Source organism: Nicotiana tabacum, chromosome 18, assembly GCF_000715075.1.
Source record: "Nicotiana tabacum cultivar K326 chromosome 18, ASM71507v2, whole genome shotgun sequence".
NCBI classification, from domain to species: domain Eukaryota; kingdom Viridiplantae; phylum Streptophyta; class Magnoliopsida; order Solanales; family Solanaceae; genus Nicotiana; species Nicotiana tabacum.
In genome coordinates, this window is record NC_134097.1 from 133,619,203 (window position 1) to 133,763,381 (window position 144,179).

The 144,179-nt window shown below is 38.0% G+C and overlaps 6 protein-coding genes and 1 pseudogene across 7 annotated transcripts; 3 read left to right on the top strand and 4 right to left on the bottom strand.

Annotated features, from left to right (window-relative positions):
- Positions 1 to 21,289: 21,289 nt before the first annotated feature.
- Positions 21,290 to 26,568, top strand: LOC107790869 (uncharacterized). The gene is made up of 6 exons (XM_075237302.1): positions 21,290 to 21,934; positions 23,305 to 23,496; positions 23,851 to 24,090; positions 24,659 to 24,876; positions 25,137 to 25,391; positions 25,766 to 26,568. Exons 1-6 carry the CDS (start codon positions 21,559 to 21,561, stop codon positions 26,078 to 26,080), a joined length of 1,596 nt encoding a protein of 531 aa, XP_075093403.1. The 5' UTR covers positions 21,290 to 21,558; the 3' UTR covers positions 26,081 to 26,568.
- Positions 26,569 to 27,938: 1,370 nt separating this feature from the next.
- Positions 27,939 to 73,966, top strand: LOC107790870 (tRNA ligase 1). The gene is made up of 27 exons (XM_075237300.1): positions 27,939 to 28,334; positions 29,447 to 29,890; positions 29,975 to 30,025; positions 30,344 to 30,426; positions 31,072 to 31,171; positions 38,194 to 38,272; positions 38,683 to 38,806; positions 39,282 to 39,388; positions 41,550 to 41,678; positions 43,420 to 43,481; positions 43,586 to 43,750; positions 52,324 to 52,484; positions 52,627 to 52,658; positions 53,542 to 53,699; positions 56,037 to 56,116; positions 56,707 to 56,772; positions 56,983 to 57,269; positions 57,543 to 57,650; positions 58,257 to 58,354; positions 58,709 to 58,769; positions 59,306 to 59,382; positions 59,494 to 59,565; positions 59,712 to 59,788; positions 69,575 to 69,655; positions 71,987 to 72,089; positions 72,762 to 72,920; positions 73,367 to 73,966. The coding sequence occupies exons 1-27, from the start codon at positions 28,191 to 28,193 to the stop codon at positions 73,757 to 73,759; spliced, it is 3,501 nt and encodes a 1,166-aa protein (XP_075093401.1). The 5' UTR covers positions 27,939 to 28,190; the 3' UTR covers positions 73,760 to 73,966.
- Positions 33,002 to 33,109, bottom strand: LOC142173165 (U6atac minor spliceosomal RNA; annotated as a pseudogene).
- Positions 73,967 to 74,306: 340 nt separating the features above from the next.
- Positions 74,307 to 85,530, bottom strand: LOC107790871 (adenylate kinase isoenzyme 6 homolog). The gene is made up of 3 exons (XM_016612840.2): positions 83,268 to 85,530; positions 74,784 to 74,929; positions 74,307 to 74,689 (listed from the first exon to the last, which is right to left on the bottom strand). Exons 1-3 carry the CDS (start codon positions 83,466 to 83,468, stop codon positions 74,503 to 74,505), a joined length of 534 nt encoding a protein of 177 aa, XP_016468326.2. The 5' UTR covers positions 83,469 to 85,530; the 3' UTR covers positions 74,307 to 74,502.
- On the bottom strand, positions 85,325 to 91,612 carry LOC142161678 (exonuclease V, chloroplastic-like). Of its 2 annotated transcripts, none has more exons than XM_075237304.1 (7): positions 91,115 to 91,612; positions 89,459 to 89,563; positions 89,099 to 89,220; positions 87,831 to 87,980; positions 87,546 to 87,699; positions 87,009 to 87,028; positions 85,325 to 86,080 (listed from the first exon to the last, which is right to left on the bottom strand). In XM_075237304.1, exons 1-7 carry the CDS (start codon positions 91,538 to 91,540, stop codon positions 85,849 to 85,851), a joined length of 1,209 nt encoding a protein of 402 aa, XP_075093405.1. In that variant the 5' UTR covers positions 91,541 to 91,612; the 3' UTR covers positions 85,325 to 85,848. The 2 variants fall into 2 exon arrangements, with proteins under 2 accessions (XP_075093405.1, XP_075093404.1); XM_075237303.1 differs by having other exon boundaries at positions 86,952 to 87,028; positions 91,115 to 91,611.
- Positions 91,613 to 92,926: 1,314 nt separating this feature from the next.
- Positions 92,927 to 102,283, bottom strand: LOC107779177 (protein THALLO-like). Its single transcript, XM_016599546.2, has 16 exons — positions 101,984 to 102,283; positions 100,767 to 100,858; positions 100,562 to 100,631; positions 99,771 to 99,907; positions 99,414 to 99,554; positions 99,184 to 99,323; positions 98,484 to 98,571; positions 97,560 to 97,736; positions 96,021 to 96,185; positions 95,802 to 95,876; positions 95,435 to 95,571; positions 95,209 to 95,326; positions 94,043 to 94,293; positions 93,705 to 93,768; positions 93,536 to 93,604; positions 92,927 to 93,449 (listed from the first exon to the last, which is right to left on the bottom strand). The coding sequence occupies exons 1-16, from the start codon at positions 102,096 to 102,098 to the stop codon at positions 93,324 to 93,326; spliced, it is 1,965 nt and encodes a 654-aa protein (XP_016455032.1). The 5' UTR covers positions 102,099 to 102,283; the 3' UTR covers positions 92,927 to 93,323.
- Positions 102,284 to 105,455: 3,172 nt separating this feature from the next.
- LOC107779168 (vicilin-like seed storage protein At2g28490) lies at positions 105,456 to 109,129 on the top strand. Its single transcript, XM_016599537.2, has 5 exons — positions 105,456 to 105,838; positions 106,438 to 106,619; positions 106,750 to 106,830; positions 107,178 to 107,612; positions 108,487 to 109,129. The coding sequence occupies exons 1-5, from the start codon at positions 105,514 to 105,516 to the stop codon at positions 108,997 to 108,999; spliced, it is 1,536 nt and encodes a 511-aa protein (XP_016455023.1). The 5' UTR covers positions 105,456 to 105,513; the 3' UTR covers positions 109,000 to 109,129.
- The last annotated feature ends 35,050 nt before the right edge of the window (positions 109,130 to 144,179 follow it).

The following is a 144,179-nucleotide window of genomic DNA, read 5'->3' on the forward strand; positions in this document are numbered from 1 at the left end:
ACCTGGCAGACCACACATTACCAGCGGGATGATCGTTCCAGGGAGGATGATGCATATTTGGCATGCTAGAGGAGCAGATATTTACTTGGGACCGGCCATTTGACCTGATTCCGCCCCTCTTGACCGAGTCGGCCGGATACTGAGCATGATTATATAGGCTGGTACCGCAGTGTTACTCGACTTTTCGTCGGGAATCCCATTCACGAGCTGGCGGTCAGTACATTCCATACGAGGGGAGGCACGAGTCACTAGTACGTTATTTGATATTCTTACTTATAATTGTGACCCAGCATTTTGTAATTTATATTCTACGTGTTGTGCATGCTATTGGCCTACATTTATTCCACCAATTGGGACTGCAGATACAACAGCATGCCGGCGAGGGAGCGTCCATTTTGCACGAGTATGGCCAGCAGGTTACAGAGCTGGCTACCCGTACACTGCAGCGAGCCCGAGAGGACGAGCGCTTAGTGCACGTCCCTGCTTATATGGCGCCAGAGCACTACCATTGAAGTAGGCCTATCCCACGAGGTAGGGGAGCATGAGGCAGGGGTGCCCCGCGGTGTCGTAGGGGCCGACGAGGAGGTGGTCCTCAGTAAGGGGGCATTGAGGCACCTGTTGAGGATGTTGGAGCTGATCTGCCAGGTGACCTCCATCAGCCAGATGAGCATTACAGCAGCATGCCGTCATTCAGCCTTCAGCTGCCGCTCACTCCAGTGACTTCACAGGTGGCCCCGTTAGATCCATTATTGATCACATGCACGAGCTTTACCGAGAGGATTTGGATCAGTACTTTCCAGGCCATCGACCGCTGATAATGATCGGCTGACCCGAGATGTGGATGGTGGCCGCCGACTCAGTTATGGTTCATCATCGACAGGTGCTGGGGATCTTTCATAGGCGTATGTATATTCGTATTACTATTAAATTTAAATTTGTTTTTATCATTGATTCACCATAAATAACTTTATAATTTTCTTATTAAGGCTTTATCCCCACCCGTTATGGAGGCCACTTTGTGCGATGCTGACTTGGATGCGACAGATGCTTATATACAGGAGCCCGATGAGACCATGGTAAAATAATTTAATTTTTTTTTGACTTAACACGTACATTACTAATATATATTTTCATATACTGAGCTAACTTATTTTTCTGTAGGTTGCTGATGGACCGACGACCCCTTCTACCGATCATGCCAGCACTACTAATGATCATACTGCAGCGCATCCTGCGATAGAGAGGTGACGTGATGAGGATGATCCTAATAGAGTATCTGGGTGGGACGGGATGCGCCCCACGCCAGTGGCTGCATTGACGTACACAGGCCGTGGGACAATTTATTTTTTGTATTTTATGTTAATATTATTTTATGTAAATAATAACAATAATTTTTTATGTTTACATTGTATGCGCATTATGTTTTTATTTTTCGTTTCATTTTATTTTAATACTACAACACAAACAAAAATATATCAACTTAATATAATTTAAATTCAGTACAACTAATGAAAACACATGACACGGGAAACATAAAGATAAATACTACACTCAACACATACATGTTATTGTTTAGTCAGGATCGCCTATTATTCTCTGCTCCAACCACTTAAATTTCGTTTCCGGCTTATTTTTTTATTCTTCCGCCTCTTTTAGTTTCTCCTTCAACTCCGCAATTTCTCGTTTATATTTCCGTTCATATTCCCACTATTTTTTGGTCAAATCATGATAATACTGCAAAGACTCTTTGTAGCATTCCTGCTTACAGGGTTCATCAAACCATACCTCAAAATTATAAAAATTTCCGTTGTTCCCTCCAAACCTGTTCACATACATCTAGTATCTGCGCCCAACTTGACCATCATCCTAACAGTCCGCCAACATACAGCGTTTGCCACATTGACATTTTGGTACATAAATGCGTTCAGACATTTGTTAAAGCGAAAAAACCCTGCTTTTATGGAAAGTTTTGTTATTTGTTATGGTTAAGCGCAGAAAATAACTAGAATGCGCCTGTTATTTATAGGCAAGGCAACACACATAATGTAGTATTTAACTGCGCAAGGCAACACACATAACGTAGTATTTAACGACGCTATGCTTCATTGTTAAAGATTTTTTCGGATACAAAATAGCTTTTTTTGCAGGCGAGCAACTTTTCATATCGACAAGACAACACAAAACGTAGTATTTAACCGCGCTATATATGATCACACATAACGTAGTATTAAACCGTGCTATATATATATTCACTTATTTATCAAACACCTTCCTCCTCTGACAGTGTACTTTTATAATAATTTTAGAGTAACACTCGAAAGTGAACGTAAAAGTTTTCCGTTTTTTAATCTAATACTATTTTTGAGTACATGAATGGGAGGGAGAAATTCATTAATTTACTCAATTGAAAAATATTAAATATCAATAAGATTTAACAACAATAGAAATATAATTTTATTTGATACATCTTGCAACATAAACAAGTACATACACTCTTTGATACAACCACATTATGAAAATAAAACACTACATGTATCCTTGATAGTTGAGCACATTAGATGAACATCCACCAGGAGCTGAATTACCACCGCCACCCAAACCAGCTGAAAGACATTTACAACGGTCGTGTCCTGTTTGCGAGATATGCCACATTTACGCGCATAAACGGTATCACCAACATCCATTTGGTTCCATATACGCGTTCTTTTTTGCACTTGTAGCTTATGCAAATAGTTCTTGTTACACACCATTTTAAATGGCTCCAGTGGCCAATAATGCTCAGCATCCACTGGCTGCAAATGCCCACTATATGTATTTAAGTATGCAGCAACACTATATTTCCTATCAATGTTGGTTGGCTCTAAACCTGTATGTTGAAAACACTTCATGGCATGTGAGCACGACATGTGATAGATGGACCATTTCCCACAAGAACACAACCTGCTGGCTTCATTTATGGTGTGTACATTATTCCCCCGGTGTTGATGGATAGCGGTGCGAACTTCAAAAATACCCCGGTCGTGATTATATTGTAAAAATAAATATCAATATGCTCGCCTCCTGTATTTCTCAAATCTTTTCATTGGTATTGACATAAATTTAACACCCCTCTCCATCAATTTCGATACATCTCTATGCTTTTCAACAAACCTCTCCGCCATCTGTTTGAATGACATACGCACCATGGCAGTGACATGCAATCTACGTGCAAACTTCAATAACCCGTTGAAAGACTCCGACATATTTGTAGTCAGGGTTCCCCATCGTCTGCCACCATCCGCATGCAATTTCCACTTGTGAAGCTTATGTCGCATCAACCAATGATAGGCTCTTTCGTCTAACTGGTGGATCGATTCCATACGCCTCCTGAATTTGCACTGTTGGTGATCAGTTGCAGCCATCCACATTAAATCATGCAAGTCTTTGTTGGGATATTTCTTCTGGATATTAGCCTTCAGGTGCCTCACATATTAACGGTGGTATGAATAGGGTTCCTGCCATTCAGGCAAATGCTCTACAGAACTTAATATACCACCATGCCGATAAGATATTAGAAAAATACCTGAACGTTGTTTGGCAATGTGCTGCTTCAAGTGGTTCAAAAATAGCGTCTACGTCTCTTGGCTTACATTGGTACAAATGGCAAAAGTAAGTGGAAATATTTGTCCATTAGCATCTACTACAACGACGATCAACAGCTTAATATCATACTTTCCATAGACATGGTACCGTCTATGGAAATTACCGGACGACAATGCACAAAATCATCAATTGCTGGTTTAAATGCCCAGAACACGTATCTGAATATATATTCCGGTATTCTTGCACTCCGCTCAAGCTTCCATTCAACAACAGTCTCGGGGTTAAAGTGTTGCAATGCATCCATGTACCTGGGTATAGATGTAAAATACCTTATCTCAATCACCATAAACAATTTTAAATGTACGTTTGCATCCGAGATATGCCTTTCTTTTGGTAATAGTACACCCATATTTCTGGTGGACGGATGTAATACACTTTTTGATCTAGTACCTAATGGATGCTTCAATGTGTGGAATCAGTTGAAGGAAATCAAGTCAACATCCAAGTTGAAGTGATTCCCATTGAATGTGTCCATTTCACAATTGTGGGTGCCAATATATTTACCCATTTTCCACAATCCTGTTTTCTTCTTGCTCGCACGCAACATTCACTGACAACCCGTAAACCATCTACGGCAAACAACCTTGTCCTTGTATACATTCGAACTTGACTCCCATACCATCATCTCATGGCACTCTTTTACGCTGTACATTTTCGCGCCCTGCTTAGGCGCACTTTATCAGGAAAAAGCATGCCCTTTGCCAGCACCGTTGATCTAGACTCATTCCACATTGCTGCCCGAATTTCGTCAAAATCCCTTGTGAGGGAATCCACATCCGGCATACTTGGCAAATGATCAATGTAGGGAATATGCCTTGAATGAAACGACACGTGGGACTCGTACACTCTTGGTCTAACGGGAGATGGAGCATGCTCCCTCGTCAAATCAGGTTCGACATTATCTTCCTCCCCCTCATCACCCTTGTTAAGGAAGGGTGTGTCATCTCCAGACTCATCGGCATTGTTGTCATAATCACTATTATCTTCCTGACTCTGCGCATCTCCCAAATCCCGAGTAAATACGTCGTCTACGGGCAACTAAGTGAGGATAAGACCATCAAGTTGCTCTTTTTCACTGCACAAACAACAAAATAATAAGCTACTCAAATTGATAAATACTTTACACATAGCTATATCACTTCACTTACAAGTCTTAATGTGTTGACATTCTATGATGGACATTATCGTGTTGGTGATGACTCCCGGATGGACCAACGTGATCCAACTCACCAAAACTACGCATATCCAACTGAGCATGGGTTCATAACTTGTAAAATTCATATCTGGATGGTACCCCCTGTGGAATATATGAGTGTTAATACAAATTCAATATAACAAAAATAAACATCATAACACAAAGAAAAATTGAAGTGTACCAGTCGTCTTGTAGATTATGTAAAGTAGGAAAGAAATTATTTCCTCGCTCCTTATTTTCCAGTGGAGATAAGTTTAGATCCGGCCAAACTCTTTCAGCCGGAACCTTGTCGGCTAAAACTGCTCTAGAATAACCACCCGATGATTGAAGGTTATCCCTGCTTTGCGCAACCTCATTACTACGAACGTCTTCAACCTTTACGTACATTTCCAACATTTTTATCAAAATAAGTTCCTAGTATTCATCCGGAGTCCCCAAAAAATCTCTCAGAGTTTCATCATCCTCGATGTTAAACTCAACGTAACAAGCAACCCCTTGCGGAGTCAAAGAATACGGATACCTTCCGGTTATTTTAAGGTTCACTGAACGTTTGTTCAACCTCATTTTATTACATAACAACGATACCCGTCTATCGTACTCCATTGTAAGTTGCAACTTATCATGATTCTGTGGAGATAAACTATAGCTCACTGAGTTATTCGCCACCACAACCTCACCCCCTCAATATAACGAAACCATTACTTTTTCTCTTCAGACATTATTAAAAAAAGCTTGAGAATTTAACATGAAGAAAAATTTATTAGGAGTTGAAATTATTTTTGAATGAATTTTTGCAAAACCCTTAACGCCTTTAAATAATGCAATGCCCAATTAGAGGGGGGGGGGGTTGAAAAATGCCCTTTTAAAACGCGTTTTACATATTTGAATTATTGTTATGTCAATTAAGCGTAGAAGAGTTATTGGTGAGCTCACAAATCAGGTAAAACGTATTTATAGAAGGCGTTTTATATAGAACGCAATTTTGAAATGCACTTTACCTTAACGTCCCAAACGGACTTTAAGGTAAAACGCGGTTCAAAAAGACGTTTTATATATTTTGGTCACCAAATTTTTTTTCCACCTATTTATGTATTTTGAGTCCAAAAGAATCACAATTGGATTTCACACTCTACCCCAAACACCCATAATTAGAAGGAGCAATTGGTAGTTGATCTAGCACTCTCTTCCCTCAAAAGATGCTCCTCACCGAATGCCCAAAGTCCAAGAAGAGTGAATCGTTGAGTAGGGGAAATAATATTGCGGCAAAAGCTTTTGGTGTAAAAGAATTTGGGATTGTTAATTGCTTTGCCTTTAGGCTTGACTTTACTAATATAATATCAATCAAAGGTGCAAGTTAGTTGTATTAAAAATTTGCCTAGAGAAATCAGACTCTAACACAGCTTTTTTTGGAAACATTAAACGTGACCAGCTATCATTCGTATTATTCTTTCTCTTGCTTACACATATAACTGGACTCTCTAGCAACTGGAAAATTGCAAGAATGTTCGTTGTTTTCTGCATGCAAGGGTAGGGGCACCTCATTCTTACATCATGTGAATGGCTCGTCGTCATAGAAATTCGCTCAAAGTAGGATGGCCGTTCTGGGCCGTTCGGATTGGATATGAAAATTTTGATTTGAATTTTTGATTTTCAAATTGAAGAAATGATAATCCAAATAAGTTCGGATTAAATCGAATTTTGTAAGTTCGGTTTCGGATTAATCGATTTGGATATTATGGATTTTCAATTTTGTGCGTATAAGTTGAGATATTTCTACTTTTTACAAAAATGAATATCCAAATAAAGTACTCGTGTTAAATTGCCTGAAAAGTTTCTCATTCTTACTGCAATCATCCAAATAAAGTATTTCAGTAATAAAATTATTATAAAAAAAATACAATAGAGACATTAATGCGACCGATAAAAAGTAGCAATAGTAAAATAGAAGTATTCTGATAACTTAGTAATTAATATTGAATATATGAGATGATATCTAATGGGTAGGATATTGAACTTATTAATATTGGCAAATGGATAATGGACTAAATATAAAGTATAAGAATTTTAGATTTTCGGATATCCAAAAATCTGAGGTACAAAATCTAATATCCAATCCGAAATTCAAATTGAAAATTAAATCCAAAATCCAAACCAAAAATCTAAAAAAATTGGAGTTCGGTTTGGATTTCGGGTTTACCCAAACTATGCTCACCCCTAGCTCAAAGGGATACATCTCAACTTAACATACTTTTCAGTTAAGGTTGGTATAGTAATGCTTATTTTACTACACTAAGAGGCAAGAACCATCTGAGTATATACTGGGCAAATAATCGAACATTTGAATAAGGATTGCCGAGCAAATAATTACATGAGTTTTTGAAGAAAACTCCGACTACAGTTGCATAGAACTTATCTACTTGGCCAAACTGGACCAAAAGAAGTGCTAATTCCCTTTACCTTTTCTTATCCAAACAAAAGCAAACAATTATATAGAGGTATCCCTTTGAATTTTTTTCTATCAAGGAAGGTGGACAAGTAAGAATTGAACCCACATATATTGTGAGAGAAATTTTAATCAATATTCAATACCACTAAGATTATAACATTAGCAATAGAATTCCTAATCGGAATTGCTATTTCTGTTTTTCTTTTTTCTTTTTCTCTTATTTCTGAATAATTGAGAATTCTCTTACTTCCATGACCCGAATTTGGTAGTTTGAATAGGGAAAAAAAAGAGATATAGCTATATTTATAACTGGTAATTAAAAAATAGTCACAATTTCAAAAATAATCGAAATTTAACCACTTTTCTTGTAAAAATAAAATCTGATCAAAACACTCTTAAAAATCCGGAATATTCCAGCATAATATGTTGGAGTTCAAATATTTTACATATAAGCTTCCAACATAATATGCTGGAATTTTATAATGTGGTGGAGTTCCATAATTCCGCATAATATGTAGGAACTTTTTGTGTGCTGGAGTTCAAACATAATATGTCGGAAGTTTATACGCATGAGCTTCATAATCTCACATATTATACTAAAATTTTCTATATTTCAGCCAAACATTGACTATTTTTCAATAATTTTGCAAATGTCAACTATTTTTCGATCATCCGTCCGAAAAATGGCTAGTTGGTGCTATTTTTACGTTTGACTATATAGTGAACATAGTCGGCGCAATTGACTAACGGATCACACCTCACTTGGTCAATATTTTGCTTCAAAGAAGGGTATAATAAATGGATATAATTATTGCTTCTATATTTTTCAAATAGGTAGGATGAGTCAGGCTGACTCATTAAGTGATCATCATAGCTTAAGATAGGGACTACATTTATTTTTGGCCAAACCATAGAAGTACAAGTTTCCCCTACGAGGACAAAACTTTACAATTTTTATCATTATAAAAATAGATGAATTGATAATAAAAATTACTCCCTTCGTTCATTTTTACTTGTCCACTATACAATTTTTATTTTTTTATTTTTATTGATTATTATGCTAAATCAAGAGAAAGATAATTTTTCCCAATGTTTTGTCCTTATCATTAACTAATCACTGCTCAAAATTATTTTCCAAAATTTTAAAAAATACTACTATCATTTTTATAGGTAAAATTATAAAATATAACTTTATTTTTTATTTTTTTCTTAAAGGGGGTGTAAAGTTAAAAAAAGACAACTAAGGTGAACGAAAGGAGTAAGAATTATAAGAATTAATGAGCGACACGCAATTGTCATCTCTTAGAAGAAAAACGAAATATTCCCAAATTAAACAGCACATAATTTTAAAAGGAAACTTCTACATAATATATAAATGAGTACTTTCCTTCTCCTTTTTCTACCCGACCTTCGCCACAAAAAGGACAACAATAATAAAATACAAATTAAGTAAATTTCCTTGCACTTGCATCTTGATGATGTAAGAATTTTAATGTTAGTTAGAGCAAGTAATACGAAATTAAGTTAGAAATAACTACAAGAAATATGCCTTTTATTCATAAGAGGGAATTTTTTCATTTTGATGGAAAATCTCTTTTTTTTTTTGACGAATACTTTAGTAATCATACATCCCAAATTTACTTCCCAGTGAGAAATATTTTTCTGAAAAATAATTTCCGTTATATAATTCATGTGATGTGTGTAAATTTACATTTTTCTCCTTTTTTGCACTTCACCTCCTATCTTTGATATTTATGATTATTTTCATTCAGTAACAATAGAAATATAAAAAAATTATTTCTATTAGGCTTCGGTTAAAGCATTTTCATTGAGTAACGTGGAATTAAAATGAGTTGGGGATTTTGGGGATCTCTTGGTTGTAATGCATACAGTCTGTGTTCTGCTGGACCACCACCTAATTTATTCTTTTAACCACTTCCTATATTATTATTGGTATAGATTCCACGTGCAAATTTTCAACTATTCTCTTTTTAAAAAGGTCATCCTTTCTCTTATATTTTACTACCCTAATGTTTACATTCTTTAGTACTTACATCTCAGATTACACATCACAATTCACAAGTGTTCTTTTCTAGTTTCACGCCATCTCTCTCATTATATATTAGTGTTTCACGCCATCACAAATTGTGCCCTTAAATATACTCCTTAGCTGTTTTGATCCCTAAGGTTGTCAAAAGCGAGTGCTTATTAAATATACTGAACTATATTTAATTAACTAGAATTACCGATATAGTTCCATCAAATCCAGTAATGGACAAAAAAATTAAAAATCATAGGTGCTCTGCTAACTTAAACTTAAAGTTATTATAAAAAAATATTATAAGTGTGAAATTAGTTGGAAAGTAAACAAGAAAGTAACGACACACTTTAGCTTTGTAGCCTCCTATTGCAATATATACAAACAAATCACACCTCTTCCGGACTAAATTAAATAGTTAGTATTTAATCCTTTACACGATTATAAAAACTAATGATTTGTCCAAAAGTCGAACCAATGGATGAGGGCAAATTTACCAATCATCACAATTGACTTTAATGCTACTAACCTACATTTACCTTGAAAATGAGCTAACTCATTTCATGATATATGAGTTTTTAGATCTTCAGACCACATGATTAATTATGAAACAATAAAATTCAGTTATCTTATGAGTACTCAATTACAAGTAAGAGCAAACATTTTGACGGGATGAACTTGTCAAATCTAGAAGTCGCAAAACCAAAAATGCAAAAGATGCTAGAAATAAATTTTAAAGTAGCATACTAGCTATACCAAATCTTATAATGAGCCAAAAATAGCCAAAATTGTAAAAAAATACACTTCTAAATATGATTCCATAGTAAATCTATTTTTCTCATTTTTTATTAAAGTAACAATTATAGTTTGTTAAATACTCGACGGAAAATTAAAGTACTACTCACTTTGGACAGCCTTATAGAATCAAAACAACTAGTGAGTATAATTTAAGGGCATATTTTAAACTTACCCCAAAATATAAGGATCATTTTTGTTTTCTCTCACATTTTATATGGGTTTTGAACCAAAAATTATCTATATTAATTTTATGAAAAGTTGAGGAAAGTAAAATAATTTTTATTTTAAAAAAGAAAGAATAATGACTTTTGGGTAATGCGTATAAAGCTGGATAATCACCCATAAATTTTACTAAATTTATGCATATTTGAATTATTTATTTGTTACCCATTATTTTTTATCAACATAAATATCGAATTTTTCTTACTGTAACGTAGATAGATAGACAGAAATCACCTTCAAACGTACATTATTACTCTATAAAAGAAATGACATATTTTGAAATATGACAATTAATGCATTCCAATTTTCAAGTATAAAGAAACTATACAATAGTATTTTATGGATCTAAGGGGGACTAAGGACTTCGTAAAAATTGCACGGGGCGTCCTATTTGGTCGCCCCCATTTAACCTATACTTATTTTTTTTAAAACTTTTAACTTGTATCCACTTTTTAAATAACTTCAGCCTCCTTTCTCATCCTCCTTCATTTTCTTTTTCTTCTTCTTCTTCTCCTCCTCCTCCTCCTCCTCCTCCTCCTCCTCCTCCTCCTCCTCCTCCTCCTCCTCCTTCTTCTTCTTCTTCTTCTTCTTTCTTCTATTGTTGGTGTTGCACTAGAATGTGTGGTGGTAACATTCGCTTGCTTGTTCATGTCGAGAATCAATAGCAGTGTGAACTTTTGCATCGCAGAAAGGTACGTGTCATTGAAGGTTGTGACTTTAATAGTATTTTTATATAAAAATAAATTCTGAAAAGCGATCCATGTATAACAATTTGCTTGTGCCAAAGGATATATCAGACATATGTTTCCAAATGCCGATCTGTCGAAGAGAATTCTTTGAAAGAATAGTTGTTTGTCTCTCAGAATACATACATTAAGAAGAAGAAAAACAAACACACAGGCACTAGAAAGAAAAGAGAACTAAATAACTTCAGCTCTAGCACAAACACTAGAAAGAAAAGAGAACAAAATAACTTCAGCTCTAGAGCTGAAGTTCGACAGTTACAAAACAAAAATTCGCCAGTTACAAAACAAAAACTTCGCCAGTTACAAAACAAAAACTTCAGCTCTAGAGCAGAAGTTCGCCAGTGACAAAAACAAAAACTTCAGCTCTAGAGCTTAAGTTCGCCAGTTACAAAACAAAAACTTCAGCTCTAGAGTTGAAGTTCGCCAGTTACAAAACAAAAACTTCAGCTCTAGAGCTGAACTTCAGGCTCGGCTACTAGAATGCTGAAGTTTTGCGTGATTACCTTTGCTACTTCAGCCCCGTATGCTGAAGTTATGCGAAAAAACGAGTACGCTTGTAAAATTTTTACAAAACAGACATAAGTTAAAACGTGACACAAAAAGCGGATATAGATGAAAATGCCCCATGGACTTCCGGTCTTGTTTCAAGTATAAAGAAATTATGAACTTCCACGTTTGAGTTAAAGCATACTGATTATACTAGTCAAAATAAAATACGCAAATCCATATGCTATGACTCCTTTTATGAAAATGACACTGTATACACAGTTTCAAAATAATAGTAATATATATAATACAAAAAATTATACAAATTTTATATATTTTTTCGGTACCAAATATAAATAGTTTCTGATGTGAGTTAAAAGTACCAAAAAAACCCTTCTTTCTACGAACGCCGTGAGATAAGATTTCTTTTTTTTTTTGGGGTTGGGGGGGGGGGGGGAGGGGGACCACATATATCCATCAACCGTTAATACATTGCTTTCATTTCATTTAGGATTGTTACGTGGCTTCCAGTTATCACAACCCATCCAAGCTTGTGAAGAGCAAAGAAAAAGACTTTAACAGGGAAAAAAGAAAAAGAAATAGACTTTGGGGTTTAAATTATCTGCAATACTCTTAAGTTGCAGGAATAAGTAGCTCTTCACGACAAATATGATATGTTAACATGGAAAATAAAGTAATGGCGTAATATGCTGTTAATTAAATTGCACTTATAGTATTAAAATTTGTTACGCTACCGACATATAATTTAATCCAAAGAGTTTTTAGTTGCTTAAATTCAAAAAAGAACCTTGAAATCTAAATTATCCTCGCCCTAAATTTAGATTTTGTTGTAATTTATTTCTTGTTGGTCTAATTTAAAGCTAAAAGACAAAAACAAGCCAAAAGCTAAAAGCTAAAATTCCTAACTTATGACTTAAAAACTATTTTGGCTTAAAAATTGTTTTATCAAAAGATGTCAAAACCTTTTTGATTTAAACAATTAATGATAATGAGGAGGTCAATCTTAGCATAATAAACCCTAGATCTGAAGATGAATCGGAAAATAATGAGTAAAATAAAATAGGAGTGATCAATCTTTATTGTTGTTTATCATTTCTTCTTTCATGAGAAATGGAGGATGATCAATTTTGAATCCTTTTTGTAAAGAAATTGAAGGAGAAAGCAAAGAGAGAAAAAAACTCCCCTATCTTTGAGAGTTCCCCCCTATATATAGTTCTAGGACTCTTGCTATCTTCTTTGGTCAATGTGCCTTCACGCTGTGACTTTTTTTGTCGTTACTTGAATATTGTTTTTAACTTAATGTACACTGTAGGTGCTTAAATCGAAGTAGGTCGTGATGTCTCTCGCTATCCCGCCACTTAGGCGGGATCCCAGCTAGGTAAGCTACTATGGTCAGATTTTGACCTATACAGTTAGTCCCTCCGTCCTTCGGGGTCGTCTATTGGTGGGCCCGACGGGCAAATTATGATTTTGAACACTTAGGAGAAATCTGACTGTTCGCGCCTTGGACATAGTTTTTGGATCAAGACAATGGGATGGTGTTGTAACGATGCCTTTGGACCGTCGCAACCGTTCAGAATCGAAGCGTTGTTCGATTTGAAACGTCGTTCGTGGCTACTGCCATTATGACACACATTTCCTGGGGATTGAACCGTTTCATGCCCTTATCAGTTTTGATTGGCGACTCTTGAGTTTCCCGCTTGGGGAATTTATGTCCCTATAAATAGAGGAAAAACACCATTCGATTGGCACACTTTCTTGTCTTTGTTGAAAGAGTTTTGTAGATCTTCCTTTTTTCTGATACTTTCAGATTTTTGATTCTCTTCGGTTAGCCGGAAATTTTCGTCCCAATCTCTTCTTTTTTCTTAAGCCCTTTGTTATATTAAATCAATATAAATGGCTGGTAGTTCTTCCTGCGCTAACAATCCTGCCGTAATTTCGGCGTCGGAAAATGATGTTCCTGCTCCCGGAGGAGTGGAAGTGATAGAGGATGAGGGAGTTCCGACGACGGCCGAAATATTGTCTCGCCCTGGAAAGCCATGGAACAATTTCCATAGTCCTGCCGGAGAAGAGCCAAAACCTGCTCCCTCTGCTATGATTGAGGCGGGGATTGCAGAGCTAAAGGCCAAATGGGGGATCCCTCACCACGTTGAAATGCTGCCGGCGGTGGGAGATGATATTATACATTTCGATCGCTCGGGATATTGTGCGTTCTACGCCTATCCCTTTATCGTCGGGTATATGCTTCCTCCCCCTCTTGGTGGTAGATTTCTCCGTTTTTATGAGGTGTGTCCGGCTCAAGTTTCGCCATACTTGTATAAATTATTCCTTATGCTGCTCAAGTTCGTGGAGCTTGCTGGTCGGGAGATCACTCTGAGACGCATGCTCAATATCTTTGCCCCTCAACTCATCCGAGTCACGATTATCCATATGCGCCATCAAGTGACAAAGAGTCTGGTGTTGAAGATGGACGACAGGGCCAACCATCGCTTTTATGAAAACTATTTTTATGTGCGGACCGAGCAACTCATGGCGGATCCTGCATGATTCCCTAAGAGATGTAACTTCGCACATAAGTTTTTGTATCTTTGGTTGGAATGATAGTCGACCGCTTTTTTTGGGCGGTATTGAACTGTTTTTACTTTTGTAGCCGCGAGATTACCTCTTGCGCCTATTGACGATATTCGCGAATGGGTGAACGCCATTCTTCCTCATATGGCGAGAGTTCGGGAATGGTCATCCTTCTATGAGAAATATGGACGTAAGCCCCTTACTAGTAAGTAGTTTTACCGCAGCCTCTATTTTCCACTTTGAAATCTGACTTTGTTGCTTATACGACATTTATTGTTAGCAAGGAGAGTACGAAGGGTGAGGGCTCCTCCACTTACATTTCGTCAACCGACACCCTCTGCTCGGCCCGTACCGAGGCCTGCTACCCGACCTACGGCGAGGGCTGCTCAAGTTGAATCTGCGGCCGTAACCGTGTGCACGAAAACTATTCCTCAATCTGGGGTTTCGAGTTCTTTTATCTGCCCAGCGGGGGAGTCTTCCCGTGCTGAGGATAGTGAGGGGCCGCCAAAGAGACGACGAGTGGAGTCCGAAACTACTCCATCAACCGTGGTATGTTCAGAAGACGACATCTCCTTGATGGAGTTTGAGACGGGGAACGACGTTAACCCATTTGCAGAGGTAGAGCCGGTCACCGTGACCAACCTGTTGATAGAGACTCCAGCCATTATAGGTGGCCAACAGACTGCTGCGATGGGGAGTCGGAGTCCCGAGGCTGCTGTTGTTACTTTGGGCGAGCCTTCATCTTCTAGACCGGGTCATGCTTATTCTTCGGCCACAAAGAAGGGAAAAGGCGTCATGGTCGATGACTACAAATTTGAGTCTGATCTTGATCCTGATGACGTCAGGATGTTTGAAGAGGGCCTTACTCGTACGGTGGTACATGCGGGATGCCCATCCCGTATACTTGAAATCTCGTCGGATATTAACCTCATAGAGGATACGGAGGACCTAGTACTGTAGTTTGACCTTTTGTGTTCTGCCGTCGAGAGCGAGGCTATCAAGAACATCCACGATGTTGATTTGATGCATGAAGTGGCGCTATGGGCCTGAGGGTAAGTTTCTCCTTTCTTTTATGTTCTTTTAATCTTTGGCGATCCTGGCCTTAACCTATCTTTTCGGTTTTCAGACGTACATGGTGGAGTTTGAGAGTGCTCGTAGCGCCGACACTCGGGCCAAGATTTTCTTGACGATGTTGGAGAAGTACCAGCGTTACCGCAACAAGTGTTGTGAGATGCACGAGTGGCTGAGGGTGAATGCCGGTGATCGATCCCTTGGTAAGGAACTGGAGAAGAGGGATCAAGAGTTGATGCAGGCTATTCGCAGGAGTATTGAGCTTGAGGAGCAACTTCGTGCAAATGACAAAGAACTTGAGTTGGGTAAAGGGGTTGTCGCATAGTGTGAGCATCTTCAGGCGAAGGTGCGCTCGATACAGTCCGAGATGGATCAGAATGCCATCAGGGTCGAGGTGATGAGTGCAGAATGGGTGGGAAAGTTAGCCGAATTAGAGAGAAAGGTTTCCGGATTGGAGAATATCGAGAGTGCTTGGGCGTCGACTTCAGCGAGGGCGGCGGCTTTAGAGGACACTATCCGCGTCCTTCAATCCGAGTAGGAATCTGAGAGGGCGACGATGACGCTTAGGGAGGCGAGGCTCGAAGAGCGTATGGGTGAAATCGACGGGGAGGCTTCGACTTTGGGGGACCGGGTCGCTGCTCTTGAGGCCGAGAATGCGTAATTGTTGGCCCAAGTCGAATCTGCCTCTTCCACTATTCCCCGTCATCTGCACGAGCTCTGGGTATATGCCGAAGCCCAGCGGGACATATATAAGAGTTTGTGGGAAGCGGGTAATATTTTTGAGGCCGCATATGAAGGAGCGCGAGAGGCTCGTGTTAACTATGGATATGATCCTGCGACGCCGGAGGCTAACGAAGATGTTGATGCTGAAGAGAGACTTCCTGGAGATGGTGATGAGGAGGATGGCGGTGATGACGCCAAGTGAAAGAATTGTTCATCTTTATTTGTGTTGTTCCTTTTTTTTTTGGTTTGTTGTCTTCGCGTTGTTATGTTTTCCTTTGGACTTGGACGGTTTCAGCCGTGCGTAATTTGTGACTATTTGTGCAACTGCTTTAAATAAAAAAAAGTTTTCATCGGTATATGTCTTTTGCACTTCTCTTCCTTTTGCTTTACATAACTTTGGCGTGGAATTTCAGCTTTCCGTATGGTGAATTCCTGATTTTTAGGGAATTTAATCTCAGCCGGATTGAGTAGGACTTCGTTTTATGAGTCCGGGTGGAGTCTTGTTTGATCTGCCTATTTGGGCGAGGTTGACAGATGACTTATTGCTTTGAGCAGACTCGTTCTTGATTCCAAACGAAATTATTTTAATGTATTCGTTATTTTGGACGAAGCCAGTCATGACTTGGGTCATCCAGATGGGACCAAACTATCGTTGGTTCGGGCGGAATCTCTTTTATTTTTGGCAATGGCCATTGGCCGTAGGGGTGTTATTTTGAACTTTCGTCGAAATGTTAACCCGTCGTTGTTTGATCGAGGTCGAACTCTTCTCTTTAGCGATGGCCCTTGGCCTTAAGGGTGTTATTTCGAACATTCGTCGAAATCTTAAACCGTCATTGTTCTATCAAGGTCGAACTCTTCTTCTTTGGCGATGACCCTTGGCCTTAAGGGTGTTATTTTGAACTTTCGTCGAAATGTTAACCCGTCGTTGTTCGAACTCTGTCGAACTCTTCTCTTTGGTGATGGCCCTTGGCCTTAAGGGTGTTATTTCGAACTTTCGTCGAAATGTTAGCCCCCCGTTGTTCGATCAAAGTCGAACTCTTCTCTTTGGCGGTGGCCCTTGGCCTTAAGGGTGTTATTTCAAACTTTCGTCGAAATGTTAGTCCGTCGTTGTTCGATCAGGTCGAACTCTTCTCTTTGGCGATGGCTCTTGGCCTTGAGGGTGTTATTTCGAACTTTCATCGAAATGTTAGCCCCCCGTTGTTCGATCAAAGTCGAACTCTTCTCTTTGGCGGTGGCCCTTGGCCTTAAGGGTGTTATTTCGAACTTTCGTCGAAATGTTAGTCCGTCGTTGTTCGATCAGGTTGAACTCTTCTCTTTGGCGATGGCCCTTGGCCTTGAGGGTGTTATTTCGAACTTTCGTCGAAATGTTAACCCGTCGTGAGTCCCAGTTTTTTGGAGAGTTTCAGGTATCTTCTGGGGGAGTCCCAGTTTTGCTCAACCTCTGCGCTTCCTGGGTGAGTCCTAGTTCGCTTGATTTTGTTTACATCGGAGAGTGTTACGTTGGAGGGTATAAAATGTTGCTATTTTGCTCACGTTCGTTTCGTGCATATATTGAAGTTTCCTTGTCTAGTCCTTTCACTTTTCGATCTGGAGATGTCATTGGCAGGCAGGATGATGAATTATACTTTGAACTTGGGAACGTCCCCCTCATCGAATCGGTCCTTAAATCCCCGGGAAAACCCTATTGGGGAAACTCCTGGGTGAGGGAGAGAGAGTACGGCTTAAGGGGCGTCATTTTCTAGAAGTTGGAATGTCAGGTGGGCGATATTTCGATTATTTTGTAGTAGTTTTCCATTCTCTAGTTGAGATATTCCTTTGCTTGCTCGCCCGTGCGACGCTTGTGTTCCTGTTTGAGCAAACAACAGAAGGTGAGCCAAAATAATATTTTCCTTACCCCGATCCGATGAGTCGGTGAATGAGGGTGGATCTATAGCATTGCTCACTTTGCCTGACATTTAAATGGTTGATGGGATGTTTGTTTCTAAATTCGGTGGCTGCATTCAGCTCTCTTTCCCCTTTTTTGTGCTCTAGCTCCGCGCGGGTTGGGCTCGCCTTAGCTTGTTCATGGACCGCCCAGTGTGTGTGGAGGATGTTGGTTGTTACTTCTGCTTGTATGTAGCATCATGATCTAGATTAACATGTGAGGTTTAATTACCGCTCTTTTTGGTGGGCGATTATGTTTCCAGTTTTTGATCTGGAAGAGACTAGGAAATTTGACTACGAAATCCCTACAGAAGGCACCAAATTATTTGACCAAAAAATGTCAAAACCTTTTTGATTTAAACAATTAATGATAATGAGGAGGTCAATCTTAGTCAAGCATAATAAACCCCAGATCTGAAGATGAATCGAAAAATAATGAGTAAAATAAAATAGGAGTGATCAATCTTTATTGTTGTTTATCATTTCTTCTTTCATGAGACAGAGAGGATGATCAATTTTTCATCCTTTTTGTAAAGAAATTGAAGGAGAAAGAAAAGAGAGAAAAAAGCCCCCCTCTCTTTGAGAGTTCCCCCTATATATAGTTCTGGAACCCTTGCTATCTTCTTTGGCCGATGTGCCTTCACGCTATGACCTTTTTTGTCGTTACTCGAATATTATTTTTAACTTAATGTACACTATAGGTGCTTAGATCGAAGTAGGTCGTGATGTCTCTCGCTATCCCGCCACTTAGGTGGGATCCCGGTTGGGTCGGCTACTGTGGTCAGATTTTAACCTATACAAAAGTCACTTAAAATAAGGGGGGAAGTGCACGGTTAGCCACTAATAACACATGTATTTACTTTTAAGCCACTGTTTAAAATATCTTTAGTCTTTAGCCATTGCTTTAATAAACTTTAACTGCCCGGATGAAAATACCCTTCTACTCATGTCCTTAACTTTTGAACTTAACTTCAGGACTACATGTCCTTAACTTTTGAACTTGGAACTCTAAGTTCAGGACTTTAGGACTACATGTCCTTAATTTTTGAACTTAGAACTCTACGTTCAGGACTTCATGACTACATGTCCTTAACTTTTGAACTTAACTTCAGGACTACATGTCCTTAACTTTTGAACTTGTAACTGTAAGTTCAGGACCAAGTGTCATTAACTTTTGAGCTTGTTAGTCTAAGTTCAGGACCTATTGTCCTTAACTTTTGGGCTTCTTAGCCTAAGTTCAGGACCTATTGTCCTTAACTTTTGAGTTTGTTAGTTTAAGTTCAAGACTTCAAGAACTATTGTCCTTAACTTTTGAAAAGTTTAGGACCTATTGTTTTTAACTTTTGGGTTTCTTAGCCTAAGTTCAGGACCTATTGTCCTTAACTTTTGAGCTTGTTAGTCTAAGTTTAGGACTTCAGGACCTATCGTCCTTAACTTTTGAACTTGTAATTGTAAGTTCAGGACCTATTGTCCTTAACTTTTGAGCTTGTTAGTCTAAGTTCAAGACCAAGTGTCCTTAACTTTTGAACTTGTAATTCTAAGTTTAGGACCAAATGTCTTTAACTTTTGAACTTGTAACTGTAAGTTCAGAATCCATAATGTAGCAAAAACCGAAACGTTATTTGTTCCCTATATTAAAGTCAATTACAATCACACCCTACTTAAAGTAGTATTTGTAAAAGGAAAATTGTTACAATTTGTCATAAAATACATTCAGATTGTACAATAATCACCTAATCAGCATTCTCAATTCACTGGACCTGAGCTGCTAGTGGAGCAAAACAAAGATCTTGAATCCAAATATAGTGAGAAGACCTCATATCATCGTTAAGTTATATTCCAAAATGCACACATTGTGATATATGTCGCAATACAGAGGAAGTGAGAGAGTCCAAATTAGCAAGCCATCCGCTATGTTTTCAACTGTGATCAAAGCCTTAATGTGAGATCAGGTGGCAACTCATCTTTTTCCATGGAGGGAGTCTAATCCAACAGATGAGAAAGAGTCTAATTGCACAGTTGTTCTCCCGAAAAGAGATAGAAGAAAGGGTAACATAGTCTTTTCATAATTTAATTTAATATTTTCTCCTTTGTATTAATTCCGTGGAGAAAAAGGGTCTTAATCAAGCTTACTTGCATTAAGCTAACTTATATTCAATATATTTCTGAATATCAAGATGTGTATTAAGATTAAGATATTTGAATCTGAATACACATCTGAATGTTAAGATGTGTATTAAGATCTGAATACTAAATGATTAAGACTCTTTGATTTTTAACATCTGAATGTATACAATTTATCTTTATTTGGAAATTAATAAACATAAAATTCAAACGAAATACTAATTAATCTAATATTCTATTAATAAAATATATAATTTTTTAAAAATATGGTAGTTGTTGGTGGTGATGGCTAATTGTGGTGCTTGTGAATGCCGACTAGAGGACGTGGTTTGTGGTAGATTTGGTTGATGGTTGTGGTTCAGGATAGTAGTTAGTGGTGATTAGTAGTGACGTCGGTTATGGATGATGGTGGTGAGTGATGATAGTTAATAATGGCAGGTGATGATAATTGTGATTGAGGAAGGTAGTGGTGGTAGTCAATAATGATGTGCAATGCCGGTTATGGTTGTTGATGGTGATAGAGTGGTTAGTTGTGGTAGTTGAGGTGAATGAGCATTGTTTGTGTTTGAGAATGATGGTGGTGGGAGTGGTACAGATGGTGGGTAGTGGTAGTCGATTATGGTAACGGCTATGATTGAGGATGGTGGTGGTGGTGGTGGTGGCGGCGGCGGCATGGTGGTAGTTGATAATGGATGATAGCATTTTAATGAAATTAAATCTCTGGCATGGATCTTAATCATACAAACCTATTCAGACCCATTAAGTGGTTGTGAAGTAAAAAAAATCAAACACACTTAATAATTAAGATCTGAATAATTAAGATTCAAACTTTAAATACAAACACACTTAATATCTCACATCTGGATGATTAAGATTTAGAACTCTATCAAGTACGAATGAATGAGGTCTTACACCGTTATGTATAAAACTTAAGTTCTTTTGTTTTTTTTAATTAAATTTCCGTTTTAGTCAATGTTTTCACGGAAATATAGAGAATCAAGAAAAAGAATAAGAAAAAAGACTGACGAAAGTTTACCGGCAAATACAGGTAACGTTCGTTAGTCTCTCAAGTCTCGATAAAACCACACGTCCCCACCACTACGCAACCACCACTGTCACTACCTCACTCCACTCCACTATCTCTGACGCCGCTCTTTCCTTACGTGGCAAAATCTCAGCCCTTTATCCACCCAATCACTTCTACCTACTGCCCCCTATACTTTCCTCTAATTACACTTTGACCCCTCTTCCCTGCACATAAACCTCAAAAATTTTCATCAGCTAAACAAAATCCAAAATAAATTCAATACAAATCACATATACAAACACAATCGTAATATACACTCATAGATAGAGAGATACATGCAGCTTTGTTCATAAACTATATAATATAAATATACGCAAAGGAAGATACATTATTCGGTGTACAAAATACAGGAATCTATACATACATATGCACGTGTATATGTATATAGTGAGAGAAGAGAAAGAGCGATAGCTTACAGTTTACGCTGTTGAAGAATTTGATTCGGTTTTTGAAGCGGTATTTTCCATGTCTGAAGTCAACGAGTCATGGAGAGAAGGCATAGACACTGGAATCCGGTACAATTCGAGCTATTCCGCTGTCGGTGGCGGAATTGGTGTGGCAACGGCGGCTGCGGCAGGTAATGATGCGGAGAATTGGAAATTTCATGCTGTGGAGTTTGCTAAAGGATTTGCGGAGATGAGTGTGGAGTTCGGGAAAGGAGTGAGGGATGTATTGAAGCAGAGTGTGATCAGAGAAGATTCGGTACTCGTGAGGAAAGTTGGAGCGCCGTGTTATAAACTTTGCCGGAGGTTGAGTTTTCTGAATGAATACTTGCCGGAAGATCGTGATCCGGTTCATGCTTGGAGTGTGATATTTTCTGTCTTATTTATTGCTTTTGCAGGTACTTCAATTTAGTTTCTATGGCTTGCTTTTGAGGGAATGTAGGATGAACTTCGGTAGAGTCTATGCACTAATATTGTAAAAAAATATTTACACAATCATGTCACTTAGTAGTTAGTAGTTACAAAACTTTTAACTTAAATCCATTTTGGAAAACTTTCTCTGCTTTTTAAGAGCTCACACAATTTCAAGTGTAATGCATGAGATGATTTTAGTAATGTTGATTTTTGAAGTAATGTAGTAACTTCAACTAGGGAAATTTATTCTATATGAGACTAGTTTGAAATTAGGCTATGCAATATGGTGTTGCTTGCTATCTGGTTATTCTCATTTGGCTCTGAGGATGGTTTTACGACATGTTAATATTGGTCCCAAGAGGACAAACCTTGGCCACGGTTAGAACTGTAATGTACGAGTTTGAATCTAAGTGCTTATTAGGATTGCATTTAGAAAACCGTCCTTTTCATGAATTCTCATAGATGGCAAAACAAAATAAAATAAAAGAGAGAATTGCATTGTTAACCATAGAATAATTGATTTATGTCGGTTGATTCTTGTTAGTCTTTGCTGGTTAGAATTTCAGAACTGTTTTGAACAAGTTTGTATAACTGCGGTGTTCAATTGATGACGCACTTAGAATGGTTAATATTGCCTTGTTGACCGATTCTCTGCATTTTAGTCAATCCTGCAATGTTATCTAGGACATTTAATAAAATCTTCATCCTTTTCTTTTCCCATTAAGAAGTTCACGCCCCTGCTGTCCAACTTCTAACTTCCTGTAAATTTTCAAGCATACGGTATAAGGTGACTTGGAAGTCTGAGTTCTACTGCTCCGGAGCACAAGTTATCTAGTTGATTAACAAAGTAGACTGCTATAAGAGGAATAAAAATGAAACTTATTGATCAATAATCTGCAGAAACTATGCTCCTGGAGTCTGATATATGTGGATGGAGGAAGGAGTGTCTGCATAAATCAGACATAACAGCTTCTCCTTTAACACTTGAGCTTATGCAGTAGGAAAATTGCCCATTCTCAACCTACACACAGATTAAGGTGCTGCAACCAATTAATACTTGCAATGTGTCTTGAAATATTGTGCATGATTACTGCTCGAGCTTCACGTCTTTTTCCCTATTAGGATTATAATGCTCTCAGTAATTGTGGAGAACAAAAGAAGTCAAGTTCCTCTCACTGGTCCAATTGAATTTGAGAATATTGTAAATAGAGTAGGTTGATAAGTTGACATTGTTCATTGTTGTCGATCAAATTCACTAGTTTTTGCAAATGTCCTCATGTTCTCAAGACTGATGGCTATTTCTCCTCTTCTATGCCTCTACCTTATAATATTACTAACAGAAGCTATTCTGCAGTGCTGATTGTAAGTAGTGATGATATATCTCCAAATCCATTGGTCAAGAAAGTGTATATTCATCCTCCAAATGCTAGTCGAATTTTGCTCCCAGATGGTAGACATTTGGCTTATCATCAGCAAGGTGTTCCAGCTGAGCAGGCTAGATTTTCTGTGATTGCCCCACATTCTTTCCTCTCTTCCCGTCTTGCAGGTATTGTACTGAACCTTAACCCGTAAACCTTTGCAATCAACATTCTGTATGGTTCAAGGGAGGGGAGAGCAATAGAAAGAGTGAAAGATTGGTTGGTTATGATTATTGGTGTAGTAAATCAGATTTACCTTTGAGGATATGGAATAGCTTTTTCGGCAATATGTGCTATCCCATCAGTCTACTTCCTAATAAAAAAGAAGGTCACCCCTACTTGCTTACTTCCCTTCTCCCTGTTCGTTCTATTTTAAACCTTCAAACAAACATAGGTCAAAGTAGTTTAATTTGCAAGTCGTTTGTTCAAGCTTTTTCATATGCATTAATGGTGTGTGTTTGTCTCCTTCTCAAAACAAGCAGGAATACCTGGCATTAGGACTTCTCTACTGCAAGAGTATGGTGTGCGCTTGGTAACATATGATCTTCCAGGATTTGGGGAAAGCGATCCTCATCCTTTTAGGGACCTTGAATCATCAGCCATGGATATGTTACACTTGTCATATGCTATCAATGTTACTGACAAATTCTGGGTGGTGGCATTCTCTGGTGGAAGTATGCATGCTTGGGCTGCGCTTAAATACATTCCTGACAGGATTGCAGGTACAGTAGTCTTTGACTAGCTTTTGTTGACAGTATGTCATTCTCATCTCAAGTGTGCATGCAAGAATCTTTAATCATCCTGCATCTGACCCAAAGAGACATCTAGGTCGCTGCTGTCACACTCAATGTGTTTGACGGCTTATCACAGACAGCGGGAGACTTTACAACTCCATAGCTTCTTTTCAAGGCCAAGTGGACATAATAATTCCCAAAGAAACGATGTATTTCCAAAGTCTATGAATCTTGTAAAATGAGTGAGACAGTGTGCAATACTAACATAGTGCTCATTAAATTGAAGTGCCATGAAGGCCCTAAAACATACTTGTGGAGTTCGAAATGTCACCGGTCTTCGATCTACAGTGGGTGAAAGGTCCTCAGGATACTGATGTTGCTCTTTCTTGATTCTGGGTCCGTATGGTTCTTCAATCACTTCATTGCACCTGCAGTTTATGGCAAAGATTTCAAAAGCCCCATATATACTTCATTCTGGTGCACTTGAGATGCAAAACAAAATTTAGGTTCGCTTCATATCCTCTCAGCTGAATCTAAGTGCTGATTGAATTTGCAGGTGCAGTCATGGTTGCTCCAATGGTTAATCCATATGAACCAAAAATGACCAAGGAGGAGAAGAATAAAATGTGGAAAAGATGGACAACAAAGAAGAAAGTCATGTATACTTTAGCTAGGAAGTTTCCCAGACTACTTCCTTATTTTTACCGTAAAAGCTTCCTGTGTGGAGTCCATGGCCAGATCGAAACATGGCTTTCCTTGTCACTTGGAATTAGAGTGAGTAACCTTGATTCTTGTTGGAAAAACTATGAGATAGTGTAACAACGGTGATATCTCAAAGTTGACTATGCTCACCTTATTATGTTATATTCATGAATTGGAAATAAAGTTTTCAAATAACAGAAATGAAATCATTACCAGAGTTTGCTGGTCTCTCTATTTGATAGTTACAAAAAACGTTGTTATACATGAGATTGTGGTTGACAAGTTAAGATTTATATTACCAGGTCAATTAACCGAGTGGCTTATTTTTCCAGGATAAAGCTCTGGTGGAACACCCATTGTTTGAAGAGTTCTGGCAGAGAGATCTAGAAGAATCAGTCCGGCAAGTGAATGCAAAGCCATTTGTGGAGGAAGCTGTCTTACAGGTTTCAAATTGGGGTTTTAGCCCTGCAGACCTCAAAGTGCAGAGAAAACGCCCTGGAAAAGGTATTCTGCATTGGATTAAATCTCTATATGGTCAAACAGAAGATATCTTGAGTGGATTCCTTGGTCAAATACATGTATGGCAGGTTGGTTCATCCCTTCTTCCTTACCTGTTTTTATTTTTAAGATGAGTCTACTATCTTCTTCTTTATGATACTTCTCTATTCTCCTTATTCAAGCATGATTTATGTACATATTTATACCAGAGGCGGATGCAATTTATCGGCACCGGGTTCAATTGAACCCAGTACTTTTGACACGGAGTATAAATTTATATGTCAAAAATTCATTAATATTGCAATATGTAGCAATATGAACCCATAACTTTACAATGACAATGGGTTCAATGCTAAAAACCTAAAAGGTTGAACCCATAAAACTTAAATCGTAGATCCGCCTCTGACTTATACCAACATGTTTCTCGATCTAGTGAGTAATTAAACTTTCTGACTTCTTTTAGGGGATGGAAGACATGGTGGTACCACCATCCACGAGTGATTTTTTGCAGCGAGTCCTACCAGATGCAATGGTACATAGGCTCCTATATGAGGGTCATTTCACTTATTTTTACTTTTGTGATGAATGCCATAGACAGATATTTAGCACTGTCTTTGGAAATCCTCAAGGACCTCTTGCCCCAGAACCAGAAGCAGATCAATTTCCTATAAAAAAATATGACGGAGATTTACAAGATACAATTATGAGCGATGTTGCCACTGATGAAGAGAATGCATCTACACTAGTCAATTCTGATAAAGAGGGCTTTATAGACTAGCTTGACCACCTGCAGTTTGCAGCCAAATCACCTAAATGTCCATTATCTATATGGTCACAGTGGTTCCTTCCTAGCTTTGTGAATAATACCCATAGATTACCTAGGAGGAAATAGTTACAGGAAAGATGAGTTTAACACACTTTTATGTAGTCTCAGATCTATTTATTACAAGATCACAGATATAAGCACCCCAATTGAACACCCAGCCTTAAGTTGAGTCTCGTTATATGCTTTTGATTAGGCTGGGTTCAGTTGATAGGAGAAAAATTACAGAGCCTGTCAGTAACATTGGCATATTTTTGTGACTTCTTATCCTTTTTCATTAACATTTCTGTTGTTTATAAAAAGGTCCAAGAAAGTTTGGAATAATGTCGAACTATTCCTAGTGTTCTTTTTTGTGGTGTATTGAATTTTGAAAAACTTCCTCAGCTGATATCAAAAGAGTATCAGAAAACTGATGGAATAAGATTGATTATCTATGTTCTAGGATAATGATGGTTTACTTAGTTTTATGTACACTTGATATTTACTTTTCAAAATGTGAAACCACACTTACCACGCATGGTCATCAAAGTAACTAGCAATGTACTTTCTAAATAATTTTTAAACTAGCAATATACTCTTCGTTTAAAATTATACTATGTTCTTTTGTCCCTAAAACTACTGTTCTCGTTTGTCTCCCATTTCTGAAATGAATGACACAATCGAGTAGAGGGTTAAATAGTTCAACTACTACATGTTTTTGAAAAATAAAATTAGTATATATTAAATGCTCTTTATTCCTGGATTTTTAAAATAATAAAGTTACAGGACAAATTTTAACATATTTTAAAAATTGTAATACGGAAAATTATATTGACACTTTTACTATGTAGTTACTGTGTCAGACAAGATAGTAGAAGCCTAGAGAACAATAAGGGAACATGAGTACAAACTGACGGCGGAAATGTTTACCTAGCTTAGAAAGGTAGGTCATCACAATTTCACAATTTTATTGTTTATTTATTACAACAAAAAATTCGGGTTCCGTTTATTAAATATTCCTTCACCTTTTCTCATTCAACACTGCCTTCTCATTAACTTATACACTACAGAGACAATTTTTTATTTTGAGTAAATTATAAAACCCTATCACTCAAACTGTCAAACATTTGAACCGTTTGTATAATGGAAATCATGCAGTACCCTTATATTTTAAAATCAAATATTTAAACTCTCTACATACAAGAAATTACCAGAAGCATACCCACTTTGGTAAATTAATGTAAAACCGAAGGGACATAATCAAAAGGAAATTGCTACTAAAAATTAAAATGTTTATTAAATTATATGAAAATTTTAAAAGAGAGCAACTTGCAAAAAGAAGAACTTTTTTTTTAAATAATTGACACTTCGTGTATTATCGAGTTATTTTGTATTAATTTACATATATTTATATTATATTAAAAATACGAAGTACATAAGATATTCTACGTTGGATAAAATTATAACTGTAAACACAAAAAAAATTGAAAAATCAAAATTAAATTGCCGTTATTGTCACTTTAAGATTTAGCATTATATTTTACAAAAGGGACGGTTTTCCATAGAAATTTGTGAGACTAAAGTTATAAAAGTACTTTTTGCTAGCTTTATATTTTAAAGTCTATTTATTTTTTTGTTGTCCCAATTCTTTCGGTGCTATTTGTACACTATGTTTTTTTATAATTTTTCCGTTCGGATCACTCTAAATGACAATTTTAGAACTTGCATTTCCCCCCCTATATATTGACATTAAATTTATTGCTAAATAGGATTTACAATATTTTGTTAATTTATATTATAATATAAATTCATCTCTTGAATAAATATTTATGTTATTTTTAGATTTAGAAGTTGATTCTCCTTAATATGAGGGGCAGGCGCAATCCGCCTACAGTAAGACTAGTAAGTACAAATCCTCTACTAACGACCTGAAAATGGAAGCAAAAGACTGAGTTAGTTCAGTTAATGGAACCCCATTGATTCGAGACCGCCTCAACGCGGTGGTAATCTTCTCCCCTGAAATTACTCGCCTTTTTTGTAGTACTCCATATAATATTAGCTTAGTCTTCCTTTTCTCTAGCACTGAATGTCGGTATCGCATAGGATCGTTTACCCTTTCATTCTCAAATTATATTCTCCAATTCCTCCTTCTAGAACCTTCCTCTTTTCTCAATCTCGTTCTCTCACGTTCAGTAGCTCGCTCTTCGCTTCACCCATGCCGAACAATCAGGTATTACTATGTTGTATTTACATCGTTAATTGTTTCTTGCGTTGTTGATCAAGTTTTTAATTTCGTTTGCTTTTCAATTTCCAGTTATGAGATTGCATTGTAAAAGAGCGAGTTTTTGATTAACTTGGATGTTGATTGCATTTTAAAAGAGCGAGTTTTTGATAAACTTGGATGTTGTTATTCTGACTTTTTTTTTTTAGAAAGAAAAAAAAATTATTACACCTGATGATGCTGTCAAAAAAGCTCAATATCAATTATCACGTTGAAGCTCAAGTATATCTAGAAAAGATGATTAATTGGAAGTATCAAGTTTTAATTTACAAAACTAGTGTGCAGTGTACTTTGGAGTCCACTATTGATTAAATAAAACAAGAAATTACCAATGTCTGCAAATTTAGAGCAACACGAAAACAAAAGCCTAAGGATCACTTCTCTAACTAGATAACCAACACCGGAAAACTGTCTTTGCATTGCATAATTTGGTGTTGACTGATTCTTACCTCACTGACAGCTCTGTACTTATTATTGTCGTTCATTGCTTTCTCCAATAGTCATTGATGGTATTCATGGACCTGTTTCAAGGGTCTCTACTTTAACAAACAGAATACGAAGCACTAGGCTCGCACAGGTCAAGTTGAGGCTTAGTTGTTGTTTCCATATGTATCAATAATTGCCATCAAGGAAAGCTAAAAAAACCTGCAAAGTGTCTTCTATTTTTATTTTCTCTCTTTTTCATATTCTGTTTTGAATATTTGTTTATGTTCTGTGCTTTTATAGTCACCACAATAAGAAACCCTTCTTTTACTTGTGGTTCGCTTGTATTGTCAAAATCTTGGTAATTTCTTGACGAGTTCAAAAATCCAAACTATGGCAGTGGTGTCACAAACTTTTTTTGGTACTAGTTTCTCTTTGTGCCATCATCACCATCACTTATATATGCGAGCTTCTTGTGCAGTACAGCTGTGTCCGTTGTTTGATTATTTAGGAGGTCTAAGATAGTTGTGGAGTATCATTTCCGTCAATCTTGTTCTACCTTTTTTTGTCATATTATGTGTCTGTAAGTGCATCTAAAATTTGGATTTAATTAGATCACTTTAATTTCGGAAATGCAGAGAAGGGGTGGTCATAAAGAGAAAAGATGGCAAGTGAGGCCAAGTTCCAACAGGTTAACAGGCTCGTCTTCAAATGGGGAACCTGTATCTGCTGCAGCTACTGGAGCCATTACCAACCGTCTAAATTCCATGGATATTAGTGAAGGCGTTGCGCAGTCTAGTGCTCCAGTGGCATCTCTTCAAGTTGGGAACGTTGGATTAGCAACCCAGTCACCTGTACAGAATCAAAAAGTCATCTGGAAACCCAAATCATATGGAACAGTGTCTGGACCCCCAACAATTGAAGCTGAAAAAACATCAAATGAACAAAAGAATGCTAATTTAAGCAAATTATTCAAGGGTAATTTATTGGAAAACTTTACTGTAGACAACTCAACATTTTCCAGAGCCCAAGTAAGGGCTACTTTCTACCCAAAATTTGAGAATGAGAAGTCTGATCAGGAGGTAGAGATCTCTCCAACTTCTCTTTATTCTGTGGTTCATGATGCTTAAGTGAAGCGATTCATGAATGGTAGTATGGTTTTTCAGATTAGGACAAGGATGATAGAGATGGTGTCCAAAGATCTGGCTACAATGGAGGTAGGACTCAAGCTTGATTGGCTTTTGATGTTATGCAAATTTAATTTCTGTTTATTCTTTTTATTGGGAAGGTATGTTTTTCTTGAACAACGCAGATTTTAGGTTTAGTTTACCTTACAATTCTCGTTCCATCATCAAAACAACACTCTAGCAAGTTGGATATTTATAAAGATGCAGACACCATTTTCACTACCTTGGTTATCGCTGTAGCTGGGTTATCCTGTCATACTCTCTTTTTGTGTTTCTTTCTCCAGTTGTTAAAATTTATATCTTATAGGTGTTTTTATGCTGCTCATGCGGGAAATAGTTTTCTTTCAGGTCTCACTTAAGCATTCTGGATCACTTTTTATGTATGCTGGGCATGCGGGTGGAGCATATGCCAAGAATAGCTTCGGGAATATGTATGTATACTTGTGTCTACCGCATATATATTTTTAAGCATCTTCTACTTCTTTATGAATATGTAGGGTTTGTGCAAAATTTTGAACTTCATCAATGTGGTCGTGCATCCTTTGAATTTTTTGATACCATGTTTATTCATTTCCTTGTTTGATTTTCTTATGTAATTTGATTCTTTCCTTCTATTAGCCCTGACAGTCATGTGGGGCTGCATTGGCAATTAGTTGAATATTCAAATGCTTTCATGTTTTCTATACGAAGGTTGTTGGTGTAACTATTGTTTTTGGTAGTCTTAATTGTGTGCTCAGCGGGTTGTTGCTTCAAACAACTTTCTGGAGTCATGGCTGTGCCTGTGTTATTATCAAAAAATTGGTGGAGCCTGGGAGGCACTTCACTTGACATTCTTCTTCTCCTTTAAAGTGTAATAAACTCATCAACTACTTTTCTTGACGGATTTATGATGTGCACCGATGCTTCTCATTTCATGTAGAGAATGATATAGGCAGGGAGCACCATTAATAGCAAAATCATCCATTCTAAACCTCGTGGCCTTCTATATAGTTGGATCATCCATTACCTGGTAATTTTCGTGGTGGTTAAACTCTTTAATCTCATCTAAAGCTTGCTGTTATATTTGCATTTTGTAGTTACACTGCTGTTGGTGTCTTTGTTCTTGGACGGATGTTTCGTGAGGCATGGGGTACTCAAGCAAGCAAGAAGCAAGCAGAGTTCAATGAGTTTCTTGAGGTATTGAACTAACACTTGTTCCATGTAGGAGACTTCATTGTACATACTCAATAGATATTGCTGATTCTTCAGTTCAATGTTTTCTTATCACGCCTCAAGAAATTCATGAATGAATAACTTTCACGGAATACTTAGTGTAGTTTATCAGGAAAGGATAAATTTGCTCAATCTTAGGTCTTAGCTTTTTAGTTTCTCTTCAATAACTTTGGCTTACTTCTACCTCATGCACTTAAAGAATCCTCTTTATCTGACTACCACTGAAGTGACTTCTACCATTTCCTTCCTTTTGTTTTTACTTGTAGTAGATTTGTCCTTGTGAATTTCTTGCCTTTTCTGATCTCCTTTCTTCTTCTATCTTTTTTTCTTTCTGGCCTATACTTTTTTTGATGTGCAGAACAAATTGGTTGCGCTGATTGATTATTAATTGTATGTGTGTGAATATTTGTATATCTCCAACTATCTATTGCCTAGATCAGGCGGAGTCTCCAACCCCGTTATTCATTACTTAAGCAAAATGTTATAAAATCATCAACATAAATTAAAGAAGATCTGCTGCCAAAGACAAATGGAAGTCTGTAGGTTTTTTTTTTGCATCCTTGGCAACAAAGAAATTTCTGCACCTCCACCATTACGTAAACATGCAAGCGTCTGTGAGTAGATTTTTTTGAGAATGATAACATTGTATAAATATAAAACAGCACAAAGTTTGTGCTGCTAAAAGTGACAGAATACATCCCCAAAAAAGTAAAAGAATCCCCCACTATAAAAACTTACAAGGATTCTATGATATCAAGTATGGAGTCACTATCATTTACAGGGCATTCTTTACACCAAAAGAGAAAAAAGTACTAAACAGTTCATTTTGATTTTCTGAATGGAGTTGCTGACATCCTCAAAACATCTGGAATTCCTCTTGTTCCAGACTGACCACCAAATGCAGGCTGGGATCTTCTGCCACCATTTCTTCTGTCTGACTCTACCTGTCACACCAGCCCAGCATCTCAAGAGGTCGGATGTATCTTTTGGCATGACCCAGTTCATTCTGACAATACTTAGAAACATGTGCCACAATTGAGAGGTAACAACACAGTGAAGAAACAGGTGGGAGTTGTCTTCTGCTTCACTTCCACAGAGATAGCAAGCGTCTTTGAGTAGATGAAACTGTATAATCCAGATAACTGAAACTCTTTTTTTGTTTTTTTGCCGAAGGTATCATATTAGTATATATATTAATCAGCGCTTACACAAAGCAATGTTGTCCTATGTAATTACAAGGAGAATTAAAGCCTGAGCTCCTAGCCCTTAAACTATTATAAGTAATCTAAAATCTCATAAATAGACTCAGCTTCTTGTAAGTGCTCCTCTTTACACCAAAAAAATAAAAGAGAACTCGACAATTCATCTTCAGCTTCGGAATGGAACTTCTATTATCCTGATGGAACTCTTAGTAAAATCAATCCTGATGATCATATATTGCTCCTCACCAAGGTTGGGATCTGCAAGGTTGAAGCCTGGGATCTGCTGGCTTGACATCAAAAGGGGAAATCGCTTGAGAGAGTTTGTTTGATCGAGAGGAAGAAAGTGACACCCAAAGTTGTGGGTGAAGGGAGAAGATAGTTTCTTAGTTGGAGAACGTTACCTCCATGGTTCAAAAGGCATAGAATGTGGTAAAAAGGATAGAAAGTTGTTGGATTGAAGTGACTCTCTTATGGTAATAGCTTGAATGGAAAACTTTAAGCATGAATAGAGTATGCAGTGATAGTTGGGGTGGAATTTTTTAGATGGAGAACTGGAGTGGAATTTGGATTGGGAGAAAACTAGTTTTGTATGAGAAAACTGAAGTCCTGGAATTTGTTTGATAACAGAGGATAGGAAGGCCCAAAAGCCATTCCCATGCCTGTCAGGGGAAATGCAACCACCTCTTCTTTCTACGAACACAAGAAGTCTGGCGAATTAGTCGTCTCCAAGCTTTGGTTGGTTTAGTTATAACAGCACAACCTATGATGTGTTGGCTAGACGCACGTCACAGTTCTGGATTTGGATTCTGCCGTAGATGAAAGCCTAGTTTTAAGTGGAGAAGGGTAGTGATGCAGACCCATTATACACCGAGTTTCATACCGTGCGCGATTGGCCATCCGAGATTTCTCCGTTACTAAAAAAGAAGCCTAGGAATTAGTCTACCCAGTGTGCATCTTATGGACAATATGGCTCGAAAGGAACAAGGCTTGCCCTGGTTTAGTTATAATAGCACAACCTATAATGTGTTGGCTAGACGCACGTCACAGTTCTGGATTTGGATTCTGCCGTAGATGAAAGCCTAGTTTTAAGTGGAGAAGGGTAGTGATGCAGGCCCATTATACACCGAGTTTCATACCGTGCGCGATTGGCCATCGGAGATTTCTCCGTTACTAAAAAAGAAGCCTAGGAATTAGTCTACCCAGTCTGCATCTTATGGACAATATGGCTCGAAAGGAACAAGGCTTGCTTTGAAGGACAGAGAAATCCAATTGCTAGAATTAAGAGTATTTGTTTACAAAATTTGTATCTTTGGTGCAAATCAAGCCCACTAGTTAGTTCAGATCAGTACATGCTTTTCTTGGAGTTGTTAGGAAGAAGATTGCAGTAGGCTGTTTTTTCTGTACCATCTAGGTACCATTCAATAAAATCTTTATCTTATCAAAAAAAAAAAAGAAAAAAAGAATTAGTCTACCCAATACTAAATGAATTTTTATGGGAAAGTATTGCTTTGTAGAAGGAATGCATTTAATTAAATAGGATATCATAGGAGGGATATGGTGTTGATACCACTGGGAGTTAGAAATTTCAAACTCCATAATAAAAGTCTGCTTTGCAAATGGCAGGGGAGGCTAAATGATCACAAGGAGGTTGCGTGGAAGGATCTGTTTGATATTAAATATGGTAGAAATGGATGCTGGGCTCCTAAGCTTGTGAAATCTCCCAGTGGTTTTGTCATTTGTAAACAGATTGCAAATTTATTGGGAGAATTTAAAAATTCCATTAAACTGGAAGTGGGAAAAGAAAAAAAGATTTAAGTTATGGACAGACTCTTGGCTTGAAAAGGGGGATTCTCTGTTAACACTTCCCTAACCTTTATAGACTAGTTCTGGTGCCTGATGTTACTATTGCTGACTGATTTAAGGAGGATGGCTGGAACTTCCATTTTAGAAGGAGTTTATATGATCGGGAAATGGTATAAGTTGCAGAAATTTTACAGGAAATGCAGTATGTTATGTTGGATTGTACAGGGAAGATACTGTAACTTTGGACAGCCTGCAAGATGGGTTTTTGATGCAAGATCTCCAAGAAATTCAAGAAGCGAAGAATCCATTCAAGATTAGGATTTCTTTTCCTTAAAGATTATGATTTGTTATTTCTTATTTCCTAGTAATTTAATTCTTGTTTTAGTAGGATTATATTTGTAGTTCTAGTCAAATTAGGATTGTTAGTTGGTATCCCATTCTTACTAAAATTCCTTTTTAGGATAGGTTTTCTTAGCCTTATTCTTATTCTAGTTTAATTAGGATTAGTTTTCCTTAACCTTATCAATTTTACTCATTGTAAAACCTATTTAAAAGGGCTCAATATGCTGAAAATAAAGATTGGTGATTAGTTTTTCTAAGCTATTGCTTCAAAAACGTGATTTACTCTTTATTTCATTATTCTTCCTTTATTCAATGCGTCTTGCAATCTTGCGGGATTGGGGAACGTGTGGGTGAGGTTCTTTCCATCTTACATTCTTCTAACGTGAGTTTGAAGAACGCTTTCGCTAGTTTTGTGGAAGCTTTAGCGGGGTGCTTTTGTTTTTCTCTCTTCTTGTACTGGAGAGATGCAAAACCTTGAAAGTACATCAATTTGGTATCAGATCCAAAAGGTTCCAGGTCCGAATTCTTGATTTGCTACCTTATTCATCGTGTCACCAAACAAGAAAATACCAAGTTCAGGATCCTTTTCAAGATTCTCTTCAATGGATCTTCAATTACAAGTTCATAAATTTAGAACTAGAATCCTTGAACGAGACAGCGAAGAAATTAAAGTGCAGCTAGATGACTTGAAGGAATCAATGGAGAATCTGACTAAATTAGCTGAACGCTTGGTGCTTCAAAATTAGTCGCCAAATCTATCACAACGCCTACTACTACCACCAAATAACATACCAGTGCTTCAACCACATCTACCACTTCAATATCCACCAATTCAACCGCATAGAGCACGATATATTGAGCAAGATGAAGAGGTTGAAGCTGACCAAGGCACAAGAGTACTAAAGCACCATACCCAATATGATAATTATTCAGATAATCAAGGGATTGAAGATGATGAAGCTGATGAAGACCAATATCAAAGAGACGAGGAACATGCATTAGATCCGAAACTTGAGGAATTACCACCAAAGTTTGACGATCCATTGGATTATCCAGCCATGTGTGTTGTTGGCTTTTCGCCTTTCAGAGATACTCAACACAATATTGACTTGATTGTTGACTCAATCAATCCAAACAAGGCAACATATTGCGTTAATTCTAAAGTCCATAGAAATATGCTAGAACAAGAGGAAAAATTACCTATAAAGGAGTGGATAATGGAGAGTTTTGAGTCCATATATTGGAGAGACAAAATGTCTTAACGTCATAAATATATATGGCTATCATCAAAGTGTCTGTTGGTGTATGAGCGATGCAATTGATGCATTCCCAAGAAGAGCGTTGATCTCCATGCTTAACTCAAAGCTAGACATGGAGTTAGTTAAGTCTATACCAATAACTTCATATCGTAAGTTGAAGTTTGAGAGTCAATATAGAAAGATTACATGGAGAAGACTTGATAGAAAGTTGAAATATAGAAAGTGGGATTTAGTTCGACCACATGCTAAGTTTGCTTACAACGTGAAGAAGCTTTATGATAAACTAGCAAAATGTAACTTAAAACCTGGTGAGCATTGGGTCCCCAATTTTCCCCCCTTGGGTCTCCGTTCTTATTATAGCAAATCTTGCGCCATCTATGGAAGCTATTAGACTCGAGGACGAGTCTTTTTCAACCAGGGAAGAATGATGCAAGATCAAGAATGCTAAAAATCCAAGAAATTCAAGAAGCGAAGAATCCATTCAAGATTAGGATTTCTTTTCCTTAAAGATTATGATTTGTTATTTCTTATTTCCTAGTAATTTAATTCTTGTTTTAGTAGGATTATATTTGTAGTTCTAGTCAAACTAGGATTGTTAGTTGGTATCCCATTCTTACTAGAATTCTTTTTCCAATTTTAGTTAGGACAGGTTTTCTTAGCCTTATTCTTATTCTAGTTTAATTAGGATTAATTTTCCTTAACCTTATCAATTTTTACTCATTGTAAGGCCTATTTAAAGGGCTCAATATGCTGAAAATAAAGATTGGTGATTAGTTTTTCTAAGCTATTGCTTCAAAAACGTGATTTACTCTTTATTTCATTATTCTTCCTTTATTCAACGCGTCTTGCAATCTTGCGGGATTGGGGAACATGTGGGTGCGGTTTCTTTCCATCTTACATTCTTCTAACGTGAGTTTGAAGAACGATTTCGCTAGTTTTGTGAAAAACTTTAGCGGGGTGCTTTTGTTTTTCTCTCTTCTTGTACTTGAGAGGTGCAAAACCTTGAAAGTACATCAGTTTTATTCAGTTAAATCCTTTAACAGTGCATTGAGAAAGCAAGGGGAGAACTATGATGCTCAATGGCCTTGGAAGATGATATGGAAACCTATGATTCCAACCAAAGTAGGTTGTTTTGGATGGTTGGTTTCATATTGGACCTGTTTAACTCCTAAAATTTACAAAAGAGGGGCTTCATGATCTGTAGCAGATGTTTTCTGTGTGAGGAGGTAGCTTCCTATGTTGAAACTTCACATGGCTGATTTGGTCCTTGTTTCCGAACTTATTTGGATTATGAGGGAGCGCCTCAAAATCTTCAAGATTTTATTTAGCTACTGCAGATCACTGAATGCTGACAAGAGGGGAAAAAAGGACCTGGACAGACTTCCTTTATGCATTGCTTGGACTGTCTGGTTGGAGAGGAACAGGAGGAGCTTTAAAGACAAGAATGTATATTTCCTTAGTCAACTACAGATGTATCCAGGACTTGTACTGTTGGTCGTAAGGAAACATTGTAGTAGATTTGTCTGATCTGATGGACTTGTTAACTTATCTGAGTCTGTGATGTAAAACAAATACAAGCTTTTGTAATTTTCTGCAGTATTACCTTAGTAATTCCCATCAATAAAACTTTACCTTATCCAAAAAAAGCTGAAGACGTTATTCTCACATAACTATTTGGTATATAATGGCTTAACTTATGGGTTTGAAAGCATTACAGGTACTTGTAGACGCTTAGGTAGTTCTACTCAAGGATTCCGTAGGCCAACTAGGAGTTGGATACTCAATACATTTTCTGAACAAACTTTAATTCCTATAACTCTGTCTAGATTTTTCTAGGATTTTGCCTAACCGTTACTCTGTAAAATCACTGAAAATGCTCCTGAACTTGAAATTCTAGGAAGTATTGGTTATTTGAAAATAAATAGATAAAGGCGTCTGAAATGAGACACTTAAAACGTTTACGGGATTTGGTAGACCTTATGTGTGAGCATTGCCTTGAGGAGATCTTGCACTATGACCAGCTGCCTAGGACAGATCTTGCGCTAGAGTTATGTGGGAATAGTTTCTTTCTCTATATTTTAATTCGCTACAGTGGCAATCTTTTTCTTGGTGCTTTCATCTGTTGAGTGTGGTTCATTAGGTCACATACTTTCACTATTGATGGGATATCACCTTTTGTTTGGAACTATAACTCTGAAAATAGTACTCGGATGGAATGCCAGTTGTCAGAGCTCTATCTCTTTCTCACCTGGTGTTAATTTTGCTCTCTCATGTCATGTTTTCTCTCTATTTTGTTAATTTAGCTGCAAAAACATTGTAAAGCAGCTCTTATTCTGACTTAATGTTTGTAATTCGAATTACTAAACCTTTAATGTTGCAGCGCAATCACATGTGCATATCAATGGAGTTGGTCACAGCAGTGTTGGGGGACCACGGACAACGCCCACGAGATGATTATGGTAAGGTTTAAAAGGAAGCCTAACATCTCCATTAAATTATATCCTTGGAAGAGGTCATATGTCTTGGTTTCAAATAGTCTTCAGTCTTCTAAATGAGTGCTTTGACTAATTTTTGGGTGAAAATTGGCTCTCAACTATATATTGGTCTTAAGAGATGAAAATCTGTTAGTTGTGCTGAATCACAACTTAAAAATCTGTTGGTGCTTGCTATGTAGAAACCTTCATAGTTTTGGAGGTTAAATGAGAACGTGGATTTATGTACGGTCTGAGCACCACGTTTTCTGATATTCCAAAATGTACTTCGTTGTTGAACAAGGTTGTTTATCGTTATGTGCTTGTAATTGACTATTGCAACATCTATTAGACTGGCACCCTTTTGCTGACTCTCTTTCCAATCTTTCTTTGAACAGCGGTTGTGACTGCAGTCACGGAGTTGGGAAATGGAAAACCAAAGTTCTATTCAACTCCCGATGTAATCGCTTTTTGCAGGGAATGGAGACTACCAACCAATCATGTATGGCTGTTCTCAACGAGGTATGCGTCTCAGTATGTCTGGTTTCATTCTTATTTAAATACTATTAATGTCACAGTTGATACAAGCAACCGTTGGGTTTATGACATTATGGCCTTTACTTCGAACATGCTATTATTTTCTTAGTTTTTCTGTTGATGACGACATACAATAAAGCAAATTGGTAGAAATGGAGCTTTGTTTCTGGTTGGCTGCCATGAAAAGCTAGGTCATGTGGTGACTCTAATACCCATTTTGAATCGCTTTCTTACTAATTGAAGATGGTTTCTTATCCCATCATTGGAAGATTCTGTCTCTTGTATACAGATGGCTCTTCATGCTTTTTATTAGCTCTCAATGTCAATTTCACTGGCCTGTTGTTTCACATTGTCTCATTTCCATTTAAAAAAAGAAGATTAAGTTTGGGTCTGTTTCTGTCTTAATGGAGGTATGAAAAACTATCTATTTCTGAAAAAATACACTTGTTTCCACATGAAGGAAATCGGTGACTTCCTTCTTTGCTGCGTTTGATGCACTCTGCGAGGAAGGAACAGCAACAACCGTTTGCCAGGCTCTTGACGAAGTTGCTGATATTTCTGTACCTGGTAAGTTTAACATCGTATAAAATATTCTTTAAATTGTTCAGCTGATTTCATTTGATTGATCATCTTCTGTACCATTTCTCTGTTTCGACACATTCTCCTTCCAGTTTTTTGCGGTTAACTTTTTCTGGTAGGAGGTTCATTCTACGAGTATTCTGTTCTGCGCTCTTTGCGTGAGATGATGTAGTTTGACTAAGAGTTGGGTGCAGAACTGCTTGGTACATTAGTCTGGAGTGGGAAAAGGTGGAATTGGTACTTTAAAATATGTCAGGCGATTGTTGGGATAAAAAGTTTTAATTATACTTATTGTATGTCGTTGCACTGCTGGAGAAGGAAAAGTTTTTTAAGCAATGAAGTGACATAACGTTTGAGGTTTAAGTAATCTAATGGAGGAAGAGTTTGGTCAGATGCAGTGTCATACATATCCCGAACCCCTCCATATACCATGTTGTTGTCATGGTGTCCCATAATCTACAAAGCAACTCACTGGTGTGAATAGCAGGGTCACTGACCTAATAAAGAGATACTGCAGATTTTTTCTTTTTCTTCTCAAAAAAAAAAAAGTTGACCAATGACCGAAATCTAGAAGCGGTTGATAAGGTGAATTTAGAACATAATATTACAACTAAAACCATGGAACATTTTCAGAATTCATCAAAGTCTATCAATCAACTACAACTTAATCTCAAAACACTTGGGTTTGACAAAATGAATTTCCTGAGTTTCTCTATTCAGGTTTCTTTCTTCTGTACAAATTAGAGGTTCTAAAATCTCACGCTTATGCGAATAACTAGCTCAACTCCAACTAGTCATTATCGTCTATATGGGTTCTTTATTTATGTTGAACTCTTGTTGCATCAATCTCGAGAGATTTTAGTCTACTGAGATAGCGTTTCCATTTGATTTTGAGCCTACCTCATCTAATTGTATCACAGTTAGCTCATCATATTTTCTATACTTGGCTAGCTTCCTTGTGACCTATTTTTATATTCATGGATTCGCTTATTGATATGTCTATATGTTGGGTGTGTAGTTATGTGGTAGAGTACTTCAAACTTTTAAGCTTCCGTGTATTTTGAAGAACCTGTACGAAGACCTTTCTTCTTACATATGAGAAATATGAGTCAAAAGAAAATAGCATATATCAGATGGTATATGTGTAAGAGGTTGGAGGAAAATGGATCATTTACTTATCTATACCAAGTAACGTGCAGATTGTGAGATATAACTTTCGATCTCTTTTGGCATGTAATGAAGCATGCCAAACACCTTCAAATGTTTGGTTCTTTACTGGGCTTTTAGAAGGGAGAGAAGGAGAAGTACGGAAATATTTCCGCTAGAAACTAGAAGTTCTTTGTTGTTTTTGTAAACTTTCATAGTACCTGCGGGGTTTTCAATTAGTCTGGATGATTGGACACTTGATCTTAGCCAAAAGGCTGAGAAAGGTATAATCTAGATGATTGGACTCTATTTCTGTAGAATCATATTTGGTCTAGATTTTCTACTTCTGTATACCACTTGTATGCATGAATATTGTACAACTATCACCTTATCAAAAGGGGAAAAAAGAAATGAAAAAAAGGTCTAATGTGACCTTATCTCTATGTCGTGCTAGCTCATACATTTCTTTTTTCCGATCCCTCATGCCTTCACTTTTGTTACAACTTGTCTAAGGTTTTACCCTGGATTTTCCTATTGCCTTTTAGCTCTCTTCTCTCTCTTATGCTTTTCAAAGGCCTTATCTCTCTTCAATCCTTACCCTTCACATATGTCGTCAGATTATTTCCCTGCTACAGACAATTGCCACGTGTCATAGCATCTTTTCTGTTTACTTATTTTAATACGCACTTTCATTTATCTGGTTCTTTTATGGATTTCTAAGAGCATATTAATTAGAGCATGATTGGGTCTCCAAAAGCAAAATGCTTCACGTGCTTTTAAATTTTCAATGCTGCTAAAATTTACATCCTATTGGGAAGTTAAGTGGCAATCTTGTAATGCCTATTCTGATTGTCTGTATATTTGCGATTTGACTTTTGGAAATCTAGTATTAGTTTTCTTTCTAATCTGTTCACTTACATCTTGCATTATTTGTTTATGTTGTCTGTGCTCGTCTTTGAAGTTGCCTTTTTTCTCCCTTCATATACTTCGGTTTGATGTGCAGGATCAAAAGACCATATAAAAGTGCAAGGTGAAATTTTGGAGGGCCTTGTGGCTCGCATTGTAAAGCGTGAGAGCTCAGAGCACATGGAACGGGTTCTGAAAGATTTTCCTCCTCCGCCATTAGAGGGTGGTAAGCTGATTATTTCCTATATGGTCTCACCAAACTCTGTACCGATATTTATTGGGGTTTTAGATGTTTTATTTGTATACTTAAATGAAGTAGTGAGAAAATTGTTTTGTTAGGTGGTGTAATTTTCATTTGAATGGTTAGAGAAGCCTAAATAACAAGTATGAGTGACCCGCATCACCTTGTGACCGTGTTTTGGAAGTGTATCTTCTATTCGTCATCTCCTAGTTGTCTTAGTCTTCCTGTAATACACCCAAGTTGAATGTGAGAAGCATGAACTGAGCTTGAGGCTGCCCATTCAGTGTATCCTCTATATTACTTCCCTTTGTCTCAATATATGTGATGCACTTTCCTTTTTAGTTTGTCCCAAAAAGTGTGATGCATTTATTTTTTTAGAAATAAATTTAACTTTAAACTTCCAATTTTATTCTTAGTGAGATGATTTATAGCCACACAATATATATGGTTTGTTTTAGACTATAACTTTCAAAAGTCTGTCTTTCTTTCTTGAACACCGTGCTCAGTCAAAGTGCATCACATAAATAGGACGAAGGGAGTAATTAAACGTGGTGCTACACTTGTTTCGCTCCATGGGACAACCAAAAAACTAGTCTACATTTCTTTTGGTGGTTATGTAAGGGGAGCTAAATTAATGTTAGGAAGGACTATTGATACTTTTCTCATAAGTAAGACTTGATACAACCACAATCCTCAATTTACTCGGCCTTTTTCCAAATTTCAAAAGGGTATGAGATATTATGCTGCTTGTCTAACAAAATAGCTTTTGGTTTATTGAGCTTGAGAGGGCAAAATTAGGCTGATATTTTTCGTACAAAAAGTGGTAGTACTTGTAGTATTATATAAAAAATCTAAGTACATCTTGAATAGTATCAAAGTAAAAGATATTTGATGAATACTTTCGTGGGAGTTTATTAAATTGTTGAAATGGTGCGTATTCCAAGGTATTATCTCCATAAAGGATGTGAATAGAACTCTCAAACTGATATTGTATTTTAGTGCAAAAATTTAGAAAATAGAAACAACTTTGAACTGTTTCTTCTTTAAAAATTCAAGTGCACCTTGAACTTATCAAATAAAAAAGAAGAAAAAAATTCAAGTATCTCTGGAATATATTTCATCAATCATAGTAACAAAAACATGAAGATTCAATGTTGAAGTGGGTCAAGTAGGACTCAGCCATCAGATGAACTAAACAGAATGAAGTCGTACTAAGCAAATAGTAATGTCCTCTCTCGAACAATTCATGTGATGTGAGGCAGTTACATACAAGTCTACACTTCCAATTTTCTTTGGTTGTCTGTGCTTCTTATCTTTTTCTACTTTTGCATGTCCTTGATGTGAATCAATTCTTTTAAAATTGTGCTAGGTATTTGGAACGTAGGTCCTTTGACGGGAAAGTTGATGGAATTAGTGGTATTCCTGCCAGAGATGTCAAAAAATATAGAGGACTCCTAGTTTTTTTTTATTTTGTATAATATTGGTCTATGAGGAGCCTAAATGGAGCGCCATAGTCAACTAGGATTCAATAGCCGACCCGAACTTACTTGGGTTTGCGGCATAGTAGTTATTGTTGCTAGACATTTGGTTTTAATTTTTATATTTATGCACATAAGTAATTTAAGTGGGGAACATGGTCACTGAGGATTTATATAGACGACCTCAACTTGTCTGGGACTTTGTCGTAGCTGTTGCATGTACATAAATGTTTTCCTTTTTTTTCCAGAGGGCTTGGACCTGGGACCTACACTACGTGAAATTTGTGCTGCAAATAGATCAGAAAAGCAGGTACTGGATGTCTTCTATGAGGTCACATAATGTACCAGTTCAGCAGCTAAGAGTAATTTCTTGTAACCATAGTACCTAACTCTATGTCTATTCTATGTATGCAGCAAATAAAGGCACTTCTTCAGAGTGCTGGCACGGCTTTCTGCCCGAATTATGTGGACTGGTTTGGAGATGAAGATTCTGGTTCACATTCAAAAAATGCTGATCGAGCTGCTGTCTCAAAGTTCTTACAAGCACATCCTGCTGATTTTTCCACCAGAAAATTGCAGGTTTGGGGAACTTCTCTGAAGAGAACCAATTAAATATCAATCTCTTGATCTTATTGTTGGTTATTTAAATCATGATAGTCATCACTGACCTAACCAAATTAGTCTCTTCTCACACCTATGTTATCTCAATCAGATTATAGCAATACCAGTGTTCACAATTAGACCTAGCTAGCTAGTATTTGTATATGTTAGTTCTTCCCTAGTAATCAGCATATCAGATCACTTTCTTTTTATAGCATGTTCAACAAAACCACATTTTAAAATAATTGCTTTCACCATGACGATTGTGTATCTTTTCTCTTAAGCAGACGCAGTGTCACGATCCAATTTAGGATCATGACCGACACCTAGGAGCAAATGCCCCCAAGTAAGCCTCATCAGTATTTTACAGAAAATCGGACAGAGTTTCCCCTGTTTTTGGACTATCCCAAAAATTTTCCTATCTCAAATCAGCAACCAAACATCTGTCACGACCCAAAATCCCAACCTGGTCGTGATGGCGCCTCTCGTGAGGACAAGGCCAGCCAATCAACAAAACAGTACATCTCTTTATAATTACTTAGCAGGAATAAGTCTAAATCATGGGCAATATAATCCTAAATGTGAAATAAACGTGATAGAACAAAGAAAATCATCCCAACTCAGCCCGAAATCGGGGTGTCACAAGTCATGAGCTACTACCGAGTTTACTAATATTTTACAAAGTCTGAAATTATCATAAATAACAAAGATAAGGGAGAAAACGGGGCTGCGGACGTCAACAACTACCTCGTTACTCCTAGTCACCGCCTGGCCTGGAAAGAATCAGCGCTCAGGAGCGAACTCAGCTCTGCCTGTATCTGCACACATGGTGCAGGGAGTAATGTGAGTACTCCGACCCAGTGAGTAATAAAAGTAACTACAGTCCGAAGATAAGAAAAACCAGTAAATACACAAAGTAAGCTAAAATCCAAATATGCAGCAACATATGGAACTGAGCAGCTAAACAACAGTATAGATACAAATACATGAATACAATGCAATGCATATGATGGTACATTCCCGTACCCACTGCGGCGTGCAGCCCGAGCCATCCCTATTTATTTATCGTCGACGGCGCTCACTGGGGTGTGTACAGACTCCGGAGGGGCTCCTACAGCCCAAGCGCAATATCTTGGTCAGTCATTGTTACCTGACCGGTCAGCCATTGTTACCTGACCAATTTATATCATACAGTGCCATTGTTACTACTGTTCAAGTATATCATCCAGTGTCATTGTTACCACTATTTCAAGTATATCACACAGTGTCATTGTTACCACTGTTTCAAGTATATCACACTGTGTCATTGTTACCACTATTTCAAGTATATCACACAGTGTCATTGTTACCACTGTTTCAAGTCACTTTATAACCAGTCCAGAAAATAATATAATAAGCCCCTTGGACATTTACAAAACAGAAGTTCCCAGCCCGGAATACATTTAAAAATATCATTTAAGTTTTCAACACTTAGAATTATGGTTGAGTTTGCAAAACAGCATTTAAAACCTTGGACTGAAATTAAATGATATGCAAATCATGCTAAGCAGCAATATCAATCCTCGAAGGATTTTACCAATCGGCACAAGGCCCCAAACATGGCATCAAGCCCAGTAATATCAATGAAGTATGTGTATCAATCACTAGTATAGTATAAACATCACACGGGGTGGACCAAGTCACAATCCCCAGTAGTATCCGACCCCGCACTCGCCATGGAGTGCGTGTCACGCCTCAATATAGCGTTACGATGTGAAAGTACGGGGTTTCAAACCCTCAGAATAGCATTTACATCTATTACTCACCTCTAGCTCGCTATGCCCTTGCTTCTCTAATTGGCCTCATCGTGTGACGAATCTGCCAAAAATCACACAAACCTCGGTGAAGTTCGATTTCTAAAAGACGGGGTTTTAACCATACATATCTGAAATTCGCCCCTTAATGATACTATAATGATCCCATACAGTTATGTAACTTCAATCTACCATATAACACTCAATATGGCCAATATTAGTACTAGATCCCATAAATTATGCCATTTAGGCATATTATCAAACATCTTGTAGGTATAAATATTTACACCTCTTAACTATAGCAATGGTTCCTCCAACTATCACCATTAACCAACAATTCATCACACTATTATTCTTTAACAATTTATACTCCTAACATCACAAGTGTGATCAACCATTCACACCCAAACCAACAAAAATTCCATCAAATAAACACCTCTAAATCCCTACCATGTTCATGTATTTAAATAGGGAATTTATGGCTTCCAACCACCATACAATAAGTTGTAATACTTGACTCATACTCATATTTTCATAATATATCCATATATATGAGTCTAAGGTGTAGGATTTACCTTTTGGAAGAAATCTTGCAAAACCCTTCTTTGAGTTCTTGAAGGAATTTCTTGAAAATCTAAGGATTTTTAAGATCAATCCATGTTAATATAAGTGTTTGGGAGTAGTAATCAACTCAAAATACTCCAAAAATCTTACCTTAGGATCATAGGGATGAAGTTTGGGACGAAATCCCCTTGAGAGAGCAAGCCTTAACCCCAAAAATGAGTTGGGAACTCTCTAGGCCGGTCTTGGGGTACTTAAAAACCTTCAGTCGCGTAGTTCGCGCGTTGTTCGCGCGTTTTGCTGAGCATTCTGCCTCAGACGCGCGAAATGCGCGACTTCGCGCGATACTTCGTGCGCTCTGACACCTGACCCGTGAAATGGTCATAACTTCCTGTATACACTTCCAAATAACGAACGGTTTGTTGCGTTGGAAACTAGACTCAAAGGGCTTTAATTTGATAGTTTTTAGCTCACACAACTCCTTATATAACGAGAGATATTATCGTTCAAAGTGAGGCCTTGTGCGCACTTATTTACAACTTTCGTCTATTATGAAATTTCCAACTTGAAAAGTTCCCGTTAGCCATCTGAAATCATCCCGAACCTCAACCAAAAATACCAATACATCTTATAATATTATTCAAACTTGTTCCAATTATCAAAACACCTCGACTAATACCAAAATTATCGAATTACACCGAATTCAAGTCTAAGTTCCTTTAAAACTTCCAAAACGCGCTTTCGATCAAAACTCGACCAAGATATGTCCGAATGACTTGAAATTTTGCACACATATCCAAAATGGCATAACGAAGCTACAGAAATTCTCGGAATTCCATTCCGACCGTCGGATCAAAATTTCACCTATCAACCGGAAATCGCCAAAATACTAACTTCGCCAAAATGAGCTAATTTCTTCACCGGACCTCCAAAATTAATTCCGATTGCGCTTCTAGGCCTTAAATCATCCCCCGAAACTAACCGAATCATCGGAATTCAATTCCGAGCTCTCTAACTCACAAGTCAACGTACAGTTGACTTTTCCAAACTAATTCTTCCTTAAAGAGACTAATTGTCCCATTTCATACCAAACTCGATCCGAATTGACTCAAATTCACCAAGTACACATATTGAAACATGAATAAGCATTTAACGGGGAATACGGGACGAAAATACAGGAAACGCGGTTCGGGTCGTTACAACATCCTAATAGCAATTCAAATGACAATGCCCTTATCAATTAACCAAAATAAATATCTACCTTTAATAATCCACCCACTAACAACTAGAAATACTACTTTATCTTCAAATTTGATAAGAATGAGCGATACTCAACATAAATGTATAATAACGAAGAATACTCAAGACACTAAAATATTGACTATGGAGCGACCCTAAAAGTTCAAAGAAAAGATCATAACAATAAATAAAATCTCCGCCCACGCGAACAAGTACGAGGCTCACCAAGAACTATCAACCTGTGCACTCTAATTAACAAAATTCTCGCCTGCGTCAACTGATGTCTCTGTAAAAGAAAATTAGCGGGGAATGAGTCGCTAGCTCAGTGAGTAATAACACTTAACCACAACCGTTTTTATTGGGGACAAGTCAGAAACACGTTAGTATCTCAAACAGTTAATAACATAAAAATGCCTTTTCAGAAACAATAAATAATTTTCAATCTCATCATGTTCTTCTTGTAGTATAATACAATCAATAATTTAGTAATAAGCTCGGTAACCACTGTATAATATCAATATTCACATTTGGGAGGTTTCAATGAATGGATCATATAATCGGTATAACTGTGGACTTCTTCGCAAGAAGTCAATATAACGGTAGTCCCTACTCGAGGGAAATCGGTAACGGTATGCTAGTTCTACCTTCCCACAACGAGGGCTATAACTGTACTTTGTAATCGGTAAATACAAGGTGCACCAAGTCTAACGAACCCGCCATTAGCTACGGGATCCTTCAAAGTCTACTCCCATTTATACTTGTCTCTGTATCCGTATATACTCATAAGAAAATATTTTAAAATAATATAGGGCATTTCGGTTCTTATCAAATCATGTAATTTCATTTCGATAATAGTAAATTCAAGTAACGGTAGAACATATCTAGTTACAACAAGAATATTTAAAACAACGGTAATCATCTCAAATAACTATTTCGGTATCATATCGAGTAAAAGACTTGTCCCACATGCAACTCAAAATAATCGGTAACATATTCATATTAAAAATCATGTGTAAATCATACAAGTTATGAAAACACAAATTGCGGTAAGATTACTACTCACCTCTTCATACCAACTAGCCAGAACTCGACTTCTTATCGATCCAAATGCTCAATTTGTGTACAATCTATAAATCAATATAAATCTAGTATTACCACTCTTGAACTCTATAATCTATCTCACTTTCAGTAGATGTTTTTTTTCCTCGCTTATAACCGACATCTTGTTTCCACTTTACCATATTCATTAGACTATGTATCATCTTTATATAAAAAATGGAAAATAATTATCTATCGCTAATTTATTCTTCCAAACTTAAAATCTTTGTACTACTCATCATAGAGGGAATTTGCAGAATTAGTAATAATAAGTTTACATCTTGTATCCTCTTAATAACTTGTTAAAAATATAACCAATTGATTATGTTCTTTGTTGCTATCTCCATATTATTCTAAATAATAATCTGATTTTTTTTCCCAACTAATCCATCAAATATATAAAAAAATCTGATTTCTTGTTCATGAACATTCTTGCATCCAAATCATTTGGAACTCACTGAGTTACTAGTATCACTATTTAACTGAAATCATGAACTCTATAATCTATCTCACTTTCAGTAGATGTTTTTTTTTTCCGCTTATAACCGACATCTTGTTTCCACTTTACCATATTCATTAGACTATGTATCATCTTTATATAAAAAATGGAAAATAATTATCTATCGCTAATTTATTCTTCCAAACTTAAAATCTTTGTACTACTCATCATAGAGGGAATTTGCAGAATTAGTAATAATAAGTTTACATCTTGTATCCTCTTAATAACTTGTTAAAAATATAACCAATTGATTATGTTCTTTGTTGCTATCTCCATATTATTCTAAATAATAATCTGATTTTTTTTCCCAACTAATCCATCAAATATATAAAAAAATCTGATTTCTTGTTCATGAACATTCTTGCATCCAAATCATTTGGAACTCACTGAGTTACTAGTATCACTATTTAACTGAAATCATGAACTCTATAATCTATCTCCCTTTCAGTAGATGTTTTTTTTTTCCGCTTATAACCGACATCTTGTTTCCACTTTACCATATTCATTAGACTATGTATCATCTTTATATAAAAAATGGAAAATAATTATCTATCGCTAATTTATTCTTCCAAACTTAAAATCTTTGTACTACTCATCATAGAGGGAATTTGCAGAATTAGTAATAATAAGTTTACATCTTGTATCCTCTTAATAACTTGTTAAAAATATAACCAATTGATTATGTTCTTTGTTGCTATCTCCATATTATTCTAAATAATAATCTGATTTTTTTTCCCAACTAATCCATCAAATATATAAAAAAATCTGATTTCTTGTTCATGAACATTCTTGCATCCAAATCATTTGGAACTCACTGAGTTACTAGTATCACTATTTAACTGAAATCATGATAAATCAAAGACACTCATATCAATGGAATAATAAGATATACCTTGAATTTAGAAATAACAATGGTTGAGAATAATAATATTGAAGCACCAGGTTGTTAGCAGCTATGGAACTCTTGCTTGATTTTCCCCTACTTTGGAACCCTAAGCTTCGTTGCTTTCTCCTCTATGTTTTTTTTTCTTTCTATGTTTTAGCTTCTGCTTCTTCTTTGCCGCAGCTTTGCTGCAATTCCCTTTTCCCCTCTTCTTTTTTTTTGTTTTGCCGTTCCAGTGGGCCTTTGCCCATCTTTTAATTAGGTTAGGTTCCCTTTTTTTTTTTCTTTTGTTGATTCCTTTTTTTTTTTTTAAAAAAAACGTTAGTTAAAGACTTATATGCCCTTATTAATATATAAGGTATTACACGCAGTACGAAATATAATTCATGGTTGGTGCTGTCCCTGCAAGAAACACAGTAGGTAATGTAGGACTATCCAAAAGGGAAGATACATGTCAACAGAATTCACCAAAGTTTATTTATGAAGGTGATCATTTTACTTGTAAAAGGAAAATGAAGGAGATAATACACTGCAAAGGTAAGGTATAATAGTGGAAGTACCAAGTTTAAGGAGGTTCCAGTACTGGATAAACATGTAAACACCTGAATCTGATTAATCATAGAGTACCCTCGCCGTTTTGTTTCAGTTTGAGAGGATAAAATCATACTGCAATTTTTGCTTGGTCCTAGGCACTTTTATGTGCTTAAAAACAGTAGTGAGAACATGGGAAAGCATTGCAATTCAAGTATCTTGGAGACATCAGAAAGTGAGAATAACTGCTCTCTCAAAGAAAAAGTTGTGTAACTGGGATATTGAGCTGGCTTGGCATTTTTGGCGCACTCTGTGGATTTCAAATATTTCACTGCATATTTCATGTTTTGCTGTCACATTCTCGTAGCATTACGTCTATGCTCTCTCCCTTGATAATTATGCTATGGTTTTGTTTGACATGAATTTTAAATTGCAAAAAATTGTATGTTGGTGTTTCTTAGAGTGAGATGATGAGTTGTTAGGCTTCTGGCAGAGGCGGATCCAAAATTTTGGCATAATGGGTGCACTATTATGAAGAGGTGAATCCGTGATATAAATTTTACGAGTTCAATCTTTAGTTCTTACTATTGGCGCACCCATTACACTTTTGGAATTATATGTTCAAAAATAATTTTTTTAAAATACTAATTTTCTTACATCTATATCTATTTTCAATGTTGAAAATATTAGGATCAGTTGAATCCATTGACTATATGCTACATCATACACTGCTACTTATAATTATTATGTACACATTTTGTTCAATCATATAAGATTTTATAGTGACAAAAGAAGAATATAAAACTCAATATTTGAAAATTTTGAAAGAATAAACAAAACAAAAAAGATATAAAAAGAAAAGTACTTAATTAATACGCAAAAAATGACACCAGACACGCACACGCTCATCTCACGTGGGCTAGTTCTAGAAAAAAAAAAGAGAGAGAAAAACAACAATATTGACATAAGAATTGAACTCACAACCTCACTTAGAGAGGTACACCCAATAATCATCACATTATATAATACTGACTATGGGTGCGCACACATATATTGAAATATTTTTGAAAATTATAACATTACCATACATAATTTAGGGAGAGGAGCATCGGTTCACGTGCCCCCATGGAACCCCCTAGATACGCCCCTGGCTTCTGGTGTTGGGAAGGTGTGAAAGTGGATTATGCAAGTTTTGTTGTATTTTGGTGGAGTCTTCCATTGAGAAAGTGAGCTTCGATTACAATTCAGAAAGGAAATCACGACAATCAATTTAACCAAGAAAGGAGTACTATTACGTTGTAAATTTGGTGTTGATATTTTAAACTTGCTTTACTTTTGCTCCCAATTTTAAGTGACTTTTGCACTTATAAATGTGTCTCATTCATCTTACACCGTACTAAGTCGAGGTGAACACGAGTGGTTACAAGAGGGGAAGTAATGTTCCACTTTCTTTTAGCTGCACATAACAACAGAAAGGGAAGAAGAAATACCTCCCTGGTCGAGGTGAACACGAGTGGTTATAAGAGGGAAGTAATGTTCCACTTTCTCAATGAGTCCATCTTCCTCTTCACATCGTCCTCTTGTCCCTTCCTGAGGTTGAAGATGGTTCTCTGGGACAGTCATATTCCTGTTCACTAGTTTTATACATCTTTTATTTCATACATCTCTTAGAAGTTTTGGTTTCTTCCTCTCTTGGTCCCGTCCCTGTCATCACTTAATATGTTCTCATTTAACATACACTGGCTGTTCTTTTTCTCTTATTGGTTGGAAAAAAAAAATACTGACATTCTGTTTCAGCTCATGGAACTATGTGAATTGGTCCTGGTTTGTGGCTTAACCTGCGTTGTCATCCTTTTTTTTAATTCCAAAAACCTGATTGATTGTTATAAGATTTTAGTTATCTATCAACTTTGTTAACCATTATTTGGGATATATCCACTTCCTCCAGGAAATGGTTCGTTTGATGAGGGAAAAGCGCTTTCCTGCTGCTTTCAAGTGTTACTATAACTTCCATAAAATTAATGATCTATCAAGTGACAACCTGCCTTTCAAAATGGTGATCCATGTATATAGTGATTCAGGCTTCCGCCGGTACCAGAAAGAGATGAGGTCTATTTTGAACTATTTCAACAGAAATTTGTCACCCCATACCTCTTTTTCTCATCGTTCTGGCAAAATAATGTTTTACCTTTTGGGTTCTGCTGCATATCTCTTGTGATGTTCTTGATTAAAAAAATTCTTGTCATGTCAGGCACAAACCAGGACTGTGGCCTTTGTATCGAGGTAATATTTGTTGATCTATTGTTTCCAACCAAAACTGAACTGATCTGCTAGCTGCTATAGTTGCTAACCTGTAAAGCCTTTTAAAATTGCTATCCTGTAAAGTGTTTAACATGGAAATGAGACACTGTTTTCTGTCGTAAGTTTACTATAAGAGGAATTGCCAAGGATACGGCCGAAACTACTCATTCTCGTCAGATTTAAGAGGATCCTTCTTTCTCTTCTGGGAGTAAACGAGCGGTTTCATTGCTGGTGCTTGAGATGATGTGAAACTTTTGTTAGTCCTATTTAAGGACAGAGTTATGGTATTAAAAAGGCATATAAATTTTTGACGCAAGGGTAATTTTAAGACTCTACTCCAGGGAAACAAAGCGTTACATGGTCATGTTATATATGGACAATCTATAGGACATCAACCAATTCATCAGAGTACATCTGCATTTGATTTTTGAGTTGCAATTCAAAATTAAATATATTTTATGACCTGTTCTATGGACTGGTGGTGTCAAAAGTAGAAAAGCTAGTTGAATATGTGTTGGCAGAAAATTCATGATTATTTTCTGTGGATAGAAAATGGAAGGTTAAATTACCAATTCTCATTCCATTCATCTCTTCTAGGTCGTGAACCTTGTGAGAGGATCAGTTTGCAAAGATTTTCTGCTTTAGAGCTCTATTTTGCCAACACCCCCCCCCCAACCCCACCCTCCAAGCTCCCTCTTTGTCCTGCTTCATGATTGATATCTTCATTCATTTTACTCCAGTTCTTCATCTCGTATTTTCTTTTATGTTTCACTAGAAGGGTAGGGTGGTCTCCACTAATTGAGAGTCCTCTCTCACTCATAGCATCATCTTTTGCACTGTAAGTTGCTGATGTAGTTGTTCACAGGCTTTTTTGTCGACCTGGATTTATTCAAGGCCAATGAGGAGAAAGCTGCTGAAATGGTACAAAGTAGCAATCATATGGTAAAAAATGAGGAAGAGGACAGCAGTTTAGCTGATGAAGATGCAAATCTGATGGTTAAATTGAAATTTCTTACTTACAAGGTAATGCAGCTTTCAAATAAGCTTTCATTAACAGTGAGTTGATGTCCCTCTTGCCTGTTTGTGAGTTGAAACTGGTCGTTCTGCTTCTACTAGAGGCATATTTTTTCAAGCTGTGGTTATCATTTAATTCACTTGTTATAATGCAGAATAGAGTAGTGCATGGAATAGGTTTTCATTATTTCTTGATTGCCAACTATAACCTAAACAATAAGCTTGTGAGAATTGAGACTGGAACAAAACAATCTTAGGTTGAGTTACTATGAGGTAATTTAACTTACAAACTTGCTGCCTTTATCTTGCATGATCACTAAGGGGTCCCCCCTGTCTGGGCAAGAGCTTAACAGTTGGGTCCATAGCAGTGTCAATGGGTCTACGACCTATCACTTCTGTCTCCTCAAGAATGTGAAATGGCAATACCTGATTTAGACTGAGAGACCTGAATGCCTAGAAAATACTTCAATCTGTCTAGATCTTTAGTTTGGAAGTGCTAAAAGAGATGTTGCTTCAATTTAGTAAAATCATCTTGATCATTCAAAACATAGAGTGACCTGGGCAACCGACAAACAAGACAACTACACTCACCCTGAGCAACAAAGCTAGGTGGTGGCTCTATATAAACCTCTTCCTCAAGATTTCTGCGAAGAAAAACATTCTTAATGTCCAACTAATAAAGAGGCAATGACGAACTACAACCATGGATAGAAAAAGACGTACATATGTTAAACTGCAGGAGAAAAGGTATGACTTGTAATCAAGCCCAAATATTTGAGTGTAACCTTTGGCAACCGGTGAGCCTAAGTCGATCAATTTGACCATCTGGACTAACTAACATAGATTTACCTGGAGGCAAAGGAACAAGCTCCCAATTACCATTAGTGTGAAGAGCCAACATCTTTCTGATCATAGCCTCTCGCCATCTAGGATGAGAGAGCGCTTCACCTGTAGACTTAGGGATATAAACAGTGGAGAAAGAAGACAAAAAGGCATAAGGGTCTGACTATAACCGGAACTCGCTGTCATAATTGGGATTAGGATTATGAGTGGAGCGAGTACCTTTTCGAAGAGCAATTTGGAAGACTGGGAGACAAGTCCATAGTAGTTGAAGGATCCGGTGCAAGGCGTGAATCATCTGAACCTAATACGGGATGCTAACGGAGATTATAAGTCAAGAGTGGTGGAGATGTAGAATGTGGAGTTGTAGGCGGTGGAACTATAAATGGAAGAGATGTAGGTAATGGAGCCGAAGCTGTTGTAGAAGATGTAGGAGAAATAATGACAGAGACCCCAATAAATGGAAGTGGTAACACCTCATAAATGTCTAGGTCTTCACATGGATCTGTGAAGTACGGTTGAGTTTCGAACCTCAAAGAAGGTAACACCATCGGACATAAAGTACCGTTGGAGTTCAGGTGAGTGCACCCTAAAATAAGATAAAAGAATAAAAAAAAAGACCATAGTAGATCTATGATTAGCCCTCGGTCGGGATGGTCCTGTCGAAGAACTTGATTCATGCAAAGAAAGAAACTTAGGATAGGAGACTTATGGAAGCAGCAGGGCTGGGTCTGCGAGTGAAACCCCAAAACCTCAAATCCACTAATACCTATCAAATAAGAGGCCTACCGAGGATCCGGTGTCTAAGGTGTCTAGGATTTCTCCCAAAAGTAAGTAGGAGTGCCTTACAGTCTAGGAAAACGGCTGATCCAACTACAGAACAAATACAGACATAAACATCAAAAATACCGCACAGAGCGCCCGCTCTAAAAAGTTGGAACACGGACTACCAGAGACCAAGGCTCCAATCGCAGTGGAGGCAAAGAAAAAATTTAAGGGATTTCCATTTGTGTAAGTGTTTATGAATTGTGAGTAGAGTTCCGCTTATTTGTACTTGTGGGAGAATGCTGGTACCAATGGACTAGCAGAGGTACGTACCAGTTGCCTTGAAAATTACCCCTTTTTCAAAGAAGCGATGTAAAGTCGAGGAAGGGGTGAGATACAGAATTCATAGTTCTTAGATCATATAGCTGGAATTTTGTTACCCTTTCTCAGGAAAAAAAGATCATATAGTTGGAAGGGGTGAGATATAGAATTCATAGTTGCCTAACCCTTTTGCTCTAAGGTTCTTTACGTGTTGAGCCCGTGAAGTGCATTAAAATAGTGAAAGTGACAGTCTCGGGAGACTCAGTTTTGCTTTTCAAAGTAATATGGTTCTCGGTTATCCGTCCACTTAATAAGATCTAAATTTTGGAACATAATTTGTTAGCATGCTATGTTGCTTTGAAATTTATCACACGTTGAGCAAAGCAATTTCATGTTAGTTTTTATTTCTTTACTGTGCAGTTGAGAACTTTTTTGATCCGTAATGGCTTGATGACTCTTTTCAAAGAAGGCCCTTCTGCGTACAAGGCTTATTACCTGAGGTGAGGTTTATTTTGTTGGTCCTTTGTTCTTCAATGGTCAACCTCTAGTTTGAACTCCTTGGTGGCTTCATATGCATTGTATCTTTGTTTCACATTGTTCAATAAAGAGCTGCTGCTACACTGTAGCCGACATAATTCAATAATAATAAATTGTTCCATCCACATCTTAGTTGGTCTTTTAAGGGGTGTTATCATCATATAATGAAGTGCTACAGTTCTAATGATTTATCTAAGTTTCTGAGATGCTCATATTGATTTGTCATGATCAGCCTTCACATTATGATTTTGTACAGCCAAATCTCTGTTGAATCCACTAGGCTATTAAATTATTGCCGAACTTCTAGTTTCCAGATCTTATTTTTCCAGTCTGACTAGTGTAAGTACCCTGAATCTCGACTTTATTTTTTTTAAATAGCTGTTATTTTTACCCAAGTTTTTGAGGCTGTCTCTACTGTTTCTTCCATTTTTTCAGTGTGTTGGAACCATCAGTCTGTATTTTTACATAGCTTGTGGTTTTATGTCTGTATTGTCTTATCAATCCTCAAGGATAAATTATTATATCAATCTCTATAACAGTATGGTCAATACAGGCAAATGAAAATTTGGAATACTTCAGCAGCCAAGCAACGGGAACTCTGCAAGATGCTTGATGAATGGTAATACTAAATGAACTTATCATTTTTTACGATTAGTCACTTTTCTTTTCCCAGTGTAGCAAATCTTACTGGGACTACTTTTTTCAGCGCAGTATACATACAGAGAAAATATGGGAACAAACCATTGTCATCATCCAACTTATCATTTTCTACGATTAGCCACTTTTCTTTTCCCAGTGTAGCAAATCTTACTGGGACTACTTTTTTCAGGGCAGTATATATACGCAGAAAATATGGGAACAAACCATTGTCATCATCCACATATCTAAGTGAAGCTGAACCCTTCCTTGAACAATATTCAAAGCGTAGTCCACAAAATCAGGCTTTGGTAGGATCTGCTGGAAATTTAGTCAAAGTTGAAGATTTCATGGCCATTGTTGAAGGACAAGATGAAGAGGGTGATCTCAAGCCGGAGAAAGATATTGCACCTTCAAGCCCTAGTATTCCCAGCAAAGACATGGTCGCGAAGAATGAGGGTCTCATTGTTTTCTTTCCAGGTAAGATTGAACTGGTTTTGAATTCCCAGATTGTATACAATATTTGAATCTTTTATGGTTGTTTTGTGTTATCTTGCTCTCTAGTAGTTGGCCTGTACCCCAGTTGTGGGATCATACTGGATGTTGTTGTTGTTGCAGTAGTAGTTGGCCTGTAGTGGATGATGTAACTCTGGAGTCTTTTATGTATTTTGTATGTAATGTACCTCTTTTGTTTTTAGAACCTCTCGCACCTTTAATTATGCATTCTTTTTGACTTGCTATACTAAATTACAGGAATACCAGGTTGTGCTAAATCTGCACTTTGTAAGGAAATACTGAATGCTCCAGGAGGGCTTGGAGATGATCGACCAGTTCATAGTTTAATGGGTGATCTTATCAAAGGTATGAGGTGCTTTTTAACATCTTTTGGAATGCTCCTTATTTATACAGGAATTTGATTTTGCATGTCCATGCGTCTTGTGCCATTAGGTTGTTGGTGTATATCATGTATTCTCTCTGTCTCATCTTGTACAATAGTATTTGACAAGCACAGGATCTAAGATGTGAATTTTCCTTATAAATTGAAGCAGTAATAGTGGAAGGATATCTTCAAACTAATGGTTGAAAGTTAGTTGATAGAAAAAAACCACGTCAAGATTTAATTTTTTTTGATAGTCTAATGGATTTGGATTCTTAAAAGTTGTGAAAGTTGTATAGAAATAGAAGGGCGTTAAGCATTTTGGGACATCCCATAATGGAAAGAGTTTTGTGTAATTGAGACAAAGGGAGTATCTATTTTATTCTGACAAGCATTTGCTCCTGAATACAGGTTGGAACCAATTGAATAAAATTTAACTTGGAACTAAATCATTGTGATCTTGTTCTTTCTTGCCACAAACTTCTGATTCCCGAAACTTTCACTAATAATATCCTTCTTTTTCTTGCTTGAGGACTCAACTTTTTCTCAGACAATAAAGTTTGATCTCTTTATGTCCATCATATTAATAGGTAGATATTGGCAAAAAGTTGCTGATGAACGCCGAAGAAAACCTTACTCGATCATGCTTGCTGATAAGAATGCACCAAATGAGGAAGTATGGAGACAGGTAGGTTTTTGTATTTGCTAAACTGTTACCTGAGTAGTACAAATCATTTGATGCAAAAGGCACTTTTATGGTTATTCTCACTTCCAAATTAGCATAAGATGCAGTGGTAGTGCTACAAATAATGATACCATACGAGATTATGAAATCTAGTTATAGCATCTGTTCTCTGTACTTCGCATACAACTTTTATAGTGCCGCGGAATGCATCTTCTAGTTTAGAGTGCTGCGGAATTCATATAAAGAACTTGAGTTTTTAAGGTTCTTTCAGTTTGGAAATAACATAAGATGTATTGGTAATGCTTCAAATCATGATATCCAGATTTGTCTCACAGGGTTTTATTCTCATCGTTGCAGATTGAGAACATGTGCCTAAGCACCAAGGCATCTGCTATTCCAGTTGTACCTGATTCAGAAGGTCTTGTTAGAAAGTTCCTCTGTAGTTTCTGTTGCATACATTTTGGATAACCTGTTATGCTGCTCCCACGCAAGTCTGCTTTAATTTATGAAATGTTGGGGCACCTGATTTAGTAATTCACCCAGTGCTCCAGTGGCTTTGTTTTGCATTTCTTGCTATGTTGTTTCAGATTTGTGTTATTGACAATTCTTGTTTCTTGCTGAGTGAAAAATTACGTCCGATTCTGGTGGAAGCATGGAAAATGCTTCCCACCTATGCCTCTGACCTTCCCACCTACACTCCTGGCTTTTGTGTAATCTTTAATTAGACTGGTGAAGCTCTGTATCATCTTGTTATATCCTTTTGTTTCTTGGAGAACAATTATAGGCTAATCTTCATGGTGCTTGATGATGATTTACATTACCTTGCTTTACAGCCAGTGACATTGGTAGTGGTAGTAAGAGAATTGTTTATTGGAAAGTTCATTTGTTTTATCTTGGGTCATACTCATCTATGTGTACATATGGGTCTTAGTTACTGCTTGGTCAATCATGCAGGAACTGAAATCAATCCATTCTCTGTTGATGCACTTGCGGTTTTTACATTCCGAGTACTTCACCGAGTTAATCATCCGGTACTTAACTCTTCACATTACTCCGTCCTTGTAAACTGCCCTTCAGCCATTTCCTCCATTCAACTTGGATATCAATGTCTTAGACCTCTCTTTTCTGCTGTGATCCTGAAGGGAAATCTTGACAAGTCATCTCCAAATGCTGGATATGTGCTGCTAATGTTTTATCACCTTTATGAGGGAAAGGTACAAAATCTTATTGCGCTAACAAGATTATGTGAGATGTTTATCTTAAATGAACTGTATTTCATTACTTATTAGAATAAATAATAAATAAGTAAATAAATAAATGAGCCGTTTGTATATGATTTTTTTGGTACACTTCCACTCAGAGTCGTCAGGAGTTCGAGAGTGAGCTTATTGAACGTTTTGGCTCACTTGTCAGAATGCCTCTACTGAAACCTGAAAGGTTAGTAAGATTTCTTTCTTCTGACCCCCCTTAATGATGGTTGGACTCTTCAGCTTGAAATGATTGTATTGCTTACTACGTGTTTAGGTGGCTTTTTCCTTTCCTCTTTGTTTGATTAGTTCATTATGTTAGATTGTAGTTCGAACTCGGCAATAAACAAAGCCTGACATATAAGTAGAGAAGGGCAAAGGGGCGAGCCCATCATCTTTGCTACGACCTCAGGGTTGAGAGGAAGCAAATGCTTCCACAACAGACCCAGCCTTTGCTCCGATTGGAGCTTCTCCTCTTCGACTTGAGAGATTTCTTGTGAAATTTCTTGAAGTCTTATAAAAGAATCCATGGCTACACTCAATGCTTTTATTGCCGACTTCTAAGTTCCTCTTCGTCTCTATGAGATGTTAGAGTGCTGTTAGTCACAGCAGTCACATCAGCTGAAGTGTGTTTAGGGTTTAGGGTGAAAGAAAAGAAACAAACGTGTAATAATAAAAGCATGTGTCTCCTTGTGGCATTTTTCTTTGATAATGTGCAAGCAATACAAGTACATTATCGGTACCATAAAGTAAATCCACAAAAGAATGATTCCTTACAAACCAAAACTGATCTATTATATAAACATGAACATTATTGGCACACCAAAAGAATTAGGAATGACAAATTATTCCCCAAATGTACATAGTCATTCTTTATTTCTTCAAAAGCTCTTTTTTCTCTTCCAGTGGAATAGTTGAGGTGCACACAAGCTGGTCCTGACACCTAAGTTGCTCCGACAAGGCAGTTTAGGTGCCGTACCCATGTCGACACGACACTACTATGGGTGTGGGTATGAGATCCGTACTGGATTTGGTCGAATAATTTTGGATACTTTGACCGCGGCGACAGAAAAATTCGAGATGAAATACAATTTGATTCTCGAAATCAGAACCAAAACTGGATAAATTTGAAGAAAATAGCATACCTATCTAGGAAATCAATCCTTCACTTATCTACAAGATGAGAATAAAAAAGAAATTCACACTTTACAAGCTATACATAAGTATTTCACAAATTTTCTCATAATTTGGATATATTTTTATTTTTTTGAATTATTTTAGCCGGATCCCCGCACCCATATCCGTACTAGGATCCGTATCACCGAATCTTAGAATTTACATCTCGAAGGTCCAACCTCTAGATCCGCACCCGTGTTGGACACCCGCACCCGTGTCCGAGCAATTTAGCCTGACACCACCGTCATGAAAAAGACTTTCTCTTTCTCCACAGGACCCCATAGTGCTAGTAAGGTCACATCCTACGCTCTTCGGCTTTTTTTTCTTTTAAATGCTCAATTGAAAAGTGCCTCCTTTACTGTGTCGGACATCTCCCATTTTACTCTGAAATACACAATCTTCCACCACAAGCGAGTTGCGACCTAACAATGTAGCAGAAGGTAGTATATATCTTTACCCGAACATTTGTTTGTAAATAAAGCACAAGATAAAGTGTGTAATTCTCCTTTTTCCCCTCAAAATCTCAAATGTCAGGAACCATTTTTGGTGCCTTGGGAATTCAAATTGATTTTCGTGGAAAACATGACTCCTCCGTAACCAAGAGCTTGTGATAATATGACTATTGAGAAAAATTCATTTCTCCCCACCCTCTCCCATCATGAGTCTTGGTTAGCATGCCATGTATTTTGCTTGTAAAGTATTTAAATTAGGCCTTGGAATTTAGCGACTTCTTAATTCTGAAGATATTTTCTCAAGTCGACTCCTTGTTGTGGCCTACGGATCGGTTTTACTGTTGTCTAGTTGTGGCTTGACACATTGTAAATGCTCGGGAATCTGAGTCTCTAGTGCGCTCTCCCACCAATTGTGATTCCAGAAGTGGATTCTGATTCCATGTCTTACCCTTAGAATGATGTTGCCACTGCCACTAAAATCTATTGATGATTTACTGATCCTTCCATATATTCCTCTAAAGACCATACCCAAGTGAAGTATGATATGTTTAGTTCTCCATCCTGCTTTCACAAGTCCATACTTACTCGTAAATCTCCATAATCATTTTGCTAATAGGGCCTCGTTGAAAACTCGGAGGTTCTTTACCTACGAACCCTCCCTCCTCACCCCCCCTCCCCAACGTCCTCCTAGCTAATTAAAGCTTATAGGGCCTCGTTGAAAACTCGGAGGTTCTTTACCTACGAACCCTCCCCCCTTTCCAACGTCCTCCTAGCTAATTAAAGCGAACTTCCTAGCCTCACTGCTTCATCTCAAGAAATTAAAATTCCATTGGAGGCTCAACTTACCTGTGACAATGCTATATGCATGAAGCGAGACATGAATTGTGTGGGCATGCTCAATAATGTACTTTTCAGTTTTCATTAATGTTCCTTCCCCTTACGACAAGTATCTCTTCCACTATCTTACTAGCCCCTCTTAGCTCTTTCAATCATCGTGTCCCATGCTGATTGGTCATTGTAAAAGCACAAATAGTAAGGGGGGAGAGAGATAATAAGAACTATTAGCTTCCCCATGAATAAAAGTAAATAAGAGATTTTATGATAATTTGGCAGAAGAAAAGTGGGCAAGAACAAAATTGGAGGGAAAAGGGAAGTGTAAAGGGGTGTTAACACTCTGAGAAAGGTGGGTTAGATTTTTTTTTTTTTTTTTTTGAATTGGTAACTATTGTATATATTATAAAAATCAGTACATAGGTTGCACTGAAAACCAAATTTACATTGAGAGAATTTGTAGATATTCTAATTTGAGACCTAGCAGGATCCTAGTATGTCTATGATTGTCAATGTATCTTCTGTGTACATCTGTTTGCACCAAAAACAAAATAGAAGAATACAATTGAGTTTGATCTTCTGCAGTGGATTGCTTCTGTCTTCAAAACATCTAGTGTTCCTTTCCCTCCAGACTGTCCACCAAATACATGCCGGAACAGTCCTCCATCTATCTCTGCTAGTTGCTTCAGCTCCAGCTTCTTCCCAGCTATAAATGACATCTTTAATCCTGTATGGCATTGACCATGAAATACCCCTAAGACTAATAAAGATTTTCCATAGTTGGTCTGTAATCTTACAATGTAGAAACAAATGGTTGACAGTTTCTGCATTTTCCCCACACAGAAAACATCTTGAACACAGAGAAATTCTCCTTTTTATGAGATTATCCTAGGTTAAAACCGTCTCCTTTGCTAGTAGCCAAGTGAAGCAAGCTACCTTGTATGGAATCTTTGTTTTCCATATATGTTTCCAAGGCCATGTGTCTACCTGTTGATTATCATGATTCAAAATCTTATATGCATCCTTCATTCGGTAAACCCCTCTGTTGTGCCTCTTCCACCATATTGAATCCAACCCTTCCTGTAATCCTGTAAATGCTTCCACCTCTTTGTAGAGGTCAGTTAATCTTGTTATCTCCCAGTCATTCAGCTGTCTTCTTAGAGCTATTTCCCATCCTTGACAACTCCTCATATCAGCTACTGTCTTATGCTGGTTTTGTGCTAAACCGAACATATCTGGGTATCTTTCCTTTAAGCTTCCAATTCCTAACCAGTTATCATTCCAAAATGATGTGTTCCTTCCGTTGTTCACTCTTATGGAGGAGTGATTCTTCATTATTGGCCAAAGTTCTCTGATGGATTTCCACACACTTACTCCATATGATGTTCTGACTTTTTTTGACACCCAATTGTTTTCTTCACCATACTTTGCTTTGATCACTTTTGCCCATAAAGATTGGGGTTCTTTAGAGTACTTCCATAACCATTTAATTCTAAGAGCCTTGCTTTGGTTCTTCAAATTCCTTATCCCCAATCCACCTTGTTTTTTATCCATTGTTAGCGTCTTCCAATTGACTAAATGGAAGACCTTTTTCTCCTTATTACCTTGCCAAAGGAATGTTCTTCGGAGTTTGTCCAATCTCTGTAAAATGCCTGCTGGAATTGGGAACAAAGACATCATGTAAGTAGGTAGAGCGTCTAATACTGAGTTGATTAGAACTAGCCTACCCCCAATGATAGGTACTGCGATTTCCATCTTGACAACTTCTTCTCACACTTTTCTATGACTGAATTCCAGATTTCTTTTGATTTGGATCTTGCACCAAGAGGCATCCCAAGGTAAACAGTTGGTAGGGACCCAACTTCTCCTCCCAATATCTGAGTCAGTTGCCCCATGTTGTTAACTTCATTAATGGGAAAAATATTGCTCTTTCTCCAGTTAATGTGTAATCCGGATACTCCCTCAAATAAAACCAAAATGATCCTTAAGAATCTAAGTTGGTCTTTTTCAGCATCACAGAAGACTAGAGTATCATCAGTATATTGGAGATGTGTGATCTCTAGATTGTTAGCCCCACTCCTGTTTACCTCAAAGCCTTTAACCCATCCACTGACTTTAGCCGTTTTGATCATGTTGTTCAATCCTTCCATGGCTATGATGAATAGAAAGGGAGATAAAGGATCACCTTGTCTGAGACCTCTGTGTGACTGAAAATACCCTTTAGGACATCCATTTATAAGAATGGAGAATTTCACAGTAGATATGCAAAATTTCATCCATCTAATCCATTTTTGCCCAAAACCCATTTGTTTTAACATTCTTAGTAGGAAGCTCCAGTTCACATGATCATAGGCCTTCTCGATATCCAATTTGCATAAGATTCCAGGTTCTTTCTTTTTTATTCTTGAGTCCACAGCTTCATTAGCAATCATCACTGCATCAATTATTTGTCTTCCTTTGATGAACGCCATTTGTTGAGCATCGACAATTTTCCCAACCACCCTCTTAAGTCTTTCAGTTAAGACTTTTGAGAGCAGTTTGTAGAAGCTCCCTATCAAACTGATCGGTCTGAAATCTCTCAATTCTTTCGCACCTGTCTTCTTTGGAATCAACGCTATATATGTTGCATTGAAGCTTTTCTCAAACATCTCCTGTGAATGGAAGTTGTTAAAAGCCGCCATGATATCTTCCTTCAAAATGTCCCAACACTTTCTGAAAAAACCCATTGTGTATCCATCTGAACCTGGAGCCTTGTCACTTGCCCACATCTTCAGACTGCTCAGTACTTCTTGTTCCTCAAAGTTACTCTGTAAAGACTCCCTTTCTGATTCAGAAATGCTTGAACTATTTACAAAATTGACTGTTGGTCTCCACTGTTCAGGTTCTGTGTATAGCTCCTTGTAGAATTCAATGATCTCGTTCTCTATTCTTTCTGGATCCTCGATTACTTCATGTCGAATCATTATTTGGTCAATTTTGTTGTTTCTCTTGCGTGCATTTGCAGTCCGATGGAAAATTTTTGTATTCCTATCCCCTTCTTTGAGCCACAAAGCTCTTGATTTTTGTCTCCATGCAAATTCTTCATTCTTGAGTTGCACCTCAATCTCCATTAGAGTGGCTACTTTCCTGTCTGATTCCTCCTCTGTCATCGCTCTTAGTTATTGCGTTGTCTCAAAATCTGCTAGTTGACTTAGCAATTTTGATTTCTGCATTCCCAAATTGCCTTCGTAACTTCTGCTCCATCCTTTTAGCTTGCCCTTGAGAGCTTTTAACTTGCAAGCTAAAATGTAATCAGGTCTTCCTGAGAATTCAAAAGATCCCCACCACTCTCTAATTCTGTCCTCAAAACCTTCCACATTCAGCCACCAATTTTCAAACTTAAAGTAAGATTTAGCTTGTTCCCACGCTCCACAGTCTAGAGCCACAGGTGAATGGTCCGAAATCAACCTTTGTTGGATAGTTTGCTTGATGTTTCTGAACCTTACATCCCATTCTTCTGAAATGAGAAATCTATCAATTCTTGAAGCCGCTATATGATTGTCCCCTTTGAACCAAGTATAGTTTCCTCCTTCAAGTCGAAGATCTAACAACTCCATATCTTCTATAAAATCCGAAAACTCCACCATCGCTCTGGACCTCCTTGAACATTCCCGTTTTTCAGAAGGGTACCTTGTAACGTTAAAATCGCCACAAACCGCCCAAGGACCTTCCATCAATCCCCTCACTGCACCAATTTCTCTCCATACTTTTTTCCTTTCTATTCTACAATTTGGAGCATACACTCCTGTTATGTGACATTGAAAATTCTGTAGAAGAGCGTCAAACTTGCACGTCAAAGTGTATGCACCAGTCTGTAACACCTCCCCTTTCCATACTCTGCAATCCCATAACAACAAAATCCCCCCTCTCATGCCGCTAGCTTCTAAACTTGCATACCTCACCCATCTACCACCCCATATTTGCCTGACTATTTCCTCGATATCCCCCTCGACTTTTGTTTCTTGCATGCAAATAATGTCTGCCCTCCAATTCTGCACTTGACTTTTTATTATCTCCCTTTTCTTCTTATCGTTTAATCCCCTTACATTCCAGGAAATTACTTTGATCATCATATAGAAATGATTGATAGATCTCTTCCCCTACTCCTTTTCCCGTCACTCTTGAATTTGACATCGAAAGAAGTTAACCCTTTTAATTCCAGTGATCCTTTGAATCTTTGTTTCTTCACCTCCAACTCTGTCTCCACCCTTCTTACCTGTCTGCAACTGTCAATTTGCATTAACAACTCCAGTGCTTCTTCTTCATGTCCTTGGAAATCTACTCCAAACATTTTCCCCAATTTGATCATATTTTGATGGACCCATATTGTTGCATCCATGTCTTTATCCAATAATGGATTGTGTTGCTGAACTGCTATAGGATTCACCTCCTCGATTTCCCACTCTTGGATAGAGCTAAATTGCTTTAGATGTTCCAAAGCACTTCCCACATGATCAGTCCCTATCTTTGAGTTTATGCTTTGCTCCCCTTCCTTCTGTTCCAATCTTGCTAAATCTGCTCCACCTTCTGGCTGACTGCAACTGGTAATTGTTTCCTTTTGCATACTTTCAAGATTCACGTTAAGGGTTTGATCCCCTGGAGAGGACTCTTTTGCCCCCGAGTAAGAAGGTCCTCCCATTTCCACGATATAAGGCTTCAGCCCAGTATCATCAGAGATCTCACACGAGAGGTCATTAAAAATGACTTGTGCAGCCATATCAGGGTCATAGGATTTCAGCTTGACTTTTGACACTTTACTGCTCTAATTCATCGAAGTTGAACTTTGTGTAAATTGTCCACTTGCCTTTCCTTTACCAGTGTTTAGCTCATACCGTGTCTTTCTTTCAGCCCAGATTGGGATGAAAAATTTGGTACCGTCTCTTTCAATCCCCACCTCATTGGGAGTCTTTCTGCCATCACCAGCAATTTTGATTCTTGCCCACTTAAGATGGTTTTTGAGATCAGTTTCTTCTTCTGTAGCTAACCATCCCCACAGAGATCTCCTATTTCTTTGAAGATCTTTTGTGACCATAGATGTAAAGGAATCCCCATGGCTCTAATCCAGCATGTTTCCTCAATTTGTGAGTTTGGAATGCAACCGGCAGTATGATTCCACCATTCCACATGAAGCTTGAACTTTTTCCATCTCCATTCTCCTTGCACAATCTGCTCTGCCATGAATCTGTTTGGAAATTCAAAAAGAAACATGTTTCCTGTCATTTCGTATATGTTTACTCTGTATGCTTTGTTAAATGAAGCACTAGCCCATCGCCTTATGTCTGCTAAAGTGGGTCTCTCATTGATTTCTTTCCCAAAAGACCCGTTAATGCATCTTTTTAGTAGGCCTGTGTCCTCTCCTCCAGTAGGTTCCATAACAGAGATTTCCCCATTGTTCGTGTTAACCCTTGCCTCTCGAAGGGTATTGGACTGCCATTTACTCTCCTTAACTACTTGGGCATAAGGGAGATTTTCCACAGTGTTTCAGGATGGTACTATGGAATTCAGCCTGGTGGTCTGATAAATGAATCTTTCTATCTTAGCTGCTATGTCTTTCCAGCCAGAGTTCAGAGTTTACTCTGGGAGTATTATCACTGACCTCCCTTCTTCCTTCAGTGACAGAATACTCATATATCTTCCATGAGCGTTAAATTTCCTGGTACAGAAATGTTCTGTCATTTGCTCCTTGTACTTCCATCTCTTCACTAGATTGTTTTGATCTGTCGAGGCTTCTTTAAGTGCAAAGCAGATCCATTCCATTGCCTTTCTGCCCATGGATGATCTTCTCATCATGTTGCGACTTCTCTCAACCCATTCAAACCATGTGTCTTTGTTAGAGTTCCATCTGGTGATGTCGAAAGATTTGAATCCTGCGTTGAAATATATCCTGTTGTCTCCCATATTGTACTAAAACCAGCTGCTCAGCTTATGAAAGTTAAAGGTTGTTTGGAAGTTATCCCAGTGAGCTAGAAAGCTCGAAAAGGAAAGAGGAAACAGGAACCAGAAATCTGGAGGGTTCCTGCCACCGGAAAAAATAAAAGTTGTCGGAATTCAGAAAGGATTGTATGGTTGTGGTCGGAATTCCCCAGTGATTGTGCTGTCCAAATTTTTTGAAAAGTGGTCGGAATTGTGCTCACGCGCCGGCGCGTGGCATTTTCCTTGCCGGAGACTGGCTGCGCGTGGGGGCGCGTGAGGGGTATTTTATCGGAGCTATTTTCAGGGGGGTGGTCGGAACTTGATCGGCGTGCTAATGGTGTTTATGGATTCTCAGAATTCCTTGTTCTCTGGCTCCTCGGGGAGTGTGCCTGAGAGCTTAAGAAAGAAGAGAGAGAAAAAAAATTTTTAGGGAGACTTCTTCTCAAGTAGGGGTTGCTATTTTATGGGATGATTTTTCTCTATGGATCTTTAGTTGAATCCTCTTCATAATCTATGTTAGTCCTTTTTACCCTTTTGCTTGCAAGCTAGTGTGGTGTAATGCAATGTAGAAAAAGAGGGTGTTGGTGTAATTTCTTAAGCTTGGGGAAGTATATATAATGTTGCTTAACTTGAGAGGATTTACTTGTAATTTGCTGTGAATTTACTTCTCCATAAGTTGTCTTAGACTCTTAGTCTTATGAAACATATCACTTAAAAAACTTGAAAGGTTAATTCCTCAGATTTCTCAGCGAACAACAAACTGAGGTCGTTCAACATTTTTAAAGTATCTAAAGTTCTGAGTGCTCATCTCCAGGGGTGTAACTGGCTTGCTTGCAAGCGAGTTCGATCATAAGTCTCATTTATTTAGAAGAAATGAAATTTGTTCTATAAAATTCTATTTCCCGGCCAGATGGAAAGAAGGACAACCATTGTTATTGTCTAAGACATGAATGATGCAACAGGTCCTGCATAGTATCATCATTTTGGGGTGTGACACACGTCTCATTGGTTGTCCGTGCTTTCACCTAGTCACTAATTTTCGTTAACTAGAGTGAGTATAGCTCTAATTTAGTTAAACATAAATTCTAACGCATACATTATAAAAAACAGCGTTCGAAAATTTTGAAGGAGATTGCCATCTTTGAACACAAACTTCAATACTTGTCACCGTAATTTTTCACGACCAAAATAAAGGGAAGGAAAAGAAAAAGAAAGTGGGTGTTATCAATAAATCAAACTGTTTAAATAAATGCCAATTACAGCAAGCTGTGTGGTCCAATATGTTCAACTCTATAGGATATTAGGCAACTAGAAGTTTCAGTGTTATAACTGATTCATAGCAATGCAACCAACAAAATGTCGCAGATAGTAGTGGAGCTGATAATATTCTACTATCATGTCAGATGATTTTTGCCTTGATGTCGTTAAAATCTGTGCTGTGTTGGTATTGCTGTGGTATTTGGTATTTGACCTGTATAGTTTGGAACTGTCAATTCAAGGACATGTAGGTCTTCCCTTGTTCATTTGCTTTACTTGCTGTTGATATTGTTTATGATCATATGAAGGTCTCCGCTACCAGATTCTGTGAGGTCTATTATTGAGGAGGGAATCAATCTGTACAAGCTTCACACAAACAAACATGGAAGGTCAGTGTTACATTCAGCTACTGTCAGCAAGTGCAGTTAACGAGTTCCTCCACACCATCCCCCTTTTTGCACTTGAGTTGTAGTGTTCATGGTGAAAAGTATTATGCCTTGCCATGCGACCTCGAGCTCTCTCTCTACTACATCCTCAGCTCACAAAATTGTTCTCAAAGTAATAGTTTATGTTGAAGTAATTATGAATTGAATTTGAGTTTTCCACTTCTTTCTCCAGAATGCTTTAGTAAAAGTAGGGTTATTATGTGTGATAAGCTTTCATCCAACTTCTTCATATGGAGGCTTCGACTCTTAGGACTTTGTGATGATTGAATTGTATTATGATGCATAGAGGTCTCGATATATTATGTTAATACTTCTGGTTGGTAGAGAAGATTAGAAGAATATTACACCTTAAAACGGTGATTCTCCCAGCCAAATATTGGTCTGTCATCCTTAGTTTCCTCTTTCTTTGGGTTGGTAAAGCATTACTGGAAATCTGATATATTCGTTGATTTCCAGTTTCTTGACTCTAATCCTTAAATATCTTTGAGCATGATCTGGAGCTATGAAACTCCTTATTACTCGAGTCTTGAATATATAATTCCGCTTTTGTTGTATTGTTTTATAACTTTTTATATCCGCATATATGGATGTATACACACACATGTATACACATATAATATACTCCCTCCGGTTCACAATAAGTGACCAATTTGCTTTTTCGTTTTGGTTCAAAATAAGTGTCCATTCAATTTGTTTTTACAAAATAAACCCTATGTACATACCCCTAAAAAGTTTTCTTAGTCCTCAGTCTCACATTAAATGTTTAATTAGGGGTAGTTTCACTTTGGCCTGTGATGAAGAGTCATTCTTCCATCAGAGAAAATAATGGCGACAAAACCTCCTTTTGGAAAGATAACTGGTTGGGAGTTGGTTGTTTAAAGGAACTCTTCCCTGACATATATGGTTTGGTTCAACATCAGCATAGAACAATAGCTGAAGTATGGACCCCCCAAGGTTGGGATCTTATATTTAGGAGGATGTTAAATGATTGGGAGGTGGCTAGGTTAACTGAGTTTTACAAACAATTGGAAGACTTTAAAGGGTTACAGAGTGGGGTGGATACACTATGGTGGCAGGGACACAACAAAGGTATGTATAAGGTGAGTTCAGCCTATAAGCTCTTAAACCATTCAAATCAGCAATTAACTAATTGGCCTTGGAAGCATATTTGGAAAGTAAAAGTTTCATATAAGGTAGCTTGTTTTACTTGGCTGCTAGCAAAGGAGGCTGTCTTGACCCAAGACAATCTCAAAAAGAGAGGGATTCCACTGTGTTCAAGGTGCTTTCTATGCGGGGAAACAGCCGAGACTATCAGCCATCTATTTCTTCACTGCACGACAACAGATCAGCTATGGAAAATCTTTATTAATCTCAGAGGTATAGCTTGGACAATGCCTAGTAAGATTACTGAAGTGCTTTTTAGCTGGGATGAAGCTGGAGCAAGAGACAGAGATAGATGGAGGACTGTCCCAGCATGTATTTGGTGGACAATCTGGAAAGAAAGGAATTCTAGATGTTTCGAGGACAGTAGCAACTCAATACAGAAGATCAAACTAAACTGTGTTTTACTTTTTTGTTTTTGGTGTAAGCAGAGCTACACAGAGGACACTATGTCAATCCTAGATATTCTAGAACTTTGCTAGGACTGTGCAGAACTTTTCTTTTCTTTTGCCTTCTTGTAAATATGGTTTCAGTACAACCTATGTACTGAGTTGATTAATATATACAAATATGTTACCATCTCAAAAAAAAAAGGGGGTAGTTTAGTCATAGTAGGTATTTTTGTATAGAATTTAGTATTTTCTTAATGGGCGTGCTAAAAGCAAATTGGTCACTTATTGTGAACCGGAGGGAGTACTAAACTAATTGCAATACAGATATGAACCTGCATGTTCTCTACATGTTTCAGTAGGTTCCAGACCATTTATATGCTTTTTTCTTTTGGGGTTATAAGATGTCTTTTCTCAGCCATGTACAATCTGAAAAAACAGCCCTCAACCCCCCTCCCCCCAAAAAAAAACCCCCCACCGCCACCCCCTCCAAAAAAAGTGAGAGTGAGCTGGATTAAATAAAAGAATAAATCTTAAAATACAAACCAGCCAAGGAAGGTGGGGAGGAGAAAAAAGAAGAAATGTTGTTATGTCCAGCTTTTTTCTAGCAAAATCACGTCATCTCTCTAGTTATTCTTAAATTTAGGTAATCGTGTTTCCGATTGATTGATTGTTGCTGATGAATTTTCTCATTGTTTGTGATTTTGTACATTCAATCCTGTAGATTGGAGTCTACAAAAGGGATATATGCAAAAGAGTGGGTTAAATGGGAGAAGCAGTTGAGGGATATTCTACTTGGGAATGCTGACTATCTCAATTCAATACAGGTAAGTTTGTTCTAGATCTCTCAAGGCATGTAATTGATCTCTGATCTTTTCCACTTGAAAAAAAAAAGTAATTGCTATAACGTTATTCAAGCCCTTTACTTCATATGTGACCCATAACACGTAGCTGCACTTATGCATACTTTATTTGAGTTGACGCGCCGGTATAGGAATTGTGTGATAAAAGGTTGGAGAACATCAATGCGGGTTCTTCAAATACGCTAAAAATCAGCAACAAATCTTGACACAGATACACCCCTAAATGAGAGCATGTAAAATAGCCTATGACCAAACAGAATTTTCTTTACCTGCGCTGTTTGCACAGTTTTCTCTCTGTGTAACTCTTCTTTGACATGGGGAGTGTGCAGGGATTTGGGGGGAAAAGTGGCTTCAAGTAGGACGACATGTTTATTTCAAAAAAAAATGAATTACTTACCTTAAAATGAGTTGGTATGCCAAAGCAGATCAGAAGTGCTACATGAGGAATACCTTTCTGGTTGGAGGAGTTTGTTGGATGGTTCAATATTTCATGATCAGCAACACCACACCACACCCCCACCCCTCGCAAAGAACCCCCTGGCTCAGTGTGAACAGAGAAGAGTAGAAAAGCTCAAAAGAAATTTTTCAGGTTGTGGTAAGAGAGATTTTGGCTAATGATGCAAATTTCCATTTCAGGTTCCATTTGAATTTGCTGTTAAAGAAGTCTTGAAACAACTGGGAGCTATTGCGAGGGGTGAGTATGCAGCGCCTACTTCTGAGAAGAGGAAGCTAGGATCTATAGTGTTTGCAGCTGTCAGCCTGGCAGTTCCAGAAATTCTTGGTCTTCTGAATGATGTGAGTAAATTTTGCAAATTTATGAATTGCACTTATGGAGAGTCTTGATGGCTGGAAATTTATTTCTTGATAGTTGTAGTGAGTGGTCTACGCTCTTACCGTACTGATTAGTTTATGCAGAAACATATTATTCCTTGTGGCTAGATTGTTTTCTTGGCAGGTTGAAGAGAATGATAATCTTTCTTGCTTATCTGTTTGCTGACTTCTTTTTCTTTCAATAAAATAATATCTTTATCCGAGAAAAGCAAATATTTGATCACAAAACACACAGTATCTCTTGCTAATCTTTCCTTTCATTCTTAGTTTCCTATCTCATCCGAATATCCTGCATTTTGTTTAAAAGTCCTTTGGATGAACGGTGAGTAAGGGACTGAGGAGAGGCACTTTAGTTTTGCATAAAGGAACTTAACTATATTATCTCATGCTCTTCATTATTTTATGGACAGCTAGCCCAGAAAGATCCGAAGGTTGGCGCTTTCTTGAAGGACAAAAGCATAGAGAGCTGCATTACAAAGGCCCATTTGACCCTGGCTCATAAGAGAAGTCATGGTGTCACTGCAGTTGCCAAGTATGGTTGCTTTCTTCACCAAAAGGTGCCAGTAGAGGTGGCTGCTTTATTGTTCTCCGAAAAACTGGCTGCACTAGAAGCAAAGCCTGGTTGTATTGAAGGTGAGAAGGTCGATTCTAAAAACGAATGGCCTCATGTCACATTATGGACAGGGGAAGGAGTTGTAGCCAAAGATGCCAATACACTACCGCAGTTACTTTCACAAGGGAAGGCTACTCGCATTGATATAAATCCACCAATCACTATAACTGGCACTCTCGAATTCTTTTGAGCTCTACTTGTAATTCCTTGTCTTGAGTCGATCTACACAATTTTGTAGGGTTGTGTGCTTTTGGCTGGAAGAAAGTTTTGCAGGATAGAATTAGATGTAGAGAAAATGTAAAATGTTTAGGGGATGTAGGTCTAGAGTCGCAGTATTTTTGAAACCTCAACTAGCAGTACTTGAATAAAAGAAACAATTTTCTACCGGGTACTATCATATATTAGTTGTCATTCCTGCTGTGTTTTGCATTGTTCCTAAAACTACTATGCTGCAATCTCAAATTGTTGTCGGCTATATGAATCAAGATGAACTGCTCTATTTAAGTTCGTCTTCAATCACAATAACAATAACAACAAATGCGATTCTGTCTTATAGTTATACGAGAAGTTGCATGTGATGGTTGTTTCTCTTTAAAAAAATTGTGATGGTTTGAAATTGTATTTCTATATTCATTTGTTTTTGTGCTGCGGTACGGCAAGTACTAGAGTTCCCAGTAGTTGTAAGATCATCAACTTCCCCAGTTACTCTTATAATCATAAACTGCGAAGGTCCTCTAGTATAACACAAATAAACCTTTCCCAAAAAGCTTTAGTCCGCAATGATTAATGTTTTGGAAAGCACATTGGTGCATTTCTACAGAATTTCTGTTTATATGAAAGAAGGGTACCTCACAAACAGCCAAAACCACTATAGAATATCATTTGAGTACAATAATCAAACATGCAATAGAAGACACATTTGTGATATCTTAATCATGAGACAGGGCTCCAACTACTAATCCAATTGGACAGTATCTCCACATTTTTGCCAATATCCTCAACAGAATCACTTCTTAGTGACGCCACAATATCCTCTGGATAACTCTCCTTTGCCTCCTCCAGCAAAATTTGAAATATTTCGCATTCGATATTATTGGAGAGCTTTTGACCTGTGTAGCCTCTGGTACAATCAAGCAAGTCAAGAACAGATCTGAGTGAGCAACATTACAGAGGCATGGATGAGAAAAGAAAAAGGAAGTCAATTGATAGATTACCTCCTACTCAATCTATCATACAAGACAGTATTGTCAGTTTGGAGCACCACCACTTTATCGAACCAACGTTCAGGGAAGAAATCACAGCCATGATGATCAACAATATTTCCGCCTTGTTCCATCATGTCCTCAAGGTCATCACATACCTACAGCAGCGACGCCATGAAATTTAGAATAGCACAAATTTCTTCATCATCGATTGTAGGAAATTTGACTTCACCCTTTTCAGAGATGGCAAGTAGCTTTTTGTGCATCAATTTACACAATCAATTAAAAACCCAAAGCAATCATCACAGATGAAAAGTGCAATTTTGAGTCTCTCTTCAACAGTGACAATACTAGCTAACCATATATTTTGAAAATAAATTCATCCACTAGCTAATTCGCTATCAGCAAAGAGCGTTCCTTTGATTTCCTATCAGTTGAATAGGAAATAGTGGTTTGCTTAGTTTAAAAGACCAAAATTTGACAAATTGCTAATCTACATTTTGCAAGTGTTGATGAGTGCAGATAGGAAAAAACATCGACAAATTAGCTGCAATGTGGCATGCAAAGGCTCAATTTGCGTTAGTAACAGCAGAAAAGATCTCTCTTCTTATTCTTTGACAAAAAACCTCTTATATACCTTATCCTTTCTCTTTAGTGAACATCATAACATAGAAAGAAGCATTTGGGATGCAAACCATATAGGAAAGTTATAAGCCAAAAACGGACGTATTAAGAAAATGAGAACTTCATTCCAATGCACTGCAGTCCCAACAAAAAGCGCCTTACATTTGTTAATCCTATCAAGTGAATTCGCATTTTCTATTGCTAAATTTCAATTATCATTGTTTATCCCACATTCAGATATCATCTCCTTAGTTTGTCAGAGGGTTTCTGCACCTCCCTCCGACCAATTATCTTTGATGATATTTGGGGGCACTACCCCAAATACCTTTACAGCATCAAAGGACCAAAAGGAGGCAATGAAGAAGAAACAACCACCATTTTTTTTTGATAAGGTAAATTGTATTAATCAAAAGGGAGAGAAACTCCCGTATACAAGAAGTATACCAAAAAGTAGAGAATTTATATCAGAACATGATTCTCTACAAAAGACGCTCAATCTTCTATACAAATAGTGGCTATATGAGTGCACCAAAAAGCGATCAAAGATAAAAAACTATTCTTAAGATGTGAAAAAGGAGACTCAATCCCCTCAAAAGCTCTCCTATTTCTCTCCCCCCAAACTATCTACATGAGAGCTAACGGGGCGAACTTCCACGCCTTTTGCTTTCTTCTTCTACGGAAACCGGCCCAGCTATATAGCATTTCCTTTACAGTTCTTGGCATCACCCATTGAATACCAAAAAGGTTCAGGATCGCCCTCCACAAAGCCTAGTACACAGGGCAATGCAACAAAAGATGATCAACTTCTTCCCTGAGCTTTTACACATATAGCACCAACTAACAAGTGTAATTCTCCTCTTTCGAAGATTCTCAGCAGTCAAAATCATCCCCTCGCCGCTAGCCATGCAAAAAAGCACACCTTCGTGGGCGCCTTAGGAATCCAGATCGAGGAGTATGGAAAAGAGACCTCCTCTCTCACCAACATACTCTGGTAAAAGGACTTTACGCTGAACAAACCATCGCCACACAAACCCCATCTCCAAGAATCACAAGATGGTTGAGGCCTGTCTTGCCCATATAGCAGTGTCAATAAATCTTGGATCTCCACAATCTCTCAATCTTGCATGTTCCTTCTAAATGAGAGGTCCCATACTTCTCCCCCTTCATGCTCCTTACGAATCTGTTGGACCATCAATTCCTTCTGGTTTGAAACTCTAAAGACGTGGGGGAAGGAGACCCTCAGAGTATCCTCTCCACACCACCTATGATTCCAAAAGCTGATTCTCTTTCCATATCCCACCCTATAAGAGATGTTGTCACTGAAGGATTCTCAATTCTTCATGATGCTCCTCCACATGCCACACCCGAAAGGTGTTGTGATTGCCTTGGTCCTCCAACCCCCTCCCGTGAAATCGTACTTTTCTACTATGACCTCCCTCCATAGAGCACGCTCTTCTACCCCGAATCTCCACATCCACTTCCCCAACAAAGCTTTGTTGAATATCCTAAGATTTTTCACTCCAAGTCCACCCCACTTCTTTGGGGAAGTGACTGTCTGCCAATTCACTAGATGATACTTTCTAGTTCCATCCGCTGCATCCCAAAGAAAATTCCTTTGAAGCCGCTCCAGTTTTTCTGTGATGCTCACAGGAGCTTGAAACAGGGACAAGTAATAGGTTGGCATACTCGATAAAGTGCTTTTAATGAGCACTTCCTTTCCGCCTTTTGACAAGTACCGTTTCTGTTGGCCTGCTAATCTTTTTTCAACCCTTTCAATCACTGGATTCCAAACCGTAGTATCTTTATGCGAAGCGCCTAATGGGAGACCCAGGTAAGTAGTGGGAAGGGAGCCCACCTTACATCTGACAACATAAGACAAAGCATCAATGTTAGCAACTTCACCCACCGGGAAAATCTCACACTTGCCGAGGTTGATTTTGAGACCTGATACTATCTGAAACCACTGCAGGACCAGCTTCAGGTAGGTCAACTGATCCATATCGGCATCACAGAAAACCAGGGTGTCATCTGCAAAAAGTAAATGAGAGATTCTTCGGGCACTGGGCATCCTGATCGGAGCTGAGAATCCTCTCAAGAAGTCTCCGCCCGCCGCACGATCCATCATTTTACTCAAAGCATCCATTACTAGAATGAATAGCATGGGGGATAGGGGGTCTCCTTGCTTGAGACCCCTGGAGCTGCCAAAGAAACCACATGGGCTACCATTAACCAGGACACATAATCTGACTGAGAAAATGCAGAACTTGATCCATCCCCTCCATCTTGCCCCAACCTCATCCGCATCATAATGAAATCCAGGAACTCCCAATTGACATGGTCGAAAGCCTTCTCAAGGTCTAACTTGCATAGTAAGCCGGGATCTCTATTTTTCCTTCTGGAGTCTACAAGTTCATTTGCCACCAAAGCGGCATCCAGTCTACAAACGCATTCTGGGAGGACGAAACAGACACGTCAAGAACCTTCTTGAGTCTATTAGAAAACACTTTAGAAATAATCTTGTAAATGCTCCCCACGAGACTAATAGGCATGTAGTCACATATACAAGATGCACTTTCTTTCTTAGGCACAATAGTAATAAAAGAAGCATTGATACTTCTTTCGAAAACACCATTCACATGGAAGTATTCAATGGCTTCCATCAACTCCCCTTGATGGTGTCCCAACAAAGCTGGAAGAAGGCCAAGGAGAAACCATCAGGGTCGGGGGCCTTATCACCAGCACAACTCGACACAACCTCGTGCACCTCCTCCTCGAAAGCCCTTTCTATCCACTCACTGTCTCCCTCCCCTATGTGTTGAACTCTATTCCCCCCAAAGTCGACCTCCAACTAACTTCCTCTTTGTATAAGTTCTCATAAAACCCTACTATCGCCCATTTTAACTCCTACTCTCCCTCAATCCTCACCCCATCCACAACTAAGGACTCGATGAAGTTTCTCATTCGATTTGCAACCGCCACCCTGTGGAAAAATTTGGTATTCGAATCCCCTTCCTTTAACCATAGCGCCCTCGATTTTTGCTGCCAACTAATCTCCTCAGCTATTGCTAACTCGACTATTTCCCTCTTAACCTCCCTAATCTCTCTTTCCCAGATTCATCTAACTCCCTCGCCCCTTCCATTCTCTCTAGATCCCCCAATTCATGCATAAGCTCCCTCATTTTAACCTCTACCTTCCCAAAAACCTCCTTATTCCACCTAATAATATCTCCCTTAAGCAATTTAAGTTTCTTCGAAAGGTGGAATGAAGGTGTCCCTGATACCGTGTAGCTTGTCCACCATTCTTTCACCTTGTCACCAAATCCTGGCACATTCAACCACATGTTCTCAAATTGGAAGGGAGCAGCACCCCCTTCCCTCTGCATACATCTAGCAAGATAGGCAAATGATCCGAAGTCAGCCTAGGTAAAGGAATCTGCAGCACGTTCCACACCAGCTCATCCCAGGAGGGCGATATGAGAAATCTATCAAGTCTAGACCTTGAGTTGGAATCCTCCGCCCTAGCCCAAGTAAACCTTTCCCCTGACAGAGGAAGATCAATGAGAAAGTGATCATTGATGAAGTCAGAAAACTCCTCCATCGCCCTCGAAATTATACTACACCCTAATCTCTCCTCTGGAAATCTAATAGTGTTAAAGTCTCCCCCCAGAACCCATGGAATGTCCCATTCCCCCATCATATTAGCTAGTTCCTCCTAGAAAAATACCTTGGACTCTTCTCCTACCGGTCCGTACACTCCCCACTCCACCTCACTCACTCTATCATTGACAAGAGCTGCTAAAGAAAAAACTCCCTTCTTAATCTGCTTTACCTCCAAGCTTCTATCATTCCACATTAGAATAATGCCCCCGGCACTTCCCGCAGCTGGAATCCAGTCATATTTTACCCAACTACCTCCCAAACACTCCTCACAATCACATCCGACAAAACTTCCATTTTGTCTCCTGAAAGCAAACTAGGTTAGCACCCTACTCTCTAACTCTCACTTTGATGATGGCCCTTTTCTTTGGGTCATTCATCCCTCTCACATTCCATGAAAGAATCTTAACTTCCATAAGAAACAATATCCCCCTTCTCCCCACCCCCTCTAACTGAGCTCCCTTCCTCCTTGTCACACACCCGGCCCCTTCTCTGGTACACCACTACATCCCCTAAATTATTTTGCTTAACACCTTGACCCAACTCCCTCCCTGTACCATCATAACAAGATTTTTGCTCAATCTCCCTCAACAGTTTTAACACCCTATATTCCTTCCCTTCAAAAGAAACACCTAGAAACTTCTCAAAGTTTAATAGTTTATCCTCCATCCAGAAAAACATATCCTTTCCTCCAATCCGTGACGAGATTGGACAGGTGTCTTCTATATGTACCCTTTCCTTGCCCCTACCGGAGGAATACAAAGCCATAGCATTGCTAGCAATATGAACTTTAGGTGCCGAAAGGATCTCGCCATTTTCTTGAGAGGTATCAATCTCTGAAATTAGCACCCCGCTGCTACAGGAATGACCAGAAACACCAATAGGGTAGCAGGAAGAAGGAGAGCATGGAGCCCTTGGCAGCATCTTAACTGGAAATACTGGTCCGGCACTAACATCAGATGGGGCATGCTCAACAATCTTCCCAGAGGAAGAAGAAGCTTGAAGTGTAGTCTCAACACAACTAAGCTCAGGAGCAGATGAGGGGGCGATGGAGCTGGGTCCATCAGAGGCGGGAGGCCGTGGAATAACAACACCATCTATAGCCAATGCCACCCCTAAAGCGGCGTCCATCGAAGAAGGGGGAAGGTCACTAGAGCTCGGTGCAGAAATGCCACTGTGTGTAGCACCATTGGCAGAAGAAGGAAGAACGATTGTTCCCATATGCTTAGGAGCTTTGACAGACGCAGCTTGAAATAATCTAGGCCCCTTAGGGTCAATTCTAATAGAATTAGGAAAAGTTGTTGGGCCCATGTGAGGAGGCCCATGCCTATACTTGCTGAAAACTTGCCTGGCCCTAGGATAATTGGAAGATGACCGGCCCATTCCACCTTTCCAGCTCGCATCACTAACTCATTCACATCTTTCCCTCCTGTTGAAATTTTGTCTTCTTCTCCTAAAATCATATCACCCTTCTCTTCTCGATCTAACGTCTGATTCTGGCTTAGTCCACTGATCCGGTGAGCCCTCCCCTCCCCTCAAAGACTGATTTCCCCTCTCATCCCTTTTATTTGACCTTCCCTTTTCTTCCGCCACTATCTCAGGCATAAAAATTGGGCGAAGTTCAGGGCTCAACCAAACCCTATAACTCAAGTAGCCATCTTCCACCACAGTGGAGATAGGGATTTTGCCCCCTCTCCTCACCACAATCCTCACTCGCGAGAGATCGTGTAAGATGCAAGCGACATCAATAAAAACCCCACAGATTTTTCCAATCTTCTTGAATAAGTCAAGACACCAAAGATGTACCGGGAGACCCACCATGTTGACCACCAATGATTCGCTGGTGAAACGAGGGTCTAGACACTCATCGTGCTCCACCCATCTGTCTAGCTTTAAGAAGTTCCCATTAAACCACCTGTTTCCTCTTACAAGAATTTCTGAAGCTTGAGACTCATCGACAAAACGAAAGAGATATTGTGTGTCCCCCAGTTGTGATATTTTCAGCCCGTCCTTGTCATTCCATGCCCTTGCTGCCCAGTTCCTAACATCCTCTGGAGAACCAACCCATTTGGAGCAAGACCCAATCAGACAAGATTTCAAGAAGCCCTTGCGCCTGAGAGTGTGCTCCTCAGATAGCGAGAAGTGCGGCTCTTGCCCTACGTCAAGCTTTCGATGGCATCTTCCCCCAAGTTCTAGGGCTGGCCAAAAGGTAGCTTTGATGAAACTCATGTTTTCTAGTTTTCTAGATTCTAGAGAGAAGTATGAGTTTCTCTATGTATAATCCATCATATTCTAGATGTTGTTGTCCCAAAAAAAAGAAGTGGTGAGATCTGTCCGGAAAAACCTCAAAGGTTAGAGAAATCGACAGTCAGAGCGAGTGAAAAACATAATGAAGGAAGGGAAGGAATTCTGCAATCTTAAGAAGAAGGAGAAAGAAGTTTGTTTGGCAACTGACTGAAAAGTGATTGAAAATTGGCCGGAAAAATGCTTCCCATCGCCAGAAAAAAGAGACGTGGTCGAAATCTAAAACTTCATGGATGGGTGGGGTCGGAATAAGGGGACGAAGAGGTTGTCCAAAAGAAAAAAGTTGAAATCTGGCCCAGAATTGACTCACGCGCCGGCGCGTGGTGGAGGGCTCGCCGGAGCTTGGCGGCGCGTGTGAGGGTCGTTGCCGGAGTTGTTTTCAGGGATAGGCTCGCGTCACTAGTGGCTCTCCGATGGTGTTTGTAGAAACTCAGGATTCCGGGTTCTCAGGCTCCTCGAGGAGTGTGCCTGAGAGCAACTGTATGTAGAGAGAGAAGGTAGGACGTCACATTAATTTTCCCCTTTAGTATGTGTTAAGAAACAGCCACCATAACTTAAATTGGACCATCTGTTCCAAAGGGATAATGATATATACTCCATTAATGAAAGTTTTCTACTTTGAAACCAATTATAGCTTAAATAAATGCCAAGTTAAAACCACCATATCATTCCCTACAACCAATAGGACGCACTATAAGTTATCAAAAACTGCTCATAAATCAAGAAAGTTTAGACCGCGAAAACTGGTTTTCCGGGAAAAGATGAAACGGCATAACTTTTGATATGGGATCCAGGTAAAATGGGATACGCCTCCAGATGACCTATTTTAATATTATAAATAATCACGAATAGTTTAAGAACTTTTTCATTGATGTTACAAGACACTCTTAGTCATTTTCAATATTCAATTCAATTCATCAGAACAAACATATATTATGATTATTTTTTGGTTTACAGTTTGGAACCAACTACAAGCAGCTCAAAACTTAAAACAATAATGACTACCTCTATAATTTCTACTTAAATAAATCTCCATCCAGGGGTGGATCCACCCTAGCATAAGCGGTGTCATCCGACACCGCTTCGTCGGAAAATATTGCTAAATATATATATTTGATTAGTATGCAGAAATAAAATAACTAATAAATCAATTGAAATGACATTGCTTGTCAAAAAGGAAGGCTTAGCTCATAGGGTTAAGCGCCTAAAATAATTATGGACATCGTGGGTTCGAACCTTAGTCTTATATATCTGTGTGTTTTTTAATTTTTGAGCATTGTTGGTTGTTGGCTGTTGGATCTAGGGTCTAGGTGTCAACAAAAGCTAAGTATTTGAAGAATCTTTTAGTGATGATGTTTGGTTCTTACGTACAAAAAGAAGTATTAAGTATTATTTTCAATTGGTATATTATAAGTCCATTCCAAAAGAGTAAATAACACTCACTGAGAAGAGTTATAGTAATGTACTTTATTAGTAGGACTTAAAACTGTATTATTTTAGTATATGATATCATTATATTGGATTGTTCATTTATTTCTTTAAATAGCGAACACTGCTTACGAGAAATTTTGTGTACGCCATGTCTCCAAACAACTAATAATATCCTTAACGTTGGACCTAAAGCAAACAAATCAACATATTATGCCTTAAGCGCAACTCAATTAGATCTTTTATTCCATTGTGTTGTTTCTATCACTAATTCTTCAAAAAAATAAAGAACTTAAAGCCTTTCGAGACAACTCCCTCAATGTGACTTTAAGCATACCTCGTTTCCTCTTAACACCTTAAATCTGATTCTTTTACATTTTTATTCTCCTATTGACATGAAATCAAAGTCAAACATAGAATCCCGCATTTTTTTATTCCGGAATTAAGAGTTAGGGTATTGTATTTTCAATGTTTAAGACTTACGAGGTCTTCGTTGATGACATAACAGTCGAGAGTGTCGTCCCATCCGTCGTGCAATTTCTTCTCTTTAACCAGGTCGCCGACGTTGATGTGCCGGAGCTGCGTCACCTCCGCCAGAGCAGACGACGTCATCGTTTTTCCAGTGCCGGGCGTTCTGGTAATCATTATGTTAGGTCTTCTTCTGCCGCTGCTATTTTGCGCCATGGTGATTACTGCGCCTACTGAAAGTTGGGAAACACGTTTTGGTCAGTAACTCAATTATCTAGTGGTGTATACAAGCAGAATATACTTATTTGCTGCTCCTATTTAATGTAAACTTTTTAAAGGGTTGTTTGGTTTTAAGCATACAAAAATTTAATCTCCTGGTAAAGTTATGTTATTAGAATATCTTGTATAATTAGTACTTCTTCCATCCCAATTTTAGGTGAGATTGTTTAATTATATACGGAATATAAGAAAGAAATATGGTTCATGAAAGATTTTGGGGCCATGAATCATCTCATTAAGAGGTAAAATAAAAATTTAAAAGTTAAATTATTTTTATATATAAAAATATGCCATTTACGGACAGATTAAAAGGTAAATTGAGACAGAGGAAGTGTGTGTATATATATTCCTTCCGGTCATTTTTACTTGTCCACGATGGACTATGCACACCCCTTACAGCTTGTTTGGATAGTTGTTACATACTATTTTATAATGTGTCGTATCGTATTGTATTGTACTATATCGCTTGATGAATATAATGTTTGGATAGATTGTGTCGTTTTACTACCGTTTCATGGTATCACGCACCAGTAATATGATGAATAAACTTGCAAATTATAAAATAAATTATGATACGATATATAAAAAGGTAGGGTAAATGATAAAATAAAATTATTTAATAATAATGAAGGGTGAGATTGAGAGAAAAAGACAAGGTAACGATGCGACCACACCAAGTCGATCGTTGCATAAAGTGGCACATTTCATCGTAACGTAACGATGGATTTAACAGTACGATACAATAAAATTTAAGTAACAATCAATACAAACACTGCATTTAAAGTAACAATATGATACAAATACAATAGGTAACAACCATCCAAACAAGTTGTTAAGAAATAATAAATGAGATGCATAATTTACCTTGATACCCATATTAATTGATGTATATTTTTAATAAATTTGAGAAAATAATTTGAAAAGAGTAATTAATATTGTGGGTATAACAGAAAAAAGAAATTGTCTTCTCTTGATATGCTAAAAGTGACAAGTAAAAGTAAAAATCTATTTTTAGAATACTTGACAAGTAAAAGTGAATGAAGGCAGTATATGTAAATGATAGTATTGTGTCTATTTTCGGTATTGAACTCCGCATAAATTATTAGGAGAATAATGGTCTACATAAATTATTCAAAATTTAATACCTAAAACAAATAATGTACTACTAATTCCAATATAACTTATAGTGTTTTCCAGCAATATAACTTATACTTAATTTAACTTAACTTATACTTAATTTTATGTTATCTTCTGCGTGATAAGATGTGATCAGTGGCTTAGCCAGCTTTTTCGTTAAGAGTGGTCAAAGTATAAAGCACATGACTTATATTCAATGGCAGAGCTAACTTTTTCATTATGGGGTCCATATATAAAGAAGTAAACCGAAAAAAGTCAAAGGAATTCAACATATACATAAATAAAAAAGATTAACCTATCTACATGTTGTAGCTCCGCCACAGCTTGTATTAGCAATAAATTGATTGTTATTTACTATATAACAATTCTTGCACTATAATTCATGCATAATAAATTAATCAATCCCTATACAACAATCCATGACCTCAACGAGGTAGGGATAAGATTTGGGTACACATTACCCTCCCCAAATCCCACGGTGTAGGATAATACCGGGTATGTTGTTGTATACAACAACCCATGTATTATTATTCACCCCCTTAACAATCTCTCTTATAATTCACTGTAAATAATTTTTGTATTAATATTCACTACATAAACAATCACTACATTATATATCTGCGCATAACTAGATAGTAAACCAAATGACTAATACATTAAATTAAGAATTGGCTGCTTCATCAACAGTCCTGCGTATATCAAACACAGTTGTCATCTCAATACCTTTGACATTACAAAACGAAACCGAGTTCAGGCTCAGCAATTTTATCGGATGTCTCTGAAGGGACAAGTTCAGGCTCAATAATAATTACAAGAAAAACGAATAAACTTGCAATGCGAAAAACAAGAATTGGTACAACAATGAATTTTCAGATTCAGCATCTACCTACAGCTAGGAGTATTAAAAACTGCTAGCTTCTTTGAACACAATTGTGTACCCGAATTTGTTTAGACTTTAAATTCTATTCACCGATAGTGTAAAGAATTTTTACACTATCAATGCAATTTAACTAGTTACGGCATAGTAATATTCTCCATGTTACCTATCCGGCTTGATACGGTGAGTCACATGTTATATCGGTCAATTTAATCTGGTAGTGTAAAATTCCTTTACACTATCAGTGCGCAGAACATATTCTCAATTTATTAAGGATCTAGTTGGAAACTTATCTTGCAAAACTTAGCTGTTAGCATTCAGTGTCCTTCCTTCTTGGGAGCCACAATTGCTGGCTGGACATTCAGAAGCAAACTTGCAAGATCTGCATTTCCAGCGCTCCTCTTCGGGGGTGTAACTGGCTTCTCTTTCTCCTCGCCAAACCTCTAAAGAAGACTTTATTTGGCCCTTTACCCAGTTAAGATCATACTCAAACTGATCTTCACCAAGCAATGATTGATCTTCTTGTAATTCATATCTGCAGAGAAAGAATCCACAATTTAGTTTCTAATATATAAAAGGGTCTATACTAATGCATGAGATGACGCTTCAGCAAATGAACTTTCTTGAGCCTGTTTGGTTTGGATATTAAATCTGACTAATGAAACTCAGGGGCGGAGCCAGAGTGTCCGATGCGGGTTCGGCTGAACCCAGTAATTTTGGTTCAAACCTTGTATTTGTCTGAAAAAATTCATTAAATATGTATCAATTTATCAAATGTAGAATCCAGTAACTTTATGGATTAGAATCCCGAACCCACTAACTTAAAATCCTGGCTCCGCCTCTGATGAAACTGTCTGATTATAAAAATTGATTAATGAAACTAAAGAAATCAGGAAAAACGTATAAATTGAAAATATAGAGAAAAATATAGGAAAACTGGGTGAAAGCATAGAAACATGAGGACTATCTCCAGAGGTAAAAAAATTAGAGAGTCATCGAATAATCAACTCTTAGATCACTTCTTCATGAGAGTCCAACCTTGATATCTCCTCCATAAAAAAATTCAGTTCATGCTGGGCTTCATGTTTATAACAAAAGAACATAGAAAGCAACTAAAAAGATGAAGAAACTCTTTTTAATTTGGAGTTTTTAGGTGATGATTCTGAAGGTCAACTTCAGACATCTCACTAGCCAAACGAGAGAAACAGAGAAAGAAGTCAATAACAGAAATAAAAGCAACATCGACACGGATATAGTGGTAGAAAAAGTTGGAAACACCAGAATGCAGCATATGCATTCATTTTCATGAAGTTGATCCAAAAAAAAACAGTGATGCTTGAAAAATCTCTATTTCTACCATCTGAAAATTGTGAAACATCAGCATACTATATGAAATTTCAATCCACCTCAACAGTAGTTGCTCATGTGCTGGTGGAAGCATGTTCCAAGTATTGCGAAGGTACCTCAACATATCGGTGAGAGTCTGCATTGACACCAAAGAGTAAGCTGAAAAAAAACAAGCTATCAACAAAATATTTCCAAAGGCTAAAACAACAGTACGATTTCCATAGCAGGAAAACTAAGCTGGCTACACTTTTTTAAGTAAACTAGGCACCCATTGGGATGCGATGTAAAAGCTGCTGAACCACATCCTTTAGTCCTTTTCCGCCGAAGTAAAGTTGTCATTTTTTTATCCAGGTATAATTAATCATCACGACAAGCGGCTTCTCAGAAAGAGAAAATTTTAAGAAATGGCGAAGTAAAATTTTAAGAGAACTCAAGTTTAGTGCCTTGAAAGTGATTGTTTAGAGTTGGTCTAGACACCAAAAAAGTTGTCTGCTTCCTGCACATGATCTTCTACGGGCATGAGGAAACTTATTCAGGTACTTGGCTCAAGATCCTACAACATCAAATTATGTACCCATTTCTCCTGTTCTTTTTCATAACAATAAGAAACTATAAACTTTTATCCTGAAAAAGTTAGTGTCTTTGGGTAATACCTCTGCAGGGAATCCACATTTAGCAGTATTCTCTCTGATTTCAGCGGATAAAATCTGATACGGATTCAGAGAGAAGAAATCAAAAAACTGTCTGGAGGGGAATTCATCAGCCACTAAGCTGTCCCACAGATGCTTGTAGCACATTAATTGAAGCCTGCCAAAAAAGGGATCACCAAGTTCATTAGATTTTGTACACATAAGCACATTTCAATAATAAGAAAATTTCATTCCGTTGCATATCTCCTTCTCATCAGACAGCTTTCAACATTAAGTGCAAAGCTATACCTTCCATTCCTCCGTTGCGGTTCACCAGGAAGGCTAGCTCTTACTCGTGTTTTTGTGTCGACTAACATTGGGTATGTATCACTTTCTCCTTTCGGCATTCGTATCTCATCAATAATTCCCACCATCCAAACACCTTCAGCAAAACCTACTCTGATGAACCAAATGAATTAGCCCAGAAGCTCTTAAGGATGAATATAATAAAGGATATTTCATAATTTTCTTTCCTACTATGCAGGAATTACTGAACTTGTTAAAGAGGAAAATCCAATATGTCATGTGCAAAGATAAAGTTTGAGGTGAATTATTGTGAGATTATGCATTCAGTAACAAGTGCCTTTGGACGGACATCAAGGAATTGCGTGCATGCACAACTGCATGCAAGGACATACACCTATAGGGTCATGGTGTCAACAGGTGTCGACGTGTAGGGACAAAGACAGATACTTCATATGGGCATTAACTTATATAGTTTTGTATGTGCTTTACAGGAAAACAACTGGACAAGAATAAATGGAAATGTAAATATCCAGTGAAACATATATTGATACTCTCTATTTTCCCAGGTCTACAGTCTAAAGAGAAAATAAATAACGAAATCCACAGCGTGTGGGTCCCTAATCTAAACCATGCAGTTAAAGATGAGTTCAGCAATTTTATCTGCATAACGTTGAAGCAATCTTTCTATCAACCCAATTACAACTGTTATATGGTGTAACTATTTGATCTAAAAGCTTAAACTATTAAAAAGGAGACACATTTAGTTTTTTTTTATTTTTTATAATAAGCTGTGCCGTAGGGACTGCTTGACTCTTTTTCTTGGGTCAAGCACGTGAAAATTCTTCTTGAAAATGAGTAGAAGTGAGTCTTGCATATAGACCTTTGCATACTATGACATAATGTTAAATTGCGTGATCACCTCATCTAAAAGTTTAAACTGTTAGATATGAGACTTATTTATCTATTTATTTTAGGTCTGCAATAACGCCAAACTAATCTAGTTGGTAGGTAAAAATTTTAAGTTGATGAAATGTTACAGATGTGATGTTAAAGGGTCAAGGCCTTTTTCATTAGTGGATCACAAAGTCTGTATATGACACTTAAGTATATAGACCTGCTTTTTCTTTTTTAAATGCTTATAGATACACACAAATAAATAAGATCATTAGTTTAAAATAAATTCTTGATGTGGAACACTATTATCAACTAGTCATACTTATAGGAATTAAAAAATTATTATGAACAAACAAAAAGTTTAAAAAGAGACTTACAAAGGCAATTCACGTGTTAATCCATCAAATAATAGTTGGTTTGCGCCAACTATGAAATTCAAGAACTTCAATGCCCACACATCTTCAGCTGACGTAACATGAACTTTTACCCTTTTGATCACCTGCATACACTCAAAATCATGGAAAGGTAAGAATGAGCAATAACTAAAACACAAGAATATACTAAAGAATCACTTTGAAAACAAAAACGGTAAGCACTGATAAATACGTTCGTATTTGCACAACTCTTGATATTATCTCTGTAATATCCTCTCAGTAAACTGACATACAGGATAGTATAAAATATCTGTCATATCAAAGTGTGTCTGCCTTAATCACTCAAACATATATAAGGAATACCTCTTCTTCGAGTGCTTCATGACGAATGCTACCAGCTTTCATAGCTTTGGTCTTTTCGGGCTTGCCACCGAGAAGAGAATACTCCATCTTTTTTTCACACCATTCCTGAAGGCAGACTTGTGATAATGAGGACTAGTAATCAATACACTTCATGTTTTAGGGATTAAAACTATCTGCCCCCACATAGCACAATGACTTACAAATATATAACAGAACCAATGCATAACACGTTCACACCAGAAAGGCTCAAACAAGTACTTCCTTTACACTAGCCAAATTTCTCAAATAAAAATGCCACAGCAGATAAAATTATTGAGCAGTTCTATCCTAGTAACATATCTTACCAACCAGACTGATCCACAATGACAGCATGAGAAATCAAAGGAAAAGATATTAGTAATACAAGTTTCAGCCATACAAGGCCTAAATCATTGTTTTCTATGAAGTCTTGCAACTCATATTGGTTAGCACTCAACAACACTAATCTGCTTCTTGAGACCAAAAGAACAACAAAATCAAAATTGTTACTGAACACAAAGAAAATTTGAATTTGAGACGAATGGCCCAGCTGTCCTTCCTATTAGTGGAAGAATATTAAAATCCAGAATCATATGGTCAATGAATTCCAACATATTCCGGAATGGTCACCATGAAAAAGCATCGTGTCGATGCAATATATGTGCAAATGACCTGACCTAGATTCAAAATTCTTGCAATCTCATGTAAAATCCAAGTGATTCTCAAATGACGCAGATCTTTTGCACTAAACATCATACTAAATCCTAGAACTTAAAAAAAAAAAAAAAAAAAACAGATGAGTAATGTCACTTCACCCTGGTCCATCTCAATACTCAAGTCTGTCTGCGGAACAATTCAAATAACATGTCCAACCTATATTTATCTACCCAAAGATCACAAGAAAAGAACCCAAATAAAAGATCAAAAGAAAATACTCTATTTACCCCCAACTTATCTGACACTCCTTTTACTCTAGGACGTCACAAATTTTTTGGCACCATTTGATTTCGATACAACTTTCACAGCTTCAATAATTCATTCATTGCACAAGTCAAGTTAGAAAATTTGGTGTGATATTTTCTTATAGCAAACTATTGAATAGCACTCAAATAATGAAACATCAGCAAGACCACAGCTTTTGTCAAACTACAACATCAAAGCCGTTGAATTGTAGCACAACTAAAGCAAACTGATTAAAAGAACACTCTTCGTGTCACAACTTATCTAACCTTTTTGGGACGGCCGAAGATGTTTAACACAATTTCATTTCTATATAAACAGTCACAACTTTGAAAAATTCAATTCCTTGAACTGTTCAAAATTAAAATTTTATGTGATAATATCTCTACCAAATTAACTTTTCAAATTACTTTAATATTTCTCTATCATGCAATTATAATGTAAAAGTCAAATTACTATCTTAAACTTGGTATCTAGTAAGACCGACCAATAATGATAAACACCATTATGTACAAAGCAACAAAACAGGCTGAAATTCTGAATTCCGCTTTCCACTTAACAATGGATGAGGAAACATTAGCAGAACTACAGATTTTTCAAAATTCAACATCAAAATGACATCAAATTGTAACAAAACTAAACCAAATTGTATTAAAAAAAACAAATGAAAATTCATACTGTGGCAGTAATATCAGTAACAGACAAGCCTCTCTTCCTCCGAAACCGATGCAACAACGAATCAACAACTCTGTTCCTCTTCTGGCTACTTGTTAACCTTCCAGAATCTTCTACATCGATCACAAACGGATCACTCTGCGAACAACTCGAAATACTCCGTTTTGATAACAGAGTAATTGACTTAATCGACCTGACGTTTTCACGGAAATGAGCCGATGAAGAAGCGCGTGGTGGAGATGACACCAGAGCGCGCGTGGCGGCGAAGGCAGCTTCGATTAGCGCCATTTCTTCGTCGCTGATGATCTCTACTGGAACGTGAAATGGTGTGTTCTGGTTTTGTGTTGGTTCTTCTTCTTCAGGAGGAGGGAAGTGACTCGGTGATTGTGACTCGGTCATTTTGGACGAGTTGGTACCGAGTCGTGGCATGTGACCGTTAGGAACGCCAGGAATACGGGATCGGAGCCATGTTTTTGGAATTAATATATTCAGTACTTGTTTTTATGAAAGTCGGTCAACTAAATTTTAAATTTAAAAAGAATGGAGTACTACTTAACCGTTTTTTTTTTTTTTTACTTTCTCTCTTTTTGTTAAATCCCGAATAGTAATATCATGTTTTGCCAAGCTTGTAGAATAAGCTTGGTATTTTTTTTTTTGAAAAGCGCTTTTTAAAAAAAGTATTTTTAGTGAGAAATAATTTGTATTTTAAAAAACGTAAGAAGAGAAAATGGCGAGGCAGATTGGTTGCAGAGATTAAGGTATAATATACAGACCGCATAGGATCACAAAATTTAATAATAATTCCAACGGGTGTGTTTGGTACGAAGTTTTTTAATTTTCTCATGTTTGGTTGGCTTAAATGTTTTGGAAAACATTTTCCTTATGAACTCATTTTCCTTATCAAGAGAAGGAAAAATATTTTCCTAAACTCCTTCTCAACCTTCCACACCCTCACCAACCCACCCCCTCTCTCCCAAAAAAAAAAAAAGTTTTTCTGTTACCACCCACCCTACTACTACTCCACCCCACCCCTCATGCCAAAAAAAATATTTTTTTACCTTAATTTTTTTTTCTTTTTTGCAATTTCAAATTTCTGTTTTTCCGTTTTTCTACACCACCCACTCCCCCCCCCCCCACCCCCCACCCCCACCCCGCACAAAAAAACATTTTTTTAACTTTTTTTTTGTAATTTAAATTTATGTTTTTTTATTTATCGATTTAAAGGTTAAAAATTTTAAAAGTTTCAAAATTATGAGTTCGGAGGTTTATATGTTTGGAAGTTTACAGGTTTAAAATTATAAAGTTTACGGGTTCGAAATTCCACTTAGCAATTCGAAAGTTTATGAAATTTGTGGGTTCAAAAAATTGTTGGTTTGAAAGTTTATGGCTTTATTATTATATCTAAATTATTTATGAATACTCTTGAGAAGTCATTTTCCTTAATTTGCGTACCAAACACCGGAAAATGAATAAGGTTACTACTTGTTTTTCAAGAAAACATTTTCTTGGAAAATATTTTCCACGGAAAACATTTTCCATTGTACCAAACACACCCGTTATGACAACAAATTTTCCGAAAAATGTTTTTCTTCAAACCAAACACACCCTTTATGTAAAATGAATAAGGTTACTATTTGTTTTTCAAGAAAACATTTTCTTGGAAAATATTTTCCACGGAAAACATTTTCCATTGTACCAAACACACCCGTTATGACAACAAATTTTCCGAAAAATGTTTTTCTTCATACCAAACACACCCTTTATGTAAAATGTAAAGCTAACCATCACAATTTTATGTAAGCTGAGACCAGCACGAAATAAACAATTAAAAAGCTTAAATAAGAAACATAAGCACTTCAAATTCATCTTATACATCCCTTTCCACTTCCCTTTTCCGGGGAAGGAAAATTGGAAGGAAAAAAAAACTAATTTTGACCACAACAAAAACGCTTGCAGAAAAAGAAAATATCATCTTTTTTTTAAAACTGAAAAATATATAAGCCATCAGAGATTGGTTTGGAAGTCGGTGGATAATGGGCCGACCCCTCTACCCTTCTCCACTTAAAATCATAGGCTTTCGTCTGCAGAAGGGTTCGAATCTCTGTGACGTACGTTAACCCACACGTCATGTAAATGTAAAACCAAAGGCCTCGGTGCAAAGAGAATGCCTTCACCTATACTCCAGGTGTAGAAAGAAGCCAAGAACTCATTCCTATAATCTGATACTGCGCCTACTAGCAGCATTAATTCCTGTAGTTTCTCCACCATAAGGACCACTTGGCGTCTTGATATCGCGAACTTGTCCTTTCCTACGTTTCTGCTGCTTCTCATGTTTTCCCTGAGAGAGAGACGGACAGAATTTTTGTCAACATTGTTATATCAGGAATTTAGCTCACGCACAAGCATTCTGCTTTAGCCACTTACTCTGTACTTCTTCCTTGGATTTTTAGTTAGCTTGTTACGATGACGAGTAAGTCCCCTGTTCTTCTCCATCTAGAAATAACAGAAAACCGACTTTAGTGAAACTACCAAAAAGAAAAGAAAAAAAATGTAGGTGATGAGTGCAACTGGTAACAAAGCTAGTATGTCATACCTGGTAATTTATCTGGCGCTTCCCATCCACAAGCGTTTCTGTTGTCGACGAAATAACTGGGGCTCTACAGTGGCAAATTATGGTGAATTAAGTGAATCAAAGTGAACAAATGCATGTCTGTTTCCAGGTTATGCACTAATGAAAAAATAGCCAAGCAAAGGATGCCATTGAGCTAGAGAAACAAATGCTGGAGGATCTTATCAAAAAAAGATGCGCGACTTAGAAGGAAAATACATAATAATCCATATCGATGGGGTATCCTAAAAATCTTTCAAATGAAAGTAGTTAGCAGGTGGAATGAGCTTGCTTTTAAAAATCTTAAACAATACGAGTCTAACCTGGAATACATCTTTTCTTTAGCAGCAAGCTTAGCTGAATGTTGCTTTTCCACTGCTTTATAGAATTCCAAATCTGAGTCCATTTCACCATCGTCAGAACTAGCAACATCATCACTTGCATGGTTACCGGGCTCATCTTCAACATCATCAGAAGGTTCAACACCGGCTCCGGCTAGAACTCTCAGTTCATGCTTTCTTCTCCGTTCTCCAATGTCGTCTCGCTTTGGTAAATCATCATCACCAGAAATTACCTTTCAAAGGAACAAAAGTTGTTATAAAACATCTAGTTAGGTTAAGTCACATAAGACATACTAAAGAACTTTGAATGCTCAAAAAACATTCCATGCAAGGAAAAATGATTATAGCACACATCTACTTTAACAAAAGCAAAATACACAAACAAACACACATCTAAATATATAAAAATAATACCAAGGAAACATGAAAGGAGAAGAAGTGCAGATCACCAAAGCCAATTTAGCAGGCAGCTACCTGAATATTGTCAGTAAAAACTGCTTGCACAATAATACTACTCCCGGTCTACCACACTGTATTTCTATGATATTTGTGAAAGGGTATATCACAATTATTCAATTTTAACTCGAAGAGAAAGGCAATTTAACACAATATGTGTCAAACATGAAGGGTTTCCAATTAATCCTAATTGCCACAGCTAGAAAACAGTAGAAACATAGTTGCCTTCACCCTGATAAGCACACAGGAGAATTAAAAACTTAACAATTGCATGCAGTTGAATATAACTCAAATAACATATTGCGACCTCATTCAACTCTTAAGAAGAGCACACATAAAGATGTAACTTCTATGAAACACATGCATAGATATACTCCCTCCGTCACAAATCAGTTGGCCATTTATGATTATCAAGGCCAAACAGGGTTTTTTTTTGAAACACCTGGGAATTGCTACAAGAGAGGCAAGAAGGAATAAGGGAAAACAGTCAAGTGATCACCAATAAAGGAGAAGGGGGCCACTATTTTGCGAAAGGGAGCCACAAACAGAGACACAAGTTGAAAGGACTGTCAAATTCCAAGAGTACAGAGAATCGACCTCAATCCAGTTGCATACACTCACACAAAATAGGTTATTTATTTACGTGAAAATCAACAAAACGAACACAAAATTAAAGCATTTCTGATCCACACCTTGGGTCTCGCTACTTGAGGAGTTACAAGCCTAGACAGCTTATTTAAACTCCGTATCTCAGGATCATCTCCAGCAACCATGGCATCATCATCAAAATCATCAGGTGCTGCCAACTGCCTGCATATAATTCATTGGACTTCCCATCAGTGATTTCATGTTTGCATTAAGTTATGTAGATTAACAGAAGACGTATATGGAGCAACATATCGGGAAGCAAATTAATACCCATTCAGTAGTCGCACGCGCTTGTTTTCTTTTTCATGTTTTCGTGAAATGGAACTTACACCTGTCTGCTTCCATTTTTCCTCAAGGTCAGCTCTCACTTTTAACATTTCCCTGCTCTGGATACCAACTTGATCATCCTGCCACAATTCTTTAATTAGCTAATTTGAACTTACTGGTAAAAGAAGAAGAGGTCTGGTGGTCTTGCGACAAATAGGAACATGGATGAAAAAGCTGTTAGAAATAAAAAGACAATGACATTGGTACTAGTCTGGTTATATTTCATTTGCATTGTAACAGTGACAGTGGACTCGCCTGCTGATGGTTGATAAGCAGAACAGAGATGTGCTTAGACACATACACCATTTACCTGACGTTTGCGTTTTGATTCGTTTTTCTGTTGACTCTTTAAACCATTTGCCTCCACCAACTCAGCTTCATGAGGCTACAAAGAAGGGAAAAATTACACTAAATTTTTCATGGTTGCTTAATAAAAAATACAAAAGGTTTTCAATCAAATTAGCCCAAATAAACAAATGATGATGGGATGCTCGAGCAACAAAATAAGATGAATCAAACTGGAAATTACCTCTGTTTTTTGAACATCAGCTAATGCCACAGAAGGCCTGTGACTAATGGGGAGAGGTTCAGAATCCAAGTTACTTCCCGCCAACTTTACACCAGTTACATTATCAACATTCTTGAGCAGAAAGTCTTCTAGTTCAGAAGGAAGATTTCCATCAAGTTCTTTCATCTGCAAAAATGAATTCGTCAACACCTAGAAAGATGGGAAGAGGGGAGCAGGGTATGCGCATTGAAGCTAGCCAAGATTCAAATAAATCAGAAGAACAAGGAGAGGACTTGGCAACTATTTGGTAACATCATTTAGCATCTAAGCAAGCTAAGCGTGTTAATTCGGTACACATTTGACAAATTTAATATGTTTGGTAACGATCAGTTAACATATCATTTCCATTTCAAATTCTCTAAGACTCTAAACTTGATTCAAGAATTAAAGAATCCCTTCACCGGAAATCCGCATATTTAACTAATTTCATGTATGAGTTTAGCAAGCTATGCTAGACAGACAGATTTAGTTCATCAAATAAAGCAATAAGAATGCTGGAGACTATTTTATGGGGTATTCACTTAAGAAGAGGTATGCAAGAGTAGTAAATTTAGGAATTTAAAGATTTGTAAACCAACATGAAAGAAAAAGAAAAGATACTTGGGTACGGAAAGGACTTTACAGTCGGGGCTGGTAGGAATAAGTGAATGTTATGTCCTTTTACAAAGAGGAAAAAAAGGGGTTTCCCTTTCCATAATTCTGTAGAACAGCAGAGCACCATAGAAAATTAATCCATTTGTTAGAGCTGAAATCTGCAGAGGCATCAATGGAACTTCAGAGAAACTGAAAGATGCTTATCATTTTCTTTTACATTTAAAACTTGTTACATACGTGTGGAATTTAATGCTGAATGTATTTTTGGGAAAAAGGATAATACAGGATGCTGCTGCAAAACTTGGGGGAGGGGGGGGGTAAAAAGGGGCAGGAAAGAAAGCTTAGGAGGTTATCCACATGCAGTCATGTGGATGAACAAACAAGTTCAGAGAAGCACTAGGATACCTTTTGCACTTCAGAGTAGCACTAGGATACTTTTTGCACTACACTAATACGGGCCATATGGCCCAGATACAGACAGATTCAGCATAGACTTCTAGAACGAGAATAAGTTTTAAAAAATTGAAACCATAAGCATCAAATAGATAATAAAGTGGCCTCTAACTTTCTCCGGGAGCTAAATAATTACACTCATTACAGCTTGTATTAACCTTTTACTTTTTTAACAGCTTAAGTTATCTTTAAAATTGCAAGTCTACAGATATTACCATATGAGGTGGTCAAGCAAATGTTGTCAACATGTGTATGTGAGCTCATTTTGCTTAGCAGACATCTAAGAGGAAATAAAGCAGTCATATGACTCATATCTCATCATTATGCATATCTGGACCACATAATCAAGAGATTGATTTCAGCAAAATGTCATCATTAACAGAATGAACAAAAACAGGCATGCAGTAACTTGGCCATGTTTTTTTGTTTGAATCATAAGATAAGAGTTGTAACCTTATTCAACAAATTCTTGATCTCCACAAGGCGTGAAATGACTGGATGATCACGCACTGGTTGTCCCTCGGATTTGAGAAGAAGATAGAAGGTGATAGCTTGGCAATATGACAGCAGAAGTAGCTTCTTCACCTCAATGTAGTGCATCCCACCTTTTATCATATTCTCTCCATTAATCTTAATAGAGAAAAATAGAAGTTAAATGCTGACACGTGCAATATCATTCCAAGATCAACCTATTTTACAAAAAGCTGCATTCATTTTCAGACTAGGAGAACAGCTTACACCATTGTTATATGAGTCAACTCTTATTGTTTTAACTATACTAGTTGGTTGACACTACTCCAAGTCTCCACCCAATCATTTCTAAAGCTTAATTATTTCATCCTTTCAGCAGAACGCTTTTATACCAGTATCAGAGCCAATGCAACTATTAACTATAGAGGTTTTACATCGCTGAAGAAACCCCCAAAAGTGTTCAAAAGGAACCACAGCCAAGCAGGTCTAGATTGTAGCAGTAGATTTCACAATGTAAATTCAATCCTTGTTCCACTTGGCTACATCCACCCCCTCGCCTACTTACATTCCATATTTACATTATTTAAATTAGAAAACAAAAGATTCAAGTTAGAATAGTTCTCTTCTTTCTTATTTCAATGACATCATTATTTCCAAGATAAGAATATGAAGTCATAATCAGATTTTTTTTGAAATGAAACAAAAATAAAAAAGATAGTAACAGTAGCAAAAGAGGAACAAGTTTATTTCTACAATTTTAAATAAATACAAAATCAGAATAGAATCCTCAAAATAGAATCTTGCCAGAAGCACTCAGACAAGTATCTTCCAAGCAGTCTCTGGTCTGTATAGCATAATGAGGAGACCAAGTAACCTGTAGCTAGTGGAATTTCACAGTGCACATACCTTGTTGAGTATAGGATTAACTTTGTTATCGAGCTGCTCAAGCGCTTCACTAAGCTCAGATAGCAAACCAACCAATTCAGGTGCAGAACTGTAATCACAAAAAGATCATAGAGTCAAAAGCATAATCTAGGCTGCAAACAGTTGATGTTTGCTGCCTACCAGAGATGATATAACATCTAGCCAATGACAGTAGAATCAGTAAGCTTTGTTCAGTATGGTGTTCAATATTCTCAAGTCCGCCACCCCCTTGCAGATCAGTGGGAGAGCTGCAAACTATCGAAAACTTCCTACTGAAACCTGAAGAAATATATAACCTGATCCCTTTTTAAATAGCTAAATTGAGGACATCGCAGAGATGAGTCCTCAAACATTATTGTCATTACTGAAGTCTGAACTGAGAAACACATAGGGTTTTTGTTCTTTGTCAACTTCCACAACCTTTATCAGTAAAATTAAGCATACACTGGCTAGTATGACACCTTAATTGATCGCCTGCCTTTTTCTCTTCTATTTGTTTAGAATCATAGTGATATCTATTTCAAATTTATTAACCTATGTGCCTCCCTCCAAAATTTTCCATACTGATATTATCATGATGCTTGGTGATATAACATAATGTTGTTGTCAATGACAAGCAATAAAACTTAAAAGAAGCAACATGTCACAACGAAATCAGCATATGCAGGACAGAGAAGCTCACCTATAGACAACATCCATTTGCTCTTCTTTCGTCAAAGCATTCAAATCCTTCTGCACTTCCTCGTAAGCAGTGCCAGTTTCATTTTTGGCTTCTCCATCTGCAGAAACTGTTACTCCAGATTTTCCTTGGGCCAAAATTTCCTGCAATGTTATCCATAAGAATGCACATCCCACCACAAAAGATAGAAACAAATCATCGAATGGACGTTGTATAGAAATTGAATTTCTTACCTCCAATGTAAGCTGCTCTTCATCATCTTCAAGACCAAAATCCTCTGCAGATAAGGATTTAGCTTTCTTCTGCTGCAATCTCAAGACCTCTGCCTCTTCCTCCGCGATAAGGCCCTCATCACTCGACTCTTGCTCGGGACCCTAACAAACAAAATGTTCAAACATCAAGTATTGCACACAAATGACAACATGATCAAAGAACTATGTTACAGGTACAGTTGAAACGGTAAGGAGAGGATATTCCTCAGACGTCAGATTGTTTTTTTTTAGCGCCAGTAAATACTGGTTTCTCCAAGCATACCGTATATAATGTCATAATAAAATAAAAATGAACCAAATAATTAGGCAAAGTCCTACCTGCTTATCTTGATAATAATAGATATTTTTTCCTCGTCCCCACAGTGGCCTTTCTTCTTTCTCCTCTTCAGCTTCATCGTGCATTTCATCCTCAACCCCGCCCATTGTAGCTCGTAAATATTTCTGTGTCCTGGCAACTAAAGTAAAAATAGGTACTCAAATTAGATATTAAAAAATTGCCCCAAGCAGAAGATGCAAAAAAGAGGCGAACAGTAAGAGATCGAGAACCAAAACAAATGAAAAAACAACTATTATTTGAAGGAAACCAATCAGCTTATCAATTCAGTCAATATATGAGAATGGAAAGAATCTTCCAGCTGCCGTTTATGTGTAGCAGCCCAGTGCAGAGAAACTCATATTTAGGAGCTGCAGTAGAAATAGTACTATAACTTAGTGGTTAGAGCTACTCAGCTTCGTGCAGTATTTACGCAGTTCGAACACGTCATTAATTATTTAATCTCCGAACTAATTAGCATCAATTCACTAATCAAACAATAGGAATTGCATAATTCTTCCCACCACCACCACCACCCCGCATGCATTTTCAAAATATTACTGAGAGGTTGAAATAGTACAAGCTGTTATTTTTCTCTTCTGCTTTATTTTTGCTTCTTCTTTTTTGGGACAGGAAACTCCTAGAACAAATATAAGCTAATCATCTGTTCTAAGCTGCCTTCAGAAGGAATATCAGGGAAAAAAAAATCATAACGGGAGAAACAGGATATGCAATTCAGCTAAGTATTTCTTTTCAATAGGTAAAAGCAGTCACATGTTCGAGTTTAGTTGCACACTTTTAGCACCAAGGCCAGTAAGTTCAGCATCATCAAGGTTGTCATCTTCATCCTCCTCATCTTCATCCTCCTACATAAATGAAATAGTTACCCAACTTTGAGAAATTAGTTGACTTGCTTACATCAAATTAGCAATCTGATTACTTGATACAGTTTATACACTTTCAGTATGAAGATAAAAGTTGGAAAAGAAAACCCGTATCACCTTAAGATCATACACAGGATGCTCGTTATCTTCATCTGACTCTGCATCATCTTCATTAACATTCAGTGGGATCATGTCTCTCTGTTCATGAACTACATTTAAACAAATAGATTAGTAACATAGAAAATCTTTAGCATAAAAACCATTTTCTCTGAAATGCTATCTCTCTCCCTGTGGATTCAAATAAAGCAAACACACAAACAAATGCAAACTACTAGCAATTATAAACTATAAACCTTTTATCTTCTCTTATACCTAAAAACCAAATAAAAATTCAACAGGACATAAACAGAGGAAAAATTTGGCTCAAAAGAAATGATATTTCTTTGCATTCTTTTTTTTCTATTTTTCTAACTTTTTACTGCTATGAACATCAAGCAGACAAAACAAACAGTAAATTCTCAGATCAAAGCAATTACTAATTTCAATATTTATATTTTTTTCCTTTTTTTTTCTGTTGGCTACTTGTAGAGGCATTAAAACTGAAAATATCAAAACCCTTAACAAACTTTAACTCAGCATACTGCAAATTAAATTTTGAGATCAGAATAATGCTTTTTTCATCCTTTTTGTTGTGCATTTATAGCTAATATCTTAGGAGCAAATCATTAATATAAAAAACCCTAGAAAAAGGAAAAGAAGAGAATTCAACTATTAAGGGAGAAAAACTTTTCAGCTCAAAAAGAAATCATCTTTCTTTTTATTTCTAATTTGCTTCCTTTTCTTATAATCTGTTTATTTAATTGCTAAATTTTGAGCTGTAAAACTGGAAATATCAAAAACCCTCAATGCACTTCAACTGGGCAAGATAAAATTAAATATTGAGCTCAAAGATATGTCATTCTCATTCTTTCTAGCAACTATTGCTAATAACAAAGCAGTAAAGCTGAAAATTCTAGCACACAAATGATCTTCAAACTTATAGCAAAGATAAAACCTTCAGTTCAAAAGATAATCATATTAGTTTCATTCTTCATTGTACCTATTTCTAAATTTTTCAGCCATAAAGCTAAAAAACTAAAAACCCCAGAAAACACTTCAACTGGGTAAAACAAAAGGTATATTTTTCGCTCAAAACCCCATTTTTAGCATATTTATTTCTTGTATATGTTGCTAAATTTACCATTTATAGCTAGAAACTGAAATAAAATTCAACTGGGGTTTAACAAAAAGAAGTTTTTCCACTTAAAAAAAACATTTTTTACAGGGAAACTTACAGGCATCGATAGCATCATTCATCATATCATCATCTTCATTGTAAAAATCACGTGTTGCTTTTTTTGGAGCGTTGTTGTTTTCCTTCTTCTTGAACTTTCCTGCTTTCTTTCCCATTATGTATAATACTGTAGGAATGAGGCAAAGGGTTTAAGAAACCAAAGAGGTTAAAGCCCTTTTCAAGAATAAAACCAAACGAATAATAAGAGAACGGCCGCCAACGGTGGGGACTGGAGTTGAGGCCGCGACGGGAGGGTTTTTCTTTCTTTAAGGCAAAGGGTAAAGGAGAAAAAATAAATAAATGTGGAAGAAGTTGAAATATCATTTGTTGAATTTTTTAAAAAAGTTATTAACCAAAAATACCAGGAAAATCTTTTTAAATTTCAGAATCACAATAGTCTGATTCATAACTGGTAATTAAAAATTAATCATAATTTCAAAAGTAATTGAAATTTAGTTATTTTTCACGTAAAAATAAAACCTAAGCAAAACTACCCTTACAAATCCAAAAATTACAGTTTGAATTTTTTATATATTAGATTCGACCATAATATGCTAGAATTTTATAATGTACTGGAGTTCCAACAGAACATGATAGAAGTTCCATAATCCAGCATGTTATGCTGAAATTTTCTGTGTTTCAACTATGATATTTTTGTCTAGATTTTATTTTGCATAAAATAGTGACTACTTTTCAATGACTTAAAAAATGATAACTATTTTTCAATTACAAGTCTAAGAGGTAGTTTGGCTTATAAGCACTTAATTTATAAGCCCTTTTAATTTTACCAAACGTGCAGATAAGCCAAAAGGTGCTTATAAGTCACTTTGACCAGCTTATAAGCTTAGCCAAACAACCTCTTGGTCTCCCCCAACTTATCAAATTTCAGTTTATAAGCACTTTAAGTTTGACCAAAATATTTACTATTCTATCATTAAAATACTTTTTTTTAAAACAAAACTCTTTGTATACCCAGTTTTTCAGCTGCATATTATTAATTTCAATATTTTTATCCAAATACGTAACTGGTTATTTTTTAAATCGGTTTCAGTACTTAAAAGTACTTTTCAACACATAATATTTATCAGCTACTCTAAATCAGCTAAGCCCAACGGGCTCTGTCCACTGTCCAGCACATCCTCTATAAACATGTACTACTAAGTAGTTATTAGTGACGCAGTTTTTAAAAATTTCCTCGTATTTTATGGTTACATCTTTTTTTTTTTAGCTTTTGCAAATTCCATTAAATCTAGTTGCTACTAATGTTAAATGTTGATGAGATCAAAAGTGCTCATTTTTAGTATATTAAAAGAATTAAAACTACCAAAAACATATTTAAGGAATTATTTTAAGCATATCTTAAACATAAAGGACCATTTTGTCATTTTAGTAAGTATATCTCCACCTTTTGGTTTATATTTTTCTTTTCTAATTTAATTTTCTCTCTTTTCTTTTCAGAAATATGTTTACTTTTGTTGAAATTATACACTATTGACTTCTTCGTAATGAATAATCTATGTTCAAACTTCACGGCAATTATATAAATCCAATAATTTTTCAAATAAATAGTATTCCATTCGATTCAAAATAAGTAATTTTTTGGTTGTTTTCACACATATTAAGAAATTCACCTTTTAACATTAATTAGCAATGAATTTGATCATATTAACCTTTACTATCTCATATAAACACTCCTAACACATATTCCAACACTATTTACTCCAAGGACAATGTAGGAAAAAAATAATTAATTTATTCTTGAAATCTAGAAAAATCACTTATTTTGGTTCACAAAAAAGGGCCAAAAAATCACTTATTTTGGACCGGAAGGAGTATATTTAAGCTTAAAAGGTATAGAATAGAGAAGCTTCTTGTATATAGCATTTTCTCTTTTAGGGATCCTTGAACCAATGAATACGAAATACTAAACACTACATATTATGGCGTGTCCTGATTTGACTTATACCATGTGACGTTGTTTTTTAATTTGGAGAAAGTTTGTAATGATGCAATCCATATGAAAGTGTTACGATTTGGGGAGTCAAATATTTGTTGTAAGTTGTTTACAAACTAAGTGTTTTAAAGTAGTTTGTAATCCTCTCTTTCGTAACAATTGAACAGACATATTTTTAATCAATAAAGAAATTATGAATATGCAAAAATATGAAGTTGTTTGTAACAAAAAATATTACTCTCTCTTAATTTATATGAGAGTGTTACAATTTGGGGAGTCAAATATCTTCTTCTTCTTTTTTTTTTTGTATTTTTCTCAAATTTTTTTGAAACAGTTACTGTACTATATTTTTCATGTAGTACAATAATTGTTTTCAATATATAATTTTGTTTAGAAAATTTATATGCGTGGCATGATATCACAAAAGAATAGAAAAATAGTACGGTATAGCCAGTTTTCGGATTGGTCATTCAAAAATAGCATTCAAAGCTGACTGGTACAACCCACATGCTTGCCTACTCGTCCCGGTCTATTTGTACCCAGCTATAATCTCTTCCCTTCTAAAAGAAAAAAGGGACCAGCAGTTACCAAGTCAATGAAAAATAACCACTATTTTGCTGCAACAGAGACCGATCCAGCATAATATACTGGAATTCGGTGCACTTGTGTATGAACTCCAGCATATTATGCTGGACCGATATACTTTGTTTGCTCCACTATAATATACTGGAGACTGGAACACCGATGCTCCAAACTCCAGTATATTATGCCGGACCGGTATACTTGCTGGAACTCCAGTATATTATGCTGGAGTTCTAGTATAGTTATGCTGGAACTCTATCATATTATGCTGGAATTCCAGCATGCTTATCCTGGAACTCCAGTATAATATGCTAGAGTTCAAGTATACTTATGCTGGAACTCCAACATAATATACTAGCGTATTTTTCGGATTTTGAACAGTATTTTCGTTCAGATTTATCTTTATATAAAAAGTGGCTAAATTTTAATTACTTTTAAACTGGATATTTTTGAACGACCAATTGTAAATCTGACTATTTCTCCCCAAAACGTACATAATGGATAACACAAATTGTGCTACTAAACCCAATAGAACAAAGAAAACACGACGAGGTTAAATTGATGCAGTGTTTTATTTTAGAATTCGTGACAACAATTCAAAATTTGCACCACCAAAGAATGTGGTGGAGCAGATTAGGCTATTTTTTTTAATTAGAGATTTCAGATTCGAGTTTAAGTATGAATAACTTTTTGATAATACCGAACACCAAATTAAAAAAAAAACAATTCCAAATATGCTAACAGATGGGGGAAGAAAAAAGCTGCAAGCAAAGACTTTGTCTTAGGTTGACACCAGATTTATCTCACATTTAACTCTCCACTCAAATCTCAATTGTGTCTATACCACAATACGCCAGCAAATCCTTCAATTCTTGCATGCATGACACCTGTTTTCCTAACGCGTTTCTCTTCCCTCTACATAAACTGCTTCATTTCCCTACACCATTTGAGAAAAAAGAATCAACTTTCTTGGCAAGTGATAATATAAAAGGAAAATGGGAAACAGAAAGGCTCTTTTGCTCATATTGCTGGTGTTTTCCTCTGTTCTTGTGGCTTCTGTTGGTGCTTATGAATATGAAAGAAGAGGGAAAGAGGTGGAAGAGGAAGAGGAAAGTACTGAAAGCGAATGGTTTTTATTGCATGATTCAAAGGAAATAGTGAGGACTGATGCTGGAATTATGAGAGTAGTGAGAGGTGGATTTGGTGGTGGGGTTTCTATGTTTCAAAGTCCAATGCATATTGGTTTAATTACTATGGAACCTAACAGTCTTTTCATCCCTCAGTATCTTGATTCTCATCTTACCCTCTTTGTTCGCAGAGGTAAAGTTTTCAGCTTTTTGCTTCTTTTCTTTATGCTTCTTGTATAAAAAGAGCAATCTGATGCAAATAGAGTCAGATTCAAGATTTAATGTATTGGTTCTAAGTTCTTTGAAAACTAATGAAAATGCTTACATGTATACTAATTTTCAGGATTTTTACATATATATAGTCTAAATAAAAAAAATTATGGGTTCAATTGAAAAGTGTCGGACCACACTGGATCTATTATACTCAATTTTGTCTTCCATTTTATGTAGTAAGTTGTTTTCACGTCATACCACATTGGATCTATCGTACTCAATTTTGTCTTCCACTTATGTAGTTGCTTTCACGGCTTGAACATGTGATGTATGTTCTGATCACAGGCTTACTCTTGTGCCAAGACTCCTTTTCTTTAAGTTATTGTATGATTGTTGTTTTAACCAAAATAAAAAGGGATTTTAACACGAATAGCTTGCCAGATTCAATGTTTACGTTTTCTAATAGGTATGATTATATATATATATTGATTATACCCAGTTATACATATATGACACGTGTTATACATATATTATAATATCCTATGACTATTCCAATTAAGTTTTTTGTTGATATTGCAGGGGAAACAAGAATTGGGCACATATACAAAGATGACTTTGTAGAAAGGCGATTGAAGGAAGGAGATGTGTACAGTATTCGAGCTGGCTCTGCTTTCTATCTTGTTAATCCAGCTGAGGGACAGAGACTTCACATCATTTGCAGCATTAGCACCTCTAGCAGCTTAGGATGGCACGGTTTCCAGGTACCCCTTTTTGTGATTTCTGTTGCATGTATTCAGTTTCTTGTAAATTTCAGCAGAAGTTGGATCTTTGATGAGAGAAATTCTCTTTTGACTGTTGAATTGTTGAGTTGTCATTAACCATTTTTTGCAGTCTTTCTTCATTGGTGGTGGAATGTATCCAACATCTGTACTTGCTGGATTCGACTCTTTGACATTATCGACAGCATTCAATGTAAGTGATGAGAACTCCTATGTAGAGTTTTCATGACAGATCTAAAAGTTCTATATACTGACGGTCAAAAAACATTTACACAATTAGGTCCCATGTAAGTAAAATAGTTACACAAATAGCCGGCCAAATTCATTATTTATTTTTTATAGCCTCTATACATAGATTATACATTGATAATACATATTTGTACATATACTATACGTGAATTATATATATGTAGTTATTTTTAGTTTTAGAGATTAGGTAGACAGGTTATTTGGGTAAGTCTGTCAATACATATAACTTGTTAAATCCTTTTAACAAAGGAATCAAAATAGTTTTTAACATAAGATCTGTTACAATGACAGGTGTCCACAGACGAAGTGAGTGAGATCTTGACAAGACAATATTCAGGTGCAATTGTATATCTGAACACTACTCATTCTCCTACACCCAGCATATGGGCTACATTCTTGAACCTAGAACAGCATCAGAAACTTGATCACCTAAAGCGAATTGTGCATTTGGAGGAAGAAGCTAGCCAAGAAGAAGACGAGGAAAAAGAGCAGCCAATATGGTCTTTGAGAAAGTTCTTGACTAATCTTATTGGTAACGAAAGAAACAGGAGAGAGGGGAAGAAAGTCGACGACAGACGAAGAGGCAAAGGTCCAGATTCCTACAATCTCTTTGACAGAAAGGCAGATTATAAGAATGACTATGGATGGAGCTTGGCCTTGGATCAATCTGATTATTCTCCATTGAAGCACGCTGACATTGGCGTCTATCTTGTCAATCTTTCAGCGGTAATTCCTTTGCACCTTTCTTTTTAACCACGATGCAGTTTCATCCATGTTTACTGTCCTAGTTTACTGTAATTACTAAACTTTATCCGGGATAACTAGTGCAGGTTTAATCACTTAACTTTATCCATTATAACTAGTGCTAGTGTAGTTACTTAACTTTTATAATTAGCGGTGTCTCTAAGTTTGATGAAAGAGATTCAATTGAATTCCCCCCTCCGAGAGTGAAGAAATTTATGGTGCAAATAGGATAAAAACAAAAACCTCTGTGTATAGAGTCTTTTGAATTCCCTTGTGATGTAGTTGTGATGTAGGGTGAGTAAGGGCAGAGTCAGGATTTCAACTTTATAAGTTTTGAATTTTAGAATATAACAATTTTAAGAGATACGAACTGGGTTCTAAATTTAATATATATATATATATATATATATATATATATATAATAAAAAATTTAACACAAATATATTTTTGAGCAAAAGTTACTGGGTTCAGCTTCAGGCTTGCTCTTCCCTTGGTTAAGGGAAGCTTTAGATGTAGTGTGATGAAGGGTTCCAAAAATTGCTTTAGATTTTGAATTGTAGACTGCGATTTTTGTGTGAATTTTCCTTGTTAGAATTCGTGAAATTATTATGACTGCGATTTTTGTGTGATATAGGCATGAATATAGCCAGCCTATACTGATGCAAGCATCAGTGGCTGATTCCACGGTTCGAACATGTGACCTATAGGCCACATGTAGACCACTTTACCATTGCTCTAGGACTCCCCTTCAATTATAACAAAAACTTATTTTTGTGATTTGTCACATTAGTAGTAGTAACTATACCTTAAGATCTTTACATAGTACTAGTATATGTTTTTCTTTTCTTTTTTGTAGGGAGCTATGATGGCACCTCATATCAATCCAACAGCAACAGAATATGGAATCGTGTTAAGAGGAAGTGGCAGTATCCAAATTGTGTATCCAAACGGTACATTAGCAATGAACTCTAGAGTAAACGAAGGAGATGTATTTTGGGTGCCAAGGTACTTCCCATTCTGCCAAATCGCATCAAGAGCGGGTCCGTTCGAGTTCTTCGGCTTCACAACAACAGCTAAAAAGAATAGGCCACAGTTCTTGGTAGGTCAGAATTCAATACTACAAAGCATGAGGGGACCTGAATTTGCAGCTGCATTTGGTGTTAGTGAAGAGAGACTTGGGAGAATATTGGATGCTCAGCGTGAAGCTGTGATATTGCCGTCAGCGTCTGTTGCTCCGACGGAGCCGATTGATCCGAGAAAGGAGGAGGAAGAAAAACGAGAGAGGGGAAGGGAGAAAGAGATTGTAATGAAAATACCAGAAGTGAATATTAGGAGCTTTGGCAATGACATGATAATGGGATTTGCTTAGAAGGTTATTTGCATGAGGCTGTAGATTCATTTTGGAGTTTTTATTGCTCTGTTCATCTTATGTTTGCTTCCTTGTCGTGTTAGATTGTCTTTGCTCTTGTGAATAAGAACATGGATTTAGTTTTCCCTCTCGTCACTTTGTTTATTTGTCCTCTTCTTTTTTTGGTGTATAATTTAGCTTCTCTTTCGCTCTAAATTTTATATTTAAGATCAGATGTGCAAGACATGCATACGAATCAGACTGTTTCCCTTACCCGATAACAATATAATATTGTAGTGTGTATTGGGTTCCTATATAGTGATTCATAACGTAAATGGTCATCTGGCGCCAGCGCTGCAAGCTGAGGAAACAAACATAAAAATATGAAGTAGCATCGGGCTGAGATAGGAGGCCAACTGTCCCCAAAAATGAAAATTTGACTACCGGGGCAAAATGAATAAAAAAAAATAGTTATTCACCTATACTAACTTTTTAAAAACCGAATTGAATATGGATAAGTACCATATCATCCATTTAGAAAATAAATAACTAATAAGTAACTAATGGATTTAACTTAGTAATTCTCCCAAAAATAATTATATGGATAATATGAATATTCTGGTTAATTCATTTTTATATGAAATATGTGTGGGGTTAAATAATTTATTTATTTTTAGGGATAATTTCACATAAATACAACTCACACATCAACATAATAGCCCAGTCATAACTTTACAAATCTGTAGCCCAAAAATAATATGCTAAGATTTGTAAAGTCATGAGATTGACTTTACAAATCTGTAGCCCAAAAATAATAGGCTAAGATTTGTAAAGTCATGAGATTTTCTATTCTAATGTCATCTAATTTTGATCTTTCTCCACCAATTTGTCTTTAGTGATCTCTCCTAATATATCATCTTATAATCAAAACATAAAATTGCTCTAGCTAAAGGATTCTTCCTCAAAAATGGTAAACAAGATAAAGAACCGAGTAGCTTTCCTTTTTTCAATTTCGCTGATTGAACTTATATGGTAAAATTGAAAAACAATTGTTGCAAGTTCGTGATTTGACAGAGAAATCGACAAGGAAAGTAGATTTATACATGAATTATTCTAGAAAAGGTAAGAGAACATGAAAAAAAATTATTTGATTATATATATGCAGTACATGTATAATGATGTATAACTATGTATAAACTTGTATATAGAATGTATAATTATGTATATCAAAAGAATAAGAGAAAGAAGAAGAAGATAAGTGTCAAACTTCCATGGAGGCCTCTTATATGATGACAATGTATATATATCCTTATACATTGAGAAATAAATAATTATGTGATGTTATGAACATATATACACATTTATATACAGTTATACATATTTTTATACAATTATACAATAATGTATAAGTGTTGATAAATAGTGGTTATACAATATTTATACTAGAAAACATCTTATGTTCAATATTACACCTCTATTTCAGTATCAAAATATCAAAAGAGAGTTTTTCAGAGGAAGTTAGATCTGAAAATTAAAGAGGAGAGAAGATGGAGATGAATTGTTTTATAAAAGAAGATAAAACTGGAACATCATCTGAAGAACTTGAAAATTGTCTGAATACAACACCAGAGCAAATCATTTGCTAAAACACAAAGTGGTTCAATTTTAAATGAATTCTTTTCCGACAGAACAAAAATAACATAAAGTGGATAAAAACGGCTATTCACCACCGGAGATTCATTCTCTGATGACTTCACCGACTTCATCGTCGACCTCTTTATCTTGAAAATTAAAGGAAAAAATGGGTAAAGGATGTTATCCACCGCCATATTTATTTTCCGATGACATCGTTAACCTTGCCGGCGACCTCTCAATTGACTTCGTCATCGATATCTTTACTCTGAAAGTTGAAGAAAGAAAAAAAAAGGATAAAGGAGGCTGTCTAGTTCTCTTCTTAAAGCTAGGTTAATCGATGAAATAATTTTTAAGCATTATCTGCAAAATGGGCTATGCCGCGTAAAGTTTCAAAACATGGGCTATTTTTAGTTGTGAGATTGGGCCGACTGACATAGAAGGTAATTCTTTCTTATTTTTATTATCCGATCCATCATTTGATCGATCCGATTAGCCCGTTTGCCACCCTAACCTTAATTATTTGCAAGGCAACCTAGAATATATATAAAGAAGGCCAAAAGGGAGACTAACCAAAGAACAAATCAGGACGCGAGTCTAAACTTTGCCTCTACCGTTATGCCAGAACAACTCAGATGACACTCGTCATTCATGCATTGATATCATTTGCCTAAAAAAAGATCTGAGGAATTACCGACTTTAAAAATATTGTTTTGACTGACACAGTTGGTGACTTGGTGTAATTCAAAGATTATAGTAATCAAAATTTGATCCGGACCAAGTGTAATCATTCTAACGGTAGCTTCTGTTTAAGACTTCAATCTAAAATAAGTTTTGTCAAATAAGTTGCGATGGGGTTATATGCATCATCACTATTTATATTTCCCTATATCGCGGTGCACCAATCAAATGAGATATGTTGTTGCTTTTCTTTACATGTTGCTCATTGATTCTGGCATTTGTTTCATTTATTATGATTTAATTTTAACATCGTATGTGTCTATTTGCCTGGATATTTTTACCATCCACAAGAATCTTTTTTTAGTTTCTGGGCATTTTTCAACTGGTAGGTAAGTGAGAATTCTAACTCTTTCAACTGGTGTGTAAGGGAGAATTCTAAACCTTTCAAGCAGTTAATGATTATTATATTAAGTATTTATTTTATATTAACTTATAGTATTTTTACACTATTTGTGTATTTTAATATACTAGTATCTATAAACGTGTGTTGCACGTTAATAATGACATATGATGGTTTAAACATTTATTTATTGTGAGCACGTAATTTTTGCCCGATATATAAAACTACTCTTAAAAAATATTCCAAAATACTTTTTAAGTATTTCATAGAATTTTAGGAATTTTTCTGGCATTTATTTGCAATGTTCATGCATATTTAGAAATATTTTAAAAATCCTATTAAATCATCAAAATATTTTTGTTTTTCACTTGTTGCATGTTTAGGATTTAATCGCATATTAATTACATAATTAATACATGAAAAAAATACACATTAATCCATATTGCTTTGTTTTCTATTTTTTAGATTCAATTGGTTAAATAGGTCATTTTTGCAAAATCAATTTGAAATTGGGTGTTTTGATCAATGATTTAATTTTGAAATACAAAGAAAAGAAAATAAGGCTATTTTGCTCTACAATTGAATTGGGCCATCCTCCCAAGCCCAATTGCTCACTCCACTAACCCGCCCCAATTCCTCTCTTTTCGCCCCAGACCCGGTCCAAAAATCCAGCCATCGAGACCACTAAACGGCGCAGTATCACCCCAATACTACGCCGTTTTCCCTTCCCAACTAGCTTAAACTGCCCAACCCCTCCCCATTTTGATCAGACCGATCCCCCCCAACCCCTGATAACTAGGGATTATGATGCATTTTACACTCCTTTTTGCTTAAGTTTTGATTAGAAATGCATACAAAATAGTCCCAAAGGCTCACATGTTGTACTTGATTGCAGGGTTTGGTCAACAAAGTGATAATTTGTCAAAAACCATCTCAAAAAGGAGTGAAACATGCACAAGTACCAAAACCAAGGCCAAGCTCAGTAAAACAAGACTAGTGCGGCCGCACACCATTCTATGCGGTCCGCAAAGATGAAGTTCAAAGAGTATGCATCTCAAGCAGCCAAGCAATGCGGCCGCAAAGTATTTTGTGCGGACCGGATTGATTTCATTGTGGCCGCACTCGACTTTATGCGGCCCGTAGAGCCTAAGATCAGAGAGTTGCCAAGTTGGAGGAATATGCCTAATGTGGTCCGCGGTCCATTTTGTGTGAACGCAGTAGAAGCCACCGAGGTCGCGGTGCATTTTGTGCGGTCCGTGGTGACCAACTTCAGAGAGCAGATTAGTCAGCCAAGAGCCTTAGTGCGGCCACACTCGATTTTGTGCGGTCCGCACTAGCCCCGCAGGGGTATTTTGTCCAGAATTTTTAGCCTAGTATAAATAGTTTCTTTTCCCTTTTTTAGGTCATCGGTTGTATTTGGAAGAAAAGCTGCACTTGTGAACAATTCTCTTTTACCATTTTATGTAATTTTAGCTTAGTTTCATCATTGAATCTTTAAGTTTTATCTAGTAATTATTGTTATGGGCTTTTCTACATCCGTTTCTTTGTTTTCTTCTATAATCATGAGTAGCTAGACCCATTAGCTAGGGTTGTGGCTTAACCCTAGTGTGAGTAATTGATGGGTCTTGTGTTTTACTACTTGATTATCTATGGGTGTTTGATATTTGGACTAATTTAGGGTTTTAATATTGAATTAGTAGTTGCAAACACTAGTTTATGCCTAGTTGACTTTGGCTCTTCTTGAGAAAGAGAGCCCAAGTCTATGAAATTGGTCCAACAAGGAATTGGGGCATATTCAAGAGATTGATAGCCCCAATTAAAGGGTTAAACCTAGAGATAGTAACACCCGACTTGAACCTCAATTGCTTGCACAAATTAACATACTCAATTGGTCTTGAGAAAGTCAATTCGGGCAAAATCATCGAACTACCGAGAGGTATAGAGTGAGTAGAATCGTGCAATGGTTATATCATACTCCCCAAATATGACAATCTAGCCTTAGACTCGAGAGTCCGTCAATTATCCACCTAGGAGATAGTCACTTCCCTAGTACCTTTTACCTATTTAGACAACTTCCAATAGTTTAATCGTAGCTTTACTTAGCCTAATTTAGCACCTTAGCAGTATAAAATTAGAAGTAAAAATCAAAACCAATAATGTTTAGAAGTGCAATTAGGAACAATAATGCAACACCAATTTATATAGAAACTCAACTCCAATCTCTAGCTCCTTGTGGAAATCGATCCCGACCTTCTCGGGTAAAAGCTGCTTCGACCTCTCTTGCTACTTTGTAGTAGTACAGGGTTGGCCTCGATCACTTTTTGGCGTCGTTTCTGGGGTTGTGTACCCCATCTCTGATAGCTCTTGGACTTCGCCGATGCAATGTGTGCCGAAGAAGGGTGGCATGACCGTGGTTGCAAATTCACAAAATGAGTTGATTCCTACCAGAACTGTCACCGGTTGGAGGGTATGCATGGACTACTGCAAGTTGAATAAAGTGACATGCAAGGATCACTTTCCATTTCCTTTTCTTGATCAGATGTTAGATCGACTTGCTGGGCGTACCTTATACTGTTTCTTGGATGGGTATTCTGGATACAACTAAATCTTGATTGCTCCGGAAGATCAGGAGAAGACCACATTCACTTGTCCATATAGCACCTTTGCCTTTTCTCGGATGCCTTTTGGGTTGTGTAATGCACCGGCTATATTTCAGCGGTGTATGATGGCTATTTTCACCGATATAGTGGAAGATATTTTGGAGATGTTCATGGACGACTTCAGTGTTGTAGGTGATTCATTTGATAAGTGTTTGAAAAATCTTGATAGAGTTTTGGCCCGTTGTGAAGAAACCAATCTTGTTCTTAATTGGGAGAAATGCCACTTCATGGTGGAAGAGGGCATAGTTCTTGGGCATAAAATTTCAAAGCATGGTATTGAGGAAGACAAAGCAAAAATTGATGTGATTTCAAGGCTCCCTCCCCTACCTCTGTCATGGGAGTTAGAAGTTTTCTTGGGCATGCGGAGTTCTACCGGAGATTTATCAAAGACTTTTCGAAGGTAGCGAACCCCTTATGCAAGCTATTGGAAAAGGATGCCAAGTTTGTGTTTGATGAGATATGTATGCAAGCCTTTGAACTTCTCAAGCACAAGTTGACCACCACTCCTATAATTACCGCATCTAATTGGAGTTTGCCCTTTGAGCTCATGTGTGATGCGAGCGATGTTGCGGTTGGGGCGGTTTTGGGTCAAAGAGTGAACAAAATGTTTCATCTAGTGTACTATGCGAGCAAGACAATGAATGATGCTCAAGTGAACTACACGGTAACCGAGAAAGAACTTTTGGCTATTGTGTTTGCAATGGAGAAATGTCAGCCATATCTTATCAATGCCAAGGTCATAGTCCATGCCGATCATGCCGTACTCCGGTACTTGATGATAAAAAATGATTCCAAAGCTAGACTGATGCGATGGGTCTTGTTACTTTAAGAGTTTGATTTGGAGATTGTGGACCGGAAGGGTAGTGAAAACCAAGTGGTGGACCACTTGTCCCACTTGAAGGAGGAGGGGAGGCCTCGTGACGGCCTAAAGATCAATGATTCATTTCCCAACGAACAACTCCTTTCGGTGTCGGTGGATGGTATGCCATGGTTTGCGGACGTTGCTAATTTCCTTGTGACTGGTATAATCCTGTGTGAGCTCTCTTCTAACCAAAGGAAGAAGCTCAAATGGGATAGTTTGGATTTCTATTGGGATGAGCCATACTTGTTCAATATTTGCACGGATGGTGTGATCCAAAGGTGTGTCCCGTAGGAAGAGCAATTGAGTATCTTGGAGGCTTGTCATTCATCTCCCTATAGTGGCCATCATGGCGAGGCGAGGACGACTTCCAAAGTTCTTAGTTGTGGGTTTTATTGTCCAACTTTGTACAAAGATGCAAGTGAACTTGTGAAGAGGCGTGACGAATGTCAAAGAGCGGGTGGAATTTCGAAGAAAGATGAGATGCCTTTAATACCATTCTTGAGGTTGATATTTTTGATGTATGGGGCATTGATTTTATGGGCCCGTTTGTTAACTCGTGTGGGATCACATACATTCTTGTGGCGGTTGACTATGTTTCAAAGTGGGTTAAAGCCGTGGCTCTACCCAACAATGAGGCCCGGAGTGTTGTTGCATTTCTCAAGAAGAGCATTTTTACAAAGTTTGGCACCCCTCGTGCAATCATAAGTGATGGGGGGTCTCATTTTTGTAATAGAGCTTTTGAAATTTTGCTTACAAAAGTATGGTGTCAACCACAAAGTTTCTACTCCTTATCATCCTCAAGCGAATGGCCAAGTTAAAGTCTCAAACAGGGAAATCAAGAGTATATTGTCGAAGATGGTAAATGCAAATAAGACCGATTGGTCAAAGAAGTTGGATGATGCTCTATGGGCTTATAGGACTGCTTGCAAGACTCTGATTGGTATGTCTCCATATCGGTTGGTGTTTGGGAAAGCTTGCCATCTACCGATTGAGTTAGAGCATAATGTCATGTAGGCTTTGAGGAAGTTAAATCTTGAATGGGATATGACAACAAATCTTCGTGTGGAGCAGCTTAATGAACTTGATGAATTCCGATTCCATGCCTACTCTAGTTCGTCCTTGTACAAGGACAAGATGAAGTACCTTCATGATAAATATGCTCGTGGCAAGGAGTTCAAAGTGAGTGATTTGGTTGTCTTGTTCAACTCTTGGTTACATCTATTTCCGGGAAAGCTATATCAAAATGGAGTGGACCTTTTGAAGTGGTGTTTGTGACCCCGTTTGCTGCACTTGACTTGAAGAACAAAAATTGGGGAAGTTTTCAGAGTGAATGGGCACAAGGTCAAGCACTAATTGGGAAAAATTGATGACAACCACGTGGTGGCACTTCTTCATCTCAAATGATTTGATGGTAACTTGTGTCGTGTCGCGACGTTAAATCAGGCGCTTCTTGGGAGGCAACCCATGTGTTTTTCTTCTGTTTTTCTTTGATTTTCATTGTAGTGTAGGATTTACTTTTGGACTGACTGGTTGTGAGATGCTGTAGGATTGTGTTGATGCAGTGCATGAAAAAGTTGGAAAATGCTCACTCTCTAAAGTTGGCAATGCGGACCGTACTCATTTTGTGCGACCGCAAAGGCCTTTTTACGGGGGCAAGAAATCAATATGGACTGTACTGGTGATTTGACAAAAGTTGGGACTCTTTGAAGTTTTCCACTGCGGCCGCATTGCATTTTGTGCGGTCCGCAGTGGTCAACTTATCTATGCCTCATGATTTTGAGCACCGCGGACCGCACTGCGGTCCGCGGTGGGTAGGTAAGCTGGGCCCCAGGACATTTTTCTATAAATAGGACCGGAGGCCGTACATTTGAACTTTTCGACCCTTTTCATCTCAGAAGCACAAAAGTACTGTTCATCTATCTAAATTGCATGTAATCAACTACTAAGGCTCATTAATCATCACTACATCTCACTTCTAGTACCTTTAATTCCCTCTCATTTGTTTAATTTTATTATTTTCTTTGAATTTTTGTTTTTCTCAATTGTTCCTCATTCCCTTCCCGTTTTCCTTCAAATTTTGTACCTTAGGTTAGTTAAATAATGTTTTAATTAGGACTAGGTAGTTAAAACACTGAGCCAACACTTAGGGAATCATTAATAGGTGACTAATTGGATTAAAGTTGAACAAAACATGAATCCTAGATTGGTATTGCTGTTGGGCACTCAGTGCGGACTGCGGTGGATTCTGTGCGGTCCGCGATGCCTCTTTGCGGTCCGTAGTGCTATTTTGTGCGGACCGCAATGGACAATGATCTGAATGCTGACTGTTGAGGACCGCAACCACAATGGATTTTGTGCGGTCCACGGTGCCTCAATGCGGACCACAATGCCATTTTGTGCGGTCCGCAGTGCATATATTCAGAGAGTGGGTAGTCTGAATCCCACCTCTGTGCGGACCGCAATGGATTTTATGCGGTCCGCGGTGGCCTATTTGCGGCTACACTGCATTTTGTACGGTTCACACTTTGCAATATTTAAACTTTCTGCAACATATTTTTTCTGCAACTTTGAATTTCATTGTTTCTATTGATACTAACAAAGCCTGAATGAATGTTGTTTGCAAGCAATGGTGAAATCAAGAGGTAAAAGTTGTAAACAAACAGGAAGAGGAGAGTCCTCCCGGGGTGGGAAACAAAGAATGATAAGATTGACCCCACAAGTCAGACAAAACATCACAAGGAGAATCATAAGAGCTGCAGACAGAGCGATTGACCAGTCAGGGAGTGAGTATGAGCCTTCTCGGGAGGCCTCTTCAGACTCCGTGACAGAGTATGTTCCTGACTGGACGGAGAGACACAGGTTGACAGATACACCTCCAGCATCCCCCACTGCTTAGGCTTCAGTGAATATATCTTCTGAGTCGTCTGAGGGCTCAGCTGCAGCCAGTGGTGATGAGTACTCCACCTCTCCTATAACTTCATTATCCGGAGAGGGTGCAGTAGCAGAAAAAAGGGAAGAAGCAGAAGAGGGTGAGCCCCAAGTAGGTGGGGTAGAAAGGACTAGAAACCTGGAGGCATGGGAGGACCGGTTTGTTAGTGAAGTTGCCTACCACAAATTCAGAGAGTGGTGGCCCGAAAAGAGGTTGATACCTGAGCGTAAAATTATCACCCGGGATCTTTTGCCTCACAAGCCCAATGTGCTGAGGCAATTCAGAGATAGAGCTGGATGGGACTACTTCATAGGCCATATGGATGATGCAAATAAGCACTTGGTGAAAGAGTTCTACACCAATGTGGCCCACATCAAAAAGGGTACCACAGTCACCAAAGTGCGGAATTTAAAGGTGAAGTTTGATGGCAAGACCATCAATGACTACTTAAGCTTTATGGAAGAGGATGAGTCCTTGTACTTGGACAAGATGAAATTGGGTGAAGAACCCGTCCGTGGTTGGCGGAGTACTTGGCAATCCCAGGTACCACCCCCGAGTGGTTGACTACGGGAGTGAAGATATTGAGGAGAACATTGAACTTCGAGGCTAAGGGGTAGAAGACATTTGTGTGCAGCAGACTAGACCCTACCACCCACGACAACTCACTCCCGATTCACCGGGCAATCTTGGTAGCATTTATCATGGCGGGGTACCCGATCAATGTCAAGAATGTGATGTCCTGGGTCATTACACGGTTAGTAAATGAAGGTGACAGGTCTTATCCATTCCCCAACTTCCTGACGATGTACTTGGAGGACCTAAATGTGGAGAAGCACAAATTTGATGTGAAAGTGAAGGCAAAGGCACCTTTCTCGTGGTATAGCCTACATGGTGATGGCAACCCTAAGGGCAAGCACTCCAAGGGCAAAGCCACTACTTCAACTGGCCATTCTGAAGAGCCAGTAGTGGTAGTGGCTCTTACTCAGCCACCCTCCACTGCAATAGACATGGCCCCAGGTCCGTCTACTTCCTCAGCTCCAGAGATACCCTCCACCACTACCTACCCATTGATTGCCCACCATCTGAGCCAGGCCCTCACCAACATCAACAACTGGATGCAAACAACTACTTCTAAGTTGTCTGTATTATCTACTACTGTGGCAGCTCAGTCAGCACCTCCTCCTCCACAGGTCCCATAGTCCATTGATGACACTCTCAAGGATCTTCTGGACAACCAGAAGAATATCCTTGAGAATCAGAAATTGCTTACGAACGTTGTTGATTCACATGGAAGGGTCTCAAAGAGCTTGCTAGGGAGGCAAAGAAGATGAGGAAGACTCGGGCTTCAAAAGAGTTGGTGAATGAGCTGCGGGTCGAGGTTGAGAGATTGAAGGCGGATCACATACCTTTGAATTTGCTATTACATGACCCAACAGCAGCAGCCCAGCCCCAACCAGAGCAGGAGTTCGGGAGGCCTCCCAATAGGAAGAGGGTGATCCCCCAGTCTGACGATGTAGTTATTCAGTTGGCGGACCCACCGGAAGCTTTCTCCAGCCTGCCCAGGATGCAGCCCAGGAGCCAGTTCAAGCCCAGGTCCCAGCAAAGCCACAGACCACAGGGAGCCAATCACAGGTTCTCGAGCATACATAGGACCTAGGGACCCAGACTTAGGATCCCATGCAGACGGACGACCCATATGGAGTTTCTTTTTCCTCTTTCCTCTATTTTTGTGCTTATTTTGGTTAGTTGGCATTAAGGACAATGCCATCTTTCATTTGAGGGGGTAGCCCTATTTAGACATTTGGATGACTGTACATATGACAGATTCTATGCTTTCTTTCCTTTTTTATCTTTGGTATGTATATAATTTCAACATTTCATAACAGCTTTTGTACTTTTTACCTTGGGTCTGTATATAAAAGTTATGTTCTTATGTATATATTCATCTCCCCTATTGTATATTCGATTAAATCCCCTCTTGTACATATTCATTTTACTTTACGCATTTTTCCTTTTCTTAGCTTCTTATTTTATGTTCGTAGCTTCTTGTTTTGAGTTTTTGCAATTAACCTTTGGTTTTCTTAATGCCACGGTTCTTTCCAAAGGTGAAATTTGTGTGAACCGGGTGGCTCTTCCCGATGATGGATGTCATGATAACCTTTTTTAGGGTTTGAGTCTGTTTTTCTTTTTACTTTTTAGTAGTTAGTTGGTAAGGGTGCCTCAAGCAAAGCTTCACTTGGGCCTAGCACATTTACCTTTGATCCTATGGTCAAAAACAAATTGTTGTGTATATGATGGTAAAAGGTATGACCTTGAGACTCTTATGTTGGCCGATAATCATCAAGTGGTTTTTCGGGACCATTGTGTGCTCAAATATTATCTAAGGTTGTTGTGGGCCCCTGACTCTGTGTCTTTAGCGAGCCATAGCTTGTGTGGTGAGAATTTGAATTGCAAGTCCAAGTCCCGAGCTGTTGGTCTAGAACTTGCTCTGAATGATTGTCTAGGCAAAATCCTAAGTGTAATTTGACTTGAGACATGATTATAGGCTCTCCTTGATCCGAATGATATCTTTAACACTTTCATAGCCTACCAATGATAAAATCCCTAGTCAAACCTTTTGAGCCTTAGACCTTTTTCTCAAGAACCACGATACAAGTCCTTACCCGTTCTGAAGATTCCCTCTCTTGGCACCCGATCTTTCCTTAGCACATGGCAAAAGTATAAGTTTGGGGGGAGAAACAAGGATTGCAACAAAGTGGTAAAAAGGCATAAAATGAAGAAAAGGAAAGGCAATGAAAAAGAGAGAAAAGCAAAAATATAAAAAGAATGTTCAATGTAGAAATGAATAAAGGGATTCAATAAAAGCAACCAATGAAAGGTGTGAAAAGTTGAGAAAGGAGAAAAGATTTGAAATGAACAAGAAAGAGTGACAGTGTGTCTCTCTAACCCCTTAGGAAGAAGTGAAATAACTTAAAAAGTCAGGTGAATGTGTGACAAAATGAAGCAAAAGAATTGCTAAAGGGAATATGGAACATACTTTGACCAAACATTTCCTACCCTGAACCAAAAGCCTTCACTATGTCTCCACAAAATCCCTATATGATCTTAAGTTGAATGAAACTTACATTAGCGGTGACTCACATAAGGGGCAAGCATGTGGTACTTAGAGCCGGACTTGTGACTTTTCCTTGAGAGAGATAAGTGTATTTCAATTAACCTCGTTCTGAGTGCTACTATCTTAAATGTGAGGTTTGCTTAGGGAGAGTCGAGAATGTGTGAGTTTGGGTTCCACAATGACCAAAGTAATAGAAATAGTTTCTTTGATGTGTTGAGTCAACTCTTGATGTTCTTGTGTCGCACTAAATCCATGATATTTAAAAGAGTGAATGTTGTTAATGATTCATTTGAATTAAGAGCAATTGTTAGTCCCAATTGATGCTAGATAAGGTCACTTTAGGTCGGCTGAATTTTCTTGGATTGACTATTAAAGGGTGGGTCTTATTTTGTTTTCTTGAGGACAAGCAAGAACTTAAGTTTGGGGGAGTTGATAACTAGGGATTATGATGCATTTTACACTCTTTCTTACTTAAGTTTTGATTAGAAATGTGTAAAAAATAGTCCCAAAGGCTCACATGTTGTACTTTATTGTAGGGTTTGGTCAACAAGGCGAAAATTTGTCAAAAACCAGCTCAAAAAGGAGTAAAACATGCACAAGTACCAAGACCAAGCTCAGTAAAACAGGACTAGTGCGGCCGCATACCATTCTGTGCGGTCCGCAAAGATGAAGTTCAGAGAGTATGTATCTCAGGCAGCCAAGCAATGCGGTCGCAAAGTATTTTGTGCAAACCGCACTGATTTCATTGCGGCCGAATTCAACTTTGTGTGGACCGTATTAAAAGCCATTGCAGGCGCGGTGCATTTTGAACGGTCCGTGGTGGCCAACTTCATAGAGCAGATTAGTCAGCCAAGAGCCTTAGTACGACCGCACTCGATTTTGTGCGGTCCGCACTAGCCCCGCAGGGGTATTTTTGTCTAGAATTTTTAGCCTAGTATAAATAGTTTTTTCCCCATTTTTAGGTCATCAGTTGTATTTGGACGAAGAGTTGCGCTCGTGAACAGTTCTCTTTTACCATTTTGAGTAATTTTAGCTTAGTTTCATCATTAAATCTTCAAGTTTTATCTAGTAATTAATTATTATGGGCTTTTCTACATCCGTTTGTTTGTTTTATCATGAGTAGCTAGACCCATTATCTAGGGTTGTGGCTTAACCCTAGTGTGAGTAATTGATGGGTCTTGTGTTTTAATGTTTGATTGTCTATGTGTGTTTGATATTTGGACTAATTTAGGGTTTTAATGTTGAATTAGTGATTGCAAACACTAGTTTATGCCTAGTTGACTTTGGCTCTTCTTGAGAAAGAGAGCCTAAGTCTATGAAATTGGTCCAACAAGGAATTAGGGCGTATTCAAGATATTGATAGCCCCAATTAAAGGGTTAAACCTAGAGATAGTAATACCTGTATTGAACCTCAATTGTTTGCACAAATTATCATACCCAATTGGTCTTGAGAAAGTCAATTCGGGCAAAATCATTCGAACTATCGAGAGGTATAGAGTGAGTAGAATCGTGCAATGGTTATATCATACTCCCCAAATATGACAATCTAGCCTTAGACTCGAGTATCCGTCAATTATCACCTAAGAGATAGTCACTTCCCTAGTGCCTTTTACCTTTTTAGACAACTTCCAATAGTTTAATCGTAGCTTTACTTAGCCTAATTTAGCACCTTGGTAGTATAAAATTAGAAGTAAAAATCAAAACCAACAATGTTTAGAAGTGCAATTAGGAACAATTACGCAACACCAATTTAGATAGAAACTCAACTCCAATCTCTAGCTCCCTATGGAAATCGATCCCGACCTTCTCGGGTAAAAGCTGTTTCGACCTCTCTTGCTATTTTGTAGTAGTAGAGGGTTGGCCTTGATCACCCCAACCCCCAAGAAAAAAACCTAGCCGCCTCTCTATTCATCCTCCTCTCCAAATATACCCCCCACTCACAAAAAACCCTAGAGACTTTTCCACTCCTTCTTCAACCTGGCAGCCGCCACCAAGAAGAGACAGAACTGAACACCCTTCTGAAAACCCTACCAGCTTCCTTCTCCATCTCACTCATTTACTCCCTCATTCTCACATAATACACTCATAAACTCATTTTCTCCACTTGAAGTTCATTGTGGAGATCTGAAATATTAAGCTATGAAAACTACACAAAAACAGTTGTTAAAAAATGCTCCAAATAGCCTAAAAATGTTAGTCTAGATCAATGGTTTCAAAAAGCTGTATTCATCCTGCATTTCTGGGTTTCTTAGTTGATCTAACTGGGTTTATTGTTGATGCGTGGTTGTTCCCTATCAACTTGTCACGACTCAATTTCATTTTAGGTCGTGATGGCGCCCAACACTGTTTTTATGTAAGCCAACACTGATCAAACTAGTGATTTCCCATTTAAATAAATTACTAAGGGGGCATTTGGTTGGAATACGATTTATACCGACATAAGTTATTCCGATATAAGTTATGGGATAAGTTATGCTGAGATTGTTATTTATTCATTGTTTGGTATGTCATATTAAGAATGATAATTGCATAATTTCTAAGAAGAAGGTATAAGTTATACCAGTGCTAATTACCCCACCTTCTATAAGGTATAAGTTATCCTAGTGTTAAAATTAACACCGGAATAACTTATACTTGGTTTCCTAACCAAACAGAGCATTAAGGTGGTATTAAATTTTTATACCACCCTTATACCTTCTTATACCTCGTACCAAACAACTCCTAAGTGGAACATGTCCTCACTTGTTAAAAAGATTTAGAGATTTGCAAATGTAACATAATTAAGTGGAAGCAAGTGAGTACAAATCAAAATCATATAAACAAATCCAAAATCATAAGTTTATTAGTGTGTGTGCCAAGACCTGGTGTCACAAGTATGTGGGCATTCTAATAGAATATAAAAAAGAATACTAGTCTACTTTCTGAAAGGAAATAGACAGAAAAGTATAACATAAAGAAAACTCCAGGTGCTGCAGAACGACTCAGAAGGCAGCTCACCGTGAAGTCTCGAAAGGGGGATCAAATCTGCGCGCAGACTGATGCCAGATGCACCTGTCTCAAATCCTATACAATTAAGTACAAAAGTGTAGCGTGAGTACATAAAAATATGTACCTAGTAAGTATCTAGTCTAACCTCGAAGAAGTAGTGACGAGGGATCGACTCCGATACTTACTAAGGGCCAACAAAATAATATTATGATCTGATTAAGCATGATATATAAAGATAAAATAAAATTCAGAACAAGAAATAACTGAACAATTCTTTCATCATATTTAAGGACCCAAAGTAATTCCTTCATTTAAAACAATAATATATCAAACAATGAATTTATACAAGTTATAAAAAGGACTTTTTGTTGTATTATCACACACGAATTCCACCGAGGACGTTCGGCGCGATCCAACATAAATGTAAATTGTGCACTGCCGAGGATCGAACGGCCCGAACCATAGATGCATCTAATTACCCTGATCGCGAATCATACATGCGACGCGGTCAAATATAAATTTATCAATAAATCATAATCCTTCCTTGATTCTTTTCGAAATAAAGACAATTCAACTTGAAGCTTTTAAACCCTTGGAAAATCCTCAACTTAATTCCATTTGTTACAATTATAATCAAATAACGGCGTTCACAAAGCGTGGTATAAACTAAAAGCTATCCGGACATAAACAGGAACAGTAGCTACGTATGGACTCTCGTCACTTCGTGCGTATGTAGCCCCCCACAATTAAACACATATTAATTAAGTTCACCTATGGGGAAGTTTCCTTCTTACAAGGTTAGAAAAGAGACTTACCTCGTCTCAAGCTTACTTCCAAATTTAAGAATGCGCTCAAACCCTCAAATCGTAGCCGAACAATTCAAATAGTGCAAAACCTAATCAATATATGTTCAAAAGTTCATAACCCAACTATTAAGGTGATTACCCAACTGTAAATGCAAGATTCTTAAAATTCATCCACGGGCCCACATATCCGGATTTCGGAAACTTTTGAAGGAAATTGTTACCCATAACCTTAGGAACATAAATATATGATTTTCACTAAGTTCCATAACTATTTTCGTGGTAAAATCCCATTTTATCAAAAACCTAGGTTTTCCTCTAAACCCATGATTTTCACCAATTTATATGTTATAATCTATCCATAAACTATGTATTAAACTCAGATTAGGTAGAAATTACTTACCTCACAAAGCTAGGTCGAAATCCCCTCCTTAAAAGTGCTCAAATCGCCCAAGAGTATAATAAATGACCCCAAAAATGCCAAAGTCCCGTTTTTAAAACTCATTGCCCAGCTGCCTCCTTCATCGCGAACGTGAATGACTCAGACCTCCAGAAGGCTCTACATCGCGAACGCGACCAAGGCCTTGCGAATGCGGAGGCTGGCTTGGCTTACCCTTCACGAACACAAGGACTGCTTTGCGAATACGGAGGCTGGCTTGGCTTACCCTTCACGAACGCAAGGACTGCTTTGCGAACGCGAAGAACAAAATAGCCCAACCTAGCCCAGGCTACTCTACGCGAACGCGAGTAGCCTAACGCAAACGCGAAGGTCACCGGCCCCAGACCTTTGCGAATGTGTAGCACACTTTCCCCCCAGTCCCAAATTCCTTCTACGTGAACGAGATGTTCCCCTCGTGTTCGCGGAGAAGGAAACCAGAACTGGAGCTTTTTGGTTTCTTATACTTTTGCTCTAAGGGGTCCGAAACTCACCCGAGCCACTCGGGACCCCGTCCAAAGGCACCAACAAGTCTGTAAACATGATATGGACCTAATCGAACTCTCGAAACACGAAAATCAACAACGAGACCAAGAATCACAGCTCAAACCCAAATTGGATCAAACTTTGAACTTCAAGTTCTTCAATTCGCTTCCAATGTGCCGAAACGTATTTAATCTACTCGGAATGATACCAAATTTTGAGTGCAAGTCTTAAATGACATTACAGAAATATTTTCGGTTTTGGAATCCTATTTGGACCTCAATATCACCAAAACCTGCTCCAAACTAAATTTAAAGAACTTCAAAAATCCTTCAAGAACCAACTTTCACTATTAGGCGCCAGAACGCTCCCCGGTCATCCATAACCTAATCCGAGCACACGCACAAGTCCGAAATCATCATACGAACCTATTAGAACAGTCAAATCCCGATTCCAAGGTCGATTACTCAAAAAGTTGACCAAAGTCAAACTTGACTTTTTAAGCCAACCTTAAGGAACCAGGTGTTTCGATTTCAACCCAAACTCTTCCAAATCCCAAAACCACCCCTGCAAGTCATAAATTAGTAAATCAAGTATGGGAAGTATTATTTAGGGGAACAGGTTCTAGAAGGCAAAACGACCGGTCGGGTCATTACATTCTCCACCTCTTAAACAAACATTCGTCCTCGAACGGGTTTAGATTTATACCTGAAGTGCTGAATAAGTGTGGATATCTGTTCCACATGTCCTCATTAGACTCCCAGGTCGCTTCCTTGACTAGTTGGCCTCTCCACTGAACTTTTACCATGGAAATCCTCTTGGATCTCAATTGGCAATCCTGTCTAGCAATAATGGTAATTGGCTCTTCCTCATAAGCCATGCTATCATCTAGCTAAATAGTGTTGAAGTCTAACACATGTGACAAGTCGGCGTGGTACCTCCGGAGCATAGACACGTGAAAAATCGGATGAACCTCTGATAGGTTGGGAGGTAGAGCAAGCTCATAAGCAACCTCCCCAACTCGCCTCAACACCTCAAATGGGCCTATAAACATGGGGCTCAACTTGCCCTTCTTCCCGAATCTCATAATACCCTTCATCGGCGAGATTTTCAAGGGAACATTTTCGCCTACCATAAATGACACGTCAAACACCTATTGATCTGCGTAGCTCTTTTGTCTGGACTCTGGTGTGCGAAGTCGTTCCTGAATCAACTTTACCTTTTCTAAGGCATCCTTTACCAAATCAGTACCATATAACTTAGCCTCGCTGGGCTCAAACCACTCGATGGGAGAACGACATCGCCGACCATATAAAGACTCAAATGGAGCCATTTCAATGCTGGACTGATAAGTGTTGTTGTAAGCAAACTCGATCAAAGGCAAGAACTGATCCCACTATCCCCCAAAGTTAATCACACATTCTCTGAGCATGTCCTCTAATATCTAAAATGTCCGCTCTGACTGACCGTCGGTCTGGGGTGAAAAGCAATTCTGAGCTCTACACGGGTCCCCAACTCACTCTGTACGACTCTCCAGAAATGCTAAGTGAATTGAGGGCCTCTATCTGATATGATGGAAATAGGCACATCGTGTAACTAAACTATCTCCCGAATATAAACGCGGGCCAACTTCTCTGAAGTGTAAGTAGTTGCAACTGGAATGAAGTGTGCCGAATTGGTCAACCTGTCGATAATGACCCAAACTGCATCAAACTTCCGCAAGGTCCGTGACAACCCAACTACAAAGTCCATAGTAATGCGCTCCCATTTCCACTCTGGTATAATCATATGCTGGAGTAGGCTACCTGGCCTCTGGTGCTCATACTTAACTTGCTAGAAATTTAGGCACCTAGCTACATACTCAACTATGTCTTTCTTCATCCGTCGCCCCAATAATGTTGTCTCAGGTCATGATACATCTTCATAGCACCTGGATGAATGGAATACCGAGAACTATGTACCTTCTCTAAAATCCTCTCCCTCAAGCCATCAACATTAGGAAAACATAGACGACCCTGGACTCGCAGAACACTATCCACACCAATAGAAACCTATTTGGCACCACCCTATAGTACCTTCTCTCTGAGAACTGCCAAGTGCGGATCATCAAACTATCGAGCTTTGATATGCTCCAACAGTGAATACTAGGCAACAACACATGCAAAAACTTGTATGGGCTCTTAAATATCCAACCTCACAAGTCTGTTAGCCCTCTACATATCCAAAGTTAGTGGCCTCTCCTCTGCTGAAATGAATGCCAAGCTACCCATACTCTCTGCCTTTCTGCTCATGGCATCCGCAACTATATTCGCCTTGCCCGGGTGATAAAGAATAGTGATATTATAGTCCTTCAATAACTCAAGCCATCTGTGTTACCTCAAATTGAGATCCATTTGCTTGAACAAATATTGTAAGTTGCGATGATCGCTGTAAACCTCACATGACACCTTATAAGTAATGCCTCCAGATCTTAAGAGCATGAACAATCACGGCTAACTCTAGATCGTGCACAGGGTAATTCTTCTCATGAATCTTTAGCTGGCGTGAAGCATATGCAATAACTCGCCCCTCTTACATCAATACACACCCCAAGCGAATACGTGAAGCGTTGCAATACATCGTATACATCCCCAAACCGGAAAGCAACACTAGAACTGGTGTTGTAGTCAAAGTTGTCTTGAGCTTCTGAAAGCTCGCCTCACAATAATCGAACCAATAGTACGGAGCACCCTTTTGGGTCAATCTAGTTAGAGGTGCTACAATGGATGAAAAACCCTACACAAACCGGTGATAATAGCCTGCTTGCCCCAGGAAACTCCTCATCTCGGTCACCAAAGTGGGACGAGTCCAACTCTGAACTGCCTCAACCTTCTTGGGATCCACCTTAATACCCCCTCTTGATAAAATATACCCTAAGAATGCCACAGACTCTAGCCAAAACTCATACTTGAAGAACTTAGCGTATAACTTCTGTTCTCGCAATGTATGAAACACCACTCTCAAATGCTGCTCGTGCTACCCCAGGCTACGTGAGTAAATCAAGATGTCATCAATGAAGACAATAAAAAAGGAATCAATATAGGGCCCGAACACCTAGTTCATCAAATCTATAAACGTCGTTGGGGCATTAGTCAAGTCGAAGGACATCACTAGAAACTCATAATGGCCATATCTACAGAAGGTACTCTTCGGAACATCTGAGTCCCGAATCTTCAAATGATGGTACCCCGATCTCAAGTTGATCTTACAAAACACCCTAGCACCCTGCAACTGGTCAATCAAATCATCAATACGCTGCAACGGGTACTTGTTCTTGATGGTAACCTTGTTCAAATAGCGGTAATCAATGCACACCCGCATAGTTCCATCTTTTTTCTTTACAAATAGCACTGGTGCACCTCAAGGTGATATGCTTGGCCTGACGAACACCTTTGCTAACAACTCCTCAAGTTGCTCATTCAACTCTCTCAACTCTTTCGGAGCCATACGGTATAGTGGGATAGATATAGGCTAGGTACCTGGAGCCAAATCAATACAGAAATTAATATCGCGATCTGGTGGCATGTCTGGAAGGTCAGAAAGAAATGCATCGGCAAATTCTCGGACTATTGGCACTTAATCAATCGTCGAAAACTCTGCGACAGTGTCCTGAAGATAAGCTAGATAAGCCAAACAACCCTTCTCGACCATATGTCGAGCCTTCAGAAAAGAGATGACCTGACTAGCTGTACTAATAGAGGAACCTTTCCACTCCAATCTTGGCAACTCTGGCATTGCTAAAATAACAGTCTTGGCATAACAATCAAGGATAGCGTGATATGGGGATAACCGGTCTATGCCTAGGATGACCTCAAAGTCGGTCATATCAAGTAATAGAAGGTCCGCTCTAGTCTCGTAACCACAGAATTTGACCACACAGGAATGATATATTCGATCCCTAACCATAGAATCGCCCATAGGAGTGGACACATAAACAGGAGTATCCAAGGACTCACGAGGAATATCCAGGAAATGAGCAAATAGAGATGATACATATGAATAGGTAGATCCTGGATCAAATAACACCAAAGTATCCCTACCATTGGGAGTGGGTGTCGGTAAGTTCAGTTTGGTTTTGTAGAAGTTCGGTTCAGTTTTTTTGATTTTCGGTTTGCGATTTTAATAACCAAAACTGAACCAAAGTATTTTCGGTGCGGTTCGATTTTCTTGCGGTTTGGTGTGGTTATTTCGGTTTGATTTTTCGGTTTTAGGATTGTCAAATTGGGCTTCTTTCTTAAAATATGCACTAAGAATATATGCTTATTGTATTTGCTAAGAATTTGTAGTAATTAGTACTTTTTTATTGTTGAATTTGCAATTCGATATTTTCTTAGTAAGAGCAGTTATGATTTGCACATTAACTGAAAGTAACAAATGAAATTTATGTTATCATCAAAAAACCAATAAATATCATAATTTGTTGAATAATGATCATGGTGGTAAAAATTAGAGATCCAAGAAGGGCATTTAGAGTATGTCTTGGAACTTTTAATACAATAGAGGATGTAGCTCGAGCTTATGATAAAGCTGCTATTGAATTTAGAGGTCCTAGACCTAAACTTAATTTCTCATTTGCTGATTACACATCAATTCAATAGCACAAAACTACTACTTCAATATCTTGTTCAAAGCAGCAGCAACAAGAGCCGGTATAGTTAGAGCACGGAATTAAAACAGATGTTGGTATTGGAAAAGAAGAAGAATTTTAGGATCAATTAATGAAATGGGATAACAAGATTCAAGAATGCTTGAACATGATGGATTTCAATGGCCATTTTTTAGATTATGCTGGAGGGAGTATTGCTCATAGCTTCTAATGATCACTTTCAATTAAACAAGAATTGGAAAGGAAAGTAGAAAAAGAACAAAAGAATTTGTTGTAGACTAAGACGTTTTTCATGCCTATTCAGTTTTATAAAATTTGGGATATTTAATATTTCTATTTTTAGATGTACTTCAAGTTTTCCTCTTTTGTTCAGATTGTATCTATCATTGGTAAATGAGAGGCTGTAGGACACGTATTTAAAAAAAACTTCGGTTTTTTGGTTAAACCGAAAAATCGAAATACTAAAACCAAACATCGAACTGAACACCAAACGTTTTAAAAAAATAAACCACAAACCGACCAAAAAAATGAACAAACTGAACCATATAAACCGAAATTATCGTTCAGTTGATTTTTTCGGCTCGGTCGATATTATGCGCACCCCTACCTACCGCAGATAGAAATAATACCTATGATAATGGCATCTGAAGCCACTGTATCTGGTCTGTCCAGAAAAGCATAAAATCTAGTTGGAGCACCGACTAACTGGACTCCCCCTAATTGAACAATAGTTGGCTGACCTCCCCTTGCCTGTCACCTATAGGACGACCACTACCAACCTGTTCCCTACCTCTAGGTGGTCAGACGGCTGGTGCTACAATCATGGGCTGATGGCCTTGCTATACTACCTTGCCCCGAAATCTGGGACAGGTTCTCTTCATGTGACCCAGATCTTCACACTCGTAACAACCTCTCGGTACCATGGACTGCTGCCCTGAAGTCTGACCCTGATGGCCGGAATACCTACTAGAAGAACCATGAATGGCCGGTGGGCGGTATGGCACTAAAATAGGCAATGGAAGAACCCTGATGAACTGGTGGGCGATAAGAACTCTCTGGAATAGCACTAAAATAGGTTTGCGTTGGAGCACCCCGAAGAGGTGGTAGGGATGGATATATGGGCCAGCTAGGCTGACCCCTCCCAAATTGACCTCTACCCCTATCCGGGGCACCTCTAAACTCTCTAGAGAATCGGGTCCTCTTGTCCTCCTGCATCTGTTCTCTACCCTTCATGCAGTAGCCCTCAATCCTCCAATTAATATCCACTACTGGCTGATAATCAGTACATATCTCAACCTTCTAGGACATACTAGCCCGAATACTTGGGTGCAACCCTGCAACAAATCTCTTCACTCACTCTGCGTTCATATGAAGTATCATAAGTGCATGGCGAGACAACTCAGAAAACCTCGCCTCATAATCGATCATGGACATCTGACCCTGCTCGAGCTGCTCAATTTGACACTGCAACTCTTCCCTCTAGGAGGGTGGAATATACCTATCCAAGAAAAGCCGCATAAATTGGTCCCAAGTCATGGGAGGAGAACCCACTGGCCTTCCAAGTCCTCATGTTGTACAATCTGTCTCTGCACCTATCAATGAAGTCTTGGGGATCCTCATGCCGCTCACCTCCGAAGACGGGAGGGTGTAGCCTAGTCCATCTGTTCAAAAGCTTCTACGGCTCACCGGCCGGAGCTGGTCTAGGCTTGGGTATAGCCGCTGCAACTGGCTGGGCTCTGCCCGTGGGTAGTGTACCCGGAGTCTAATATACTGCAGCTGCATGCCCAGGATCCTGAGCAGTAGGGGTATGTGCTCTCCCTCCCGCCTGAGATGTGGCAGGGTTTGCTGGAAATAAACCATCCTAGGTCATAGAATCCATGAATCACGGCATACGACCCATGACCTCCTGAAAGCCCAGTGCCGATATGAAATCTACCAGAGCTGGATCTGCTGCAGACACCTCACCCTACTCCTCAATAATGGGATCCTCTTTTAGATCTGCTGGTGGTGCAACCGGGGCTACTCTGTGATGTCCTCGTCCCCTACCTCGGGCCGATGCCCTCCCTTGGCTTCTGCCTCGCCTCTAGCAATGGGGGCAGCAGCTCCTCCCGGGTCCTGAACATTTGATGCACGTGTTCTCACAATATATGAGAAAATAAGAGAAAGGAACTTAGTATGCCATCAACTGCGCAATAGGAGATGAATAAAGAGTAGTTTCCTAACACCTTATAGCCTCTTAAAGATAAGTACAGACGTCTCTGTACTGATACGCAAGACTCTATCTAGTCTGCCCATAACTTGTGAGACCTACGTAAACCTAGTGTTCTGATACCATGTTGTCACGGCCCAATTCCATTTTAGGCTGCGATGGCGCCCAACATTGTTGTTAGGCAAGCCAACACTGATCAACCTAGTGATTTCCCATTTAAATAAATTACTAAGTGGATAACATGTCCTCACTTGTTAAAAAGATTTAGAGATTTGCAAACATAACATAATTAAATAGAAGCAAGTGAGTACACATCAAAATCATGTAAACAAATCCAAAATCATAAGTCTATTAGTGTGTGTGCCAAGACCTGGTGTCACAAGTATGTAGGCATTCTAGTAGAATATACAAAAGAATACTAATCTACTGTCTGAAAGGAAATAGACAAAAAAACATAACATAAAGAACACTCCAGTTGCTGCAAAATGGCTCAGAAGGCAGCTCACTGTGAAGTCTCGAAAGGGTGATCAAATCTGCGCGGGGGACTGATGACCAGATGCACCTGTCTCAAATCCTATACAATTATGTACAAAAGTGTAGCATGAGTACATAAAAATATGTACCTAGTAAGTATCTAGTCTAACCTCGAAGAAGTAGTTACGAGGGGTCGACTCCGTCACTTACTAAGGGCCAACAAAATAATAATATAAAATTCTAATTAAGCATGATATATAGAGATAAAAATAAAATTCAGACCAAGAAATAACTGAACAATTCTTTCTTCATATTTAAGGACCCAAAGCACTTCCTTCATTTAAAATAATGATCTCTCAAACAATGAATTTATACAAGATATAAAAAGGACTTCCAGTTCTATTATCACACACGAATTCCACCGAGGACGTTCGGCACGATTCAACATAAATGTAAACTGTAAACCGCCAGGGATCGAACGGTCTGAACCATAGATGCATATAATTACGTTGCTCGTGAATCATACATGTGACGCTGTCAAATGTAAATTTATCAATAAATCATCATCCTTCCTTGATTCTTTTCAAAATAAAGACAATTCAACTTGAAGCTTTTAAACCCTTGGAAAATCCTCAACTGAATTCCATTTGTTACAATTAATAATTATAATCAAATAACGGTGTTCACAAATCATTGTGTAAACTTAAAGCTATCCGGAGATAAACAGGAATATTAGCTACTTACAGACTCTCATCACTTCGTGCGTACGTATCCCCCCACAATTAAACATATATTAATTAAGTTCACCTATGGGGAGGTTTCCCTTTTACAAGGTTAGAAAAAAGAGACTTACCTCGTCTTAAGCCTACTTCCAAAATCAAGAATGCGCTCAAACCCTCAAATCATAGCCGAACAATTCAAAACTATTCAAATAGTGCAAAAACTAATCAATATATGTTCAAAAATTCATAATCCAACTATTAAGGTGATTACCCAACTCTAAATGCAAGATTCCTAAAATTCATCCTTGGGCCCACATGCCCAGATTTAGGAAACTTTCGAAGGAAATTGTTACCCATAACCTTAGAACATAAATATATAATTTTCATTAAGTTCCATAACTATTTTCGTGGTAAAATCCCATTTTTATCAAAAACCTAGGATTTCCTCTAAACCCATGAATTTTCACAAATTTACATGTTATAATATACCCAAAAACTATGTATTAAACTTACATTAGGTAGAAATTACTTACCTCACAAAACTAGGTCGAAATCCCCTCCTTAAGAGCTCTCAAATCGCCCAAGAGTGTAATAAATGACCCTAAAAATGCCTAAGTCCCATTTTAAAAACTCACTACCAGCTGCCTCCTTCATCACGAATGCGGAAGGGGCCTCGTGTTCGCGAAGGCAAACAACTCAGACCCCCCTAAAGGAACTAGATTGTGAATGCGATCAAGGCCTCGCGAACACGGAGGCTGGCTTGTCCTACCCTTTGCGAACGTGAAGAACAAAGCGGCGCAGCCCAGCCCAGGCTACTCTACATGAACGCGAGTCGCCTAACGCGAACGCGAAGATCACCGTCCCTAGACCTTCGCAAAAGTGGATTAGCTATCGAACGCGTAGCACAATTTCCCCCAGTCCCAAATTCCTTCTACGCGAAAGCGATGGTCCCTTCGCATTCACGAAAAAGGAAACTAGAACTGGAACTTTCTGGTTTCTTATACTTTGCTCCGAGTGGTCCGAAACTCACCCGAACCACTCGGGACCCTATCCAAAGGCACCAACAATTCTGTAAACATGATACAGACCTTCTCTAACTCTGGAAACATGAAAATCAACAACGAAACCATGAATCACACCCCAATATCAAATTGGATCAAACTTTGAACTTCAAGTTCTTCAATTCGCTTCCAAAGCGTCGAAATGTACTTAATCTACTCGGAATGAAACCAAATTTTGCGTGCAAGTCTTAAATGGCATTATGGAACTATTCACGGTCTAGGAATACCATTTGGACCTCTATATCACCAAAACCTGCTCCAAACCAAATTTAAAGAACTTTAAAAATCCTTCAAGAACCAACTTTCACTATTAGGCGCCAGAACGCTCCCGAGTAATCCAAAACCCGATCCGAGCATACGCGCAAGTTCAAAATTATCATACAATCCTATTAGAACCGTTAAATCCCGATTCTGAGGATGTTTACTCAAAATATTGACCGAAGTCAAACTTGGCATAGTCATTGTGACTATGGGTATGGTTCCCGTGGCATAGTCATGATACCTAAACCCCGACTCGAGTGTGAGTTTCATGTGACTCAACCACAACTTCGAATATTAATAATAATAAACATGTTGTAAATCACGGGTTCATTTCACGTGGCGCGATTCACAATATGTACAACAACAAACGAGTGCGCGATATCGCGACTTGTTCAAACAAATTCCATAAATACTAAAAGCAACTTTAAAAGTAAAAAATACATAAAAGGTTTTGAATATGTATTAAATCAGATAATTAGGCCAATTATTAATAGTTGAGCGACCGTGCTAAAATTGCGAAATTCAGGAGTGCCTCACACCTTCTCCCGGGTTAACAGAATTCCTTACCTGATTGTGTTCGCGGACCAAAATAGAGTCAATTTTCTTAATTTGGAATTAAAATAAACCGGTAACTTGGGACACCATAAATATCCCAAACAGCGACTCTGAATTAAATAAATAATTCCATTTCGATTAATGTCACTTTAATTGAAAAAACTATCTATCCCCCTCAAAAAAAGGAGGTGTGACAACTCTGGAAACTCTACTGGGGAATGAACCTGAGTCTCTGGTTTAGAGTTCAGAATTCGAGCTTAGAATAACTATTATACTTGGCTTTTGCTTATTATCTGATTTTTTACGTGTTTGAGCCTAATGTGCTAAATGTCATTTACCGCTTTGATATTGCTTGAACTGTATATAAACTGTTACGAAACCCTTCTTCTCTCTGAGTATTCTGAATCTTCTGGGAAGTGTGTGATTTGTGTGGCTTTTTTTATGTTAGAGTCATATCCTAATTTTAGAATGAGGTTTGGACAAGTTGCAAAGCCGGTGAAGCTTCTATATTCCCGGTATGTTGCCCTCCCCTTGGCTCGAGTTGTCCGCTCGGTTAAGCCAGATCTAGAACAATATATCCAGGATTTAAACTTAGAATAACGTAGCCTCATGTCAGATCCCTAGTAGGAACGTTTGTTTGCATCACGTGCATTTGACTTTGGGGACTCAACATAGGGGTTGGATCCGTCTAGGACAGGTGTACCCAAATTAAAAGACCATCCTGATGCATCCTACGTGCTACTTGTGCATCTGTTTGTTTCGGCTTGAATGTCGTCTGGCTTCTAGAATAGGGAAATAAAATCAAAAAGAAAAATTAAAAAATTAAAAAAGAAAGAAAGAGTGAGAGATAGGTATTTGATAATTCTGAAACTCTGCCGAAATTTTGAAAGAAAAAAAGAATAAGAGAATAAGCCAATATTTTCAAAAGTCATGCTTGCCCTGTTCCGTCAAAATTGACCGAACTATGCGGGTCTGATTCTCACCGAATGTGAGATGCGTAGGCAAACCTCATCGATTCCTGCCCCAATTTTTAAAATTCCAAAAATACTTTCCTTTAATTCCTTCTTTAGAAATCTTTCCATAGAAAATCCCAAATAAGAAAAAAAACAAAAAAAATTAAACCAAAAAATATTTTCTTTATAGAAGTCTTTCATTCGAAAAAAAGAAGACAAATCAAATCAAAATTTAAAAAATAATAATAATATTTTCTACCTTTTTTGGAAGTCTTTTTCTCTAAAATTCAAAAAAAAGAGTCAAAAATATTTTCTTTAGAAGTCTTTCTTTCGAAATTTCAAAAAAAAAAAAATCAAATATATATATATATATATAATAGCTTTCATGGTCCGAGTTTTATAAAAAAAAAGTAAAAAAAAGAGAGAGATTTAGTTTATGTAGTCCATTCCTGATTTTCCTGAACTGCGTAATGATCTGATTCATGCGACGTCATAATATGTAGGCAATCCACATCGGATTCGATCATAGCCATAAAATTAATTGAGTGAAAAATAAACTGGAAAAAAGAATTGAGTGAAAAAGAAAGAAAAGAGTGACAAAAATAAAAGAAAAAAAAATAGCGACAAAAAGAGAAAAAGAGAGTCATAAATAAAAGAGCGACAAAAACAAAATGAGAAAATCAAGAGTGATTAAAGAGAGGCAGAAATGAAAGAAAAGAGGTACAGAGTGAAAAGGAGTTAGTTAAGGCCGAGATGAAATATGCAACTGTCCAAACACATGGTAGAAGCGTTTAACTATTTAGGTGCATTGCATCGTAACGTGCGATTTCCTATCTATTAAGCGTCTCAAAACTAACAAGGTTGTTGAGTGTGCAAATTAGCCAGGTGCTATTTAGGTGGTTGGTTTTGTTGGTAATCTGGCTTCCCATCCTTACTTCGCAAGATCTAAAGGAAAGGTTCCTATGGCCTCCGAAAGTCATCTACCAATTATCAATCCTGAGGATAGACCAGCACCGGCTATTTTACAACTAGAATCAGCAGTTGTGGAAGAGAATAGGATATTGCATCTCCGAATATTGGAAATGTAGGACGCCTGGTCTAATGGTAGGGAACCGCCAAGTGCAATCCCTGGGTTCTCTGAGTTGATCTCGAGATCAAGTGGGGCTACCAATGTCCCTATGTCCAACTTGTTTACCTCATGCGGGTTCCGTCCAATGTCATTTAACGATCCCGGAATGCCTTATGTTGTTTGCCCCCAGGCGTCGGCTTCAAATGCACCGCCAGCAATGTTCTCAACAGCACCAGTCTGTACCAGAGCACAACCAACTTTACCACGGCCGTATGTTGAACCTCCAATGTTCACCTTCAGGGTCCACAGTTTCAACCAGAAATAACATATGTGACCTCATACTCATTTACTCAACTTCTGCAATGTGACTTCTCGGTGGGGGAAGAGAAGGTTGTCAAGAATCCCGAGTAAAAGGAAATGTCTCGGAAGATGAATAGCATGAACAAAGTCTGAAAAGTATGCAAGGTCTGAGTGGCCAAAATAGTGTCTCATACTCCAACATGTGTATGTTTCCCCATGTTCACTTGTCGGCTCGTTTCAAAATGCAAAAATTTGAAAAGTACAACGAGCACGGAGACCCGATCGCTCATCTGAAATGATACTGTAACCAGTTAAGGAGTACTGGTGGAAAAGAGGAGCTACTAATGACCTATTTTGGAGAAAGCCTTACCGGAATTGCTTCCGAGTGGTATATGGATCAAGAAATTACCCATTGGCATGTGTGGGATGATCTGGCCCAAGATTTTGCTCGTTGGTTCTAGTATAATGTGGACATCGCTCCCGACAGAAACTCTTTGTCCAATTTGAAAAAGAAAACAACAGAAAGCTTCCGTGAATATGTTGTCAAATGGCGTGAGAAAGCTACCAGCGTAAAGCCTCTAATGGATGAAGCAGAAATGGTTGCGGTCTTTCTACAGGCCCAAGAGGCGGACTACTTCCAGAACATGATGTCCGCTATGGGAAAGTCGTTCGCTGATGTTTGACCCAAAATATATTGAAACCTTTTTTAATACATTAATTAAAGAAAACGAAGAGGTAAATCTCAGCTAAGTATAATAAAGTCTAGAATAAAAGATATAAAGGATGAACACAGTGGATAGTATTTCTCGATCTTATGAAACTGAGTGATCAAACATCAAAAATGCCAACCTTGAATGTAGAGAGATATTACAATAAGTGTTTTCAGCCAAAAGCCCCCTTTACAAGGTTTTTTACTCATTATATATAAGGGACAACCCCCTTCTGAACCCTAAAAGACATATCATAGGGAATATTCAAAAGTATATTCCTAATGCCCCCTGTTAGGCCTACACTACTACAAAAGTCATACGTCCTTTGTCCGCTGTCGGTTATTGTCGTCCTCCACAGGACGTCGTGTTGTGAAGATCTCGTCTTTTGTCGTATTCGTCAGTAGCTGTGATCGTCCAAATTTGGACCTATACAGCTAGTCCCTCCACTTGTCGAGGTTGCGACTTGGTGCGTCCTTAATAAACGGACATCGCCCCCACCTGTGGAGAAATTTGGTTTCACGAAGTGTCATGGCTTGGCCAACAATTGAAGGTTAGTGTGCTCAACGAGACCCTGAGTGGTGTATCTTATCAGGAAATGACGTCACTCCCACGTGCGTCATCATTATGCGTGTTTTCGAGACAGGGGCTGAGGGCTTGTCACTTTGATTTAGGTGCCATTCTGTAGCCTTCCGCTTCGATTCTAGTGCCACCCAATCATATAAATAGGTGGAGGGTTTGTTTTTTCAAAAACTCTTGGCCATTTCGTCTCTGGTTATTCTTTCTCATCCCTCCCGTGTTTGCTTCAACGATTTCTCTGCTTCCTCTTTTGCCATTCTGCGTTCTTAGCTTTTTATGTTATTGTAACACATTTTTCGCCATAGAGATGCTTAAAACACATCGATCTCGTGAGGGGGTTTCTGATGCCACCCCGTTGTCCATGGCGCTCTCCTCTGGCGGTGAGGATACGATGGTGGAGGAAGGGGAAAACTTTCCCATCGTGGAGGAGTTACTGTCGAGACACCCTATGTCTCGAAACGACTTTCTTAAGGATCCTCCTCCTACTCCTGCACCCGTGCTCTCTAAAACTGAGCAAGTCCATATCGATGCTCTCCGTGCAAAATATAACATTCCCGCTCATATTGAGATGGTTCCAGCGGGAAGGGACTTAGTGGAAGTCCATAGGCCTGGGTACTATGCTTTTTATGAGTACCCCTTTGTGATCGGTCATTCCTTCCCCCTTCTCCCGTTAGTAGAAGAATTCTGTCGATTCTATCAGGTTTGCCCGACACAACTTTCCCCGTACACGCTCAAAATACTCCTATTGTTGATAAAATACGCGGAGTTGGTATGGTGCGAGGTTACCATTCACCACTTTCTACACTTGTTTTCACCCAGCTTTCATAGGGGTACTATGGTACATTTGAGGATCGTGGGACAAAAGGGCTGGTGGTCGGAATTGACGATCGGGCGAGTCACAAATTTTGGCATAAGTACTTCTTCGTTAGAACCGAACACATCATGTCTGACCCCACTAGGTTCCTGGAGCGATGGACCGAGAATCGTAAGTGTTGCCACTCGTTTACTTTTTCATTTCTTCTTCATTCACCTTAGTGTTTATTTGCTTCTCGTTTGCAGCTATGGGGCGTCCACCCTACCCTATTGCAGGTATAAGAGATTGGGTAGCCCATCTGTTTCCCCATGCAGAGGAGACTCAAGACTGACCCGCTTTGGTGAAATGCTTTGGGTCGAAAGTTTCATCTGATAAGTGTTTTCCTCTGTATCACTCTTCGACTATATACTATTGTCCATTGATATGACTCTTTATGATGACAGTCACGGAGCTTCTAGGCCGAGGGCCCCAGTCCTTGTATTTCAATAGGACATCGCTGTTATAGGAATGCAATTTACTCTGAGTGAGTCCATCCGAGAGGGTCGTGCTCAACCGATACAGATGGGAGATTCTTCTCGCGATATGGTCGTGAGGGAAAAGACCTCTTCCTTACCGATCCATCACCTTGTGGAAGAGTCATCTAATGGGGATGAATCATTACTGAGGAAAAGGAGGAGAGTGGAGCTTGATAAGGGCGTGGCCGTTGATACTGGTAAGAGTAGGATGGGTGCATCGCAGATGGCACCTATGCCCACATTTATAGCCGATACCATCTTGGCGGGGAGGTCTCCCCAAACAGAAGAGGTTTACTAAGGAGGTGGTTCTGTGCGCTTCGCTGAGGGTGGCGGATCGTCTAACGTTGGAGGGGGCCTATGCATCGAGGGCTCGGTCTCGGGCTCGGGCTCGGATGTTGACTCGGGTGATGTTCATGAGTTTTTAGAGCATCATACTCACGTAGAGGTCAGAATGGAGGGTTCTGATTAACACATAGTTGTCCCTAGGGACTACAACTTGTTGTCGGACTGTGATCAGGTGGCATCTGCTTTAGCTCTTTATGTTCTTCCCTTAAGAACGAGGCGCTTAAATCAATGAGTGATGTGGAGTTGTCTCGGAGCGTCTCCGGCATGGCCTTGTGGGTATATATCTTTCTTTTCATTTCGCCGTTTGGTTCGTGTTATTGTTTTTGGCCGGTCCTTTTGTTTTAACTTTACTTTTTGTGCTAGACCTTTATCATGGAGATCGAGCGCGAGTGTCGGGAAAGGAAGAGGACGACCATTTATGGAAAGATGTCTTTTAAATATCAAGAATATCGCACCAAGCATCGTGCGATGGCCGACATCTACAATCAGGATCCTGACTTCCAACAGTTCTGTGAAGGGCTCAAGCAGAGGGAAGATCAATTGGCGCATAAGGTCGAAGATTTGAGGGAACGAGACGAGGACCTTATGAAGGACATCGCCCGTAACAGTGAGTTCGAGGCATCCCTTAAAGTGAAGGAAGATGAGCTTGAGCTAAGTAGGGGGTACTTGCCGAGAATGCCGACCTCCAAGCAAAGGTGGCCAATTTAACTGCCGAACTGGATACGAAGACGGCGGAGATCAATGAGCTTAAAGGTGAACTGAGTGTGAGTGCCGATAGATTAGCGTTTGTTGTCTCTAAGGCAGCGATTTTGGAAGATACCTTCTGTGTTTGTAGGTCGGAGTAGACCAAGGAGAAAGAGGCATCCACACTTAAGATAGCGGGGATTGAGGGGCATGTTCAAGGGTTGGAGGCGGAACTGTCCACATTAAACAAGCAAATGGATTCTTTGAAGGCGGAGGACGTACGACAACAGTCGCAACCTTTTACATTTTATACTTCAGCTGATCCCACTGTGCCTTAACGTCTATATGAGTACTGGGTTCATGACGAGGCTCAACTAGATGTGTACAAGGCTCTTAAAGTTGATGGAGGGCGTCCGAAGCGGAGCTTCGGGATGTACGTGCCAAGGCTTGTGCAACTCATGAGGCATGCGGGTATGATTCTCTTACTCCTGACAAAGATGATATCAATTCCAATGATGCAAACTGACTCGCCTCCAACTCTTGGTACGAAGACGTGTATGCCACCGGGAATGATGTGTAGTATTTGTTTTGTACTTAATTTTTGCTTTGCGATTTTTGTAAGGGCATCTTTGAGCCCTTTGTAAAGACAAATATTTGTAACATATTTGTTGTGGATGGAGGTCGTATCTCTGAGTCGTTTTCTTTCTTTGTTTTTTTTGACGACTTCTGCCGTAGTTACGTCACTTCTACGCTTTGTTGAAATGCTAAACTTATTGTATTGAGTTTAGTTGGACTCTTTTCATTGGCAACGACCTTAGTCATAGGGATATTACTTTCGATTTGGCACCGAAGTAGTATCCCGTCGTAGTTTGAGTGATACCAAACTCATTTTTTGTCGATGGCCTTGGCTATTGGGATAATGATTTCGAGCTGGCACTGAATAATATCCTGTCATAGTTCGAGTGATATCGAACTCATTTTACGTTGGGATGGTGCTTTCGAGCTGGCGCCGAAGTAATATCCCGTCATAGTTCGAGTGATGTCGAACTCATTTTTTATTGATGGCCTTAGCCATTGGGATGTTACTTTCCAGTTCGCACTGAAGTAATATCCCGTTATAGTTCAAGTGATGTCGAACTCGTTTTACGTCAATGGTCGTAGCCATTGGGATGTTTCTTTTGAGCTGGCGCCGAAGTAATATCCCATCGTGAGGGTGGCGTTCTATTTTATTTGTTGGACTGTCGTGGATGCAAGTTTCATTCATACATTGGAGATGCGTGTTGCTTTCGTATACATAATGGAGTGATTTTATTCATATGTCAGATATACATGTCTACTTCGTACATATAATGAAGATTATACCTAGTCCCTTCATTTCTCGGCCTGGAGGTGTAATCGGTAGGCGGGGCAATGAACAATACTGCAAACCTCAAGACATCCCTTACGTTGCCTCACTAAAAACCTCCCCGAGAAAACCCGATTAGGAAAAAACCCGGGCGAGGGAAAAAGAGTATGACTCGGGCAACGTCTTTTTTTAGAAGTGGAAGTACTTGAGGTGGGCGACATTCCAGTTATTTTGCAATAGCTTTCCTTCCATATTTTCTAACTGGAACGCTCATTTACTTGCTGTTGCTGTGATTTTGTATGGCCCATCCCAATTTGTTCCCAGTTTCCCTTCATTCGGGTCCTTCGCTGCTTGCTTTTTGTCCTTTAGTACGTAGTCCCTGACTCTGAGTGGTCGTACTTTGGCCTTCTTGTTATAGTACCTTTCTGCTTGTTGTTTTTGGGCCACCATTCTTATGTGTGCCATATCCCTTCGTTCTTCTACCTCATCTAGGTCTTGTAACCTACTTTCATCATTGCTTGATCCACTCTCATTGGAGTATCTCAAGCTAGGTTCCCCAACCTCAACGGGTATGACTGCGTCAGTGTCATAGACCAGTGAATACGACGTCTCACCTGTGCTGGTTTTCGGCGTTGTGCGGTAGGCCTATAGCACTTTCGGTAGTAGTTCCGGCCATAGCCCTTTGGCATCTTCAAGCTTTTTTTAATATATTTAATATTGTTTTATTGGAGGATTCCGCTTGACCATTGCCGGCATGATGATATGGCGTAGAGAGTATCCACTTGAAATGCCATTTTTCGAAGAACTCAGTCATCTTTTTCCCAACAAACTGTGGTCCGTTGTCGTAACTAATTTCTTTGGAGGTGCCGAAGCGGCATATGATGTTTTTCCAGATGAACGTGATGATTTCTTGTTCACGTATTTGAGCAAACGCACCTTCTTCCACCCATTTGGAAAAATAGTCAGTTAAAACC

Bases quoted from the DNA above. Each gene is read 5' to 3' on its own strand.
- LOC107790869 (XM_075237302.1), top strand. From the start codon at position 21,559: ATGTCTGAAGTCAACGAGTCATGGAGAGAAGGCATAGACACTGGAATC. The intron at 23,497-23,850 runs GTATTGTACTGA...CAAAACAAGCAG, and splicing joins CCTCTCTTCCCGTCTTGCAG to GAATACCTGGCATTAGGACT. The intron at 24,877-25,136 runs GTGAGTAACCTT...TTATTTTTCCAG, and splicing joins CCTTGTCACTTGGAATTAGA to GATAAAGCTCTGGTGGAACA.
- LOC107790870 (XM_075237300.1), top strand. From the start codon at position 28,191: ATGTCGGTATCGCATAGGATCGTTTACCCTTTCATTCTCAAATTATAT. The intron at 58,355-58,708 runs GTAGGTTTTTGT...TCATCGTTGCAG, and splicing joins ATGAGGAAGTATGGAGACAG to ATTGAGAACATGTGCCTAAG. The intron at 72,921-73,366 runs GTGAGTAAATTT...TTTTATGGACAG, and splicing joins TTCTTGGTCTTCTGAATGAT to CTAGCCCAGAAAGATCCGAA.
- LOC107790871 (XM_016612840.2), bottom strand. From the start codon at position 83,468: ATGGCGCAAAATAGCAGCGGCAGAAGAAGACCTAACATAATGATTACC. The intron at 74,930-83,267 runs GTAAGTCTTAAA...TCGCTGCTGTAG, and splicing joins ATGTCATCAACGAAGACCTC to GTATGTGATGACCTTGAGGA. The intron at 74,690-74,783 runs GTAATCTATCAA...TGATTGTACCAG, and splicing joins TATGATAGATTGAGTAGGAG to AGGCTACACAGGTCAAAAGC.
- LOC142161678 (XM_075237303.1), bottom strand. From the start codon at position 91,540: ATGCCACGACTCGGTACCAACTCGTCCAAAATGACCGAGTCACAATCA. The intron at 87,981-89,098 runs GTAAGTCTCTTT...TTGGTTCATCAG, and splicing joins TTAACACGTGAATTGCCTTT to AGTAGGTTTTGCTGAAGGTG. The intron at 87,029-87,545 runs GTATTACCCAAA...GTGTCAATGCAG, and splicing joins AATGTGGATTCCCTGCAGAG to ACTCTCACCGATATGTTGAG.
- LOC107779177 (XM_016599546.2), bottom strand. From the start codon at position 102,098: ATGGGAAAGAAAGCAGGAAAGTTCAAGAAGAAGGAAAACAACAACGCT. The intron at 96,186-97,559 runs GTTACAACTCTT...TCATTTTTGCAG, and splicing joins TCAAGAATTTGTTGAATAAG to ATGAAAGAACTTGATGGAAA. The intron at 93,450-93,535 runs GTAAGTGGCTAA...TCTCTCTCTCAG, and splicing joins ATCCAAGGAAGAAGTACAGA to GGAAAACATGAGAAGCAGCA.
- LOC107779168 (XM_016599537.2), top strand. From the start codon at position 105,514: ATGGGAAACAGAAAGGCTCTTTTGCTCATATTGCTGGTGTTTTCCTCT. The intron at 105,839-106,437 runs GTAAAGTTTTCA...TTGATATTGCAG, and splicing joins TACCCTCTTTGTTCGCAGAG to GGGAAACAAGAATTGGGCAC. The intron at 106,620-106,749 runs GTACCCCTTTTT...CATTTTTTGCAG, and splicing joins TAGGATGGCACGGTTTCCAG to TCTTTCTTCATTGGTGGTGG.